The sequence below is a fragment of the Procambarus clarkii genome, chromosome 88 (assembly GCF_040958095.1).
Source record: "Procambarus clarkii isolate CNS0578487 chromosome 88, FALCON_Pclarkii_2.0, whole genome shotgun sequence".
Classification (NCBI taxonomy): domain Eukaryota; kingdom Metazoa; phylum Arthropoda; class Malacostraca; order Decapoda; family Cambaridae; genus Procambarus; species Procambarus clarkii.
The window spans coordinates 15,445,415-15,567,310 of NC_091237.1; the positions used below are offsets into that span (position 1 = coordinate 15,445,415).

General features: G+C 40.3%; 5 protein-coding genes and 1 long non-coding RNA gene across 15 annotated transcripts in view; 3 read left to right on the forward strand and 3 right to left on the reverse strand.

Annotated features, from left to right (window-relative positions):
• LOC123745860 (nicotinamide phosphoribosyltransferase) overlaps nt 1-25,565 on the reverse strand; it is a 36,349-nt gene extending 10,784 nt beyond the window's left edge. Inside the window, exons 1-10 of one of the 6 annotated variants that reach the window (XM_045726944.2) lie at nt 25,453-25,564; nt 22,991-23,061; nt 19,860-20,022; nt 13,263-13,391; nt 11,182-11,301; nt 10,632-10,712; nt 6,960-7,119; nt 5,604-5,761; nt 3,347-3,461; nt 1,367-1,449 (exon numbers count right to left, since the gene is read on the reverse strand). In XM_045726944.2, the coding sequence (XP_045582900.2) occupies nt 1,367-1,449; nt 3,347-3,461; nt 5,604-5,761; nt 6,960-7,119; nt 10,632-10,712; nt 11,182-11,301; nt 13,263-13,391; nt 19,860-20,022; nt 22,991-23,061; nt 25,453-25,503 (1,131 nt within the window). In that variant the 5' untranslated portion in view covers nt 25,504-25,564. Of the gene's footprint in view, nt 1-1,366; nt 1,450-3,346; nt 3,462-5,603; nt 5,762-6,959; nt 7,120-10,631; nt 10,713-11,181; nt 11,302-13,262; nt 13,487-19,859; nt 20,023-22,990; nt 23,062-24,583; nt 24,608-25,452 lie in introns of those variants that run through there. The other 5 variants (XM_045726948.2, XM_045726946.2, XM_045726945.2 and 2 more) reach the window with 5 other exon arrangements.
• A 4,865-nt stretch (nt 25,566-30,430) lies between these two features.
• On the forward strand, nt 30,431-50,427 carry LOC123745859 (uncharacterized). 2 transcript variants are annotated; one of them, XR_011225710.1, is made up of 4 exons: nt 30,431-31,107; nt 39,242-39,483; nt 46,822-48,721; nt 49,954-50,427. It is a non-coding gene; the product is annotated as an uncharacterized lncRNA (long non-coding RNA). The 2 variants fall into 2 exon arrangements; XR_011225711.1 differs by lacking the exon at nt 39,242-39,483 and having other exon boundaries at nt 30,434-31,107.
• A 13,588-nt stretch (nt 50,428-64,015) lies between these two features.
• On the reverse strand, nt 64,016-83,225 carry LOC123745858 (uncharacterized protein C2orf42). 3 transcript variants are annotated; one of them, XM_045726939.2, is made up of 8 exons: nt 83,112-83,225; nt 81,112-81,324; nt 79,639-79,830; nt 78,621-78,872; nt 75,501-75,682; nt 70,589-70,820; nt 67,864-68,061; nt 64,016-65,879 (listed from the first exon to the last, which is right to left on the reverse strand). In XM_045726939.2, the coding sequence occupies exons 2-8, from the start codon at nt 81,322-81,324 to the stop codon at nt 65,022-65,024; spliced, it is 2,127 nt and encodes a 708-aa protein (XP_045582895.1). In that variant the 5' UTR covers nt 83,112-83,225; the 3' UTR covers nt 64,016-65,021. The 3 variants fall into 3 exon arrangements, with proteins under 3 accessions (XP_045582895.1, XP_045582896.1, XP_045582894.1); XM_045726940.2 differs by having other exon boundaries at nt 81,061-81,324; nt 83,112-83,196; XM_045726938.2 differs by lacking the exon at nt 83,112-83,225 and adding an exon at nt 82,800-83,083.
• Nucleotides 83,226-85,719: 2,494 nt separating this feature from the next.
• On the forward strand, nt 85,720-99,711 carry AspRS-m (aspartyl-tRNA synthetase, mitochondrial). 2 transcript variants are annotated; one of them, XM_045726936.2, is made up of 13 exons: nt 85,720-86,475; nt 87,355-87,524; nt 87,722-87,820; nt 88,806-88,904; nt 89,876-89,959; nt 91,893-91,979; nt 93,730-93,906; nt 94,215-94,394; nt 96,047-96,154; nt 96,279-96,497; nt 96,665-96,880; nt 97,373-97,559; nt 98,545-99,711. In XM_045726936.2, the coding sequence occupies exons 1-13, from the start codon at nt 86,295-86,297 to the stop codon at nt 98,730-98,732; spliced, it is 1,995 nt and encodes a 664-aa protein (XP_045582892.2). In that variant the 5' UTR covers nt 85,720-86,294; the 3' UTR covers nt 98,733-99,711. The 2 variants fall into 2 exon arrangements, with proteins under 2 accessions (XP_045582892.2, XP_045582893.2); XM_045726937.2 differs by lacking the exon at nt 85,720-86,475 and having other exon boundaries at nt 87,385-87,524; nt 87,659-87,820.
• Nucleotides 99,705-109,731, reverse strand: LOC123745855 (galactoside alpha-(1,2)-fucosyltransferase 1). The gene is made up of 5 exons (XM_045726935.2): nt 108,954-109,731; nt 105,327-105,430; nt 104,496-104,980; nt 102,003-102,088; nt 99,705-100,629 (listed from the first exon to the last, which is right to left on the reverse strand). Exons 1-5 carry the CDS (start codon nt 109,168-109,170, stop codon nt 100,376-100,378), a joined length of 1,146 nt encoding a protein of 381 aa, XP_045582891.2. The 5' UTR covers nt 109,171-109,731; the 3' UTR covers nt 99,705-100,375.
• Nucleotides 109,732-112,688: 2,957 nt separating this feature from the next.
• On the forward strand, nt 112,689-119,610 carry LOC123745854 (uncharacterized). Its single transcript, XM_045726934.2, has 7 exons — nt 112,689-112,868; nt 114,000-114,048; nt 114,451-114,579; nt 114,714-114,949; nt 116,232-116,352; nt 116,650-116,771; nt 117,531-119,610. The coding sequence occupies exons 2-7, from the start codon at nt 114,007-114,009 to the stop codon at nt 117,763-117,765; spliced, it is 885 nt and encodes a 294-aa protein (XP_045582890.1). The 5' UTR covers nt 112,689-112,868; nt 114,000-114,006; the 3' UTR covers nt 117,766-119,610.
• The last annotated feature ends 2,286 nt before the right edge of the window (nt 119,611-121,896 follow it).

Consider the following 121,896-nt stretch of genomic DNA (forward strand, 5'->3'; position numbering starts at 1 on the left):
CGTAGAATGTAATGAAACGCCATTTTCTGAGTGAGCCCCGAAGGCTTCCTGAAGCTATCCAAACTGACATGTCAGTTTGGATAGCTTCAGGGAGCCGATGGGGCTCCCCACAGAAAACATAGTAACTCAAAGTACAGCATCTTTAGAAATGGAATTTGTTAGGTCAAGAAGATTCAACAGACTATCCTTGAAAGAATAAAGATCAAAGGTGTTGGGGAAAACACAGGGTGGTTGTCTATTCCACAATATTCTTGTGAAATAAGAGAAGAACAAAAATCCCCAAAACACGATGAATAGGAAAAGTTGCTGTATTATGAGTACTGTGTGATCACACTTGGTTGTAAAGATCACTCATTTGTCAGGGAATTCATTTTGCGTCTCACAAAGGGGTCTCTTGCTTCTAGCAAAGGAATCTCCTGTCGCCCATTAATGCCCCCCCCCCCTCCCTACCTTTTGACAACACTCACCATGCACTAACACATGTTGGTCTCGGCTACATTTTCTTAATGCCCCTATTGTGTGAAAATATTTCATGCTTAAATTTTTTTTTTTTCTTGTAGTGAGCTTTTCTTATCTTTCATTTCATTCCCTTTTATTTTTGCTTATACTTGTTAAGACATGCATCTTTCTTGCCATACATTTATCAAATGCTTTACAATTCATTTGAAAGAATATCACTGAAGGATACTTGCAAATGCCTGGAAACTATTTTACACAAGGCAACCCTTTTAAAGATGTGAAGTTCTCAAGAAAAATGCATCCTGAGATATGATAAAAGAATGCAAAAGGGGTAAATTACAATTGAATAAATTTTACCAGAGTTTAAAGTACTACATTTGGTTAGTGTGTGTGCAGTATTCAAGTAAGCAAGTAATATGAAAAGACCTTCAGCCAAGATGTAGGTCCACCATGTAATATGCATTTATACTGTAAGATAGACCCTTGTGAAGGGTGTAACTCAGTACACACACATAGAAACAGCAGTGTTAAATGTGGAAAAACCAATCTGGAACTCTTTCATTTGGAATCCCCACCAGTACAATAGGCAGTTGTGCACACGCGCAGAGCATTATTAGTTATACCTGTACTCTAGGGTACAGCTTTCAATCCCGTGCCTTACAATACTGGCGCCAGCATGTTTGGCTCAGTTACTGCAAGTTATCTGGCTGTGAAGTAGCAAGAGACCTATAAAATTAGCAGTTGACAACAAATATGACACCCAATGCAATGCTATGAAAAACTTCCCCTTCACAACTAACTGCTCTGCATTATAGAAAAATTTAGAAAATATTGTACTGTATATGGTATTTCTTCACATATTTAAGAATTTCTCTAATCAACAGTATAAGGATTTTGAGCACAGTACCTTCTGGATTAGAGCTCCACCACTGCCGAAGACAACATTCGCAGCAGACCACCCGTGTATCTTTAAATTCTCCAAAATGGCTCCTGAAGCAGATTACAAATTTTAAATACTATATATTTAGTATATATGTACTATATGTACTATAAATACCACTATACATTTGACTATGGACCATTTATAAAAAGGCCAGTAAATAACCATTCAATATAGAAGAAGATTGACATGTATATGCATTACTACTGTAATGAAATAATGATAATGTATGTATGAATGAATGTATGGAATTAATTTATTTTGATGCAAACACAGTCTATATGTATCATATATTATCTACTTCAAAATATGACAAAATTAATCATACAAATGAAGCTAGAATTCTAGGAGCAAATTCTGCATTAAATACAATTAAATTTGACACACAGAACATTAACAGAAAACTAAGGAGGAAGAACTGCAAGAGAAAGGAAGGTGATAGAATCCATAGGAAGTATTATGAAAGTTACAAATTTGTCCATTATAAATGTTACCATGAGTGTGAGACAAGGCTCGAGTGACAGTATACTCTCGGGCCTGACCTGAGTGATACGTTGAGCTGGAATGAGTTATCTAAATCTAAAATAGAAGCCGAGGAGTTTAACAAATTAATGTAAAGAAAACAGTATAAACAATTGTGAACACTTAGCAGATGGATAAGTGTATGGAGGGGGTGTAGGATGGCCGAGAGGGCCACAGATACTGAATGACCGAGAAAGCCACAGATGCTGAATGAACGAGAAAGCCACAGATGCTGAATGACCGAGAAAGCCACAGATGCTGAATGACCGAGAAGGCCACAGATGCTGAATGACCGAGAAGGCCACAGATGCTGAATGACCGAGAAAGCCACAGATGCTGAATGACCGAGAAGGCCACAGATGCTGAATGACCGAGAAAGCCACAGATGCTGAATGACCGAGAAGGCCACAGCTGCTGAATGACCGAGAAGGCCACAGCTGCTGAATGACCAAGAAGGCCACAGCTGCTGAATGACCAAGAAGGCCACAGATGCTGAATGACCAAGAAGGCCACAGATGCTGAATGACCAAGAAGGCCACAGATGCTGAATGACCAAGAAGGCCACAGATGCTGAATGACCGAGAAGGCCACAGATGCTGAATGACCAAGAAGGCCACAGATGCTGAATGACCAAGAAGGCCACAGATGCTGAATGACCAAGAAGGCCACAGATGCTGAATGACCAAGAAGGCCACAGATGCTGAATGACCAAGAAGGCCACAGATGCTGAATGACCAAGAAGGCCACAGATGCTGAATGACCAAGAAGGCCACAGATGCTGAATGACTAAGAAGGCCACAGATGCTGAATGACCAAGAAGGCCACAGATGCTGAATGACTAAGAAGGCCACAGATGCTGAATGACCAAGAAGGCCACAGATGCTGAATGACTAAGAAGGCCACAGATGCTGAATGACTAAGAAGGCCACAGATGCTGAATGACTAAGAAGGCCACAGATGCAGGATGGGAGGGAAAGCCAAAGATGTAGATTGGGTAGAGAAGGTCCAAGATGAGATAGTAGTTAGTGCAGTGAATTGCTCAATGACAGTTTAAATAACCATAGAGAAAAACTGGCTGCAAGTTTGCAAGATGCACAAGAGTATAATTCCAGTGTTAAAAGAGAGAAAGGCAATCATCTTCACAAAGTCAAAATGTACGATTACATTAGGCATAGTCTTATGTCTTAAAGGTATTTGATGTGTAGATAGGGGATGCCTGGATATTTTTATGTTGTCAATACCCCTTTAATGTAAGGCTCCCAAAAGCAGCAAGGTTTCGGCATCAGAGATAAAGACAGAATGTGCAAAAATGGCGTACACTATAAGGCCTTACATATTTCAGAAAATTAACTAATCAGTCTAGGATTCTGGTTAATACTAGCAAGAGATATATGATTTTTTTGTACAGAACTACTCATTACTCACCTATAGTTCTGTATGATATACCATCACCTTGAATCACTCTCACATATGGAGGAAGAAGTTTAAAGCCTTTGGAATTTTCAATTGTTCCATATGCCTTGCCAAGAATTTTTAAACACTGAAAAAGTGGTTATAAAATATATGATCAAAGCAAATGTATAAACTTCCAATTAACCACTGCACTGCGCCAAACAACAAATGTCCTTTTGAGAGTTGTGCATTTTTTTTTTTACTTAGGCTATATTTTAATGTTATTTAATTTTTCAGCACTCTGTGTCTTGAAATGAAAATAGCTGAGCTTGAAAACATTTTGTCATTAAATTTACCTTACCATTTATAAAAACAACAAAATATGTCCTTAACAATTGCACTATGAAGTTTTTTCCCAAAACTGGTGTGCAGTGCAGGGGTTAATTAATAATAGATTTTCTACTAAAATCATTTATACTTTAGCATGTTAAGGAAGAGCCTGAAAGGGAAGTACAGTAATAAGCAAGATGCATGCACTGTTGTCATAATACCAGTAGCCATAACACATCATCTGGTCAAAATACACAGTACAGTGTGGAGGATTATCCAGCCTAATTGGGACATCCAAGCATACAGATAACTAAAAAGCCGAATAATCGAATAAAGTCATTTTAAATTTATTTTAACAAGACATGTGCTAAAAATAGCTGAACGGTAATAGTGTTTAAACAGGAATGCACATGAAAGAAACCAATTAAATCCTTATTATTTGGTATATGAAGAAAATGCTCTTCACCACCAAATCGTGACCAGGGGCCAGATTCACAAAAGCACTTACGAACATTTACATCTTTCCTCAATCTTTGATGGCTTTGGTTACATTTATTAAACAGTTTACGAGCATGAAAATGTCCCATTTAACTGTTGTTATTGTTATGAACAGCCTGCTGGTGCTTCGGCGCTCATTAACTGTTTAATAATTGGAAACAAAGCCGCCAAAGATTGAGAAAAGATGTAAAGGTTCGTAAGTGCTTTCGTGAATCTGGCCCCAGACTCCATGGATATATTTACCAATATTTATCTGATGGCCACCATCTCTAATGGCTACAACGGGGCTCAAGGAAGCTGGTGGCTTGTCAAACATTCTCCTATTATTGGCTCTAACCCCAGTAATTGGTTAATGGAGGTGGAGAACCAGAAATTTCTATACTATCTAGATAATCTTTGAATTCAGAAAAATGGGGTATCCAGATAAGAATTCCACTGTACTGTTATTTTGCATACAACTTTTTACTAAACTAGGGAAAAATTATTTATTATTTATTTGTATATACAGTACAAGAAATTACAATGGGTTTTTAAAAATACATTTGTTGGTAATTAATTGGTACACTTTTGCAAAGCCACTAGCATGCATAGCATTTCAGACAAGGCCCTTAAGCTAACAAGTACATTGATAGGTATACTGTAACAGAATTTGAATTCCCATAATAGCTACCTTAGCATAAAGTGATTACAATAAATTCTACTGATGCAGTTGTATTCCTACATTATAATATACTGGGTAAGTGGGTAGCACAAGATACTGAATTAGTAGCACAAGGTGGGATGGGATACTATGAAGATGAAATTACGTACTGGCACTTCATTGTTCTACTTCTGAATAGAGTATAGACTGGAAATATGTTTAATTCATTAGGGAATTCCATATTTTGGGTCATTTTATTTGCTTGACATATTTGCATAGATTTAGCCTGACATTGGAAATATCAAAGAGGCTTATTTCTGATGTGATGCTCATGGGTCATCATCATCTATGAAGTTTCAAGACATGATTAAAAATTAGGAACTAGATTTTATTCATGTAAATAGCACATGAGAACTTATGGAGTGAGAGTATGTTTAGCATGCTAGAAATTTAAACAGTGTGTTATCTGAAGATAGAATTTGTTATAGTTCTGATAGCTGATTTTTGCTGGATGATGATGGGCTTGAGGTAGTTTGCAGTGGTAGAACCCGATGCACAGATACCATAAGTTAGAAAGGAATAAATTAGCGAGTCGTATTGTCAAATATAAAGTATTATTTCCCCTTTGGTTTAAGATATAAAATGCTGGAATTCATTTTACAACAATTCTTAAGCAAATAATATCCTACAATCATCTAGGATTACATATTAGAATTATGCGACCATATTCACTTCATTCTTTTCGTATCCTGTGAGCAAGGCATACAAACACTTTACTGTATTAGTAAATACTGTGGTGCAAAAATAAAATGTATAATATACCTTGAGTACCACACTTGCGGGGTCACCACTGTCTGGCCGGATACACAAGGCTCCTCCGCTCTTGCCTCTCTTGATCACCAGGTCTCTCAGTTCCTCTCCCCAGATCTTTTCGCAGCAGTTCCAGATGTCATACGAGTCACTCACACAAGCTACCACGCCTAATGAGACAGACCATAATTATACACCCGAATACTGTACTTTCACATCTCTCATGTACAGTATTGAATAAATTGAATCAAGTATTAGCTTTACAGGTACTTAATATAGTTATTCAAACAATGACTTCCATTCAAGTTAATTAATAGTTCCTAAATACAACATCAACAGCACTAGCAAATGAGTATTATTTTGAATACTGCCATCTTGCATATTTAATACCAGTACAACTAACAGAACATTTCTATTGTCTAAGTACACAATTTGTAGAAGAATCTCAAATAGCACTCGAGCATAAATTCAAAGTTACGGGACAATGTCAACATTATACTCAATAAATTGAAGCACTTTTAACTACAGTACTGTAGTGATAAAAATTTATATATTTAGAGTATATTTGGGGCTTTGTTAATTTTTATCTTTTATGAATAGAAAATATTACCACCAAATGCTCTCTAGAATGAATGGAATATTATTACATACTAACAGCCCACTTCAATCAAAGCTGGAGAAATTGCAGACCTAGAGAGCATGCAAATATCTTTTACTGCTAGAATCCACTCAAAAAACCATCTAAATTATAGGGACTCCTTAAAAGTGTTTAATCTGAATTCCCTAGAGCACAAGTGGGAGAGATGCACAATAATTTAAACTTGGAAAATATTAACATAGCTGGTTCCAAAACTGAATGCATAAATAACACAAGACCAGAAGGCATAGCAGGATGTAAAAAAAAATAGTCCCACAGAAAAGCTGAGGTGCAACTGGAATGCCAAGAGAGAACTTGATCAACATCAAAGGCCCAAGACTTTTCAACACTCTCCCTCTACATGTATGGAGCATGACTAGCTGACCTTTCAGTGTTCAAAAAGAGAACCTGATAAAACACATTGAAAGGATACATGATCAACCAGGCTGTAACATTTTACATACATCAGGCTGCAAGCCACCGCATCAAACAGCCTGATTGACCAGACCACGAACCAGGAGGCCTGGACAGAGACCAAGCCGTGGGGACATTGCTCCTCGGAATCACTGGCAGGTTAAAACTTTGTACAGCAGCCGATTCTCAGCATTAGAGCCACTCATGCAACTCTTTCAGATCCAGCACCTTAGTCACAATTTGAACACAAAGCTGTTCCAGCCTAGCATGAAATTGGTGAAGGGTGTCTATACACATTTTTGAGGTTTACTTCACACCATCTGGGTAAGACTCCATTATGTTCCGAAAAGCATTCGCCTCGCCGCCCCGCCCCCAGGTGGTGATTGTGGAATGTTCAGATGCTGGGATGGAGAAAGCCGCAATAGGCGAATTGTAGTACTTGCGTAATAAAGACAGCGCAGCAACAGTGTCTGATCCCTGCAATTCAAGAAATTGATACCTTAAGAGAAATGCAAAACAAAAATTTACTGCCAATTCAAATCAAATAATTTCCCCAATTTACTTTTAGTGTGAAAGGAAGCAAATTTGTTGTCATTACAGCAGCTGAAGTAAACACCAATTGCTAATCATGGTGGTGGTTCAACAATATTGAATTCCTTGTTGTCACCATTAAATCTTTTACACATTAAAATCGTCACAGTAAATGTTAAATGATTTTCATGATTTCACATGCTGAGTTCAACCAAGTACTGATCAATTAATTCCCTTGTCTACTCAAACCATATGATTATAAAATGAAGTGCAAAGGATGAAAAAACTTAGATTTGAAATGGGTCAATCAACATCAACACAAGACATTTAAAATTCAATCAACGTTAACATGAGAAATTCAATCAACGTTAACATGAGACATTTAAAATCTAACAACATCAACACGTGACATTTAAAATTCAACCTCTTCTATTATTAAATTTATAATTGTGGCATTCATTGAATTTATTGTTGTCCGATACAATTATGTGTAGATTAAATTACGGGACTTGGAAGTCATGGATAGCAGCAATCTGAGAACAAGACAGCAATGCATCAATTCACAAAATAAAACAAAAAGGATGCTGGGATTTATGGGAATCAACATCACTGGAAATACAAATATTATTCTTCAGGTACAGTATATGGTTTTCCAATATTTAGGACAGCAACCCTGTTAAGTTTATCAAGGTCCCAACAGGCTAATGACGGTCCTTTCCCAGGATGCAACTCACAGTTGCTTAACTCCCAGGGTCCAGAGTCACGAAGCAGTTACACAAGCACTTACGAACCTGTACATCTTTCCTCAATCTTTGGCGGCTTTGTTTACAATTATTTAACAGTTAATGAGCTCTGAAGCACCAGGAGGCTGTTTATAACAATAAGAACAGTTGATTGGGAAGTTTTCATGCTTGTAAACTGTTTAATAAATGTAACCAAAGCCGTCAAAGATTGAGGAAAGATGTACACGTTCGTAAGTGCTTACGTAACTGCTTCGTGAATCTGGTCCCAGGTATCTATTCACTGCTAAGTGAACAGGTGCATGAGGTGTAAGGATATGTGCTTAACAGTATTATCATGTTGGGAATCACACCCAGAACCTACCAGTTATGAGCTAACGCACTGACCATTATGCCACAAGACTCTTGGGCTATATACTGTACAGTTCTGGTTGTCATACTACAGACTGGACATCGACTGTCTTGATAAAAATACAGAAAAAGACAACAAGGTCAATACCAAGTATTAGGGACCTTTGCTACGAAAACAAGTCATAATCTGTGGTTGATGTAGAGATAAAGAACAAAAGAGGAGAATATCAAGGTTTTCAAGTGGTTTAAAGCATAAATATTCTAAAACTATCTGGACAGGTCAGAACCTAAAATAATGTGTGCAGGCTGGGGAAATTTAGTTTCATGAGGGATACAGGAAGTAATGGTTATGGAATAGGGTGGTGGATGAGTGTAATGAGCTACCAGTTAATAATAAAGTATTAACACAAACAACTTAACAGGTTTCCAGAATGGACTGGACAGGTGTATGGGCAAGTGGGGCATTGCTTTAAATGGAACCTTTCTAGTATCGGCCAATGGGCCTGCTTCTGAGTAAAAGGCCTATTTAACATTTAAGCTGTTTTCCAGAAATGTTATTCTATTTTATCAAAACCTTGGATATCTTATTCCTTCATGTAATTGCACTTGCTAAAAAGAAGGCTGAACCTGTGTAAAGTCTTCCTAAGATATTTTATCCATCTCTATGTCTTAAGGTCCCCAGAAGAAATACTTTAACAAGTTTAAACGTGAGTTTAACATACTAGTGCGACATGCATACATGAGTAGCCACCACTTCTTGTGTGTGCTACGAGACAAGAATGTGTGGAAACATTGTGACAAACTTGGAAAGCACAATCAAATGGAGAAAAGTACAAGGAAACAAAGAAAACAAGAAGGACTAAATACTGTATACATCAAAGCATCCCGACTGACTGACTGGTTTGTTGGTTAAAATAACCCTGTCACCATAACAAGAAGACCATTAGTGTCTATGAACTTGGGCAAGTTAAGGCAACTGAAGGTCACAGAGATAGGGCATCATGAATGATTTCCATCCTCCAGGAATCTTTCAAAGTAAACCTTCACTACCTGTTGGCACGCCCTTGGGATTGTCTTCAAATTCCTGGTTCATACAACATTAGGCAGGTTTTAAAACCCTCCTCAATGGTAGAAGTCTCAACAAGGCGGATGCAATCACTTTCAATGGTTAATTTTGGCCATCACTCAAACTGATAGAAGAGGCCAATTAACTTAAGATATTTAGTTCAATGACTTTCTATCCATTTTTTTAACAATAAAGTAATACCTATTATGTACAACTTTCATACACAATAGGTATTATCCCAATCATGGAATTACCAGCCAACTTCCTACATCTATGGTAGGGCCATTTCTCCTGCTACACCTTGGGGGTAGTCTCAAGTTTGGTTAGCCCCCCAGTAGAAGGATCTTCAAGACGATAATGAACGAGTCTGGTTGCCCACCATATGAACCTTAGAAGGAATCTTGTACATAAAACTTTGTATAAATGTACTTTCCTGCGGCCTACCCCCACCCCCTTTCCTCATCAACCATAATCAATCAAGGGAAGGTATATGCACTTCCGGTGTAGAAGATTTGACAACAAAGGTGGTCTAAGCTCTTTAAGTAGTGACTAACCTTTAAGGATACCCAGCCAGATTGATATTGCAAAAGAGAGTAACAATGAAACTCCTGAGATACCTGGTCCACCTCTTACTATGAAAGACTTTGCTGATTATTAGCCATATATGCTCTGAAGGATATTAACCCTGAATGCAGAAGTTGGTAAATCATAGGATCCATGAGGTGATGACATGTCACCATAGGAATCAAAACTTTACAGTCAAGCATATCAATTTTATTTTCCCTAATCATTAAGTGCTTGACCTACTAATTCTTCAAGCTATCTAACACCATCCACATGTGGCTAGTGTCGAAACCACAAGATTCATCTAATGAAGAGTCAGTCAACAATCCAGGTTGCATTGGTTGCATGGCTTACCTGATTGCCTGCCTGCCTGTATTTTTAAGAAATTTGGGTCCATTAGGAAGGGAGGCATGGTGAATATGAGCCAACATATATTCTACTGATGTAGTACAGTATTCTGCCACAAATTCTCACACCATATCAAATATTTAGTACTTTACTTTAGAATTATAAGTGAACATTCTCTAGAATTTAAATAGTTGTACACATGGAAAATTTTGGCTCTGGAATCTCTCTCAGTTTTCAACATGGCAATTAATGAGAAAATATTTTTGTTTGCAGAGTATTTGATTTGACTCTCAAACATATTTTGTGAATCGTCTCACATGTGTTAGGCGAGGCTTGCCTTACTGTGTTATATAGATGATGCTATCAATTATCACTGTCCAGCTACTCACCTTAAAGTTTACTAGATGGGATGCCCCACCAATGGCAGCACTTTCTACAGATGATGCTCCTCGGTATCCAAAATCATGCAGCTGAAAAATGAAAAGATTTATTATAATTCCTGTTGGTGGGGACAGGTAGCCCGTACATAGGCTTATTGAGGTCCCTGTATGTCTACTATAAACCTTCCCCAGGATCCAACCCACAAACAGTTGCCTAACTCCTTGGTACCTATGTATCTATTTATTGCTAGGTGAACAGACGAATTAGAAAATGTGCTGAACCATTTCTGTTCCACCAGGGGATTGAACTCTGGATCTTCAATTGTGAGGCGAGGATAAAGACATCTGTACAGTACTATAAGATCCTTCTGTATTATGATTTGTGAGTCTTGGCTCAATCTGCATTCCTCATATCTAAAGATACCCTCCTGAGACAAAGTATGATTTATACATCTAATAAATGATCTGTTATTGAACTTCCAGAAGTAATGAGGTGAATTAAGAATGTTTAATTTTTCTCCTATCAGTTAAAACATCACCCATGAAGTAGATTTCTTACTGCAAATGGAAGGGGATCCAAGTTGTCATGTGTATCCTCCAGGTACCGATGAATTATTTGCTTTTGAATCCGAGAATTTGTTGCAACTGTCGTGGGGTACCATACTTGAACCAATAGTGTCTGTAATGAAATTGTAGTAAAATTATTTAAACGCAAAACTGTTATTAGTAATATTTAAGGAAATAGCCAATATATCAGAGCTAAAGGTCTAAAGATTTACCATTAAGTAGAAATGAGAGAAATGAGCAATAAAAATGTGAACTAAAGCTAAATGCACTGGAAGAGAGTGGGACAAGAGGTGATATTACATGTAAAATACTAAGGAAAATAGACAAAGTGAATAGAAACAGTCATTTTAAGGGGAGGGGGAAAACAGAACTAGGAGGGCCAGAGGTGGAACAAATCCACAAGGGTTCATTTGATGCATCATGCTACTGTGATTTGTGTGTGCAGAGGTGGAAGTTGGAAACACAGATAAGCCAAAGCAATTTAAGGAAATACTTGTTGGAAGCAAGAGATAAACAAGTTGAATGAGCTTGAACCAGAGATTGTGGAAGCAATCATCATTCATAGCTTCAAGAGCAATAGAATGCTAGCAGGCATAAATGCACTTGGTACAATAGCTATGAGGTGGTCCTCAACAGCAGACCTCAGTACCCATAGACACAGCACCTCAGTAAGCAATGGAATCAATGTACCACCAGCTGGCAGTAATATAACCTTTTCCTCACAAAAACCGCATACTACCTCAGCTTTTTGCCACATACTGTAGAAAATGCTTTATTGCCTGTCTTAATTAAATTATATAAATACTGTCTATGCTCAATAATGCAAATTAAATGCAGCCCATCCCTATTCGAATTAGCAAGACATTCAAGTTAGGTGAAGTTTTTACTGGGAGTGTCCAGAAACGAAAAACTATAATTTATTTGGGTTTTCATTCAGCAAATTCTCAGTAATCTGAATCCTTATTCAGGTTAAAAGGTCACAAACTTGAACGTGAATTCATGCTGATTACAAGTGGATTCAGGTTACTGGAATCTGAATTACTGACAGTTTACAGAACATTATTCCAATTGAAAGAACAAAGCTCCCAAATTTCAGCTAAAAGGAACAAGATCTCAGCCCGTCCTCCAAAAATGGGGTGGTAAATGTAAGGAGGCAAATAAGTGCAATTATGTACTATTCGTAGCAGTTAGGAATTGTACTTATTTTCACTCAGTATTAAATCGTACTGTCAAATATATTGTGAATATTTGAGTTTACCCGAAAAACTGAATAGAAAACCACAACCTCACCTAACCGTCTTAGTTTTTGAAGATAATAATTTTATTACTTCTTAATTACAATTAGTACTTAACCTATAGCTATATTGATATTACAGTTTTATTAAACTAATAAAACAAAACTAAAATATATCAATAAATTGTAAAGTAACTCAGGATATTTTAAAATTTTGTATAAAATCTATATTATTTAATAAATCTGAAAACGAAATTCCTGATATTTAAAACTTGTGTATTGCTAATTGAAGTTGATACCGTCATCCTAAAATTCTGAGTGTCTTAACAGAAAACGAGAAAAATTAAATCGGGGGAGGGAGTTGGGTCAATGTAACAGCCCCATAAGTGCAATTATGCACTGCTTATGACAGTAAGAAAGTGTACTTATTACACTTAGTATTAAATCGTACTGTCAATTCGGAGGATGGGTTGCAAGATCTATATGAACAATAAGGAATTATAGTGCGACACCTAATTTGCATATACAAGTTAAAGTCATACCTAAAACTGAACAAGGTTCAGGAAAGGTATTTACTTCTGTGATATAAAGGGAAAACTTCAAATGCAATGATAAAGAATTAACATATTCACACTATCTGGGAAGCTGGTTAAGAAAGGAGCTAGATGGAATAAATTAATTTTCAAAGAGATATTATACAGTATGATTAATGACAGAAAAGTAACAACAAAGGCCAGTGCTAAAGAAATTATTCCATATACAGTATAAAGTTTTACTGTTCTATTTCTTCAACAGTACACAAGAAATTTGTAATAACAGAATGGTGATGGTTCACTTACCTCGAAGAAGTTAGTGACCCAAGGTACCATTGGGTCCGTGCTTTCAACAGTAAAGAGAACATTTTTTGTGGGGACGACTGTTCCCTCGGGTACAGCACACACACGTATTGGTAGCCTTCCACCATGTCGCTGAGAAAGCAACGCAGAATTCATAAACTCTCTAAATATAGGGTGTTCAACATACTGTACTTTTCAATTATATCTCTATTAAAGCAGTCACAGACCTAAAGAAAGGGGTAGAAATACAACTGCAAAAATTGTAATGCCAAGATTTAAAATAATGCCACCAATGTCGTTAAGCCTAACTCAAATGCAGTGTACAGTAACTAACATGCATATCAATTATTCATAGTACAGTATATGTATTGTACTTCCATTATAAAGATGGTATACATATTTTTTTTTCACAATGTAAATATACAAATACTCTGAATATAGTGCTCTTTGATATACAGTACTAGTACTGTATGTAGTAAAAGATTGAAAATTTGTAACTTAAAAATAGACAATTGCATACAAGTACAGTGGTAACTTGGTTTACGACTGCCCTAAATAACAATTTTTTTGGTATACAACATCAAATGCCTCGTAAAATTTGAATTGGTGTATGGCGTTTGCATTGGAATACGACTTGTCATGTTGAATACTTGTATGGGTCGAGCAAGCGTGTGGTGCTGCTGGACGGTGAAGGGGGGTGGGGAGGAGAAGAGGTGTTAGTGTTTGCAAGGGGAGTCCCCTTCCATTATAACATCAGGCAATGATGACATTTCTGGGGTACTCTCTCCTACATTTTGCTGGCATAACACTAGGACCTGGTTATGGCTCACTGCTTGCTTGTCTTACTAAGAATCCGTCTAAGGACACTTGTTTTTCCCCTACGTTTTAACACTTTTCTGTAGTGAGACATCACATTCATTCCCTATGAATGATCTCTTATTTTTCTTCTATTGTCTTCCTCACAATTATTTTCTTATGTTGAACTTTACTACTGACTTTCTTGGGTCCCATGGCATGAGATACTGTATAAAAATTACTTTTATGTTCAGAAACCAAAAAAGCACAAAACAATTAAATTCTTCACAAAGAATTCAAGCACGATCGTCATTAGGCAGGAGACCCTGGTAAACTGAAGCGTGCCTCGCCAGTGCCACCAGGAGCCACACACTCAGTCGACCCATACGTGTATCAACAAACACGCCGAGTGAGGCAAAACTCGTACACCAAGTCGAATTTTACAAAGAAATTGAGCTCGTAAATTGAAAAATTCATAAAGAGGGGGCATTAGTCAACTGAGGTTCCACTGTAGTTTGTCAAAGGCCCTACGAATCAAAATACATATCATTACCACTGGTCTCAGGTTATTGAGATATCCAAGCCTAATGAGTAGATATTTTTACATGCACTAAAAAATCTACAGGCCAAAATATGAAAAATATTTTACTGCTGCACTTTAAAAGAGTCTATTGTATCATTTAATAATGCTAATGAATGATTGATGCCATAGATAGATATTAAAATTCTATTTAATTAAAAATGCCTTTTTTTCTATACAGGTAGTGATGTACCATAGGCCTGATGTAAAATCAAGAAATATCTTAAAGAAATGGAAAACTAAAATTCATTGTTACTTTTAGCTAATTACGAGAAAGATCATAACTAAGAACATGAACCACACTCCATCATTATTTACTCGGTATAAAGCACCACAAATTCCAAGCCTCACACTACAAAAAGCCCGAGGAACTGAGCCACACCCACTAATCAATAGTTATTACCAGCATGTCCACACCACTAAAGGCTAGACAGTTTATGGTGGGGGAAGGGGGGGAGGGTGATTTTATTCTCTCGTTAACTGCTAAACTAATGTAAGATTAATGTGGGGGACCTTTGACAATCCACCAGCTTCCTGTCCCTGTTAAAGCCACCAGAAATAGTGGCTCTTAGGTAAATTCCTGTAAATTTAATTATTGTACATTAATGGATCCTGTAGCATAGTAGGTCTACATCCTCAGCTTACAACTGAGCAACCTGGGTTCAATCCTGGGTAGGATAGAAATGATTGGGCATTTTTCCCTTAACCTGATGTCTCTGTTCACCTAGCAGTTAAATGGGTAACCGGGAGTTACACAATCTATTGTGGGTTGCATCCTGGGGAGGGTCAGTAGTTGGCCGAATGGGTGACCTCAATATCCCTAGGTACAGGCTTAATGTCCCCCAACAACACGACTTCTTATTACAGTATTTTTATTAAAAACCAGTTTTACTTAAAGCTGGAGAGGAAATTGACGAGATAATTTTCCTGCTGCTTATTGTGCTGACTGAAAAAATTTAATTCTAAAATATATAACATACCAGTATAACCAAATGTGAGTACTGTACTGTAAATATAATGCTTGCTACATAATCAGAATACAAATTCATGATACACTTAAATTCAATTATTAAAAAATTTAAATTAAGAAAACTGGGACTTCAAGAGAACACAATTTAAATATAAAAATGCTAATAATTAACAATAGTCTACATAAAATTAAGTAATAAGATCAATGAGAACAACTATCACATAAATGACTTCATAATAACACTTATCAAAACCACAAGTTCATTTCCTTCTATATATATAAGAAAGCTTTACAAAATCAAAGTAAAATTAAAATGTAGTTGCTTAAACCTGTACCATGATGATAAAATTTTAATTGAAATATTTTATTAAATAAAAATAATCTATTGTGCATGGAATATAATTCCACACAAACTCCTCCTGGTCACACAATCTTCTATCACTTCTCAAGGAAAAACAAAAATGAAAACGCCAAGTTCAAAGCACTCGCTCGCCTGCAGTGAAGGTGTTACGCTAATCAATCATGTGAGCTGTACACTATCACCACACGCTACCTGTGGCGGGAAAGGTTCAGCACCCAGTATTGATCTGTTTGTCATCAACAATATTCAACCAGTAACTACTGTACACAGAAGGAGGGGGCAAAAGTTTATTCCACCTAGACACATTCCAATATTTATATTAACAGCTGCTATATATACTGTATATATATGAACTGTACCCCATATTTTTTTCAAAATAAAGGTTATAATTAAAACCAAATGACAGGAAAAAGAGGGAGCAGAGTAAGGAAGAAATGGGAAGAGAGGTGTGGGTGGGTCAGGAGTCATGACATTGAGAAGACAGGTAGGAAGGGCACGAGGAGACGGTAGAAAGGGCACGAGGAGATGGTAGAAAGGATACGAGGAGTCGGGAGGAAGGGCAGTGAGGCATCAGGAACAAGGGCAGTGAGGCATCGGGAACAAGAGCAGTGAGGCATCGGGAACAAGGGCAGTGAGGCATCGGGAACAAGGGCAGTGAGGCATCGGGAACAAGGGCAGTGAGGCATCGGGAACAAGGGCAGTGAGGCATCGGGAACAAGGGCAGTGAGGCATCGGGAACAAGGGCAGTGAGGCATCAGGAACAAGGGCAGTGAGGCATCAGGAACAAGGGCAGTGAGGCATCAGGAACAAGGGCAGTGAGGCATCAGGAACAAGGGCAGTGAGGCATCAGGAACAAGGGCAGTGAGGCATCAGGAACAAGGGCAGTGAGGCATCAGGAACAAGGGCAGTGAGGCATCAGGAACAAGGGCAGTGAGGCATCAGGAACAAGGGCAGTGAGGCATCAGGAACAAGGGCAGTGAGGCATCAGGAACAAGGGCAACAAGGGCATCAGGAGGTAGGGTGAGAATAGATCTGGATAGGGTTATTCAAGATATAAAAACTAAGAAAACTGTTTTCATTATCTAATAAAATAAAAATCATCTACAAAGTAAAAATAAATAATGATCCCCCTGTACATGTGGCCACCAGCCACAGAAAGTGATCAAATATAAAGGCAATATGAATCTTTTTGAGTAAATAGTCAGTTTGGCAAAATGAGCATTGATGCTTTAAACCTTTATCCTTCCTGAAGGCCATATAAAGGAACACTTATCTTTCCTCATTATAATAAAACTATAACGTTAATAAAGATGAATCTTGTCTCATCAGCCATTACAATATTTTCTAGTCACACAACACGCACAATGTATTTCATAACCACAATCCTGGATGAGCAATGAAACCAAAATTAATCCTATGAAACAAAAAGGCCAGTCAGTGCACTTTAAACACCAAGACATCCCACAACAATCAGTTATCACAGGATCTACGACGCGAAACCCCACCTGATTCTCAGCGTCTAGACAAGGATGATCCTAATTACTAAAAACTGCCTTCACAAGACTGCAATTTTTTCATGCTCACATAAAAGACCTCAATGCTGATTAATATCTAACCAGCCACGCATGATGCTATTGTCATAGCATAATACCGTATAATACCGACTTTATATTAATTTAAACATTTCAACAGGTAATCACATCTTCAATCTAAAATAAATTGTCATAACAGTCAAATTACCTTCATGACAAGCAACTAGCAAACAATGCAACCTAAAAAAAAAAAAAAAAAGGTCACAAGAAAATTACTAACACAATATCTGTCATTTGCCTTGAAAATCTACAGAAAGTCCTCTTAACAATGCTGCAAGTCATTTTTATGAAGAACTGCCCTTTAATTTTCAAAGCAGCCTGATACAAATACAATGAAGAGACTACATTATTCCATGAAATAAATTCAAGTGAAATTAAAAAGCCAGACCACTAATGCATGATGGTACAGTACTGAAAAAGCTCGGTGAAGCACAGAATAAAAGCCCTGCACCTGAAATCCTGAGTGAACACATACCTTGAGGACTGATAATGCTCATCAAAACACTTAATTTATGTCAGAACACCAGCCATAGATCTTCTCCACCTCATTCATCGGTGCCATATGCTACCCCCTCCAAACAAAGGATGACATGCACACCCTCACCCCAACTTTTCATTCATCACATTAGGTCATGCAACATGAGACATGCAAAGCAGCTGTAAAGGAACTCGAATTTTCTTTTTTTTCCCCCCATCATAACATTTATGAAAGTTAATTGTCAATAATTACATACAAATTATGATAATCCACATGCTATCAAATTATTACTGATCTAGATATGTACTATGTATATATAGCAATGACTACACAAATACTGAGTGGCGAACGATTGCATTTGACTCACTAGGTCAACTTTTACTCCTACAAAGTTATATCCATTTAATTTAGAAGATTGTAGGGATTACTTTGTCAGCATAACACCTGAAGAATGACTCCTCATAAATCATAAACAAATAATGTTTCTTAATCACAATATCTCCCTGGTATCATTGTAATCAAGTAAGCTGCAATATTACATAAACCCTTAATAATCTTAATGGTCTGGCATTCAACAATTATAGCAGAGACAACTTTAATTATAACCACTAAAGTAAACATTTCTTGCAAACCTATTTGAATATATAACTACTGTATATTGACAAGTGGTAGCTGTAAAAGCTACTACTACTATAAGACAAGCTACTGTATATTTTATAAAGTGGTAGCCTCGACAAACAAGTTACTGTGAAAATTATAAGGGTTAGGAGTCCCCACCATTAAATCATCAAGTGAATTGAATAAAACTCACAATCATGCAATATATATTTTCACAAACACCTAATAGACTATCAGTATTAAACATGCAGTGTGAATAAGGTGAATGAGCATGCAGTTAGATATAATACATGTGGGGTAGATCATAGGGTATAAATGAGTTGATTTAGGATGCCGGATTAGCAGATAGTTACTTAGGTGTTCAACAGGTAGGGAATTGCAGGTTTGGGATGTTTGGCATTTGTCAGAATACTTGACAGACGTCTGTGACTATAGGTATATGACAAGTGAAGGTGCCGAGTAAGTGCAAGTTGCAGGAAGAAAGTCATGCCAAATTGATCTGTGGGTTAGTGTGAAGGTTGGATTAAGTCACTGGGATCTGACTAAGTGTAATGTGGGTAGGGGTGTGAGGTTGGAATGAAGTTAGTGGTTACTGAGCAGGTGCAAGGTGGGTTGGCATGATTTATGTTTATATGTTGGATGGATACAGCCCAGCTGATATCCTACAGATTGTTTATTTTTGTATGATGTTCTTTAACTTTTTAGGCTTCACTCTTTTTACAACTACTACAGTATTATTTTACTGTAATAATTACAAATAGTACTTATATACTTTGACATTATATTTTAAGGGATAATTTCACGTAGCAATCACGTAACACAAGCACAGTACAGTATAAGAAATAATACTGGTGTTCAATAATAGCTCAGGAAAGAGTGTAATAAAATTCAGTAAAATGTGCTTAATAAGCTAGATTGTGATAGCCATGCTGACTGATGTGTTGCTAGAATCAACAATCTGATTTATCAGTTAGCTACCACGGCAGCCAAGCCTCAGCTAAGCTCTTCGAATAGACAAGTCCTTTCCTATCGGTAATAATTTACATACATGCCAAATCAAGCCGCTTTATTTCTTAAATAAAGACGCTAAAATATTAGTGCCACCTTATCAGTCTCTTGCAAGTACAGCTACAAATACTGTATAAGAAAAACTTCTTCAAATGAGCACAACAAATTTCAGATTGTAACAGGTTCATTGTTACTCACTTCTAGGATGTAGTTCCAGCCCTCTTCATTGAATACATTGTCATTTTTGAAGTGAGCAGCAAAGAGTTCTTTAGCTTCCTGAATATTTTCCTTTGTTAATACTGGACCTTGCAGCCATCGTTTAAGAATGTATTGTAGACCAAAGAAAACAGTGTAAGGAAACCTGAGAGGAACGAATTATAGAAATCAGGCATGATATCTGCATAACAAAAATCCTTAATGCTACACACACAGACACACACACACACACATGCTGGATTGAAAATTTTAAGAATACGAATAAAAGCACTGTACAGTTTATGCAAAATTTAAATCAAAGCTAAAGAGAAATATACATTAATCAAATTAAGACAAATCTGGACATATAGTACATAACTTATGACAACACACTGATCAAGTCATGAAGAATGACTGCAATAAAGTGTGACAATAATGCAGTAGGCAAACAAAAATAACACATTCCTGTAGTTGATATAGTTGATATGGATTTTGTACTAAGAACATCAAATTAGTGCGAGTGAAAAATTTGCTTACTGTAGTTTCGAAAACAAGTTTTATTATTAATTTCAATACCTGTACTGTTTAAATAAGGGTCAGAAAAAGAGATAGGTCTTCTCAAGAGGACATGAGAAGGCCAAGAGATAAATTATACAGAAATAAGCCTTATGTTAAAACATTGTAATAAAGTACTCATATATTGAAATTGGTCTGAAAATATTATTAATAAAGTTACAGTTACAGTACCTTTCCATCTTTAAATTGTCAGGGGGAACATACATCTACATTTGATAAAAGCATTTTGCTATATTGTCAATTTGTAGGTTTCCATTGTACTGCATTAGTATTCAAGATACATGTACAGTACTGTATATAAGGTATTGTATTGACTAGATACTGGATAATGTACCACTAAGCTAACAACCTTACAGGAGCACTTGGTTCAAAAAACACAAGCCCACTTGGATAGGGCAAATCATGATATTGTTTCGCATCTAGGCAATACTGCCTGTCGACACGATTTGTTTGCTAGTGGAAACTTAAACTAACCCAATAAGTCCTTTGGCTGCACTAGGGAATAATGGTATACACAAAAAGAATGAACTTGTGATGCATTAACTCTTAACGCATACGTTGAATCATGGGGGGCATGTTGATTTAAACTACTGTATTATTCTCTGGGTTTTACACCAATGATGCTATGGTAATATAGGTACCAATCATCATTTGAACATGATAAAGGAACTGCAGACCAAGTGGTCCATATGAGACAGCTCCTATTTTATATCCATAGTAATAAATATAAGCTATCTTGTATGGCCAATAGACCCCATATATTAATGAGTTTGGGAGGATATAAATAGAGGCTGCCTAGTATGAGCTACAAGGCAGCTCCTATTTATATCCCATGAAATTAAATAGGAGCTACCTCGTATGGACCAATAGGTCTCATGCAGTTTCCTCTGCTATGTAGTACAGTAGTAGTAGTAGGCATCCATCAGTCTCAGGAGACTATGGAGTTGTGCCCTGGTTGTCAGTCTGGAGTGGCCTCTCCAGGGCTCAAACCCTGGGTATGTTGATATAGGGTAGAAGCTGTTATGTACTTATTGATAAATACATACACTCATTCATACAGACAGCAATGTAAAAACGATCATATAGAATCCAAGGTCAGTGATAGCGTCTGGCTCAGGCAGTCTCCTGTGGAATTTTTATTTTATTTTATTTATATATACAGTATATACAAGAGTTCTTATATTCTTATAAATCCACTAGCACACAGCATTTTTGGCAGGTCCTTAATCCTAATTTTCTCCAGAATTCGACTCACCAAATCTTTTAACAACCAGGTACCCATTCACTGCTGGGGGAACAGAGGCTATAGTTAAGGACTGGTACCCGGTCAATCCTCTCCAGCCAGGATACAAACCCAGGCCAAAGCACTCTCGAAGAGCCAAGGCGAGTGTTTTACCACTGCGCCACAGGGACTGCTAAAGAGATTGCGAATTCTGACATTGACAGACAGGGTGATGTGGTCTGCCACACACAGTACATGTTCAGTGCATCAAACAGGCTACAATGTAGATATTCAGTTTATTTCAACTTTTCCCTACATTTTCCATACAAATTATCAATTCTATATATAAAAACGAAATTATTTTTGCATACAGTATATGCGAGCCCATCTTCAGAGCAAATCCATTACCATGAGAAATCTCACCCCTTTCCCCTCAAACCAGCTGGATAGTTATCTAGAGATTTGTGATGGCATGAAAAGCATATTATGGTTCCAGTAATACATGTAAACTGGCAAGTGAACCTTTGTCCTCAACAGAGATTATTCTCTAGTTATAACTTTATTGTATCATAAATCATTGATTTAAAATATAAAAAGTATATGCTGGAAAAGTCTTATTTAAATAATTTGCTTTCTGCAAATGGAATTCTCTGGTACACTGAAATAGTTTTGAATTCCATATTTCATATTACTGTCAATAATACACGGTATTAATGTAACCAAATGTAATGAAACCTAACCTAACCAAATCTTAACCTAAACTAACCATGGATAGAGAAGATAATAGTTCAGTACTAATTATGTAGTCGTTCTCAATCCATTCCCGTAAAAAAAAAAAAATTACAGTACTGTACTTTAAAATTTTTACATATGAAAAACATGTATACTAATATTTAAGAAATAATGAAATAGACTTACAAGCATGAAAAATGCAACAGTATATTTGATATGCAAATGCTTTCATCTTCTTGCTCAAGGCTCATTTACCATTTTCTGTTCTATAATGAATAATAACAATGAGAAGTGCATTTCTTTCTCTAACTAGAATGTAAAAGAGAAAAGGTTAAACATATATCAATGAGAATATGCAAATCAATGTAGGAAAATAAATAAGGTAGAAGTAAATTTTTTTACTGAACTGTACAGTATTAGCAACTAAAATTTATAAAATTTCATGAAGCAAGAGGAGATTATCTAGAAACATTCAGCTCTTAATAATACAGTATGGCTACATCCACTAATCAAATTGCCCATATAGCTTTCCCAGATTTTTAGTTAAATTAACAAAATGACACAGAAACCCTTTCTCAAGACAATAAAGATATGTTTAACATACCTGCCTCCACGCGACTCAAAATACGAGTACACCGATGTGGTACCAGGAGGGTAAAGACAGTGGTGAGAACTCTGAAACAAAAATGACCTTACTCTAAAAAACAGTAACAAACAGTACAACTAAATGACTGAATGAAACTAATGTACTCAATGTCTCTTAAGGAACTGAGCTCCAGCTCCTAGTACACTACCTTTCAACCATAAATTCGTCCCTGTAAAGCATCCACAATGACATTTCTTATACTGTATCTGCATTCAAATTTATACCTTATTATAAAATAAAATTTAGATTCATTATATCGTATTAAAACATGACAGATCATATGTAAATACAGTACGATGTGTATACCAGTACAAAGGTAGTACTGTAGAACATCTTAGATTTATTTATGGGACTCCTACACTATTAAATTGGGTTAGGAGAGGCTACACTTAGCGAGGCTTTCTGTGGTAGTGAGGTCTGACTGCCTCACCACTGTCATTAGCTTCTAGGATTATTGCCTTGGCAGTGAAATAGTACGGTATTATCTACTAATGTAGAGAACAGGAAGTCTCTTAGCCCTATCAATGTCCCACTAACAATGGGTGAACTTGACAATGAACCTATCTATCTACTACTTAGAGCCAACTTCATTTAACATTGCTGACTGAATGATGCACACATCATTCATATATCGATGAATTATCATCTGCTATGCAACACCTTTAGCCTTAGGTAAAATTATAATCAACCATATCATGTCAAAGAACACTTGGGAGGAGAAGTATAATTTAGTGGTTAATTACTGTGAGGCTTTTGAGGGAACTACAGTATATTTAATTACATTAAGTTGGGATAATTCCCACAGCCATAATACTAGGCATAGTTGATGTAATTCATGATGCAGACTTCAGTAGTTTATCTTTTTAATCTACAGAACTAATTTTAGAAATAAGTTATTCAAGTTACATTAACATTGAGGGAAATTATATTGCTTGATCAAATTTCTGGGATTAGACAGTTAAAAAATTGTCCAACCCATGCCATTCAAAAGTAAAACCAAAAAGTACTTAATTTTATCCTTCAAACCTTGTGCTTCAAACTCACACTGTAACTTGTACTACCCACTAACTTTCACTGTAGTTATCTTTCTAACTCTCAAATAAAAATCATTATTATTATTATAGGAAGCCTGCATTTGAGTTTATCAAGGTCCTCCTAAGGACATCTACTAATCCTTCCCCAGAATACAACCCACAACAGTTGCCTAACTCCTGGGTACCTGCTGAGCTTACCAATGTGAAAACCAATGTGCTCAATTATTACTGTACTGCCATGGGATCGAACCCTGGATCCCCAATTGTGAGTCGAGAAAGAAGCCAACTGTACTCTTGGACCCTCATCTATGGCACTATTAGACTATGGTGTAGAGGATAATAGACAGATCACTTATGTCAGGTTGAGCACCACTGGGTCTGGCCAGTAACTGGGTGGGTATGTTCCAACACTTTGATAAGCGTCTTATAATAATACCCTAGACCTTGATAAGCGCAACAGGCTTCAAACAATGGTATCCAGGTACTAAATATACCCTGGGCAGGGGTATACAGGTACCATTTATGCCCTTGCAAAGGGCAAGACTGTCCGCATGATCACCCATCCGGCTACTGGTCCGTGGCTCTGCATGTTGCTAAACATGGAGCAATGCTCCCGACCGTGTCATCTATGACTGTGGTAGACACGTACAGGTCGTGTACAGACACGTAGAGGTCGTAGCAGACCCGAACAGATCGTAGCAGACACGTAGAGGTCGTAGCAGACACGAACAGATCGTAGCAGACACGTAGAGATCGTAGCAGACACGAACAGATCGTAGCAGACACGTACAGATCGTAGCAGACACGTACAGATCGTAGCAGACACGTACAGATCCTAGCAGACACGTAGAGGTCGTAGCAGACACGTACAGACCGTGTACAGACACGTAGAAATCGTAGCAGACACGAACAGATCGTAGCAGACACGAACAGATCGTAGCAAACACGTACAGATCCTAGCAGACACGTACAGACCGTAGCAGACACGAACAGATCGTAGCAGACACGTACAGATCGTAGCAGACACGTACAGATCGTAGCAGACACGTACAGATCCTAGCAGACACGCACAGATCCTAGCAGACACGTACAGATCCTAGCAGACACGTACAGATCCTAGCAGACACGTACAGATCCTAGCAGACACGTACAGATCCTAGCAGACACGTACAGATCCTAGCAGACACGTACAGACCGTAGCAGACACGCACAGATCTGTACCGAGTAGTCCCGTTCACTTCACACATTTCAAAAATTTAAGCCATTTTGTAGCCATCTCCTTCCTACAGCAGACTAATAAACACCAGCCGCTCCCCCATACAGACATTCCTGGCCACCGTCTTCCAAGGAAACCCCAAGAAATAACCCCAAAAGCCTCACTTTTACCTTGTACGAGTCAGCAAGCAGAATAACATTGTCAACAACACCTCCCTCCATGACTGCCAAGTGTCAACTGAATGTAATTCACGAAACTAAGCCCCCGGAGGCTCCGCCCACGCGGTTGCCAGATGCACGCATCGACGACACCTTATATACCTTATATAATATTATATAGGGTAATACCCTATATAATATAATATATATGCCACAGTATATACCCTATATAAGTCACCCTACACGGCCTGTTTTACACCTTACACGGCCTGCCTCTCACCCTACACGGCCTACCTCTCACTCTTACAAGGCCTACCTCTCACCCTTACACGGCCTGCCTCTCACCCTAGACGGCCTGCCTGTCACCCTACACGGCCTGCCTCTCACCCTATACGGCCTGCCTCTCACTCTTATACGGCCTGCCTCTCACCCTACACGGCCTACCTCTCACCCTACACGGCCTACCTCTCACTCTACACTGCCTACCTCACATCCTACACGGCCTGCCTCTCACCTTATACGGCCTGACTCTCACTCTTATACGGCCTGCCTCTCACCCTACACGGCCTACCTCTCACCCTACCTCTCACTCTACACTGCCTACCTCACATCCTACACGGCCTGTCTCACACCCTACGCGGCCTACCCATCATTCTACATGTCTTCCCAAACCAGTTATCATTCCTCACGGATTTCCCCGAGCCTACCCTTCAACCTATACAGTCTAAAAAGTACCATACACGTCCTTTTTAATGAGTAAATAAAATGGAGAGATACAGATTAAAGGAAAGTTTAGAAATGGGAAATGTAGAATGAGTTATGAGGGGGAAATATAGAATAAGATATGAGGGGAAATGTAGAATGAGTTACAGAGCGGATCTCATCGAAACTTAAAAATACTGAACAGTTTGGAGGTTGTTGATCCGGACAACTTCTTCAAAATGTCAGATGTAACACAAACAAGGATTAATGGTTTCAAGCTCAACAAGTCACAATGCTGGACAGAAAACAGCAGATGCTTTTTCACCCACAGGGTTATAATCCCATGGAACCGCCTACTCGCTGAAGTCGCAACTCAAAAATTTGCTAAATTTTAAAATCCGGCTGGAAAAAATTATCATGACAAATTGGGGGGGGGGGCCTTTGATAAGTCGCCGGCTTCCTGTTCTCGTCGAGGCCACTAGTGGCCCTCAGGTAAACTCAGGTAGGAGTTATAATAGTAGGTTTATTCTCTTATGCAAGGAGCTGCGAGAGTTTGTGAGGTTCTTCATACGTATTTTAACATATATGGGGGTATGTCTAGATAAATGCAGTGTTGTATTCACATATAGACACTCATGCTGTTTGTATATATGTTTTTATGGCCTGTTTAAGGGTATTTTTTGGGAGGGGATGGTGTCTCTCTCTCTCTCTCTCTCTCTCTCTCTCTCTCTCTCTCTCTCTCTCTCTCTCTCTCTCTCTCTCTCTCTCTCTCTCTCTCTCTCTCTCTCTCTCTCTCTCTCTCATTTGAACGTCACTTTCACTTTGATACAAATAATAATTTACGTTATTTGATACGAGCGTGTGGGTGTTTATCAAAGATAGCGCTTGTCTGAACAGACGAGCGCAGATTTGAACAAACAAGTGCGTGTTTGAACTTGAGCGCGTGTGTTTGAACAGGTTTCTTGTCTCAATAAACATACTTGAACTTGAACTTGTGGACAATGGACCCAACTCCTAGAAGTTTGACATTCAGTGCCGATAATGGCATAAGCATCACTAAGCGACCTCTGCCGTTGCGTCTGATCCTCTTAAACGGCGTGAAATGCCCTTATAGCGTGCAGGGCTCAGGGCCAACTCATGAGATTCTGAAAATTCTGGGACACTTCAATCACTTGTGCCAGATCGAACCTCTGAAACTGGAAAGAAACTGGTAAATACATAGTGGCATGAAGTGAAACGGAAATATGTAAATGAAACTTAGAGTTTCACATAAGATGCAGTTACACATATAGGCAGTTTTTTTTATTATTATTATTATTTTCTACCACAGACGTGGCCACACATTTACAATGCTAACCAGCATATATACATTTTCTTCTGTCCTCCATGGACAGGGTTAGAGAAATGTTAAACATATAGTTCAAGGGTTTATTGAACTCAACCACCACTACCATCCACGGGATGGGTATGGGGTCCACTACCACCCCATTCCGTGAACTTTGGCAATTATCACTTCAGTAATTGGAATGGAAATTGTTGGTAAATAGAGCAGTGATAGCGGGGGTGAGGGGGAGTCAGGCAACTGGTATTGTGTTACATCCATGGAGGGAGGAGTATGGAGTTCGACCTTGAAGGGACCCAAGGCCCTCCATACGAGCTGAGGTGCAGGCTTCTTGTCCCCCATGAGCAGAAATTATTAACAGATAATTCGTAATAACGCAGCAGTTGTCTGACGCTATTTACTGTTAGAGTGAACAGACGCATCAAGAGATAGAGAAACGTGCCCAAACGTCTCCGCCCACACGGGAAACCAATGAATAACACCTTCCGGTTGTGGACATGTCTTTTCCCCTGAGACTGTATGGCAACGAGTCCGGACATAATAACTCACTCTTCTTTGAAGATTTGAGAACTCTTCCATTACCACTCCGTGAAAAATACACAACTATTTTGCCTAGCCAGAAGCCTCAGAATCTAGTCAGAAGCCTCAGAGTCTAGTCAGAAGCCACGGGCTCACCATAGCCCGTGCTACTTGGAACCTTTTGTTCCAAGTAGCAAATCTTAAACAACAGCAACTCAGAATCTATAGGCTATATCCGCGTATAGCCTCATGAGCCGACACTCAATAATTCCAAAAAAAAGCGTCAATACTGTAGTGATTTTAATTTCCATAAACCAATGCTATTTTTTTCGCTTGGGTCGATAGTTAAAATTGTATACACACGTATGGTGTGTGTATGGGGGAGAAGGGGGGAGTTATATCAGGTGTGTAAGGGGGAAGTTATAGCAGATGTGTTGGGGTAAGTTACAGCAGGTGTGTGAGCAATATTACAGCAGGTGTGTGTGCTCAGGGTCTGGGTGACAACTCAGTGACTGGGGAGGGTCCATATACACATTGCATGATGGGAAACATCCATTGCAAGGCCACATTGCAGCTCGCAGCATTATATCTGGATTTACAACACACGAACCGTTTCAAACATGAAGTTTTTTGTGAGTGTTAACGTTCAAAAACACCAGGTGTAGATAATGTATAATTATTTAGCACCGAGCTTAGCTTGTGAAGGAATGAGTGAATGAGCCAATGGGGGGAGGGGGGCAGAACCCCCATTATTCTTGATGGTGCTCCAAAAAGCAACCAAATGGGTGAATGAGTCAAAGTATCATGAGTAACTCCATGGGTGTGTTTGTTTACCTTTCGTCTTCTGTGTCAGCGGCCTCCCGACTCTATTTTTCGGTGTGTAAGTGTTGTTATACACACTTTGGTGTGTATTACGACACTTTGGTGTGTATTACGACACTTTGGTGTGTATTATGACACTTTGGTGTGTTCACAACCTCCTGTTTAAATGCCTAAACATGCTAAACGTAAACTCACTCCACATATTCTCTTGTGCCATTTACATGTGCAAAACCTTGTTCCTAGATGCAAATCCTGATCTGAAACTCTTCCTTGAGAGATGTAATAGAACCCATAATCAGGTGGTTGAGTGTGCCTGTGTTGCGTGTGCCTGTGTTGCGTGTGCCTCTGTTGCGTGTGCCTCTGTTGCGTGTGGCTCTGTTGCGTGTGCCTCTGTTGCGTGTGGCTCTGTTGCGTGTGGCTTTGTTGCGTGTGCCTCTGTTGCGTGTGCCTCTGTTGCGTGTGGCTCTGTTGCGTGTGCCTCTGTTGCGTGTGCCTCTGTTGCGTGTGCCTCTGTTGCGTGTGGCTCTGTTGCGTGTGCCTCTGTTGCGTGTGCCTCTGTTGCGTGTGCCTACTGTCTTCATGTAGCTTCCCTCATGACATTCACGCTACCACTGAATTTACGAGGCAATGTAAAACAGGTTCTAAGACGCAATTGGTGATGGCGAAGCACATGGGTACATATATGGTTCGGTCTTCTTCGAGTGACTGGCATTCTACGCCATGTCTACTCCTATGTAATGTAGATGTCACTCTACCCTTACGACTCCCACTCTACGTGATACGTGCATTGTGTGTGTTGCATATGTGGCGAGTGTTGTGTCTTATGCAGGAAATGTGAGCGGTGTTGATCGTCAGGGTGACTCAGGGTACGCCATGAGGGAGTAATGGTGAGATCAGTCCCCCCTTTAAGCTGCCTTGCAAGTGACAACTGCAATTGTTTACATCCACTCTACAGCTGTTTGCAGTAGGTAGCGGTCGGTTATATTACTTATCAAGCATGCAAATCAGCTGTGAAATGGAGTAATGTTCTTTCTGAATATTTCTCACTAAAATGAGGGTCAGACAAAGTACTGTTCCATTCACTCTAAAGTACGGAAAACAGTACTTTTTCAAAGTACTGTCTGAGTTAAAGTTTTCTGCTATGGTAGGTAGGACCCTTTATCTGCATAGAGTGTTTACACAGATTAAGTTTGACTCAGGGGATATCAAAGAGATATTTATTTCTGGTCATCCCCTGAGTCAAACTTAATCTGTGTAAACACTCTATGCAGATAAAGGGTCCTACTTACCATAGCAGAAAACTTTAACTCAGACAGTACTTTGAAAAAGTACTGTTTTCCGTACTTTAGAATGAATGGAACAGTACTTTGTCTGCCCCTCATTTTATTGAGAAATATTCAGAAAGAACATTACTCCATTTCACAGCTGATTTATAAGTAATATAACCGACCGCTACCTTCTGCAAACAGCTGTAGAGTGGATGTAAACAATTGCAGTTGTCACTTGCAAGGCAGCTTAGAGGGGGGACTGACACATTTCCTGCATAAGACACACAACACTCGCCACATATGCAACACATACAATGCACATATCACGTAGAGTGGGAGTCGTAAGGGTAGAGTGACATCTACATTACGTAGGAGTAGACATGGCGTAGAATGCCAGTCACTCGAAGAAAACCGAACCATATATGTACCCATGTGCTTCGCCATCACCAACTGCGTCTTAGAACCTGTTTTACATTGCCTCGTAAATTCAGTGGTAGCGTGAATGTCATGAGGGAAGCTACATGAAGACAGCAGGCACACGCAACAGAGGCTCGCGCAACAGAGTGTAACACTGTAAAAGTGTTTGGGTTAGTTTATTTAAAATATATATAGAATATGAGTCACAGACGGATTTGGAAAGGCGCCAGTTGTCTGCCTGAGATCTCACACCTCAAAGCGTTAATGACCTCAAGTGACCTGAGGTCAGATCATGAGAATTTCACCTTGCTTCCGCTAAGCTCTTAATTGTAGTCTGGTAGCCTTCAAACAAGCCGACGTTTGAGGAGTGGCTTGGTAGTGCCGGAGGCTATCTACTTGTGGGCGGAGTTAGCTACTAGGTTCCCCAATATAAACTCTGAGAGCTATCCAGCATGGAGCATTAACAGACAGAGCAGCAGACGAGAGAGAGAAGACGTCCCTACCAGGGAGGTTGTCGGCCGGCAGGGGCGAGACAGTCTCTGTCAAGCTACAGACCCCCCCCCCCCCCCTCTCTATTCAACTTAGACTCAGTACTCGGTGAGTGAACATTAAGGTGACTTGGTCGTGTTTACATATGTTGTGTGATGATCAGGGGCAGTCAAGTTGTAGGGTTCTCGAATTCTTGGATGATGACTCACTTTGCATATTAAACTGGAACATTTTAATTGAATTGCTAAATTATGATACTTCATGTGAAATATAATTATGAATTTATTATTTAAATTGTGTTTAACTTTGCTCCCTAGAGCTTTGAGTTGAGGATTTGAGAAAGCCTCTGTGGTTACTGGGTTCATGATATAAATGAGTACATGTTTGGAATGAGTACATGATAAAGATGGGAACTACTAATAATGATCTCTTGATAACATCATTTGAGAATTTTGTGATACAGACAAGTTCCATTCCTTGTCTTGTATGTAATGATCATGAATGGATGGTGGCAGCATTTCGTCTTCTACTATCTACTCTTCTACTTCTACTATCTACTCTTCTCCTTCTACCTATCTACACCTCTCCCTCCACCCCTCTCTGAACTCTCACTTTCAACTAATGACCCTCCTCGCTCCTCCCACCTCTCTCCCTCTCACCCCAAACCCTCACTAATTACTTCACTATTCATTTCTTTCCTTTAGTTTTCTCTTATACGTTGGTGGCAGTGATTATGTATTCTAGAATTCTCTCTAGAGTTTCGGGTAACTGATCAAGTGACGGCGCCTTGTAGTCGTAGCACCTAGGTAGTCAAATACCTAGGTTTACAAGGTGTTGAACGAGAGAGGCTGCCTTAGGAACTCTGGAGGGTGCTTTAGAATAGTTAGCTAACTGGGGACGGGATAACGGACTAGAGAGAGCTGTTTCCCCCGGCCTCGTTAGATAACTGGGGGGTGGAATAATGGACAAGATAGAGCTATTTCCCCCACCCCCCGTTACAATGATGGCAGCGGTGTTGAACAATGTTTAAGGTATTGGTGTTCTTTTAACATTGTTCAGTCCCACGTGTCTTTTTGCCGCTCAGGCGCTATCAGGGAGATCTTGACAGGTGTTTAATATTCGCGAGTTAGCGAACTTTTTTCAGGTTAGGAGATAGTGATTCTCTGGTGTTGTGTTTAGTGATTTTGTGAGTTTTGTGGTGTTCAGGGAATGTTCACCAGAACTTGCGTGTGTAGTGATTTATGTTAGTAATAAGATTTGGCGATTTGGGAACTTAGCGGTGTTGGTAGTGCAGGTCAGCTGAGTGTGACAGGTGACCTCGCATGTCCCACGGGGACACCCAGCCACCGCTGGTCTCCAGGTCAGTGGGGAGTGGCAGGTGTAGTTCTTAAGTAGTTTAAGTGTGGTTCTGCTCAGATTATTGCGATCGACTGTTTTACTCCATTTGAACGCAATAACCCGAGGTGTACTGGTATTGTACAGCATGCTAGTGTGGACTAGTGTGTCAGTAGACTTCACGTTGGGGACGCTCGACGTTAGATAGTCTGGTCACAGGGGTGACAACAGTTTGGGAGTTGTTTACCGGCGGAGAAGCTAGGGAAACACTCTGGGTCACGTAGGTGGCTGTAGGTTAAGGGTGGGAGTAATGGTTAATTATGTACTTAAGATTAGGAACGGTACAGTTAAGTTTAGGCTAGTGTTTTGTCTATTAGTGTTGATTTTTTTTTGTGACAAGTTAAAAGTAGTGATGACCTTATTCTCTCTTCTCTAACTTTACTCTGTTACTGTTTTATGTTCCACCAAGTCAATATCATTCAGAGTTAATTGAATTATTAAAAATTGAAGTGTAGTTTTTTTTTTTTTTTATTTTTATTTTTACATGCAAGCATGCGTATAATGTACAATAAAAACAGAACAAATATAACAGAACAAAAGAACAAAGCACACACATGAACAATGACAAAGGAACAAATCAAGAAGACGACCTGCCAGAAGGGCTGACCACAAAACAAAAAATGCATATACAAACATAACACAAATATAAACACAGCGTAATACAAACATAAGGGAAGCATAGAGGCGAGAAACAGACAAAACAAGTCTGCTAACACCTCAAACACATAATGCACACATAAAGAGCACACCCCAACAGCCTGAAGGGCACACAATATGACAAGCAAGCGCACACGACATCCACAACCGAACACACAAACGCACAGGAACCGCACACCCCCCCCCCACGAGCCATACAAGAAAACCCACAATACAAACCGGAGCACGCAGGAACCGGGAAACAATACCCACCCCACCCACTCACATACACACCCCACAACCAGGCAACACAAAATACATAGAAATCACTTGCGAGGAACCTCGTGAGAAATGTACTTCTCCGGGAAAAGATCATGAGGATATTTCGCCTTGTAAGCTTCCCAGACTAGATCTTCAAGGTCGGTAGGGTTTTCGACCCCCCGCGCTCGAGCGGGTATCATAAACTCGGGAACATCTATATCCGGCGGCATCGGCCAATGCCTAAGGTCACTGACGCAAGTCGCATAACGAGGCCGGGGAGCGCCAACCACGCCCTTCGAGGAAGCAGATGACACCGGAGCAGCGGACGAGGGACGCCGAGCCTGCCACGCCTTCGTCATCGGAGCAGGTGTCGGACGCTGAGACGATAGCACTTCCACGGATTCCGCAGGAGACACGGAAGGGACTGCAGGAAACGGAAGAGGCGGCAAAACCGCTGCCGAGGAAACGGGTAACGAGGAAGGAGCCACAGAACATCCAGAGCGAGCATCCTTTCTCAACATCACCACCAGACCACCCCGCTCACCACCAACTACAGCAGGGGGAACCACCGCCCACGAAGAACCGGAGCCATCCGACGCAGGACCCTCGGACACCGGACCAGAGGTTGAGGCCGAAACGCCGGCACCGGCATCCTCAGGCAAGTGTACCTCCGCCACCACCGTAGTGTGCACCACATCCGGAGCCACGCCACCGTCAACGGAAGGACGACACTCGTCGAAGTCGCCAACATCAGCCCACACAGAAGAACGCCGGGAACGCTTAGGCTCGGGCCGCACATCATCAGACCCGGAGGCAGACTCAGCGACCCGCGCAGCACCAACCGAGCGAACCGACGCACGCCGCAGCACGGCAGCCTCCTCAACCACACGGGGCACCAGGCCAGGCACAGGAGGGAATTCCGGATCCACCTCATCTCCCAGCACAGCCGGGACAGACGGCGAGGGTGCAGGGACCGGGACAGACACAGCAGAGGAAGAACTGGAAGACGAGGGGACCGAGCAAACGGCAGGCGGAAGAGGCTCAGGGACACCAGCTGGAGCACTAGGCGAGGACCCAACCTCCGGAGGAGATGCGGCAACAACAGGGGGCGCAACAGGCGGAGCAACAGCTGCTACAGAGGGCACCTCCTCAGCCGAAGAGACGTCCATACCCACCGAATCATCCCCCACAGGAAGGGGCGGGAAATCCTCCTCACTGAAGAGGTTCACTGGTGCAACAGGAGGCGCAGAACAGTCAGCAGCCTGATGGCCCAAAAGACCACAACGATAACACGTCCGCGGCTGACGGGCGTAAAACACCCGAACGTTGTACCCCATAAGGCGCACAGAGGACGGAATATCCGCCCGGAGTCTCATGCCCAGGGTGCGAATGTTAGACCTCACACCCTTAAGAGGACTAGAAGACACCACGTTCACTCTCACACTAACAACTGCGCCAAACCGCCCGAAATACCGCCGTAGCAGAGCCTCTGGAAACTCCAAGGGAGCCCCATGCACACTGATGTAAGTAAGTGCACCACTTCTATCCGAAAGGGTGACAGTGCCCGCACCATCCGGCAGGGGCAGTGTCCGCCCCTCGTATCGCCGGAGAAAATCGCGATACGCCGCCTCCTCTGCAAACTTCACAATGGCCCTACGGGCCGTTACCAACTCAACCCCATAAATCGCAAACACAGGGACAGAGAGCAGTTCACAAGCCAGGGCAATCTCCGGGTAACCAGCCCGCACAGAGAACTCTAGTCCCACAGACTGAGCCCGGACGACTGGGGGTAGAGGGACCCCCATCGTAACGCCACGTCAGCACAGGCGAGCAGACACACACCCGCCCCCAACCGGCCGAAACGGGCAAACAACACCAAACTGCTGGAGCGCCGATGCAACACGTCCGCCCCGCACCGAAGCTAGGGCCAGACTCAATTGAAGTGTAGTTGTTGCCAGGAGGAGAGCGGTATGATAGGACTGTGTAACCCTATACAAACGACAGGGTCACACAAACATCTTGGGAACACGTATTGTCGCCTTTCTGTTCATTTCACAGGTGGGAGCCAGAAGAGAGGAGAGACGCACATACAGAAGAGGGAGACGGCTGCCTTATACCACACTCACGGCTGTTCCTCACCACCACGACGACCAGCCCCTACCTGGATGTCAGGGCCACCACCACCACCACCACCCCAGGGGACCCCAAGATGCAGCCCTCTCGGTCGGTCAACATTGGTCTACCCAGTGGACCCCAAGACGGACGGACCCCAGTGGACCCCAAGACGGACGGACCCCAGTGGACCCCAAGACGGACGGACCCCCAGTGGACCCCAGGTCGTTCTGCAGACGACCCCAGACGACCCAGTAATGATGGAAGAGGAGCAACAACGACTCCAGTCTGTCCCACCAACATCGGTCTACCCAGGATGGACCCCAGGACGGACAGACCCCCAATGGACCCCAGGTCGCTTGTCAAAGACCCATGGGAGGAGGAAGAGAGAAGAAAGAAGAAAGAAGAGAGAAGAAAGAAGAGAGAAGAAAGAAGAGAGAAGAAAGAAGAAGATAAGCCAAGCTGAGACACGATACCTAGTGTCCCTTGCTGGTGTCAGCATTATTGCATGGAGCGTAATTGCAAGACAGGATCGTTTGCCTTGACTGGCCGCCCCTCCTACAAGCATGTTGCTCTGTTGAGTGATTCTTCCTGTGTCATGCGGACTTGATGTGGCTGTCAGAAGTAGCTCTCTGAAGGAGGCGTGCTGGAGCAACAGGGAGGAAGAAGAGTAGGATGGGATTTCTACTGTTGGCAACTATATGAAGGTCTCGAAACTTGTAGTCCCTATAGCTGTGAAGAACCCCAATATACGTCTCTCATGGTGACTGACGTAGGGCCAATTACAGATCAGCTGGGACAACCGAATTCCACGGTCCTGTGCTCAGTTCAAGTAGTAACGGCTTTCGGGTTGACCAAGTGTTGTTGTGCGTTAACGACGGAGAAGCGACGGAGGCAGTTGTGTTGAAGAAATGTGGTACAGGATTATCTACAAGACCAAGCAGTGACGTCGCCCAGCCAGAGACAATGGACGTCTGTCTACATATTTCATTTTTTAGAGTAGGATGATGTATATTTGTTTAGCTAGGATGTATTTTTTTTTTTCGTTAATAAAGTTGTTGCACACAGCTAGCTTGCTTTAGCAGTGTTGCAAAAACTTTATTTCGGGGAGAAGGGGAGATGTAACACTGTAAAAGTGTTTGGGTTAGTTTATTTAAAATATATATAGAATATGAGTCACAGACGGATTTGGAAAGGCGCCAGTTGTCTGCCTGAGATCTCACACCTCAAAGCGTTAATGACCTCAAGTGACCTGAGGTCAGATCATGAGAATTTCACCTTGCTTCCGCTAAGCTCTTAATTGTAGTCTGGTAGCCTTCAAACAAGCCGACGTTTGAGGAGTGGCTTGGTAGTGCCGGAGGCTATCTACTTGTGGGCGGAGTTAGCTACTAGGTTCCCCAATATAAACTCGGAGAGCTATCCAGCATGGAGCATTAACAGACAGAGCAGCAGACGAGAGAGAGAAGACGTCCCTACCAGGGAGGTTGTCGGCCGGCAGGGGCGAGACAGTCTCTGTCAAGCTACAGACCCCCCCCCCCCCCCCCCCTCTCTATTCAACTTAGACTCAGTACTCGGTGAGTGAACATTAAGGTGACTTGGTCGTGTTTACATATGTTGTGTGATGATCAGGGGCAGTCAAGTTGTAGGGTTCTCGAATTCTTGGATGATGACTCACTTTGCATATTAAACTGGAACATTTTAATTGAATTGCTAAATTATGATACTTCATGTGAAATATAATTATGAATTTATTATTTAAATTGTGTTTAACTTTGCTCCCTAGAGCTTTGAGTTGAGGATTTGAGAAAGCCTCTGTGGTTACTGGGTTCATGATATAAATGAGTACATGTTTGGAATGAGTACATGATAAAGATGGGAACTACTAATAATGATCTCTTGATAACATCATTTGAGAATTTTGTGATACAGACAAGTTCCATTCCTTGTCTTGTATGTAATGATCATGAATGGATGGTGGCAGCATTTCGTCTTCTACTATCTACTCTTCTACTTCTACTATCTACTCTTCTCCTTCTACCTATCTACACCTCTCCCTCCACCCCTCTCTGAACTCTCACTTTCAACTAATGACCCTCCTCGCTCCTCCCACCTCTCTCCCTCTCACCCCAAACCCTCACTAATTACTTCACTATTCATTTCTTTCCTTTAGTTTTCTCTTATACGTTGGTGGCAGTGATTATGTATTCTAGAATTCTCTCTAGAGTTTCGGGTAACTGATCAAGTGACGGCGCCTTGTAGTCGTAGCACCTAGGTAGTCAAATACCTAGGTTTACAAGGTGTTGAACGAGAGAGGCTGCCTTAGGAACTCTGGAGGGTGCTTTAGAATAGTTAGCTAACTGGGGACGGGATAACGGACTAGAGAGAGCTGTTTCCCCCGGCCTCGTTAGATAACTGGGGGGTGGAATAATGGACAAGATAGAGCTATTTCCCCCACCCCCCGTTACAAGAGGCACATGCAACAGAGGCACATGCAACAGAGCCACACGCAACAGAGGCACGCGCAACAGAGGCACACGCAACAGAGGCACACGCAACAGATCCACATGCAACAGAGGCAGGCGCAACAGATGCTCCCTGCACTAACATCATTCATGGACGAAAACATTACTAATCCACTCCAGGTTCTAATTAGCTGACGGTGTGTGTTGCGTGTGTGTATTGTGTGTGTGTGTTGCATGTGTGTTGCGTGAGTAGCGTGTGTGTATGTGTGTTGCGTGTTGCGTGAGTAGCGTACGTGTGTTGCGCAAGAAAACATAAAACGATACTCAGTAATGACTGGAGCTGTAAACCAAATTACACAACAATTAAGATAAAGGCAATTAGCTGGAAAATGAACTCACACACACATTTTGGGAACAATTCAACATGGAAAAAGCTGTTTATTGATTGCTTCATGGCGTTGTTTGGCGTTTTTGTGACAGCTGGGCTCCTGCAGGCCCAAGTGGTGACCGAGCCAAGATTCACCAAGTATTTACGTGTTCTTTTACGAAACCTGTTCATCTTTCCTCGATAACGACGGCTTAATTTGTATTTATTAAACAGTTTATTGTCGTGGACGACCTCTTAAAGCGTTTTGGAGCTCGTAAACTGTTAAATAGATGTAAACAAAGCCGTCTTGGTCTACTAAAGATGTAGAGGTTTCGTTAGTGTTGCCATAAGCGCTTGATATATCCTGGTCATCATGCCACAGTGAGATCTAAAACCTATGGATTAAAATAGGTTAAGTTAGGCTAGGTTAGGTAATTGAATGTTAGGTCGGCATTCAATCCCCGACCGTCCACATGTGGTTGGCCACCATTCCTTTCCCTCCGTCCCATCCCAAATCCTTATCCCGACCCCCTTCCAAGTGCTATATTGTCGTGATGGCTTGGCGCTTTCCCCTGATAATCCCTTCCTCCCTTATCCAAGGTCTTAGGGGCACCATTCCATCCTCTACACTAATACTTATTTATCTGTCAACTGAGGAAAGCAAAATATTTACACAGAACTTTGTGAGATTAGAGTACCGAGTTGGATGATAATTCCCAAACACTTGTACGTAAATTGTTGACCAGACCACACACTAGAAGTTGAAGGGACGACGACGTTTCGGTCGTCGTCCCTTCACAATCGACTTGAGAATGGTCCAGGACGGACCGAAACGTCGTCGTCCCTTCAACTTCTAGTGTGTGGTCTGGTCAACATACTTCAGCCACGTTATTGTGACTCATCGCCTGCACTTGTACGTAAAGGCGAGTTATGTCAGGGCTGATCTTATCGAACCTTTTACAATACTGAACAGTTTGGAGAATGTTGATACAGAATTCTTCTTCGAAAGGTCAAACAAGGAGCAACGGGTTCAAGCTCAACAAGCTACAATGTAGGACTGAGAACAAGAGATGCTTTTTCATCCTCATGGAACCGCCTACCCGCTGAAGCCGCAAATGACAAAATTCTGTTGAACTTTAAAATCGATTGAAAAAGTCCCCAAGACAAATAGGGGGTATCTTTGACAAACCACCGACTTCCTGTCCTCGTAGAAGCCACTATAGTGTTTTAGCGGCCCTCGGGTAAATTCAGGTAAATATGAAAAGTAGAAACTTTGCCAGGGTTTGGTAATCTGTGTCCACATACATGTTCTCATTTATTTATGGGTACAATACACATTCTCATTCTCTCATTCTCTCTCATTCTCTCATTCTCTCATTCTCTCTCTCTCTCTCTCTCTCTCTCTCTCTCTCTCTCTCTCTCTCTCTCTCTCTCTCTCTCTCTCTCTCTCTCTCTCTCTCTCTCTCTCTGTATAATCTACCCAATAATAACCGCTACCTGACGTTGCATGTGTCCCACAGAGACGAACAAAAGTTTGCAGGAAATCCCTATTTTACTGATCGTCCGCACGTTATTGTCCTTTTTTTTGGGGGGGGGGGGATAAAGATGAGGGAGAGGCATAGGTGAAGGGAAGTATAGAAGTGGGAAATACAGTGAGAGGTATGAAAGCAGGCGGGCTGTCCGCCTTGCTGACACGATGTGTGGGTGTTGGCAGCTAAGCTAAGCTGGCTCTCTCTTGTCAGGGAGCTGTGAGTGTGTGTGGGGTTCTTCACATGTGTTTCACCATATGTGGATGTCTATAGATGAATACTGTGTAGTGTTCATATGTACACACTCCGATGCTTCCACACATGTTGTTCTGTTTAAGGCTCTTTATTTTATTATTATTATTTATTGATTTATTCATACATACACATACATACATGTATATTTATATACATATATAAATATACACATACATACTCGATTTTTTCCAATTATTGGGGGAAGGATTTCTGGTCATATTTCATCTGGGAATTATGTACTGTGGGGCTGGGTTTTCATCTAGTAATTCGAGGCTCTTGGGCCACCAGCTGTGGGAGTGGGACGTCTCATCTTGGGCCACCAGCTGTGGGAGCGGGGCGTCTCATCTTGGGCCACCAGCTGTGGGAGTGGGACGTCTCATCTTGGGCCACCAGCTGTGGGAGCGGGGCGTCTCATCTTGGGCCACCAGCTGTGGGAGTGGGACGTCTCATCTTGGGCCACCAGCTGTGGGAGTGGGACGTCTCATCTTGGGCCACCAGCTGTGGGAGTGGGACGTCTCATCTTGGGCCACCAGCTGTGGGAGTAGGACGTCTCATCTTGGGCCACCAGCTGTGGGAGTGGGGCGTCTCATCTTGGAGTAATCTTTCTAACATTGGGTCCTCTAACATTTCGATGGTGTTCCACACCCTGATGGCTTGGGCAGTCTGATGTTCAGTGGCTGTATGTTCAGGAGTTCATGGAGCTCCTGGATTGTCTGATCATATGGTGAACTGTGTTTTGCTGCTCTCCTTAGCGCCTTATTTTGCACTGCTTGCAGTTTCTGCATGTTAGTTTTCTTTAAGGTGTGTAGTGGTACTGGGGGATACTCTAGATGCGGCCGAACTAGAGCCTTATATATGTGTATCTGAATGTTTGTACTGAGGTTTCGGAATCTCCTCAGTTTTCCTAAGGCTGCTTTGGCTTTGTTTAGTCGGCACCCAAGTAGCTGCCGATATTAAGCCTAGCAGTTCTGTTGTCTATAAAGCTGCAGAAAGTAGCAGTAAATCTCTCAGGAAGTCATAGTTCAGATCTCTTATATTTTAGGTCTGTGTGCCACACTTTTGGCTTTCGAAACGTCTCTAAGCACTATATTACACTGATCTTTTTTCGACACTGCGTTGGCTATATGTTCGTAGATCAGGGCTATAGTTGTATGGGCCCCTCTGCGGCTTCTAAACCCATGCTGCCTGGTGTTATACTTCCCTTCCTCCTCCGTGTACTTCACAAGTCTCTGATTGATTATGTATTGTCCTATAGTGTGGGAGGTAAGGCAGAGAGTGAGGGGTGTGGGAGGGTGGGAAGATGTGGGAGGTAGGAAGATTGAGAAGGAGAGAGGGAGGCCTTGGGGAAGGTAGACGGGGGAGGTAAGACGGTAGGGAGCTTCAGGGGTAGGAAGGTAAGGACACAGCCCCGGTCCTGAACCAGGTAAGTCCACTACGGGCTCAATATACCCCGTGCTACTTGCAACTTTTTGTTCCCAGTAGCTGAGTTTAAAACAACATCAGCAAGAAGGTAAAGAGGGAAGGGGGAGATGCTGAGAAGAAAATAAAGTGTGAAGGATGGGGGGTAAGAGGAAGGGGAGCAGCATAGAGGAAAGATATTTTTATCTCTCTTGTAGGACATGTGGACTCCTGTGGAAGACGTCGACTTCTATGGGGACGTGGGCTCCTATGAGGGCCGGGGACAATGTTCCCTACCAATAAAAAGGGTTCATCCAGTCTCTCCTGTAATTATCTAAGTGCAATTACCTACGTGTAGTTACAGTATGGTGTGGCTGTGTGCGTGTTTTGGTTGTGTCAAATCATTCCCAGTCTGATTGTGCTTCCCGGGTGAGGCCCTTACGTGCGAGCAGTTGTTGTTGTTGTTGTAGACAGTGTTGCTGATGTATTGAGAGACAGAGATGTCTCTGATGAGAGAGATGACTGCTGATCAAGTAGGTGGGTCGGCCAACCACAGGGAAACAGCTAAATCACTCAAATACAGGCGACTGGAAGGTCAATACACCTTTGTTCCCATAGCGTCTGAGACGCATGGCCCCTGAGGTAGGAGCGTCTGGATTTTTTTTCAAAGAATTGGGTTCCAGGCTCGTTGACATCACCAGAGACCCAAGGGCTGCCAGTTTCTTGTTTCAGCGCCTCAGTGTGGCGATCCAGAGGGGAGACTCCTGCTGCGTCCTCGGTTCCCAGAAGCGGAAGAGCTCCAAGAGATCCATAGCCTTTAAACACTCATTGTATTAACCTATGTACATTTTGTAACCTTTAAAACCACTATATTATATATATATATATATATATATATATATATATATATATATATATATATATATATATATATATATATATATATATATATATATAAATGTCTGCACGATACATTTTATCCCTCGGATTTTCAGGACGAAGTAAAAAAGAGAAGTAGGACAGTAAATTTCAGAATTATCTATGATTATAACCATCAAGCGACATAATATATCTTCAAGTTGGTTTGCACACGATCAACGTTCCAGAATCTCGTCGAAATTATGACACGAGAAATTTCAAGTTGTGTGGATGACGAGAGAGATTACCTTAATAATATAATATATTTCCCCTTACTCAAGCATTTGTCATGGTAGATGACACGCAAGATTTTTTGGCAATTTTAAGTAAAAAAAATATGTATACATAATTTGTTTCAAAAGCCGGCTATAGTGGACATTTTTTCCACCGCATTCGAGAATTAGCTTCGGTCATTGTATTTTCTCGAGTAAATATATTACTGAAATATTCTTCGTTTAGCAGTTAAAAGCAATTTTAGGATTTAATGACATTTCATTCCACAGAAATAAACATTCAATATCCTGGAAAGGTTGCAGCCATGTTCAAAGAGCGCTGATGCCCAACTGTATTTGTCCGCTGCGTTCCATACGCTGTTGTAAGCCTCTTGTTGAATCACTTGTGACACAAAAGATTATTGATTGTATTTGTGTGGGTGATTAAATATGTATGTATATGTATATATGTATACGTATATATATGTACATGTATGTATGAGTATGTGTACATGTATATATAACATTAATAATTTTGTAACTAGCGTCAAAAGATTGTTATTTGCTTAGCTAAACGAACTAGAGGGTTCAGTTCCTGAACCGATTATGTGCCTCTGTAATCCTTTACACCACCGCTCACGGGATGGGTATGGGGTGCATAATAAAGAAAGAAATTGAATTGTTCCATACGAAATCTATGTAAACATAGAGTAGAACGCCCACTATGCTTGGTCTGCTAGTCACGTGCCATTTTGGTTATTAAAGACAATAGCAAAATAGTGGTGCAATATCCACCTTACACCTCTCATTACCCCCTAGCTCTACAAACCACACTGGTGGTACACTAACAAGGGGACCCAAGTGGAAACTTAGTACCCAAATTACAGGGACGTTAGAAAGAACTTTTTCAGTGTCAAGAGTAGTTAACAGATGGAATGCATTAGGCAGTGATGTGGTGGAGGCTGACTCCATACACAGTTTCAAATGTAGATATGATAGAGCCCAATAGGCTCAGAAATCTGTACACCAGTTGATTGACAGTTGAGAGGCGGGACGAAAGAGCCAAAGCTCAACCCCCGCAAGCACAACTAGGCGAGTACAGTATAGCTTTGCTTTTCCATACACCAACCTCGCTCTTTCCCTTCACTCATAATCATGTTTATTAACATATGATAAGAGACCACAAGCCGGTTCAGGTGCTGTTAACTTGTTCACCGGTGTTGCTTCTCCTCTCACAAGGTCCTGTGAACCAACGCTGTACATACAAAAACAATTCAGAATGCATAACAATAAAACTTTTGTAGTTATTCGCCATCTGCTGCTGCTTCTAAGAACAGTCTTATTCACTACTGCGAGACATACATAAATACATTAATTTATCGTGTGGCGCTTCCTATTTAAATAGGAAATTCAAAAGAAAGATAAGATAGGCTTTAACTATAGATAACGCTACACCTGTTGCATTTAATTAATAAAGGCTTTATACAAGCGAGACGTTGTCTATAATTAAAGGCTACTCTCATCTTGCTGTTTCGTTCCATTGTTGTCAACAGGTTGTGGTCTTCACTATCAACTGTACCGAAGCAATAAATTCCTTTTGCAATTACTAATAGGCTTTGATGACCTCATTCTGAACTAACCCGAAATTTTGATGACCTCAATCTGAACTAACCCGAAGCTTTGTTATCATTACCATATTTACATAAGGGCCACTGACTCTAATGGCCTCGACGAGGACGGGAAGCCGGCGGCTTGTCGAAGATACCCTCCACCCCCCTTTATTTGTCTTGATACTTTCTAGGGGGATTTGTGAGTTATGATTTGAAGATATGATTTACTAAGCATGACAAAGTGCGTGTCAGAGCCACACGAACAGCCAGCAACAGGTGCTGTGTATACTGCTGCCACATCATGCTTCGTGACAAAGAATACCTCCGTGAAATCATGTTTCGTGTCAATTAATTTACGAGTTCTTTTTTTTATACTGTCACTAATACGAAAGTTTGAAGGTATTAACTCGAATTAACAGCTGGAAGAAATGCAAGCAAGCGTGCATCTGCTATGGCCTGTTGCACGTGTTTTTGTTGCAACCTTAACCTAATATTTTAAAGGTCTTAGTTTTTGTGTTCATTTGACGCTCATGAGGTTACTTGTTAAGGTCTTATGCACATTCTCAAGAAAAACGAAGAATAAAGGGTGACATAAGTGAAGTATATACAGTAAAGGATGAAAGGGTATAAAAAAAAGTTTTAAATATATCAACAAAATAGAACTAGAAACAATGACTATAAATCGGTTAATTTTAGATTCAGGAAATGGATAAATACAGATTTTTTTTAACAGGGTTGTTGAGTTATTGAACAAATTATCGGGTAATATAATACACGTGGGTTTACCGGATTGTTTCAAGTGTAGGCTAAACATATGTATGAATGAGAAAATCTTTTTGGAGCAGGACAGTGGGATTAAACCAGCGTCCCGGGACACCACAGACGCGCACCGGCTCCAAACACTTATACATATTTATATTACGTTATTGTGATTTTATTGTGAATATGAATATAGGTGGATATAAATGGTGGCTGCCTCCTATGGGCCAGAAGACCTTATGCAGTTTCCTTGATTTTCTATGTACTTGAAAACAATTTTTTTAGGTAAATTAAAATTATTTGCAACTGGTTCACGACACATGAGTGTTTTTATTTTATTGAAGAACACTAGGGTGTTCTAGCAGCCTCGGAGTTGCCGAGGCTGTCATTAGACTACGCTTCCCGCACCGCCATTAGGAGGGTACGAGCTACATAAAATATACTCATGCACATGTCAAAACTGATGACAAGAAACACGCGGCTGAATTCATGGTGTGTACCAAATGATCATCTAATTGTCTGAGTGCCTATTTCAAATTGTCTCTATATCTAGTCATAAAGGTATATGTGTGTACGTCTAGCAACTACATGTGTATGTTTATCACTCAGCATGTTCGGTAATATGTTTTTTGTTTGTGTTGAGTTTATATATGTATGAACACGTTGTACTGAACGGGGTAAGAATAGCTTGAGCTACCTCATCCCTTTGTGGGTATTTTACCTCAATAAAATTATTTCAACTCAAAATAAAATGCATTAAAAACTAACTGTTATCACTATTCTGACACTGACAAAACTATTTCTTATATTTCTGTCTCAGTGACTTAGTTTCCACCTGTGTTAAAATAATCGTTAGTTGTCTATTTCATTGAAAATTATGTATGAAGTAATCATGTCTCTTCTATCTTCTAATGATTTGAAGATTATTTGTTAGTTTCGTCGTAACTCACTTCCCAGCTCAGGTAGTCTTGCAGCATACCTATGGACATCCATTTTCGTTATTTTGTTTAACGAGATATGGATTCCACGTTGTTTCCGCGCATTCCAGAATTGTTCTGGCATTTGCAGTATACAGGACTATGGATTATTCCTTAAGATAAATGTTATATTGGCTAACTTAGTATAAACAGCTGTGATATCCATTCGCGGGAGACTGCAGATATATATAGATTCGGTGCAACATTAACCCTCCAGGCCCCTAGAAACGTGATTCTAGGAGAGTTTCCTCTCCCATTTGTACCTAATGTCCAACTTCCTATATCCAGCATTCAAATGTCATTATTTTGCACTTGCAAGAGTTAAACTCGAGTAACCACTTGTTGGACCATTATATAATTGTCTTGTCATCCTGCAGTTTCTTGTAATATTTCCCTATTAATTCTCTTCATATTTTGTATCATCGTCAAACACCTAGAGAAATGAGTCTGTTCCCTCTTGAAGATCATTTACATATACCTGGGAAAAAATTGGGCCTAGAACTGACACGTGAGAGACTACTAGTAATATTTCGCTAATGTGAAGCTATCTTTCACTATGACTATCTGTCTTCTGTTGCTTAGATACTCCCTCATCCACTGGAGCACCTTCCCTGTCACTCATCTACCTACTCGCCTAGACGTGTCTTCCTAGATATGTCTATAAACAAATAAATAATATAGATGTGTTTACAGTGTCAAGCAATAGCTCTCTTTCCCCGCCTTTCCATCACCTGGTCGGTTAGTACAATGACTTTCATTAAATTTGCTCCTCGATGATCTTATAGCCTATTGCGCTCGCTTGCGAGTACTAAACGTCTCTCATGTGAGCAAGTTTCAATCACATAAACACTTGCAATCCTTCTCATGTTGAAATACACGGTACAGTATTCCTACAATAATATTCCTTTATCATTACTAACCTTTCTTCCAGAACACCCAGACAAATTTTCTGACAATTGTGAGATTGAGCAAACGAAACAGCAGTAACAATCTTGTAGACGCCACCACACACAATCTTGTAGACGGAGCAACAAAAATGATGTTGACCAGACCACACACTAGAAAGTGAAGGGACGACGACGTTAACGGACCGAAACGTCGTCGTCCCTTCACTTTCTAGTGTGTGGTCTGGTCAACATACTTCAGCCACGTTATTGTGACTCATCGCCTGCAACAAAAACGATCTTGTGGACGCAACGACAAAAACAATCTAGTGGACGCAACAACAAAAACAACCAAGTGGACGCAACGACAAAAACAATCTAGTGGACGCAACAACAAAAACAACCAAGTGGACGCAACGACAAAAACAATCTAGTGGACGCAACAAAAACAACCAAGTGGACGCAACGACAAAAACAATCTAGTGGACGCAACAACAAAAACAACCAAGTGGACGCAATAACAAAAACAATCTAGTGGACGCAACGACAAAAACAACCAAGTGGACGCAACAACAAAAACAACCAAGTGGACGCAATAACAAGACCAATCTCCTGCACGCAATAAGAGCAGTCTTGTAGCTGAAAAAAACAGCACTTTTGCAGTTTGGAGGTCATTCCCCGGTTTAAGACCCTTTAATTTACATGAAAATATGGTTGAGTAGGTATTTTGGATGATCCAATATTTACCTGAGGGCCACTAACACAAATGGCCTCGGCGAGGAAAGGAAGCCGGCGGCTTGTCAAAGGTCCCCTCCCCCCCTAATTTTTCCTGAAATTATTTTTCCATCTGGATTTTGAACTGCAGTAACATCGCACTTAAAAGAGCTTTACATATATAGAGAGTACACTCGACTGTGTGTATGTATTTTATGTTTAAAATATTCAATGGTTTCAGAAAAGAAAGGAGTTGCAAGCTGTCTGGGGTTGTTATTGTTTTACCTGCTGATTTATGTTCAGTAATTGTGTGTGTTTAACACGGGAGACATCTCCCGTCACGCAGGGTGCAGTCGCACCTCCACAGATCTCCAGTATCAGCTCTTGATACTGGTAATGGCTCAAAAGGGCCACCACTTACGGGCTATTCATGCCCGTGCCACCTTTTGAGTGGCTTAATCTTCATCAATCAATCGTGTGTTTGAGGTCATTTTGAGTTGTAGATCCCCACGTGCAACTACCGTAGGCGAGATATGGATAGATTAGTAAACAATATAGTAATATCAGGACAGAGTGAAGTGCACAGTAATGGCCGTATAGATTTGAAGCTATTGAGTGAAATCAGAAAGAATATGGTGGGGTGAAATATGAGAGAAAAAAGGGAGAGATAAGCGAGGGTTTAAAAGGGCGTGTGGGAGCGAGGGGGAGATGACAGGGGCGAGAGGGGAAGGTAATGTGTGTAGGAGGGAGGGTGTCCTAGACCAGTGTCCACAGCCGGGACACTCCTGGTCAACAGTGTCGGCAGATCATCCCACCATCATACTCGGTACAAGCAGATTATATCGTCGACCCCTCCCCTCATCCCCCTACAAAATATCACAAGTCGCCATCTACTCTCTTTATCGGTTATTGCTTCTCAAATCTTCACGGATTCTGAAGATAAAGAGTGAACTCTGAGGCCGTTTCTGAGGGTGTTGCTACAAGACGAAGGGGCCCAGGAACCTCCAGACCGCCACCTGGCCGCCGGAAACGGAGGTAGTGACGTCCTTTGAGGCGTCATCCTGCATCCTGGTTGTGCTGCCCCATCTCTCTCTCTCCCCCCCCCTCTCATCAGGTCCTGTGGGGTTGTGCAGGAGATATAATGAGATGCACGGGGCTGTGCATCACTGCAGCGGCACAGCCAGCCATTCCTCTCCTGTCCTCACATCACTGCAAGGCTCTGCCATGAACTTAGTGAGTTTACAACTTTGTACTTTTTGCCGTATTATTGTTAATGCCTAATTGCTGTGACTTAAATAATTGTTTCGTTAGTTCTTCTTGATTATTTTAGTTCATTGTCACTTTTTATTTACTTTTTACACTTCACTTTACTTTTTACACACACAATTGCGAACAAGCTTGAATGGTCCCCAAGCCAACATGTAATCGAAAACTCCACATCCCAGAAAGATTCGAACCCAGACAGCCAGAAGCAACCACTGAGCGCTGTCAGATGTTGGGTAAACAGTCTCACGACTACCAACATTTTTGTACAGTCAGTTTGGTCTAGAGACTAAGGTACCAGATACGCCAAGGTGCATAGTACACTTTGCATACACCGTGTACTCACTTGAACTTGTGCTTGTGGGGGGGTTGAGCTTCGGCTTTTTGGTCCCGCCTCTCAACCGTCAATCAACTGGTGTACAGATTCATGAGCCTACTGGGCTCTATTATATCTACATTTGGAATTGTGAATGGAGTCTGCCACCACCACATCACTGCCTAATGCATTTCATTTGTTAACTATTCTGACGCTAAAAAGTTCTTTCTAATGTCTCTTTGGCTCATTTGGGTACGCAGTTTCCACCTAGTGTCCCTTTGTGCACGTTCTCCATGTTAAATAAACTGGCTTTATCTATGCTATCAATTCCTCTGCGAATCTTGTATGTGGTGATCACATCTCCCTTAACTCTTCTTTCTTCCAGCGACGTGAGGTTCAGTTCTCGTAGTCTCTCCTTGTACCTCATACCCCTCAGCTCGGGTACTAGTCTGGTGGCATACCTTTGAACCTTCAGCAATTTAGTCTAGTGCTTGACTAAATACGGACTCCAAGCTGGAGCTGCATACTCCAGGATTGATCTGACATATGTGGAAGTTCTAAATGATTCTTTACACAAGTTCCTAAAGGCAGTTCTTATGTTGGCCAGCCTTGCATATGCCACTGATGATATCCTTTTGATGTGGGCTTCAGAGGAAAGGTCAAGTGCGATATTAACCCCCAGGTCTGTGTGTGTACTCACTTATTTGTGTGTGTGTGTGTGTGTGTGTGTGTGTGTGTGTGTGTGTGTGTGTGTGTGTGTAAATAATAAAATAAATAAATAATAAATAAATTTACTTGAACTTGATGTGCTAAGCTCCAATGTACTCACACCTAACCCAGCTTATGTTAAACATGCATATATAACACGTTACCTCTGTGTGGGCAGGTAAGTGTGCTGATGCTTGTGATGGCCGCCCTGCTGCTGGCTCCATCTCACAGCCTGCCTGATGCCGAGGTGCTGATGGAGGTGGCGCCAGACCTCAGGCGCCAAGAATGGGTCCAACCACCACCTCCCCCTCGCTTCCACTACCGGGGCTTCGGGAGACCCAACCCCAGGACCAACTGGCTGTAAGTTCCAATATCCACAGCCCATTCTCCTCCTGCCCAGCGAACCTGCATTGCTCCGGAAACCATGCGATTATCATATACAACAGAATAAGTTTATTAATATTAAGGAATAAATAATGCAAAAGAGACAAGGTGGATATGTAGGTACAGTAGCGAGATAGCAGCCTTTATGGTGATACCACAACGCAATGACCATTTACCAGGATACCATATATGTTGGGCTTTCTGCTTGAACTTCAGTCCTCAGCAGTACCCTTGGTTGTAAACTTGGCGTGAATAAATGGAAACCACTTGTTTTGTGTAATATTCCTAATATATTAAGGTACGTACAACTTTTCCGCCACCACTCACAGTATGGGTATATATTAGGCGGTCCATAAAAAAACTACTCCAGCCAAAACTCTGTAAATTGTTAATTACTCTTAGATCTGTTAATGCAAGGTCATATGCAAGTGTTTTTAATACACTGCTGCCACAAAGCTAATACCAGAAATAAGGGAACTAAGGTATGAAAATATACAAATACAGTACTCACTTGTGCATATGTGGACAGGGACAAACTGTTTAAAATAGGTGTGAATAGAACAAGAGAATACAAAGAGGAACCAGAAAAGAAGACGAGTCAGAGGGACATCATTTACTCTGTCTTCAGTTTAAAGCAGTGAATAGGTGGATGGAGCAAGAAATGGAAATAGTTAAGGCTATCTACATACACAACTTCAGTTGTAGATAATGTACACCAAAGTAGAAGATGGTGATCGACAGGTAACAGACAGGGCATAAGAGCTGGAGCTCATTACCCACATGCACAAGAAGGTGATCATGCACATGCATCATATAAAATTTTAGGTAGTAGATGGGAATTAAACAAATATTTTTGTTTTATAAAATATTATTTTTTAAATTTTCACAATTTAGTACACAAGGATAAACTTAAACAGCCTGTGTTCAATGTAACCAACTTTCAACAACAAAATCAGACCTTCATGGGCAAGTCATTCAACTACTTCTTTAGGCAAAAAGTCTTAGTCCCTGGACATGGTAGGCAAATATTCTGCATCTACACAACATATATCTTTTCAAACTGTCCCTGTCAGATCATACCTGACAGGGACAGTTTTATTACTAGAAAAATTCTAAGTACTGCACTTCAAAGTATTAACTGGCAAACCAAGGACCATCATATTAGCATTGTCACAAATTATGGTTGCCTTGCCTGACCACTACATCTGACAACCACCACCAGACTGCAGCAACTGAGCCCCCAAGCAAACAACCCGAGCCCAAGAGAGGAGGGGACAGAGACAACCAAGTGACTTGCCTAGCTTAAAATGCTGCTTTCTATTTTACTCATTGCCCAAATTCTGAGCTATGCCACTCAGCTGCCCCCCTAAGGCAAATCTGTCAGAAAGGAATAAACCAACATACACAAAACTAATAATAGGATAAAAACTCACCTACTCTGCAGAACCATGTGCAACATCATCTAGCAATACCAACGCCTCACATCCTACCACCCAAATCCCTCGAGCAGCACACATGGACATCGTGAAGACAGCCACCATGAGATGATACAATGACAGTAAAGAAGGTGGGTCTTGAAGATGCACTGGGATGCCATCATGTGTGTTCTAAAACTCAATCAGTAATGTCCAAATAAGATGTAACTGAAAAAAAGGCCTAGAGGGTGGCAAATCTCCACAGGCCATGATCACAAGGATACACCTGTGGTTGACTCAAATTTACCACTATGTGTAGTAGTTGGAAAATCTTATAATGTAATACAAGGGACCAGAATCTGGTTTTTCACAAAGAGGTACAGTACTCCAAAAGCGAATACTTAGAGGCCAAGAGGAAATATTGCAAATCTGAAATCCAAATACTATGGTGAACATGAGGTTGGACAAAGCTCTTACTAAAATAAGGTCTGTTCAAAAAGCACTCATCTCATTCTTGACCAAACTGGTTGAAATCAGAGGAGAGCATGGCATTCACTGACAGGTTGGCCTATAGCATGGGCCACAAGAAAGAAAATACAAGGATGCATGTAATAGGTAAATTATGGTGAGATCACAAATCGATCAGTGAAAAGTAAATCTATAATCTAAAAGGAACACAAGGTGGGCGTCTGCTTAGCATTGAAAGGTCAGATTTGAGAAAAAAAGGATCCACCAATTATAAAGAATAAAAGACAGGCTTGGCCAAAGTGGAAATTGAGCTGGAGCCACCTCTTTGGATAAAGCTCTACGAAGAGGTACTATTGGGTAAGAGCTACCTGTTTTTAAGTAGCCAAGTAATAAAGAACACAAGAAAATGATAATGGAGTGCAATTTACCATTGGAGAATCCTCCGAACAACCTTGTAATGTTGACAGAATGATAACAAAGGTGCCGAATCAATATGACCACTGCCTACTTCAGTGCAGAACCATAGAGAACTTGGAAGTGTCCTTGTAGCACCAGTGACTGAGCCTAGTTACTTTTGCTAAGACATGACAAAAGGTAAACATAAAAGCAACCCCGCACTCACAGGTAGTGTTTCTGTACAATGTATGCTGGACAACAACACAAATGCCTATATTCAACAAGAAAACCCCTTGGGAACTACAAATTAAGTAGAAAACTGGAGAAAACACTGGCACAGTGTTTTCACTGAGGTAATGAAAACATTAGGCACAGACAGAGCCAGAACAGAGAAAATAACTCTGGTAACTAAGTAATACACGAAGTAACTTTACTGAATTCCAGACTCATTTGCTCAACAACACATATGCCAGTCAACTACATTGTGATGTGGCTAAATTCAGGAGACTGTATTTGATAGGTGCTACCATCTGGTGGTGGTCAGGTGGAGTAGCTGCATGGGGACACCAGTGGTTTGCACAGCTGTGGGGATGGGGGTCACTGGGTTGTCAATTTCTTTCTTGGAAGGGCTTTAATTCTTTTTTAATGTGCTTTCAGACAGCCAAACCAGGCTGGATCACATATCCTCCTGTAACATAGCATCTGTATGGAGTTATTGGAATAACTCCATACAGATGGAGTTACTCCATCTTACAGTAAGTTACCATAAAAAGTTTGAAAATAGTTCTACGGTGTTAATGCAGATTTGTGACCTACCATGAGCCAGGAGGATCTTTGCCTTAGGGAGCAAGTAAGTGGCACAGCTGAGTAAATACTTGTACTGAAGTTACTGTACAATGGAAATTCTACAAAACTGTATAGTATTTCAAAGCTTACAAATACTGAACGAGATGAAAATGTTTATAAACGTTAAATCTTACATACAAAATGTAAACAACCATGTTAAACAGTACAATACTTACAAACACACTGTGTCTGCATCATACATTAGCTTATATACTAAAATATGACTTAAGAGATGCCAATAGAAGGTTGTGGTAAGTTGACTAACCTATTCATTCTCTCACTTTTTTTTTATGGATTTGGAGAAGAGAACAAAGTGAAAAATTCATGTAACCAAACTTCTGCACCTGCACTACTATATTTAACATTTCTTATCACATACTAAAACTACAGAGAACTTATTTGTTCATTTGCCAAATTGTTTACTCTGAAGTTCCATCGAGACTAGACTGACAGGGATTTACTTATTCAAATCACAACTGCTATCCATAAAGTCATTTACAACAGGACACCAAAGCCTAAACCTAGAGTTATGCACTTGGGTGAGGTTTGAGTACATGTCTTAACCAACAAGTGTAAATAAAACACTACATATGCTGGCAGTACTTTAGCTGACTGTAGTCATATATACATATCTACAAATCATTAATCAATTCAATAAAAAAAAAAACTTCATGTTAATGAATACAGCATTCCTACTTAGGCATCATTCAGTACATATCAATAAAAAAAAATATAAGGAATACTGGTAAGATGAACAGTTATTATAAATGACAAAAATACATTTTATAGAAAAAACAATGTTGTACAAAAAATTTAAATGTTTAAACTATACAATGAAAATGAAACATATTTCAATTGAAGTTACAGTCTCCTCTCACACTGGGGTTCAACAGATGTAGGAGAAATGACACACATTAAGGATTAAGGTTTGTGCATAAATAAGATCACTAGTATAATTATGGGGTGTCCCATGACACCCATTTATCATATATCAAGATAAGAATGAGCTTCTCCCACTGCATTGGCAATGATCACCAGAAAATCTTTCACAAAAGTTAACACAATGTTAAGGCAGTACATTATCCTGTCCTGTGCAGTCTTATAGAAATCTAAGACTGAAAGTTTAATCCACTTTGAACTGTGACAATTCATGTAGTTTTGGGTCATGAAATAGCCATCAGTTCCTTGTAGCAACACAGGTATACACAGGCAAGTGAGGGCATATATGATGCATGCTCAGCCTTTATTTCATTATGAACACCAAATACTCAATGATGGCAATCCTGTCAATTACATTCATCATCAGGATCAATGCACTTAAGGGACCCTGTTGAAATACATCCAATATTTATATTACAGTTTTTATTTATACTATTCATTGTCATTAATACGTTCAAGATATCATTTTTAAGAACTAGAATAGAAACATTCTCAGTATTCTCTCCCAGAAATTCATGAAACCATGTTAAAGCAGCCTTAAATTTATATATAGTGGCATAATGTGTATCGAAAGGTAATTATAAATAAATATTCTATACAAGAAAACTCTCCTGTGTTATATACAAAGCATATAAATCATCCCCAGGTTTAATTCAGCAATGTATGTTTAAATAACTCTCATTGCCAAAATGGGGTGCCAAGAGAAATAAAAAGCACCTTTCCAATCTGGTTCCTTGGTTAATCCCATGAGCCTGCATTCTATATGGGGTACACCTAGCAGTAAATAGTTACCTAGGTAGTTACCTAGCAGTAAATAGGTACCTGGGAGTTAGTCAGCTGTCACGGGCTGCTTCCTGGGGGTGGAGGCCTGGTCGAGGACCGGGCCGCGGGGACACTAAAAGCCCTGAAATCATCTCAAGATAACCTCAAGATACACTCACACTTTCTGCCTGCTGGGGTCTAATGACTTCTTCATCAAACACGACAAGTCGTTGAACAGATGGAAAACAGATCAGATCGTTGAACAGATGGAAAACAGATCAGATCATTGAACAGATGGAAAAAAAAGAGTGAGGTAATCTGCAGGCAAATCAAAAGTTAAATATAAAACAGACTTATTTTTGACTTAAATAAAAAAAAAATGCAATGAGGCAGCACTACTACAGAATCACTCACTAAACTTGTATATCATATCATTAAGTAGTATGTGTGTAACTCAGTACCCACTGCCAAGATCTACACTGAAGATACTGAAGCTCCACAGCTCCCTAGGCTGTGGAGCAACTCATGAGGAGTTACACTCTGAAAGCAGCTTCACTCATTTTCAGCGGATATATCTATGATCGTCAATGGCCATCAACAAAACAGTGCCAAAGAAGAAGAAAAAGAAACCAAACTACTAGTGAAAAGTACTAGACAGTGACAAACAAGTAAACAAACAGTCACATGTAGTGACCACTAAAGCATAATAAACCAGAGGCACAAGACAGTCTCGAAGAAAAATATTTAAAAACTTATCTTAATGGCCAGAGCAGAGCCAGAGGCAGGAAGTGTAACCTGCCAAGCAACCATCAAGGTTGAGTCAATGTTGGCCCTGTTTTGGCAGTCAGGTTATCTATCTTGAGGTTATCTTGAGATGATTTCGGGGCTTTTAGTGTCCCCGCGGCCCGGTCCTCGACCAGGCCTCCACCCCCAGGAAGCAGCCCGTGACAGCTGACTAACACCCATGTACCTATTTTACTGCTAGGTAACAGGGGAAAACAGGGAAGCAGTTAGTTTCCCAATCTGCAGTTAGAAGAGCAACAATTTATGTCATTTGCATAACAGCGAGTTGGTCTCTCCACGGAAGCTTGAGATTGATTCATGACTGTCTTCCCCAAATAGGTGACCAGACAATTTTAAAAGTTATTAGTCACGGTGGCTTATTTAGTCATGGTGGATAAACAAGCCACTGTGTAAACAAGCCATTGTGTAAACAGGCCATTGTGTAAACAAGCCATTGTGTAAAAATGTCGCTGTGTAAACCCATATAGGCTGCTGGCTCAAATGTGTAACCAGGGTGTCTGATCAGAAAACATCATCTTTTACAGCATTTTAACATTCCACAATACAGTACATTTGAATGAGGATGTGCTGCAAAAGAAATTGAGTGGCTGTATGTTTACAATGATGTTCATGATGATATTTCAAACCTGGGGTATATATATAATAGGAATTTGGGAAAGTACTGTACTGCTTTCTGTAGCAAGTTTACTGTAAACCCTCCCAACACCTTTGATGGATGATTATAAAAAAATACTTCTCTTTTTAAATAAAAATTACAAAAGCTTTTAATGTTTGCTTAAATATCACAGATTAAGCTGTTAAATTACAACATAAATATGCACAAAAATATAAGAATTAAAGAGTTTCTTAATATTTGTTCGGGTTTATTTACTGAGCAAGTATACATACATACATACATCTATTATCATTACCTACTTTCCAACTTTCATGGGGTTGGGATGCATCAGCATGGAGAATAAATGATGAACAAGTATACACAAATGAAAAAAAGTAAAAAACTATGAAAGTTAAAATTAAATTATAAAAGGACAGGAAAATCCAAATGAAGATGAAATAAACAGGAAAAAGTGGAAACTGAAAAGGTCTCTTAATGAAAGACTAGAATGTAATGAAATGCCATTTTCTGAGAGCACTTTAGGTGGCTCCCTGTAGCTAACCACACCGAGATCTTCGCCACACATGATACACATCAGCACTAGGAGTTCTTAAAAGTCTACCGGAGATCAGAACCAGAACCTGCCCCCCCCCCCCCCTCACAGTCATAGGGAGAATGGGAATCTCAAGATCATCCTCACTGAAGAAACAGACAGAATGCAAGTGATGCAAAACAGACAACAGCAAGGTTTACAGAGACAAAAGAAATAAAGCAGCAACTGACTGCAAATGATCCCCCTCAGCAGTTAGGTCAAACCCCCAGGTTACAGTTGGCCACAGCCAGGTGGCAGCACCACCTGGAGCTGCCGGCTCCCCATGTCACTAATCCTTATTCCCCACAGCAAGCTGACTAACTCCTGAGTACCTACTTACTGCTAGGTGAACAGGACATTAGCTGATAGGAAATGTGTCCAACCATTTCTGTCCCGCACAGGATTCGAACCCGAGATTCTCGATTATGAGTCGAGAACGAACCCGACTGTACTACTCGGACCCCTTGAGGAGTTATTTGCTGCTTCATTTCTTTTCTTCGTCTGTGAACGTTGCAGTTGTCTATTTTGCTTTACTTCCTTTTGTATTGTTTGTTTGGTGAAGGTATTCTTACGAACCCCCTTCCCCTTGCACATCTGTGAAGGGGAATCTGGTTCTAACTCAGATCTCTGGTAGGTTATTGTAGGCTAGATAGGGTTGATGTATCTCATGTATGTTTTGCTATTTCAGTGCAGCTGGATGCACTGAAATAGCTGAAAGGGGCTAAAAGGAATCACCTTTCAGCCCCTCCAGAAATATTATATCGAGAATGTGTGGATACTCATCATATGCATTTATATTGGCTATAAAATCAAACGGGAACAAACAGGAAATACATAAGATGAAGAGAGGTCTTGAAAAAAATAATATTTACACAGCACTGTATTTTATTTCACAATGTAGCTAGCGTGTTCAAAATTTGTGATCGTAACTGGGCATACAGTAGGCACAAACCATAAATACGGACATTATTCTACTTGTTCACTGAGAAAGCAGATCACACCGAGCATCTCTATTTCAACGATATTTTATTAGCAGAGTTAAGATGGTATAGTTTCAAAACAGCTGCACTTAATTTTGTTTGGAAAACCATTTTGGCTGAGTAGCAGCCACTATGTGTACATGGTAGTGTAAAGTAAAACCCTGGTATTACCGAAGTACAAGTATAAGACCATAAAGGGCCATAAAGCAGTGTCGGGGAAATGCTTTGGGCAGTACAATATAGTACAATTCAATACCCTAGGCATAATATACTACCAGTACGGGATGATACCCTCGGTATAATATACTACCAGTACGGGATGATACCCTAGGCATAATATACTACCAGTACGGGATGATACCCTCGGTATAATATACTACCAGTACGGGATGATACCCTAGGCATAATATACTACCAGTACGGGATGATACCCTCGGTATAATATACTACCAGTACGGGATGATACCCTCGGTATAATATACTACCAGTACGGGATGATACCCTAGGCATAATATACTACCAGTACGGGATGATACCCTCGGTATAATATACTACCAGTACGGGATGATACCCTAGGCATAATATACTACCAGTACGGGATGATACCCTCGGTATACTATACTACCAGTACGGGATGATACCCTCGGTATACTATACTACCAGTACGGGATGATACCCTCGGTATACTATACTACCAGTACGGGATGATACCCTCGGTATACTATACTACCAGTACGGGATGATACCCTACGTATAATATACTACCAGTCCGGGCAATACCCTAGGTATAATGTACTACCAATATAAGGCAATACCCTAGGTATAATATAGTACCAGTACAGGGCATAATGTAGCACCAGTACAGGGCATAATGTACCAGTACAGGGCATAATGTAGTACCAGTACAGGGCATAATGTAGTACCAGTACAGGGCATAATGTAGTACCAGTACAGGGCATAATGTAGTACCAGTACAGGGCATAATGTAGTACCAGTACAGGGCATAATGTAGTACCAGTACAGGGCATAATGTAGTACCAGTACAGGGCATAATGTAGTACCAGTACAGGGCATAATGTAGTACCAGTACAGGGCATAATGTAGTACCAGTACATGGCATAATGTAGTACTAGTACAGGGCATAATGTAGTACTAGTACAGGGCATAATGTAGTACTAGTACAGGGCATAATGTAGTACCAGTACAGGGCATAATGTAGTACTAGTACAGGGCATAATGTAGTACCAGTACAGGGCATAATGTAGTACCAGTACAGGGCATAATGTAGTACCAGTACAGGGCATAATGTACCAGTACAGGGCATAATGTAGTACCAGTACAGGGCATAATGTAGTACTAGTACAGGGCATAATGTAGTACCAGTACAGGGCATAATGTAGTACCAGTACAGGGCATAATGTAGTACCAGTACAGGGCATAATGTAGTACCAGTACAGGGCATAATGTACCAGTACAGGGCATAATGTACCAGTACAGGGCATAATGTAGTACCAACAGTGGGCAACAACCTGACCAAATGCCTGACCTGAAACAATGCCCCGTCAGTAGCACTGAAGGATCAACGCTCTGGCTATACTATAATTTGAGGCAATGCTTTCACCATACATAAAGTAATGTTTTCCTCATAACATAGTCAAATGTAATGCCCCGGTAATATTGTAATACAAGGCAATGCTGTGGTCATAAGGTAATATAAGGCAATAATACCTCTGCCCATACTATTGTACGAAGCAAAGCCCCTGGTTATACTGAAGGGGTAAAACAATGCTTGGTCCATACTGTAATATAAGAAAATGCTCTAGCTGTACTTCAGTATTGTAGATAGCCATACTGTAATATAAAGCAGTACAATGGCTATACTGTAATATAAAGCAGTACAATGGCCATACTGTAATATAAAGCAGTACAATGGCCATACTGTAATATAAAGCAGTACAATGGCCATACTGTAATATAAAGCAGTACAATGGCCATACTGTAATATAAAGCAATACTATTGCCATACTATAAAGTAAAGCAATATAATGGTCATATTGTAATGTAAAGCAATACTATGGTCATACTGTAAAATAAAGCAATACAATGACCATACTGTAGTGTATAAATGTATAACAGTACAATTACTATACTGTAATATACATCAACATCAAGTCCATATGTCACTCAAAAGAGAAAACTGGCTAGTTCAGACAATCATCTATGCTGAAACACCACTAAAGTCAACGGAAATCAATAAACACTTCAGTAGTTCGTCATAAATTCGCTTACAAATCCCATGAGATACCCCATTTTCCAATTAGGCATTGATATTGTACACAATACTTACCCATAAATATAGCCTTGCACCAGAAAATATAAACATTGTTAAGTTGTGATTACAAACCCAGACGCTTACAAAGCTGCAACTTGAACTGGAGAGGAGACATGTTCATGGGGTGAGAGATCCAATGGTTTATAATGTAAGTAATAAAATGTATGAGAGAGAGAGAGAGGAAGACTTGGCAGTGCTGATGTCAAGCATCCAATACAGTAAAATGTGTGTAATTACCCAAGTGTAGGTAATTGCACACATTTTACTGTATTGGATGCTTGACATCAGCTCTGCAAAGTCTTCCTCTCTCTCTCATACATTTTATTCCTTACATGATAAACCATTGGACCTCTCACCCCATGTGTGTGTGTGGGTGTGGGTGGGTGTTTAGAACACGGCTCAATGGGATGATTACAATGTTATCACGGCACTGACTACCAAGTTTGTATTTAGATACTTAAGTAATTTGCTTTCTTGGCCAAACTGGGAGAACAGAAGCCTGAGATTTCAGCCTATTCAAAGTCATGTACAGAAAAGAATACTGTATATGCAGCAAACTGGCTGACCAGCTGCAAAGGATGGCATAGCTTACAGAATGCATTTAGAGTCTGCCTGCATGAGTGGCTAGTCTGGCAAAAATCTTCATTTTTCATTGGGAAAGGGAAAGAAGGTAGGAGGAGGTGCGAAGTGGATGTTAAATTCAAGGTGTAAATAGAGAAATTACAAAAGAGAGAAAGTTTCTTAAAAGGAATTTTACGAAACAAGTAATGTGCAGCACAAAGACGACTGCATGTTAAGAAGACTTTTATCTCCCACATCCAGTTATTTAATAAATTTATTACATTTATCACCCCTTAAAGGGCTCAGCTAAATAAAAGTCCAACATCATGATGTACATTTGGTGATTTGAGCACAGGAGCTAATTGCAGTTAACGAATTGGAACTGTCTAAGGGATAAATAATCAATTTATAGTTAACAGCAACTCTATAGGTCACTGGACATTTACATTTAAGAGGTCTCTGTGACTTCATAACCCCTCATCACAAAGACAGACATTCCGAATTACCTCTTTCTACTTGTTCAAATCCCCGGTGTCTCTTACCCAATAAGGGAGGGTTAACAAGTGGAATGCACTGAAATTAGAAGTTATGGAAGCCACTGCCATCTACAACTTTAAAGCCAGATTCAATAGAACCAGCGTTGAATGTAATAACACCATTTTCTGGGTGAGCCCCGGAGGCTCCCTTAAGCTATCTGAACTGATATGTGCTATATTAAGTTTGAGGTAATCAATCACAGGAGTTCTTATGCCTGCCGGGAAACACGAGCCAGAATCTGGTCCTCTCAGAGAGGTGCAGAGAACAATGCTCTGGTGAGCACTTTACATCTAAAGTATGTCATAATTGCATCGACCGGGGAAGGACCCAGAAAGGTAGGCGAATCAAAACAGACCACTGTTTGGTTAACCTGTGCAATCTATATCCCAAAAGATCAAAATAACTCTCCTAGATAGAAACCAAGCAAGCAACCATTCATGCGACTAGCACTTTCGCTTGTTAGTGCTACCTCTCCCCCCACTCCCCAAAAGCGGGGGAGGGGGAAACCAACAGCCAATCACTCCAGTTCTTGAACAATAAAAAACTGCCAACCAGAGGGAGGGAGGGAGGGTATCAGGGACCCTCCGGGGCTCACCCAGAAAATGGCATTTCATTACATTCAACGTTGGTTTTTTGTGGGGAGCCCCATTGGCTCCCTAAAGCTAACTACCCAAAGATAAATAAAAGGAGGGACTTACCCGGGAGGTGGCAGCACTGTAGGTCTCAAGACGAAGAACAGACAGACAGCCGCCCCAAAGCCACCCACGGTCGGGAAGGAACCAAAACGTTCACTAGATATCTGATGCCCAGGACCCTGTTCGACCTCCAAAATCCCCACGCCCAAATGTTAACCCAAGACATGTTGCCAAAAACCTCAGCGAGAGGAGCATACTCCTGAACGTCATGGGCATGAGGGTAGACCACAGGCTGACTGGACTTGATAACATTGTGGACAACCTGAGACACACGAGCCCTGTAACAGGAAACCGAATTCACCCAAAGAGTGTTGACTGTTCTTTGGAGACAAAGCCTAGATACTGCCGTTATCCCTGACATACTAAAAATAGCAGATAGCACCACTTCATAAAGGAGGAAATAAGGCAGAGGCAAAAAATTACCGACCGATAGCACTAATATCACACATCATAAAAAATCTTTGAAAGAGTGCTAAGAAGGAAGATCACAAAATACCTGGAATCACAGCATCTCCATAACCCTTGACAACATGGTTTCAGAACAGGGCACTCTTGCCTATCACAGTTGCTGGACCACTATGACATGACATTAGATGCCATGAAAGACAAACAAAATGCTGATGTAATTTACACAGATTTCACAAAAGCCTTCAACAAATGTGACGACGGTGTTACTGCACACAAAATGTGTTTAAAAGGAATTATCAGAAAAATGGGCAGATGGATCTACAATTTCCTGACTAACAGAACTCAATGTGTAAGTCAACAAAATAAAATTCGGTCCATCAACTGTAAGAGCTCAGTTCTTCTGGGTATTGTGCTTGCTCCAGTAATTTTTCTCATTCTCATATCGGACATAGACAAAGACACAATCTATAGTACTTTATCATCCTTTTCAGTGACACTAGGATTTTTATGACAGTAGACAACATAGAGGACACAGCAAACCTCCAGACAAATGTAAATCAGGTCTTTTCATGGGCTACAGAAAATAATATGGTGTTTAACAATGATAAGTTCCAGCTCATTCACTATGGAAAAAATGAAAATATAAAAACGAAAACCACTTACAAAATGCAGTCAAATCATAACACAGAAGGAAAGGCACTGTAAAAGATTTGAGTTTACTCATGTTGGAAGACCTTACCTGTAAAGAAAACAATAAAGTAGCCATCACATCTGCAAGAAAAATGACAGGTTGGATAACATGAACCTTTCACATTAGAGATGCTATACCGATGATGATACTTTTCAAGACACTAGTGCTCTCTAGAGTGAAATACTGTTGCACAATGACAGTCCCATTCAAAGCAGGAGAAATTGCTGACCTGGAGAGCGTGCAGAGACCCTTTACTGCTAGAATCCACTCAGTAAATTATCTTAACTATTGGGACTGACTAAAATGCCTAAATCTGTATTTCTCTTGAGTGCAGGTGAGAGATACATAATAATTTACACGTAGAAAATTGTCAAAGGACTGGTCCCAAACCTGCAAACAGAAATAACACCTCATGAGATTAGAAGGCATGGCTGGATGTGCAGAATACCCCGTTGAAAAGCAGAGGTGCAACAGGTACTCTGAGAGAGAACTCTATCAACATCAGAGGCCCAAGACTGTTCAACACACTTCCATTACACATAAGGGGCATAACTGGCTGACCCCTCACAATGTTCAAGAGAGAGAATTTGACAATCACCTCCAAAAAACACCTGATCAACCAGGCTGTGACTCATACGTCAGGCTGCGAACAGCCGCGTCCAACAGCCTGGTTGACTAGTTCAGCAACGAGGAGGCCTGGGCGGTGACCGGGCCACGGGGACGCTGTGCCCCGAAATCATCTCATGGTAACCTCAGGGTAAGGTAACCATCACAAAACCAGTGGCCCTGCAGGTAGTGGTGTAAAGCTGCCACCGGACACAACATATGATGCACCCACAGCCTAACCAACCAAGCATTCACAACCAATGGACCCCTCTGGAAGTCCACCGTCTCATCGGCGGGCTTCTAACCCCTCCCCCCACAGGGGTAACCCTAACAAGCGGAACTGCTAGTCATATGAATGGTTACTTGTGTGGTTTCTTTCTAGGGAAGTTATTATGATCTTTTGGGATGTAGATTGTACAGGTTAACCAGAAGGTGGTCTGTTTTGATTCACCTACCTTTCTAGATCCTACTCCAGTTGATGGCAATTATGACATATTTTAAACGTAAAGTGCTCATAGGCCATTACTCCATGCGCCTCTCTGAGGGGGACCAGGTTCTGGCTCGTGGTCCCTAGTAGGCATAAAAACTCCTGTGACTGATGACCCCAAACTACAATAGCACATATCAGTTTGGATAGCTTCAGGGAGCCGACGGGGCTCCCCACAGAAAGAATTTGAATGTGAAAATAGCTCAATTATAATGCAACTGGCAGAAGGACTCCGAGAACATAAATTTCATTTGTTTTAAAAAAAGATGGTTTGTAAGGATTAGTGTGCTTGAACAGCACAAGAGATATTCACTCCCTTTGTTCATTGTTATGAAAGACTTTTATCCAACTTCTATATCATAAAACATTAATATAAACTAAAACAAATAAATATCATGAATATTTTCAGGTTAAATAATTCCGGGGAATTTCTCCTAATATACATAATCTACATAAATTAGGTGATAAAATGTTTTCCATAGGAAAAATATAAGGTCAACAACACTATATAATACTCTACTGTCTCACTATTAACTACTCTTTCAGCAAACAAATAAGAGTTAGCTTAAAGATAATTACTAGAGCATATATATATTTCAGTTGTAAAAATACAATAAAGTTTTAAACTTCAAATAACAAAAAGAAATAACAGTTTTCACCTTGATAGTAATCATTCTGCATACATGACATATGGATAAGTGCTACCATCTTGGGTACATAAAAATAATTTGACTAGAGATACCATTGTTCAGAAAGTTAGAATTGTTGCCATGTTCTCGGTAGATTGTATACCATCAGAGGTTATAGGTATGCTAATTATATGCTCTGTTGCTGAAATCTGCTGTGATGTCTGTGAAGTCTGCTGTGACTGTTGTGGCTGGGGTCTGGGGGCCAGGAGAGGGCCATGACTTCGAACACCTGTCATGGATTGACCTGGCATCCCCGTACGTGGGTCTCTCGATGTCAATAGTTGGCCATTATGCAGGTGGTCAAATTCAAACTTTATTCGTAGCTCACCTATAAGAGACTGTGGAAGAATATCAGGAATCCATTCAATGATAAAGGGTGTTGGTTCCTTTTGACCTGGTGAAGTTGTACCGATACGAAGTCTTGTTTTGTATTCCTGCGGCCGTAGCAGTGGTTGCGTTGGGCTGCCCTTGGCATAAATAGAATCCTCATCACGATGATGAAACAGCTTGTATGTGCCATCACGATTCTGAATGAAACTACGCGTTATTTCCAAGGGCATATCATAACTATCAAAAATCTGGCGCACATGGAGATCACTTACAATTTTCCATGTATATTTTGTAAATTTACCTAAAGGAACAGCATCTTTTCTTATGAACTGCTGTGTTTGATTGGGCAATCTTTTCTTTTTTGATCTTGCATTTATTCTCTCCATAAGGCAGTCAAAAAATAGCTTTGGCATGTGAAATACTAAAGGTTCCGGTTTGCCACTGAAACCGAAATGCATTGTTTGGTTTATCCTTTCTGTGACACTTCCTAACCATGTCAGAAAACTAAAGGAGGCTGTGTTCTCATCCACCGGTTCCTTAGCCTTCCTAGCACATGCTCCTGTCAGTGGTCTTCGAGGTGAAGATACCTATTGCAAAATAAGATTTTAAGCTAGAGAAAATAAATATTATTTTACGGAAAAAAAAAAAGATTTCTAATAATTTAACTAAATGTTAAATTCGAACCATTCTCTCCACTATCAATTCTTCACAATTATACAAATTCACAACTTAGAACACTCACTCAACAAAATAAGACTGTATACCAGCTTGATTCATACCTTTGCCATACGCTTTTCCTAAGTCCACAAGTACCATGTACACCCTACAAGCTCACCTTCATGCCTTTACAGATACAGTATTCCAATAGATAGCTGATCTACACACACACACTTCAACCAACATTCTCAATTATTGATCAGTTCCCCAGTAATTTCCTGTACTCTTCTGATCACTATCCTGTCATATATTTTGCTCACTACTCCTACACTAAAGCTTAAATTATAGACTTTCTTGCCCTACTCTTTTCCAATCTTCTGGCACATTACCACTATTACATGGGTGCCAGAAAATTCTCCATAACCACCCCATTCCTTTTCTTCAAGACATATACCTGTACCTCATTAACACCGGCTACTTTCTCACATCTTAGCTTTTTGTTTATTTTGCTCATCTATTCCATAGATATATCAGCTGTCATATGTTCTTGCACTGTTCTCACTCCATGTAAACATCTAGTCATGTTTACTGTTTTCTAAATAATTTTCTTTCAATTAGCTTCCTTTTGCCCCTAAGTAGCTCTGTTTTTTCGACTTCAACTAATCTTTTACACACCTTTTCCTCTCCTCAAATTCTGGGTTTCTTACCTTCTTGGGTTTCTTACCCCCTTTGTGATCAAGAAAGGCATAAGATGCCACTCGTTTTCTTAGCTGCTTTTGCAAACTCATTATCTAAGAAACCACTTCCCTCTCAATTTTTCTATCAGTTTGCACAACTCCACTTGTCGTTTTTAATCAAACATGTCTTGAATACATTGCACATGACACAGAGGTTCATTTATTCATAGTATCTTCCTCCAAGTTCACTATAATTGTTTTTATAGTCCCCAACCATCCAAGTGGTTAGGCACTTTCCCCTTCCTTCCTCCCTATTCTAACCCTAATCCTTATCCTGACCCCTTCCAAGTGCTATGTAGTCTAATGGCTTGGTGCTAACCCCTGACAGTTCCCTTCATCTACCACTTCTTTCACTCAACTTCTAAACTTTCATTGTTTTATCACCAGAATCCTTATGAGGTGCAACTATCCTTTTACCACTTAATCTTACCACACATAGCACCAATATGTGGTCAAACTATCTACCAGAAGGAATACAGACTTACATAAACATGTTTGCTGATGATGCTAAGCTGGAGAAGGGAAGATGAGAAACAGACGATTGTCATGCCCTTCTAGAAGACTTGGCTAAAATAAGTGCATTAAGCAACACTTTGTTCATTCACACCTGTCACTATATAGTGTACATGCGTTAACAATCACCAGCTTAAACTGCATTAAGAGCAGTTATTAATTGTGCCATACCACTCTTTATTCATAAACAGGCATACTCCTCCCTTTCTTTTCTCTGTATCACTCCTACTATACAACAGTTTCCTCAACTGTTTTACTCCACTCTTTCCTGATCATTTTCCATTATTTTACTCTCTCGTTAACTTAGCCAATCAGGTTCGTTCACTTCCAGTTTCTGTTCTTGACCTATTCCTCTTACATTCCACACAACAATATAAACCTATCTTTCTTTTAAGGGACTAGGGATGGTGCAGGTTTTTGATTCACAACTATTTTGATCTTTAGTATTAATAATTTTGGGGGGATAATGGATCACCAGTCCAATCCCACCTCATACATAATGTAGAGGCTGCAAGGCTGCTTACACCATGTCTCTACACCACCCGTATATCACAGGAAATGCAAGGTTGATTACACCACTGTGGTGGACAGTGAGGTGGTCACATCCTCATACACCTTCCTAATAAGATGTAAATACACACTTTAAAACATACTGTTTACTAACCTTTTTAGTGCCGCCCTCCTGAAGGGTCAGTAGAGCAGAGCTGGCCTGGACAACTGAATCATCTTGTCTTCTCTTCAGGCCTGTTACTGGCAGGTTGTCAGGAATTTGGTGGACGGAGATACTGCCACCATCTGAAGTTCGCAGATGAATGCCCTCTGGAGTTGTCAACTGAATTTCCAACTTCCCTTCAATATCTTCCTGTTTGTTATAGCAATTGTTTACTAAAACGAGGAATGGCTTTATAGTAGATAAGAAAAGCACCATTCTGAGCAATGCCACTTGGTTGCACCTAAAGGTTAGATCTACTGTGTCCTATGGACAAGGACCAGTACAGTTAGTTAGGAGACATTCTCAGCACCAGCACTGCAGGGAACTTTTCAATTGGTCGATGCATGGTCATTAAGGTTATGGAGCATAATTATAGCTATGCTCAATCAATCCTGGAATGATCAACAGAGGTACTATTCATAAACTTAAAAGCCATATGAGAGTTCTCTCATCGTGAAATATAATAACCAAACGAGGCATCCTGGTAGACATAGGTTCTATTCTAACAATATTAATATTATTTTTAGGAACATGAACTACTGACAATTATGTTAGATAGGCTAGGTTAGGTTTCATCAAATTTCTATGTTAGTTTTGAATAAAAAAAAATCATGTCATATATAATATAATGAAAACCTTTATCCCAAAAGATTATTATTACTTGTTAAATATGAGACTTATTGAAAATTTGGCATGTTAGGCAGAGTGGTAGACAGTTGGAACAAGTTAAGTGAGAAAGTGGTGGAGGCCAAAACCATCAGTAGTTTCAGTGTTATATGACAAAGAGTATGGGGAAGACGGGACACCATGGGCGTAGCTCTCATCCTGTAACTACACTTAGGTAATTACAATAAGCAATTATCAGCTTTAAGCTTCACCCCTACAGAGAACTTGCTAAATGATCTTGCCACATAGTTTAAGGGTAGGGAAACAGTGGAGAGTAAAGTTCAATACACACAGAAATCACAATACAGTAGTGTGATATAGCAAGTCAGATCTTGACTTTCCCCAGGTTTGAGCTGCCTTGTGAAGATCGTCAGTTGTAGGAAATCAGTTGGGCATTGGACATTTTGACCTTGTGTTCTGTACTTCTATGTTTTACTTTATTTTGAGCCACTTTCAGACATACAGTACTGGCCTGATTTACCGCTGGTTATCTGTCAATGGGGTCCTTTTCTCACTTTGTTGTGGACTTATTTGTTGGGTGTTTAATCATTGCCATGTTGGGGTGTTCCATGGCTTGTTTTCATCTAATTTTTTTTTCATAGGCTTTTTGCTCTGTCAGGCAAATGTTTGGGCTAGCATTTGGTGAGAAGCCGGGGGGCCTCAATAGAGAATAGGAGAGATGCTTGGCTTATATATTAGTAAACAGTTTACCCATTTCCTGCAGCCTAGCCTGGCTTTATTCTCCTGCTTAGGTAAGTCACCTTTATTAATGGTTAACTGTGGGGGTTTTGGCTAGGGGGAACAACAAAAGGAGATTTGATCAGAAATAAAACATTGGCAGAAATTAAATGTCGCTCTGTTAGCAGTCATTTCTGCTGCTCCCACTCTCACCCTTTTGAGCCTAGCTTTTTGGAGTACGCATGGGTGTTTTGGGCCATGAGATTGGCAGGCATTCTTGGCTTACTAATAGGCATTTTGAGTCCTACGGAAGTCAGATCGCTGTTGCTTGAACTGTGTGTTGAGAGGGATTTTGATCTGGGTTAGCCCTAGAATCTCTTGATTGAGAGTGCTGAGGGTGTGAAATTTTGTTGTATAAAGTCACTGAATGATTAGTTTCTATTAGTCCTTTATTTAGATTGCATTCTCATTATCAGACATTCATGTTATGTTCTTTTTAAGACTTTCTCTTAGGTAAATAATTCACTGTAAACATACGTAACCCAACCCAAGTATAAATGTACTAAACATACACTTATGAATAAAAACACTTATTTGTTTGCATTTAGTCACTTAGTGTGACCTGTTACCTAGTGATAAAGCATAAACTGGCTATACAGTACTTCTATTGCCAAGTATTGACAAAAAAGTACTGAAAATTTTGCGCTGTTTTGTTGGTGTCGCTGACAATGGTATCATGTGGTAGTGAAGCTGAGCTCTGTTCTCCATTTGCGTATACTATATTTCAAGACCATTAGGCAAGTGTCTTGTCACACTCGGATTCCAGGTCGACAAGGGCCTAGTGTGAGAAATGTAGACCCTGGCCTTGGCTCAGGGAACAACCAAGAAGACACCAATCAGATGTATAGTTTGAATTCTCACTTCTTGTATCACATTCAGCATAAGCATTTGCAAGTTACTTTTACCATTTCAAATTTGAATTTTATACAGAAGCCCCTTGAACTGTGAAATAAGAGCCATTCATCACCTACATAACATGTGTCATTCACTAACAGATATAAGTACTTACCATAAACTGTGAAACAAGTCATTAATTGTCACATACCATTAAAGACTTCACCTTCCTTACTCCTCTCAATCCTACTCTTAAATTCCTTCCTACATTCAACTCTTCATTCTCATTTCATTTGAGCTTTGTCTGGCATAACCATATAACGTCGTGCTTTCCTTTCCTTAAAGCTTTCACAACTTCTAGCGACTTTTGTCTCGTCTATTCCCCTAGCACACTCAAGATAGCACTGTTAAAGTGTGCATGATTAAGAGCATGTCCTACCTGAGTAACTAGGTTATCTGATGGGGAGATTGCAATGCCATCCAGTATTGATGTGGAGTCCTCCTGCAACACTTCCACCTCCACTTGACACTGAGAATCTCCAGAGTCGTTTAGAATGAGGAACGACCGCTCTCCCACAGTACTCAGGCCTGTGCTGCTTTCTCCTATGCTAACACTGTTCTCATCTCCAGTGCCATTACTGACTGTCAGACTTGGAGACTGACAAAGGTCACTGAAAAAGAAAATAAAACCCATTGAAGTCAAATTATTTTGTCACAGTTTTACTGTATATAGAATAGATTTGATTTAAAATAACTTTGTCTGGAATTTGCTTGTAAATAAACTGTATACATTACAAAATATTTAAAGTTTCAAAACTCTAATAATTACCAGTATATGGTGAAGTATTAAACTCACCACTAACTGGTAAAGGAATTTTTTTTAATTTAACCTCTGTTTATAACCTCCAGAACCCCCAACCCACCCACCCACCCACCTATACACACACACACACACACACACACACACACACACACACACACACACACCCTCCCCCTGTACCCTCCCCCTCTTATCCACCCCCTGTACCCTCCCCCTCTCCCCCACCACCCCAAGCCCTCCCTCCTCCACCAATCCCCCCGTGCCAGGTCCCCCCAGCTCCCACTCACCCCAGATCCCAAAGGTCCCCCCCAGAAAAGAAGCAGAAGAGAGTCAGTTTCAGGGTGATGTACTCGAACATAGATGGGATCACAAGCAAGACAAGTGAACTAAGGGAAAGAGCACAAGAAGTTAACCCAGATGTAATCGGACTCACTGAAACAAAACTCTCTGGAATCATAACGAATGCCGTGTTTCCCCAGGAGTATACAGTAATAAGGAAAGAGAGGGAAGGTAGAGGAGGAGGCGGAGTGGCCCTACTCATGAGAAGGGAATGGAGTTTTAAGGAGATGGCCATCCCGGGCTGTGAGGAGTTCAGAGACTACATAGCAGGCACCATAACAATGGGAGGACCAAGAATAGTAGTAGCAGTAATATACAACCCTCCACCAAATGACAGGAGACCCAGTCAAGAGTATGAAAACAACAACAAGGCAGTTAACACTATAATTGAGAGGGCAGCCTCTGCTGCCTGTAGAAATAGATCCCACCTGCTCATCATGGGCGACTTCAATCACGGAAAGATTGACTGGGAGAACAAGGAACCGCATGGAGGCGAGGATACGTGGAGAGCCAAACTATTGGAGGTGGTGACAAGCAACTTTTTAACCCAGCATGTCGGAGAACCCACAAGGATGAGAGGCAATGACGAACCAGCGAGACTCGACCTAGTCTTCACTCTGAACGACTCCGACATAAGAGAAATCGGTTTTGAGGACCCAGTAGGAATGAGCGACCACAGTGTACTGGTGTTTGAGTACTTGATTGAAGAAGGGTTATTGAACTCGAGGAGGGATACCGAAACCAAAAGGTTAGCATACCGAAAGGGAAACTATGAGGGGATAAGAAAATTCCTAACAGATATAGCATGGGAAACAGAGCTCAGGGGAAAGACGGCCCAAGATATGATGGATTACATCACGCAGAAGTGCAAGGACGCAGCGAACAAGTTTGTCCCAGTCCAAAAGGAAAACAGAGAAATGAAGATGAGAAACCCATGGTTTAATCAAAGATGTAGGCTAGCTAAGCAGCAAAGTAAAAGGGCATGGAGAAACTATAGGAATAACAGGACACTGGAGAGCAGAGAAAGATACCAGAATGCCAGGAATGAATATGTCAGGATGAGAAGAGAGGCAGAAAGACAATACGAAAATGACATCGCAAGCAAGGCAAAGACTCAGCCTAAATTGTTGCATAGCCACATTAGGAGAAAAACAACAGTAAAGGAACAGGTTATGAGATTAAGGATAGGGGCGGAAGGATTCACTACAAATGACAAGGAAGTGTGTGAGGAATTGAATAAGAAATTCCAGGAGGTCTTCACCTTAGAACAAGGAGAAATTCCAGAGGTAAGTGAGGGAATAGCTAACCAGGAACCACTGGAAGAGTTTGAGATTACCAGTGGGGAAGTAAGGAAGTGTTTACTAGAGTTGGACGTGACAAAGGCTATAGGCCCAGATGGAATCTCCCCTTGGGTTCTAAAGGAAGGAGCAAGAGAACTGAGCCTACCACTCTCCATAGTGTATAACAAATCACTGGCAACAGGGGAACTGCCAGATATTTGGAAAGCAGCTAACGTAGTCCCGATATACAAGAAAGGGGATAGACAGGAGGCACTGAACTACAGGCCAGTGTCCCTAACCTGCATACCATGCAAGCTGATGGAGAAGATTGTGCGAAAAAAACTAGTGGAGCATCTGGAGCGAAGGAACTTTGTAACACAGCATCAACATGGGTTCAGGGATGGCAGGTCCTGCCTCACAGGGTTACTTGAATTCTACGACCAGGCAACAAAAATAAGGCAAGAAAGAGAAGGGTGGGCAGACTGCATATTTTTGGATTGTCAGAAAGCCTTTGATACAGTGCCACACAAGAGGCTAGTGCGAAAGTTGGAGATGCAGGCTGGAGTGAGAGGGAAGGTACTCCGGTGGATAGAGGAATACCTAAGCAACAGGAGACAACGAGTCTGTGTGAGGGGTGAGGTCTCAGATTGGCGAGACGTCACAAGTGGAGTCCCGCAGGGGTCAGTCCTTGGACCTATACTGTTTCTGGTATATGTAAATGATCTCCCAGAGGGTATAGATTCGTTCCTCTCAATGTTTGCCGACGATGCAAAAATTATGAGGAGGATTGAAACAGAGGATGATAGTAGGAGGCTACAAGATGACCTGGATAGACTGAGTGAATGGTCCAACAAATGGCTGTTGAAGTTCAACCCGAGTAAATGCAAAGTAATGAAACTAGGAAGTGGAAACAGGAGGCCAGGCACAGGATACAGAATAGGAGATGAAGTACTTAATGAAACAGACAGAGAGAAAGATCTAGGAGTTGATATCACACCAAACCTGTCTCCTGAAGCCCACATAAAGAGAATAACGTCTGCGGCATATGCGAGGCTGGCTAACATCAGAACGGCGTTCAGGAACCTGTGTAAGGAATCATTCAGAATCTTGTACACCACATATGTAAGACCAATCCTGGAGTATGCGGCCCCAGCATGGAGCCCGTACCTTGTCAAGCACAAGACGAAGCTGGAAAAAGTCCAAAGGTATGCTACTAGACTAGTCCCAGAACTAAGAGGCATGAGTTATGAGGAAAGGCTGCGGGAAATGCACCTCACGACACTGGAAGACAGAAGAGTAAGGGGGGACATGATCACAACCTACAAAATCCTCAGGGGAATCGACCGGGTAAACAAGGACGAACTTTTCAACACTGGTGGGACGCGAACAAGGGGACACAGGTGGAAGCTGAGTACCCAAATGAGCCACAGAGACGTTAGAAAGAACTTTTTCAGTGTCAGAGTAGTTAGCAAATGGAATGCATTAGGAAGTGATGTGGTGGAGGCTGACTCCATTCACAGTTTCAAATGTAGATATGATAGAGCCCAATAGGCTCAGGAATCTGTACACCAGTTGATTGACGGTTGAGAGGCGGGACCAAAGAGCCAGAGCTCAACCCCCGCAAGCACAATTAGGTGAGTACAATTAGGTGAGTACACACACACACACACACACACACACACACACACACACACACACCTACAAAATTCTCAGGCGAATTGACAGGGTGGACAAAGACAAACTCTTTAGCGCGGGTGGAACACGAACAAGGGGACACAGGTGGAAACTTAGTACCCAGATGAGCCACAGAGACGTTAGAAAGAATTTTTTCAGTGTCAGGGTAGTTAACAAATGGAATGCATTAAGTAGTGTTGTGGTGGAGGCAGACTCCATATACAGTTTCAAATATAGATATGATAGAGCCCAATAGGCTCAGGAATCTGTACACCAGTTGATTGACAGTTGAGAGGTGGGACCAAAGAGCCAGAGCTCAATCCTCGCAAACACAACTAGGTGAGTACGGAATCACCATGGCTGTTGAAAGATTTTACAGAAATGCTCGTTTATTCACCAGCTGGAATCTGCAATAAAACAGTAAGGACTGGAGAATGGCCAAAACGTTTAGAAAAAAAGGCAAACACACTGTAGTCTGGATATTCAAGGGACACAGAGGAAGCACTGAAGACAAATGACACTAAAATTAATTCCTTTGATGGTACTGGTTAAAGTAATCAAGAAGAGGATGGTGGATCACCAAATGTTGACAAACTTTGCAAGAGGGGCATCAGAAGTTTAGAGAGAAAAAATCGTGTCTGAAAAAACATGAGTACTGTATGACAGGGTCACCAAGACACTGCAAGATAAAGAAAGCTGAGTCCACTGCATTTTTCTAGACTCTTGGAAAGCCCTTGGAGAAGCAAGCTGGGATTAGCCGCCAGACAATGAATTGAGCAAGAAAGTACATAATTGACATGAAACAGTCACAATCAAAGAAATTAGGCTGGAGGGATGAAGCAGGCAGGGTTTTCCAACTGTTCATACACTTATGAAGGGGGATATGATCATATCATGCAAGGTACATACTATTGGGAATAGACAATCATGACTCGAGTCTGTGAAATAAACTAGTATGAGGGGGATTGTCAAGCTGATCTATATTGGTAAAGCAATATGAAAAAATGATTTCATGAGATAAACATTTTATAATGCAATCAAATTAAAAACAAAAAGCCTCAATATTAGTGTACTTTGTCTCCTTTAGGATGTGAAAGTCATAAATATGTCCCAAAATATCCGGCACTAAACATAATGCAGGAAAAGAAAAGTAGATTTTCTCTATTAGATGTTAAAGCATTCTAAAAGCTATTAATAACATTCTTTGCATGCTGTCATGCAATAATGCCTCAACATACTTTTGAATCATATTGATATAGTAAGAAAATTCCTGAGAGAGTTGATGATCACTTGCAAAGGCCACCACACAGGCGTAAAGATGAACACATTTACGGAAGGTAACATCTCGAGCAGCAGGCTGAATCTTGAAAGCTCGACAACCACAGTAATACTTGTACTCCATCTCCTCTTTATTGCGAACCTGATGATGAAAATAATTTGTATCAATTTTGCTTTATGTATCTCTAATCAGTTTCACAAAACTATTAGCTTAACAAAGAAATGGAAAGGAAAGAAAAAGGAGAAATCAGGAGAATGCAAGAAACCATTGACTATATATAGCACTTTGAAGAGATCAGGATAAGGATCTAGGATGGAGCATGGTGGAGGATAGGAATGGTACCCAACCACTTGGACAGTTGGGAATTGAATGCCGACCTGCATGAAGCGAGATCGTTACTCTACCATCCAGCCCAAGTGGTTGGGCAACAAAGAAATAGAGTAAATACTGTAAATGTTACCTACTGAACCCCAATACTGTATATAAATTCATAACCACTTTTGATATCTATACACGTAAACAAATATCCCAGTCAGCCTCCGCACCATTTTCAAGCACTAAAACTATGCTCTTACACAAATCATTTTCTAAAAAATTCTTCACATTTACAAGAAAATAAATTAACTTTTCTCCTAGCAAAACCTTTCACTTCCCATTCACCTTGGTCGTCCCTCACTACAATAAAACAACTTTCAGATACATTCACCAATTGATTTATTTACTTACAGCACTCTGCACTGAGTATAATACAGTATGTATATTAAGCATTGTAGTTTGTATATAAGGTTTTGTAGTATGCATATAGGCTTTGTAGAGTGTGTGTGTGTAACTCTTTAAAGTGTATACATATTAAACTTTGCAGTGTGCACACATTCTTGGTGGGCAATATGAAATTCGGAAGAATGGTACATAAGTACATAAATTATATTAGAATATTGTACTGTATTATAAAACTGGTAAATTAAAATAATGTAAAATTATTAATGTAAGGTGAATAGAGGAGATATGAAATTGGGTAACTGATAACAAATGAGAAATTATATAATAAAAGGTAACTATAAACAGGTAAATTTTATTACAAGAGATCCCCATTATACGAACACTCATTATACAAACACTCATCTATCCGAACTGTCTCTTAATTCCCCTTTCATACATCAAATCACTAATCGAACCTACTTCGCTATCAACATTTATCTGAAACCCGCTGAACTGAATATTTGGGTTATCCAGGTAAAATCGGGTTTGAATAATTTCCTGCAAAACTCTGCTGTATTTGAACAGAAATTCAGATAACTGGAGATCAAATTATGACAATTTTTAAGAACTTAACATTTCAAGATCTACAGTATCCCACATGAAGACAAACTACAACAAGGTAAGCTGCAGTTTCTCTTTCCCATTATATTTTTTTATTTATAGTGTGTGTATGTGGAAATAATAACTATGGTGGTTGTGGTACAAGAAACTGCAAATATGGTCATTTTTGGACTTTCCCTGTAAGAATTCTGCTTATCCGTCAGGGGTTTCTTCCCATATAATTCGGATAAGCGAGCTTAGACAGTATGACAAGCAGTGCTAAACTGTTCGCTCAGCAGCCATGTGGTGGTGTAGGTTAATACAAAAACATCTGCATGGCCCACTAAGAGAGATAGGCTGTGGTCAATTCCTACACAACACTTTTCACCAGTTCACTTTCTGATTTTTAAATCAATATCATTAGGACAGGATGCATTAGCTTAGATTATGCTGCGTTAGTCTCAGTTGAGTTAGATTAGGTTCGTTTGGATAAGGTTAGGCAGGTTTTAAAATGCTTGCAAACCAGTGTATGTACATACAGTGTGTATGTATACAACAGTGCAACAACAACAACCACACTGCCTCGGTCAGCAGTTTTCTTGTGCACAAGACTAGACATTCCGTGCAGTCTTTGGACTTTACTGAAGGAAATTCCATTAACAATAGCCAATAGTAAAAAGAGAAGTGTTGGTATTTAATGAAATATTTGCACATAAGAATATATAAGGCTCTCTTTCCTATACATGTACTTTAGACCCGCCGTGCACTGTAAGGTAGCCCGAGCATTGCCCGAGAGCTCTCCACTCCAATGTTTATTCCCTTTTCAGCTTCCTGACTTCAATTTTTGTGCTACATCATTCAATTTGGTATCAAATTGTTCACAATAGAATGCTATAAAGGGATATTTGCATATAAGAACACATAAGTCTCATTTTTCTATACTTTCTACGAAAACTCAATAAATATTCACTCATACGTGTTTCTTTCAATGCTTTCATCATGGACTGGCTTTGTTCTTGATCAGTATCCATCTGGAAGTCAATTTGCAGTGTTTATAAAGTCTGTAACAACAAATACCCGAGATAAAATAACCAGAATGGGGAAACTTTTTGACTCGTTTGGAGGCCGTGGCTGTCACGAGTGAGGCCACAACAACAGTGAGCCTCCAGACGTGGGTGGGCACCCACACGACGGGGTCAGGATGCCACGTGGGGTATACAGAGAATGGGCCAGAAGTTGACGCACATTTTAAAACAAGTCTCATAGTATTTGGATACTAAATGGAATTTCTACACATTTTTAAAGTATTGATGCCTGTTTGCATCATCAGGCATACTCTGTATTTTGGTTTTATGCCACAATATGCGGCAACGGGCAGCAAAAGTGTTAAGATAATACTATATTTTTATGATATATTGGGTGGATTTCAAATAACACAAATAGCCAGCAATTTGTTGTACTGTATACAGTATAACATTAAACAGCTGATTACACTATACAGGCTTGACAACATACTCAACTATGAAAACTAGAAGCTCACAAAGATCTACATTTTCTATGCATCAGTTGGTTAGGTAAGGAGAGTGGCTTGGCTTTGTAAATTGTGGCTAATCGAGAGAATGGGCTGCATACCACCACCACATAGCACTTGCACATGTACCAGCACCACAAACAAGCATCACAAATGCATTCATTATTACCAAAATTGTAACGAGTCATCATTAGAACCCATGGGGCAAACATATCATCATGCTTCATCTTGGGTGGACTTATCATTTACCTGCTGAAAACTGAAGTGTAGGAAGCCTAGAGGGTGTAGAGCCTCTGGTTTACATTTAACTACCATTATATTTTTGGAAACTCTTTGTACTAGAGGACCTGGAGTATCAGTTGCAAGCTGCCAAATATCTGACTTGACGGACTGAGGTATGGGCAGGGAGTTGAGAACAGAATTTTTAAGCGTTAGTGACTGAGCTTCTTTAAAACACTGAGAAGCAGCACGAATGTGGGAACACAGAGCTGGATGTGCATTCTGGAAAAAACAAAAATATTATGTAAGTATATTTTGTATTCTAAACTTGAAAAGATACATCCCTCAATGCTAATTAGTTTGTGACCAGCTAAATAATATAATTTGTGGCCGCTTAATTGTAAGAATCTTAGATCAAATTAATTTTCCATGTTTTTATTCAATGATTCATTGCCAATAGCATTCTTAATACAGAGAAATGTATGCTGCAAAATATTTAATTTTATGAAATAAGATTGTAGTTCATGAAACCAGAAACTGTCAAGAGTAAGCTGTAATTGCATAATAAAGATGTCCTTCAAGTACTAATCATTATTGTAACACAATTATAAAGAAAACAAGTGAATTGTATTGAGGATAGTAGCATTCTGATACAGAAGTTTGTCACATACCCATCAGGATAACCAGCAAAGGGGAAAAATAAGAGCTAGCCATGTATATAGTAACATATAAACAAAATACATTGAGCACCAGCACAAGGTGACAACACCATATCGACTGCTATTTCCCCCCCCCCCTTCTGTCAATAGAGAAGGCTGCAAAATCCCAATGAATGTATGTACAGTACAACTACAGTATATATAAATCATATATAATAACTAACACAATTTCCAATAATGAATGGTTGAATAACTTCAGGTCTAACAAGATTTTGAATCCCATTTAGAAAGGAATGGATTAAGGCTCATAAATATAAAGAAAAATAATCTGAAGACATACTATAAAGCATCTAATATCTACATACATTTGATAAAAGCAACCTCTTTACCACTAATTTTTCAAAGTTGCGTTGACATGGCTCTACATAACACCTTGCACCCATTTGCACTAGCAGCACTGGATCTCCAAGAGATTCTGCACCAATGAAAATATCCCCTGACCCATCCATGGACTGAATGAGGGGAAGCTGAACAAACCCACGATAGTCGGGGCCTTTGTCTCGTACACGGGCAGAATAAATCTGAAAAAGATACAAGGACTTAGTGAAGAACAATCACTTTGTATTACTACATTTAGAATATTTGTAGTCTCCTCCCCTACATACAAATCATCAGCTAAAGGCTTTACACGAATCATATGAAACACTACTGAATAATAAGAAAATAAGAAGTGTTTCTGAAACCCAAGTATTTAATACTGTACAATATGTAGACACTGTATCTAATAAAACTTTATATCTAAGGAGAGGATACTTTGAGAATGTTTCTAGTTTTATGTTAAGTATTGTATATAGTAAATGGGTATATTCCAAGTCAGGGGCAGGTAGCCTAGGGCTTGTTAAAGTCCTTATAACCAAGGGCAAGGTTGTGTACATGTGTTACCGAATATAAACAACGAAATTCAAACTGAATTGCTGTAACTCAATTTTATGATATGTTATCGAGATGATTTCTTGAGATGATTTCGGGGCTTTAGTGTCCCTGCGGCCCGGTCCTCCAGTTAATGACAAAAAAATTACAGGTACGGTACCTATCTGTTATCATAAACACAATATTATAAAATGTCAAGATGAAAAACAAATAATCCAACCCACACATGTGAAAATCACTGATATAATAAGCAAATGTAAACAGTCATTACCCTAAACAACTCGTGAAATGTCTAGGGTATACCAGTGATAAAATTGTACAGTACAGTTACTGCAATTTATATAACTTTTTTACTTTTTGACAAGCCTCAACACACTTCCTTTATGAATTAATTAACACCACTAGTAATCATTAAACAAACATTTCAGATGTTGCTGTAGAATCAGCTATGCAATAAAATTGTAAAATAGACAAATAATAACTGAGTCATAAAGAAGTCACACTAAAGTATATATATCAATGAAAAAATCAACTGGAACAGTTCATCAAGCAGTAAAGTGCATGGGGTTATATATTATATGTAAAACTTGGACTGGCTTCAGCAGAAGCCTCTAGACTTCCTGTGGATTCAGTTGAATCCCAGGTTGTGTGCCCATATCGTGGTACAGGGGTAAGGTGTGTGGCTGGCAGTACCCTGATCACTGGTTTGAGTCACCTCAGTATTGATTTTCTAAGGATGTTTTTAATACTGTACAACACTGGGGTGAATGCATGTAAAACATAAATGGTAGTGATGAATACAAATAATGCTTCAGACTTCACAAGAAATAACACATATATCCTCACAATATATAAATGAATGAAACAAAACATCCAACTACCTTAGAGCAACTTGAAGCTACAGTCTACCCCAACTTATGTTAATGTCGCACCTGAGCATCTGCACCGGCTATAATTCGACATGCTTCTGTAGACAACTTCCTCTTTTCTCCAGCTTCCTTAAAAATAACATCACAGGACTTGTTTTTACAAGAGAATCCTCTAGTACCATTCAAGGTACCACACTTGTGACATCTGCGAACACCCCGCATCGTAGCCCTTCCCAAGTCTGTTAGAAAGGTAGCACGTTTTTCATCTCTTGGCATCTGGAAATTTGATAAAGCATTCAGTTTTAACATCAGCACATTTTTCCAGTTAACCCTCACCTAATTTTACCTATCCACATACAGAAAAACTAACTTATGTTCTCTTTTCTTTAACATAATGTTAAAGATGTTTTTATTTTCACCTTTTTCATCAGTTATATGCATCTATCTCTGGGAACAAAAAATTAGTGTTTGCTGAAAAATAAAATGAGCAAATCAGCCTTTCCTTGAGTGGCAGATAAGAATAGATACAAAAGCAAAATATCAGTACAGTACTGTATAAAAATTTGTGAGAGTTCATTTCTTAATTCTACTCACCCTTTAATAAAACTACTAAGATGAAGAGGATTATGTAAGATATTTATTCAGGTAAAGGTACATACATTGAAAATAAGTTACAAACATAATGTCGGATTAATCTTGAGGTTATCTTGAGATGATTTCGGGGCTTTAGTGTCCCCGCGGCCCGGTCCTCGACCAGGCCTCCACCCCCAGGAAGCAGCCCGTGACAGCTGACTAACTCCCAGGTACCTATTTACTGCTAGGTAACAGGGGCAGTCAGGGTGAAAGAAACTTTGCCCATTTGTTTCTGCCTCGTGCAGGAATCGAACCCGCGCCACAGAATTACGAGTCCTGCGCGCTATCCACCAGGCTACGAGGCCCCTCATAAATATAATATAATAGATAGAGCTAGTACATACAATGCCAGAAGCCACTAATATGCACAGCGTTTTGAGCACGGAGTGTGAAAAAACTTAGACTAAAAATAATACTAATTAAGATCAAAAGCATAAATTGAATTAAAAAAAACTGATAATTACACAATAGATAGAAAGAAGTATCAAATATTATCAAATAACTAGAATTAAAGTACAGTACTGGTATTTATTTTGAAACAAAAAATCCTGAATAAATATTTGTTTATATACATCATATTGTAGAGGTAGAAACTGCAGTGGAGTGGTCAGTGCAATCAACTCTCAACCAAAAAGTCCCAGATTAATTTTTCCCAAGTAGGACAAGACTTTTGGGCACATTTCTTTGCACCTAATACAGGGAGAAACATTCAGATCATCATGCAGATGAAACAATAGGAATTACTTCTTCAGAGCAAAACCTATTAAACAGTATTTCGCTTTAAAATACAACTGGGCAAATTCATCAACGTATGGGACCATCTTTTTCTCCTTCATCTAGGCAATAGGCGATTGGATGATGTTAAAGGTAGCTAGTTCAGATGATGTAACATCATGTAGATAGTTCATGTGTTGATTAAGTTGATACTGTATAAGTATATGGACCTGTCACCCTGGCAGGTCCACCCTGCCACGGCGGACCCTGCCACGGTGGACCCTTCTACAAAGCACAATATTATTTTTACCGTCAGACCTGAGGTACATACAACCAGAGAATAACCTAAAACTAACATATACAACTTTGTAACCTATAAAGTAATGTCAATAATCAAATGTTACCGATAAATCACAGGTCGAGTTAGCCTGGGTACGAGTGTCAAGCGGGGCGGTAATTCCTGAAGTCAGCCAGGAAGTTAGTCTTTGGTTAAGATCTAAGCTCACTCAACTTCAGGAACACTCTCTTGTCCATAACAAGGCCCTCAGTGGAGGCCATTCAGCCTTCTACTTCAGACGTCTAAGTATAGGCTCCTGGCCAAAAATGAAGCGAAAAAGAGCAATAGAGGCCTATTTGAAGGTCAGCCAGCCCTCTCAGGCAGTGCACAGCCCCCTATTATCACCACAAATGGCTCTATGAGAACCTGCCTCACCTACCTTGTCACGGTATAAATATTACGGTTGATGACCGATAAGTCTTAGGGGTTCACGAGTAGTTTGTTGACATTCTATAACAATGGCGCCCAAGTAATATGAATCGCGCATCACGATTGGAGTAAATATGGCGAATTGGGATCACGTGATGCATACGTCATCTGGCGCCTCTTTTGAATATCACAAATTATTACTACCCTATAAATAATTAAATATAAATTACTACCCTATATATATAATTAAATATGGGATCCGTTGATTGTTTCAAACGTGGGTTGGACATCTAAATGAGTGGGAATGGGGTGGTTATAAATAGGAGCTGCCTCGTATGGGTCAATAGGCCTTCTGCAGTTACCTTTGTTCTTATGTTTTTACCGTTCTATCAGTTTGACCTCGCATATCTGTAAACCCATGGAGAGAATCCTATGGGAGGAAATCATTCCCCACTGAACTGGGGGAATGCTAACCAAACCTAACCTTCATGTAAACTGCACGTAATCACGAAGAAGAAACTGAACTGCATAATCTCAACGGGGTCTAACAAGAGCAAGGTCTTTTATTTGTATATATACACAGGAAGGTGCATTGGGTTTATGAGAGTACATAGCATTGATGTTTTTACATTCTTGTAAAGCCACTAACATGCATAGAGTTTCGGGCAGGTCCTTAATCCAACAGATAATTTTAAGTAGGTAATTTCTAGTAAAATTGAATTTTTTTAACAGGTACATTGTAAGAAATTTTGACAAAGATTAGTAGGTATATTAAAATTTGAGGGTTATCAACAGGTTTATTGTAGCATACTCTGAGGATCATTTCTAGGTATAATGTAGTTAAATATGTGTTCAATATAACAACCATGATATAAGGTGATAGCATAGTTGTGAAGTTATATGGCTTAGGGACATATACTGGGGGATTGAGTAGTATACTAGATACAGTGCGAGTTTAAAGTACTAGGTAGGAAACTATGAAGATGAAATTAGGTACTTTTGGTTTTATTTTTGAATAAGACAAAAGTTGGACAACTTTTCAATTCGTTAGGAAATGAGTTCCATAGACTAGGTCCCTTTATTTGCATAGAATGTTTACACCAGATTAAGTTTGACTCTGGGGATATCAGAGAGATATTAATTTCTAGTGTGGTGACTATGGGTTCTATTACATCTGTCAAGGAAAAGTTTCAGATCAGGATTTGCATCTAGGAACAAGGTTTTATATATGTAAATGACACAAGAGAATGTGTGAAGTGAGTTTATGTTTAGCATGTTTAGGGATTTAAACAGGATTTAGGGATTTAAAATGATACGATGCTTCGCCTTCTTATTAGACTAAATCATACAGTTAGATTGAAATTTCTATCAGATATAAAACAAAGAGGTTGTTGTGCAAAAGGACGTATTTCTTAGTTTGCATTTCATTCATAGAAAGTGTTTTGACATGCCTTGCAACAGCCAATCACAGGAAGGTACTTGTAGAAGCTCCACCTCTTGATTGAAGTCATCTGGAGCGTTCAGTACACCGTCTTCTTCATCTCTTGTATATCCAAAATATGTCTCCGCTGGACCCCCACCCACAGCATTGTTAACTCTACTGTGCTCCCTCACTTAACGTAAGCGTTCTACATTGTAGCATCTAAGCCTTATGAAAATTCCTGTGGCTTATTTTACTTGTTATTGTATATAAGTTGTATAACTTACGCATTGTTTTACCTGTTGCATTAAGTACTGTACATTGGGCTAGTTTCCAGGTAATTCAATGCCATTTATCGGCACAAAAATACTCTCTCAAGAAGCCAGACCAACAGCAGCCAGTCAGGCTGAAGGAAGCCTTCCAGTGCTTGCATATCATTGGTAGAAATTCTTTGTTGGTATTCACCATAGCAGCCAATCATGTGAAATGTGTCGGCTGGACACTCCAGGCGCCGTCAGCTGCCTTTCGTTGTCCGGGCCATGGATGCGTACTCGCAGGTTTCCCTTCTTTCTCTCCTTGTACCCACCCCAGGCACGATCGATCATCTCTCCGGTACCTCAGTGGGTGGACAGAGGAGCTCATCCGGGTGTATGGGGACTTTTCCAAGCCTCCTCGTCGGAAGAGGAATTTAGAGGGTCTGGCCCCTTCAATTTTTGCAGACCTGCGTGCCTCCTTATACCCTGGATACTTGGAGGTATACACAGATGGGTCCCACATTGCTCAGCCACCATTCACCTCTGGGGCTGCATACTTTGCTCCTTTCTCCTTCCATCAGACGTGGAAGCTCATTCGTGCCTGGCCGGGGAACTGTTTGCAAACTTACTGGCCTTACAATTACAGTACTTCGACAAGTTTCAGGGCCCTCGGCAGTGGTTTTCTACGTGGACTCTTACTGTTCTTTGCGGGTCCATCGTCATACCGTGTCACAGATCCATGAATAACTGCTGTCGTACTCTGGTACTTCGGGTTGGTCGATCTATCTCCAATGGGTTTCGTCACATGTTAATATTAATGGCAATGAGGTGGCCGACGAAGCAGCAGGGATGGCCCATATGGTCTCCAGGACTCTACACATGTGCCTCTGAACCTTACCGAAAGTTTCCCGTAACTCCAGGCGGCTTGCCTCGTGAGTTGGGAGGCAGTGATGGCACCAGCACTTTGGTCCTCTTCTCTGGCCGGCCTCCGGATGGGCTCCTCCCAGCGTCCATGGACTCGTCACCATTCTTGACTCTTCGACACGAGCATCACTCGTCTCCGGAATCCCGGATTGGGCACACCTGCCTGGCTGCACATCTTTATAGTCTACAATTTGTAGATTCCAAATACCTATAGTGGTGTCCGACCCAGGAGGATACAGTGGAACACCTCCTTCTTCACTTCCCACGATTGTATAGTGCTCGCGTCAGACTACATAGTACCGTTCGTAGGCTGAATATTCCCCTCCTCACGGTTCCCGTTCTCCTTAACGGGGCAGGTGCGAGAGACGAAGACGTCCGATATGACATCTTTCGCCATATCTTCCGCTTCATTCGTCATGTCCGTGGCCTGAAGAAACTGTAAAGTATGAGGGCTGAGAAGATTGTAGTGGTCTGTGGCCTGAAGAGACTATAGGGACCCCATTCTTCTTTGCTGCTTCCCGGTATCCGGTGCCCATCCGATCCCTTGACCATCGTCGCCCTTCAACCAACAACAACAAGCACTTTTATTTTAATTATGGAAGTTCTTCTGAGGCTGTTGGCGAGAAGCAGAGGAAGGCAGAGAGATATCGTGGGAGTGAAACGCCCTATAACCGAGGCAACTGAATTGTTAAGGAGGAGGGAGCATGGGAGCGCCGTGGCGGCCCGGTCTCTGGTTCTCTCTAGTCATATGAACATCCAGAAGTTTTTTTTCAAAGGTCAGTGTCACGTGATGAGGGATTAAATGGGCCTTATTAAATTAAATGTAGGCCTCCACCTGCTAAGGATTATTTAATAATGAGCCGGGTAACAGGAGTCTGAAGTCATCCGCTCCTTTACCCACCTGTCTAGAAACAACAGTAATAAAAAGATAAGGATAATGATGATAATTTATTTGCGAGAAGTTACAATGGGTTGGTGAGATTACGTAAGATTGATATTTTTACATTCATGCAAAGCCACTAACACGCATAGCATTTACGGCAGCATATAATGTCCAGTCTCCGTGGTGTAGTGGTAAGACACTCGCCTGGCGTTCCGCGAGCGCTTTGTCATGGCTTCGTATCCTGGCCGGGGAGGATTTACTGGGCGCAAATCCTTAACTGTAGCCTCTGTTTAACTCAACAGTAAAATGAGTACTTGGTTGTAAAAACGATTCTTCGCGGCAGGGATCGTATTCCAGGGACTTGCCCGAAACGCTACGCGTACTAGTGGCTCTACAAGAATGTGACAACTCTTGTATATATCTCAAAAAAAAAAAAGTCTGACACCATATAACATGTTACCACCAATACCAGAACTGCAAAACTAAGCTGATACTGTACCACAAATACTGATACCAATACGTCAGTACTTCAGTTCAGTACTTCGTCAGTACTCCAGTACGTCAGTTATTCTCTCATTATTTTCCTCCATTAGTATGATCCTCTGATTGTCCAAATGATTGGACACTACGCCTTCACTCCAACTTTATAACCGAACTCATTTCTTGTCATACCTTCCTTAAGTCTTATATGGTCATATAGGTATTGATTTAGCACTTTAACCTGATAATTACTTGTTTTAAAGATGACTGAACCATTATATTGTCTTTGTAGTGCATCGGGGGGCCAGGTCACCCTTAAAGACCCACACGTGTGGCGAGCTTCAAGCAGACAATACCCACCAGGAAGTTATTCTCCGAGGCCATCTTCAGTATCAGCGGATGGGCAAATTTGCCGTTCTTCGCGATGCTTTTGGAAACACTCAAGTGATTATTAATGAGAAGGTGTGTCCTTTTAGCACATACAGTACTGTATTGCTATATAATTTAATTTTCTTTTTATACCCAACCTGCTTTGAATCAATTTGATTACATCAATTGTGTATAATACTTTGATGTTAAGAATATGTCTGTTGCAGGGTGGCTGCGTTAAGAGAGATGAGTATTGATGCAGTGTAATGTAATGAAGTGTTATCTTGTAGGATACCAAGCTCATGGAACTGCTCAGTAACACAACATATGAATCGTATGTAGAAGTGAAGGGGATCGTCCGTCGCAGACCCAAAGGTCAAGAAAATAAAGTAAGTATTATCAGTGTTATGATACATAATTCTGTTGTAAATTTAAAATGTACTGATTTTAAATTTAAAAATAAAATGACTGATTTTTAAACTTAAGCAACAAAAATTATAATTTATCGAAGTTTGTATATTTTTTATGACATTCTTTGATCTGTTACAATATTTTATCATTCCCATTATTACAGTACCATATTTTATCTATTATTTGTTATTCGGATTTTGGTTAAGTCGAATATCTGACATGGCTGAAACGTGAATAATGTAGTAGATAAATTGTTAAAAACTTTAGAAAATAAGTTTTTGCTAAATATCAAATTTTTGTGCATTGGTGCAAAATAGACATACTGTACTGTAATTGCTGGATAAATTACTAAAAGCAGCCAAAAAATTAAATATATTTTCAAATGTATGTTTTTTGCTTATATATTTGATCTGTTATCCATTAAATGATATATTTATTTAACTAGGGGGCTTGAACGAATGATTTTAGACATGCCAAAATTCAGAGAAGGGCATGTTCGTGGAGCTTTGATAGTAGATCAGTTACACTATTATAATAATCTTCAAAACTGTAGGTTTTGTTTATGTAGAAAAGATGTTTAAAGGATCTTTACAGTGTTTGTATTTCATAAAGGAATTTTACTGTTAAAGATGATTAGATTATTTCTACTCAAAACGTGTAGAGAAATACAAAACTCCTTAATACTTGGTGTAATGGTATTGGATATTAAAATCTCAGTTTTATTAATCCCTTTAAATGCAAAATATTATGCAATGCTTGTATATACAGAATATTATACAATCCCTTTAGATACAATGCTTGTAATATGATGAAATGTTACTTAAAATCTGATCTTCTGAATAACATTTTCATGTTATTTGATATGCCTTGTAATACAGTATAGGATTAAGACATTTATTTCAAAATTATTATGTTCATTAAATAAAAGTTACTCGGTATTTCAATAAATGTTGTTATTGTAAGGATATGGTCACAGGAGAAATTGAAGTTGAGGCATCCAGCTTTGAAGTCCTGAGTAGAGCTCGCCAAGACCTTCCATTTCTAATACGGGATTTTAACAAGGTAAATTAGCCTGTCCTTTGTGTAATTTTTGTGAAATCTAATAGAGTACATGGTTACAGTAGACAATACAGAATACAGTATAAAATACAAAATCAGTGGTTATAATTTTTTTTATAGTAAACAGAGTAAGAAATCACATACAAAGCAATATAGTATTCATTTGTATAATATTTGTAAAGATATCACTATGTAAATCTAATACATGGTTACAGTAAACAATACAGAATAAAAAAAATATAAAGTCAGTGGTTATGATTTTTTTTGTATAGTAAACAGAGTAAGAACTCACATACAAAGCAATATATTCATTTGTACAGTATAATATTTGTAAAGATATCACCTATAGATACCTTTGGTGTTTGTTAGTACATACTGTACTGGAGTACCATTTTTTTAACATTCATATCAGTTTGAAAATGTTTGTAGGTTTCTTGATGTGTATGCCATTGTCTATCAATGACACACTGTACTTAGTTATCAAGAGAATAAAGATTTTGAAGGAGACAATCAGCGTTGGGATGAGCGAGGTCTGGGAACAATGTCTAGAAGCAATTATTTCTGTTGTTCAGGGCACCTTTACATTTTTCTTAGTGGCCTACTTTCTCCTACTACTTTCTTAATGTCAATAACCTTAATGAAAGGTTTTGTAAAGTCTTTTTGAGAGACAAAAGTCATTATTGTTCGATAGGAAACTACTTAATACAGTATAGTTCTTTGAAACCATAAATATATTCATAATGATAATCTTTATTTGTAGAGTATTTTTTTCTCTTAACAAAAGCCATTCCTGTACAATATTTGTTTTGTAGAAAAGATTCTGTGTATTTGTTAATATGCCAAATATCTCTCAAGAAATTGGTCCACCTATTAATTAGTTGTAATGGTGAAGTGTTTGTTATTTACATGTACATATTGAGGTAATGAAACTTGCAGTATCTATCATAATATCAGTAGCATAATAAATTTTGCAGGCTAATGAGCAGCTGCGGTTAAAGTACCGATATCTTGATCTACGACACTCCGAACTGCAAAGAAATCTAAGATTAAGATCTACGGTAGGTAAGAGGATAATCTCTTCTCATTTCTCTTTTAAGGTAGCTTTCCTGTGGAAGACATTTTTCACTTGCTTGAGTTTCATATCGGTATGCTACTCGGTATCTAACCTTCCCATCTTCAGCGATCTCACGCCTTCCCACCTTCGACGATCTCTCATTTTCCCACTTTTAACGATTTCTTGCCTTCCCGCCTTCCCTCTTTTGACGATATCTTACCTTCCCTCCTTTGGTGATCTCTCTTCCTCCCTTCTTCAGCGATGTTTCCCCCTCCCTTCTTCGGTGATCTTTCGCCCTCCCTTCTTCAACGATTTCTTACTACCCACACCTTCAGACAGCTATACCAACACTTCCAACTACCCATAACATGGTCCATATGCTTACAGCACCCACTGTATGCCCATTCTAAATTTTCTCTCCACAGCATACCCACCCACACACTGCCAGCAACAGCATTACTAATCAATTGATCACCATTTGTCAACATGAGTAGGAAAACTCTTGAAACTAGCATTAGGTAACCCCAGCCAACCAAAAAATTGCCATTCTCCACAACCACAGACCTCCCCACATCCCACAGCCCCCCCCCCCTCACATACCATGATCACACCTCACCCAACCACAACTACCACACTTCACTCTCCTTTTGTCTATCCATATTTTAAATAAGGTACAGTACAGTACATGTACAGAAGGGGTGTTTTTTATGAATATTCATAACAATGTTCATATATTGTGAGATATGGAACCAAGGATGTCTCCCTTAATCGGCATCTGTTGAAATATATCTATTGGGAAGATAATTTGTAATGTTGCAAATGCTGTATCTCTCTCAACAAGCATTCTAAACAAACTTTATGATCTTGGAAAGTAGTGAGGCAACAACTTCTGTTTAGTCAAAGTAAATAAAATACATATTTCTTCATAGCTTTTTACATATAATGCTACTTGTATAATCATTTATTTATATTGTTAGAATAAGTACTATATATATAATAGTGTAGCAAGTGTACAGGATTGTATAACACAGCTTGTCAGTAGAGAAAGCATGGCGAACCCCAGCTGTATATTTGGATTTATGAAGGAACTACTTTCACAGAGAGAGGGATTACGGCAGGCATCTTGAATCCATTTGAATTCAGATCAGTGCTATGAGCTGTGTCTTTGGGGTGATTTTGAGCCGGGATAGTCCCAGAATCTATTGATGTAGGCTGCTGAGGATGTGCAAATATCTATTGAGACATGGGATAGTTAGTTCATATTAGTTCTACTTTTGTCTCATCATTTTAATTTTGTGATATCAGTTGTCAATGTATGTCTTACTGGTCTGTTAAACCTCACCTTGTCTTTACACTTTATCTTTCAAACCATTAGCTAAATGTTCACTCAATTTATGCCTAAAATATAAGTTTGTTTTAGATTCCTATAGTCCAGCCAGTACTGTATTGTAATGATTTATATAAGTTTATAATATAAATTCCATTCAGTCCAGGTGAATGGAATTTATATAAGTTGTTATGGATTACATTACTGATTCTGATACTGTAGTTACAATGTCTACATAGTATGCTGCTTTTGTGACTCTTTATGTAATTAATGTACAGTAGGGTACTTTTTATGTAAACTTTCCTAATATAAATGTACAACCATCTATGAATAAAGTCTTTGATTTGATTTGACTTTGGTGTAAAAATGTCCAAATTTGTATTTTAATCGTGTGAGGTATTTTTTTATTGTTGTATATTTAAAAATCAAATTAACAGATGCAATTTACATTTTACAGTTGTGGTTCCACTCCCAATTAATCTATTGGTGTAAGACTTTACATTATTGAACTTGCAAATACTGCATACAAAATTGTATTTTTTATTGTGCTGTTTCAACATTATTGTTTAGCTATTGTTATTGGTTAATAATCATATTGCATATTTTTCAGATGGCAAAGAAGATGAGAGATTATTTGCAAGACAGATCAGGATTTGTTGAAATCACCACACCAACTCTCTCTGTCAACACTCCTGGGGTATGTATGTTAATCAATAGTCCAGCACTTATACCGGGTTTGACCCATAATCAGTGTGCACTGCACTTCACTATTTACTGCTAGGTGAACAGAGGCATTAAGTGAAAGGAAATGTGGAGAATGTGTCTTCTCGGGGATTTTATTTGTTCACAGTTCATAAGTTGAGAAGATTGAGGCTTGTCAGTGTCAGTAATGACTCGCTTTATTGGATTAATTTGTCCCTGGCTTTTCCGTTGCAGTGTAACATTTTTCCAGTTTTGTTAGCTTTGTGTCACTATTAGCCCTTTTGCTGCAAAAAATTAATTGTGTTGGTATTTACCATATTTGTAACAATTTTCTGTTTAGGTAATTGTTTAAGTTTTTCTGGTAAGGTATTAGGAGAGCGCACTAAGACATTACAACTACATGTGTATATAGCACTTGGAAAGGGTATGAGGATAAGGATTTGGAATAGAAGATAGGAAAACAAATGGTGCCCAACCACTCCTAAACTGAAAGTCAAAACTAGGTTTGCACTGACTGGCGACAGTTTGAATCTGGTTAAAGAAAAGTGTTTCACTGTACAGTATTGTATAGTACAGTACACACAAACAAATCACATTAGAGAGGGTTGGGACCTTGAACTGTCAGTTAAAATTGTAAAGTATTTTAGTTAATTTAGTTAATTCATTATCTTTATCTTGAGAATATCAAACACAGTTGTACTGTATTCCATGCAAATGTGTACCTGAGGAATGGTAGTTTCAATCTTTTGATTTATATCATATCTCTTTGGAAGTCATAACATAATTCCTTTTTCCTCTTTGGTATACTTTACTGCTACCTATTAGCTTTGCCAGCACATTCCTGGTGATTTAAGCAAACAGTCAAATTATTAGAGGAGGGGCTTATTGTGTACATCCAAGGAGGTACAGGGGTGACAATATTTCAGGGGTTACACCAAAAAACAGTTATTGCTCCATCTTAAGCAAGTCAGGTGACAAAGATTTGAGCAATTACTCTCTGTACACGTACAGATGGAAACATTAGTTATTGTCTTACCAGAGTTATCACAACATTTATGTTGTGTACCGTCTTCTATTCCCTAAGGTCTGGTGATAACGTGTAAATGGCAGAGACTTCATTTTGGCATTCTCGGGTCATGTGATTGAATTACCGTATGTTTATTTTTTGGAATATGAGTGAGCTTCCAATTTCAGTTATGGATAGGGTTTGCACCATATGGAGTTCTTATCTAATTCTCAGAAATTCCTAAGACCTGGGGTTTTAACTAACCAATACTTCATTTTTGTATGGGTGGTGAGTCATGGACCTCACATGTTGGAATAAGAAAACCTTTGTCAGAAAGCCTAAATGTATTTCTAGAAACTGATCAAGGAGGACCAAAAACCCCTTTTAGCTCAAGACTCGGGCAGGGTGCATGGAGCAATGACTTAGTCCTCTAGCATAGGACAAGACTATAGGAGACTAGTAGGATCTAAATCCTACTAACCTCATGTGGAGTAATGCAGTATTATCACTAGGAATATCAGCAATATAGCACATCACTGACGAGTAAGTTTACCACAACAGTTTGGGGAATGTAGGGATGGTATATTTATTTTCCTTATACGATGATATCTTTGTGGCATATTATGAAACTTGTACTTTATTTTGGGGTTATTCTCATTTTGCACTGGTAACAAATTTCAGAGTATTATCAATATTATCGGTATGCTTGTCATATATATGGGATTTTTGTTCATTTCAGGGTGCTCAAGAGTTTGTGGTACCTAGTAGGCATCCTGGAAAATTTTATTCTCTGGTCCAAAGTCCACAGACATACAAACAGTTAGCTATGATTGGAGGATTTGACAAATATTTCCAATTTGCTGTTTGTTACAGAGATGAAGGAGCTAAACCTGACCGACAGCCAGAATTTATGCAGGTAAGAGTGTGCATCATAGTTTCTGTAGTTATCCCCTGTGTAGAATGAATTAAGTTTCTGCAGAAAACTTGACACTTGATAAGTTCATTGTACTGTACTGTACTATACTTTATATCTGAACTTGATTATGTACCTAATATGTAGTCATATTTGAACATGATTTACACACCTAATATTTAGTCATATTTGAACTTGCCCTTATATTCCGAATATTTAATCACATCATTTTGACTTGAATGTAAGTGGCATTTTCTCTCTCTCTCTCTGAGACATGGCAATTTTGTATGTGCTTCTTTGTGTTGGTGTAGGTGGACTTGGAGATGATAGACGTGACCATCAAAGAGATGAAAATTCTGATAGAGAACCTGCTAACGCTCTCGTGGCCGACCCATCTGCCTGCTATTTATTTTCCATTCCCTGTCTTAACTTACAGTGATGCTATGAGTTCCTATGGAGTTGATAAGCCAGACACTAGGTTTGATTGGAAGGTAAATATTTTCTACTTGTTTTAAAGATTTAAATGTTCTCATTTACTGTGTAAAGCTTGGTAATTAATATGATAGATAAATGGTTATTATTCTTTATTATTACTCTACAGCCTGATACAAATGTAGGAAGTAAAATGTATAACAGTTTAAAACTTTGAGAATGTTTCCTCCTAAAGGCTGACAAAATCAATTACTGTATACCTATTTGCCAACCTTCTGAGTGAGGTGGACCCATTCCTTATGAGATTATCTTGAGGTTATCTTGAGATGATTTCGGGGCTTTAGTGTCCCCGCGGCCCGGTCCTCGACCAGGCCTCCACCCCCAGGAAGCAGCCTGTGACAGCTGACTAACACCCAGGTACCTATTTTACTGCTAGGTAACAGGGGCATAGGGTGAAAGAAACTCTGCCCATTGTTTCTCGCCGGCGCCCGGGATCGAACCCGGGACCACAGGATCACAAGTCCAGCGTGCTGTCCGCTCGGTCGACCGGCTCCCTTAGAAAACAACTGCTTGGTAGCGGTGGGAGTGAATTGTGATATCATAAATGTGTCTTATCATCCATGAAACTTTCTTGAGAGTAATTTTCATGTAGAATATTTGTTTGGCTGTTGTGTTTCAAGTAAATGTGGGTGAAGCACCACCCCCTCATTTTGTGGGATTAACCTTGCTGCCAGCTCAAGGAAAATTATTTTGTGTTGCACAGTATTTAGTTCACACAGGCTAAATGAAGTGAACATATCTTTTTAAATATTTATTTACTGTATTATATTTTTAACCTTTGTCTTTAATTTTCCTCAGGTTCAGTTGGGGTAGGTTTTAAAATATGTTTGTGAACCATCTTATGTAGAAAGTGACCTATAACTTTACAGACAGGCAATGCGTTTTTTTTTATAATTTATCATGTTTTCATCTTGAATTTATCTTAATGCAATTGTACTTACCTATCAGCACTTAAAGGAAGGGAACTATCAGGAGTGTGCCAAGCCATTACGACTATATAACACTGGGAAGGGGGGTTAGAATAAGGATTTGGGATGGGACGGGAGAAAGGAATGGTGCCCAACCAATTGGATGGTCGGGGATTAAATGCCGACCTGCATGAAGCGAGACCGTGGCTCAACTGTCCAGCCCAAGTGATTGGGCAGTGTATACAGGGAAATAAGACCTAGTTCTTTATACCACCTCTACTGGCCTTGTTGTACCTGTTGCAATATAATTTAACTAATTTTCTTTTTCTTTTTTGAATTTTCATTCAAATTCTTTGTCAAATCTGTCCTTATAGGGAGCCGGTCGGCCGAGCGGACAGCACGCTGGACTTGTGATCCTGTGGTCCCGGGTTCGATCCCAGGCGCCAGCGAGAAACAATCAGCAGAGTTTCTTTCACCCTATGCCCCTGTTTCCTAGCAGTAAAATAGGTACCTGGGTGTTAGTCAGCTGTCATGGGCTGCTTCCTGGGGGTGGAGGCCTGGTCGAGGACCGGGCCACGGGAACACTAAAGCCCCGAAATCATCTCAAGATAACCTCAAGAAGGATGTGGATGGAGGCAGCTTCCATAACTAGTGTATAAATACTCATTTGATGTGACATGATCCAGATCATCATTTAAAACATACACAACATCAATAACATTAACAATGATCATTTTTATCAGCTGCAAGACGTTACACATCACCTTCGTAAATGTGAATCCTCCGTGCTGGAAAACGCTGTTGCATTACCGGGTAACACTGCTCATGCCTTTGTTGTCCCTCTTGGCAAAGTAAGTGTGTGCATTTTTTTTTAAATCTGTGGCTTAAATGTAAGAAGTGTATGATATTCAAAAAAGTATACATTTATTCGTATGGTTTGAGTAGTAATAGTGACTTGTGGCTTTTCTTCCATAGCCACACATCAACAAAAAAATTAGATCATCCTGGGAGGATTTGGCGAGAAGAGAACATAGCCTCGGTGGAGTGTCGGTGTTTTATGTCTCGGAGGACCTCACATTAAAGGGTGCTCTCTCCGGGAAAATGAGTGAAGCAAGCCAAAGGGAATTAACCAAGTCTCTTGAGGCTCAGATGGGAGACACTCTGGTTTTGGCAGTGGGCTCAACTAACAATGTGGTCAGTTTATTCAATTTGTTTACTATTATATGTAATTTGTGATATATTCAAACACTTTTTTATTTGAAATATAATTTGTTTAAAGTTAATGGTAATTACTGTATGTATTTTTAAAAGCTAAAATTTTTAGAGTCTTCAAATTATCCACCTATTGTCTGGTATTGCAGCTGAGTTTGCTCGGTAAATTACGTTTACAAGCGGCGAAGATTATGGAAGAGAATGGGGTTATGGTGAGGGACTCGGACCAATTTAATTTTGTGTGGGTGGTAGACTTTCCCCTGTTTGAACGTGATGAGAATACGGGGAAAATTGTGTCTGTTCATCACCCATTTACATTGCCTAAGGAAGACGATGTTCATTATCTCTATACTGACCCTCTCAAGGTGTGCCATTAAATGTTCTTATGTTTGATAATTGAATTGCCACAGCCTAGTATTGATGCTTATTTGATGTGATATTACAAACTTAATGGCTGAAAGTTTTGGGAAATCTTGTCTATCTACATTAATAATTGCTATTGTTAGCAAGATCTTAAATGTGAATCTTTGTGAGATGTTAACTTCAAGGTCTTTGCCATATATTAAAAGTATTTCATTATTAAAGATTTTTGAAAACAAGAATCAATACAGTAAAGGATATATTTTGATTTATTGTTTTAACATAAATTATATAAACATTGTTATATTTTACAATAGAATTTACAATTGTTTTATCTGTAAATTCTGATGAGAATAAAATTTGTTGACATACACTGTGAATACATAATTGTCATAATGCTCAAATCTTGTCCTATGATTCCATGTTTTGATTGTTCTGGGGTCATAACATCAAATTGGTTGCCTTTTAATTACTTAACCTTAAAGTTGAATTTCTAGGCCAAGTCTCAACATTACGATCTGGTGCTGAACGGATGTGAAATTGGTGGTGGATCCATGCGAATCCATGACCCGGCTATGCAGCGCCATGTCTTGCACAATATTTTGGGGATTCGTTCAGCTAATTTTGATTTCTTCATTGAAGCGCTGGAGTCTGGGGCCCCACCTCATGGTGGAATTGCCCTTGGTAAATATTAACTGTTTTCTTTTTCTGTCAATTAATTTTGCTTTAAACTTGCAGTATAATGTTTTTGCTAATGTTATTCTTTTCTACTCCTGGGCAGTGTGGGATGGGAGCACTGTTCCTTCACTGTTCATCCCTGTACATTTACGTTGCTTTAATAGAAATATTTTGTAAAGTAATTAAATATAACCAATTTCTGTACTGTTATAAACTATAACAAATCCATTTAAGAAAGTTTTTGTGTTGTGTCTTTGGGAAATCTTTCTAAAGTTTGCTGTAGATGCTCATTATGGTAAAATTAATACATCTTTAAACTGAACCTTAATAAGCAAATCCTTACATAAACCATACTGGTTTAAAAATATATAATTTGTTAGATCATATCTTGATCAACTGTTTGATCAAGATATGATCAGCTACTGATGTCTTGAGTTGGAAGCGCAAGTAGCATATGCTAAGCTTGAGGCTCGAGAGAAAGAATGTGAATTTGAAAAGCAACAGAAAATATTAGAGGCCGAAGCTCAACAGAGACTAGTTCTAGTTCTCAACAGTACTAGTTCCCACTAGTGCGATAACTAGTGGGAATTAGTTTGGTGGGTGGCTATGCATCTGCTGTGTTATTGATTTAATATTGTGGGTGGCTGTGTTATCTAGAATGTTTCCTTGCAATTTTGAATGCTTGTTTTGCTCTCATAATGACTTCCCATAAGATATTACTGTCTATTGATGACTGTTGTGGTTTGCATACAATATTACAAAATAGTCGCAACTCTAAAAGCGTGCCAGTGAGGAAGTGCTGTGATATATAACTAAAGTTAACCAATAAAGACACGCTATTGGCTTTTTCTCATTCATGATATTGAAAAAAATAAATGATCAATTGTTTGTTTGTGCTGAAGGTTGTAATCTGTGCCTGGAGAGGGGACTTGAAGGATATATATATAGCTTAATTTTTTTTACTGCAATTATAAGGTTATGTTATCCACAGGTTTTGACCGTCTCGTTGCCGAGCTGTGTAGAGCAAAGAGTATCCGTGATGTTATAGCATTCCCCAAGTCGCTGGAGGGTCGGTGCTTAATGTCGGGTGCTCCAGGTAATATCACACAGGAAGAGCAGCAGCTGTACCATATATCTGTTGTTCAGAAGGAACATAAAGATTCGACTGAGAACTCTTGATGTCTATGCTGCAAATAATAAGGAAGAGAAATTAAACAGTATACAGTACAGCACTTAAAGTAACCTTTATCAAGGCATGTTAATTGAAGGCATTTTGCTTTATGTTCTCAAATATGAATAGTACTGTACCATGCCATAAATATTTGAAATTAAAATTAACATTTGAAATTTTTATAATAAAAGTACCTTTTAAAAGTTCTCTCTTCATATAAGCATTTAATTTTACCTAATGCTCTCATTGTTTAACTAGATGTCAGACGTAAATTTGTATGATGATAGATTAAGTTAGCAAATGTGTTCTTCTAATTTCTTGTCATACTTAAACCAGGTTCAAACTTTCTTGGCTTCTTTTTCCAAGTTAAGGCCCCATAGATGCTGCTTGAGCCAGAACCATTATCGTGTGTCCCTTTGGATTTTCACATAACTGTAGTTTTACACTATGAGGACATGGCTCAGGATAGTAACCAGAAGACGACGTAGTTCAGAAATAGTGTTGACTGAAAAGAAATGCCTAATGCCTTTGTTCACCTTGCAGTAAATATGTTCCAAAGGGTTAAACAACTGTTGTGGGTTGCATCCTGAGAAATGGTCGGCAAATGGCCTTGGAGGAACCTCGATGAGCATAATCATGCCATAAATAGTTCATAATCATGCCATTCATGATTTCATTTACATGGTTAATTGATGCATATTACAGTCCCTGTAGCGCAGAGGTAAAACACTCGCCCGGCGCTTCATGCGCGCTTTGGCCTGGGTTCATATCTTAGCCGAGGAGGATTTACTGGGCACCAATCCTTAACTGTAGCCTCTGTTCACCCAGCAGTGAATGGGTACCTGGTTGTTAAACGATTTGGCGGGTCGTATTCTGGGGAAAATTTGGATTAAGGACTTGCCCAAAATGCTATGAGTGCTAGTGGCTGTCCAAGAATGTAAGAACTCTTGTATCTATGAATAAATAAATAAAATATGTGCAAACTTATTTACTATTTAATTTAAACAAGAAAATTGTTGCAAATTTTATATTGGCTTTGATTGTTGTCACTTGGAACAATGAGAATGCTACTAGTAGCCATATTTAAATGCATGTCTTCACACTTATATGTTTCTAGTTAGGCAAAACCACAAACTACAGAGAATCAAGTGGGAAATGGATACAACTTAACTCTGTACAATCTTGAGTGAGCAGGATCTTTGATTAAAGTACAAGTGGAGGTTGACTGATAGCTTGAGTAAGTTTGAGTAATCAAGCTTTGCAGTACTCAAGGGAGGGCAGGATTGGCTGGTGCAGTCCTGTGAAGGGCTGGCGGATGCGGTGTTGGATAGAGCAGTTAGGGAGTGGTCAGAATGCTGGGTATCCAACACAACAGCAAAGACTGGCAACCTTTCCCCCACCTCCCCTCTCTTATGTGGTAAGATTCTTATTCAGTTTGAACCTAATAATTTTTCTTTACCTTGCTTTAATCATATTTTATCACACTGTCATCAGGTCTATGGAGGAGCTCCTTTGTGTATTTAGACATTTTAATACTCCAAGAAACAAAATTATTTTGTTCTATTTGTTATTAAGTAGATCCTCATTTATATTCATAAATTACTTTCATTGTAAATGGATAAACTGTTTACTGTAGAGTATAAATATATTTTCAATTCTTTCCTCTTGCTTGGATATGGGTTGAGGTATTATATTCATTGCTTGTGTTAGTGTTGCTGGCGATATAGTGAAGTCCAGGGAAGTCAACACAATTGAAGTCCGTATACTTTTTATTATGGATGAGGGGATGGGTGAAGTTGCCATAGCTCAGTATTGCCCCCATGAAGCTGAAGGTGCCATAGCTGGTGATGGTATGGTTCCCCTGAGCCAGCACTGCCATATCAAGTATTGGTTGACTCATGTTACCTGAAAAAATCATCTTGCTGAAATCAATACAATTACAACACAGTTACAATACAGTACACAAAATTTTAATTACATTACACAAAAAGAAGGGCTTGTAAACAAGTCACCCAGACTTACCAAAAATTATAATACAGTGCTGTATTTATTTGTACAGTTATGGAATGTACGGTTTTACTTTCTGAGTGACCAATCCAAACATTGTTTATCTGATGTTAAACCTAATTTCATAAAGATTCTGTTGAAGATATGCAAAGTGTTAAATAAAGTTGCCAATGGAAAAGTAGTAACCAGAAGATCAAAGATTTCTCAGATAGAGGGAGATAACAGACAAAGCCCCTCCTGAAAAACCAACTGGTTTTGTATTTTCCAGATTGAGTCTTGGTGTGTATTGTGATGACATCATCACCCACCATATGTTTAGACCTGGCTCCCGGAATAATTTTCTTGTGGAAATTTTGTAGTTTTGTAACACCTAAAAGGGGGGAGGGGAGCAACAGCTTCAAGCTCATCAACCCACAATGTAGTACAGAAAATAGGAGATGCTTTTTCACCTACAGGTAAATAAAGCAGGATTCACTTCTTTACCATACTTCATGCAGGTCGGCATTCAATTCCCGACCGTCCAAGTGATTGGGCAACATTCCTTTCCCCCGTCCCATCCCAAATCCTTTTTCTGACCCCCTTCCCAGTGCTATGTAGTGTTAATGGCTTGGCACCTTCCCTTGATAATTCCCTCCCTCATGGACCTGCTCACCCACTGAAGCTGTAAATGGCAAGGCATTACTTCATTCCAAAGTCCAGATGTAAAATATCCTCAGAAACAATAGGGAAACCTTTGACAAACTGCTAGCTTCCTGTCCCCATTGAGGTCACTAGAGATATGGTGGCCCTCAGGTAAATTATCATCACAAATAATGTTATAATTTTTACTACAAATAATTACATCTTGCTCAATGACTCAACACAAACCTTTATTCTGACTACAGTGATTTTCTACAAACACATACTGACTACAGTGACTTGCTACAATAGGTCATGTCCTGGGCACAGTGATCACTGCCAACAGCAGTGCCCTGGACATAGTTATTCACCATCAACAGCAGTATGCTGGACACAGTCCACTCAGTAGTTAAGCTGAAACGTAATAGATACAAGGATTAGTAGGCAGGGCATGAAGAGCTAGACCTCTCTCCCTTGTAAACACTGGTAGGTAAGTACAGTGATTTACTACCAACAGCTGTGCCCTGGATACAGTAATTGACAACTGTTCTTTATTAACAGCTGTATCCTGGCCACGATGCATCACCTTCCAACAACCACATCTCGGACACCAATTGTTTACCACAAACGGCATGCTCTTTACTATTACTCACCAGCCACCACAGCATCCTTGCCCTGGAGATGTTTTGTGCACCATGGATGATCATTGCTCACTATCAGAAATACAGGATTCTTCACTCTGTAGAATGTTAAGAGTATTATTATCTAGCCCAAGAATGATGAATGTTGGCAATGTTCATCCCATGTAGGATATCACAGTATAAGCTGTTAACGTCTAGCATTTGCTCACTCTCACATACATGCATATATCTCTATATTCACTGAATATCATTATACAGTATAATATATATGTGAGAGCGAGTGTGTGTGTGTAATTACCCAAGTGTAGTTACATAGTGAGTGTGTGGATATGTAATTACTTAAGTGTAGTAGTTACAGCTCTTGATGTCCCGTCTTCCCAGTACTCTTTTTGTCATATAAGGCTTTGAAACTGTCAACAGTTTTGGTCTCCACCACATTCTCGCTTAGCTTGCTCCAACTGTCTACCACTGTTTGCAAAAGAAAATTTTCTAATATCTGTTTTGGCACCTCTGTTACCTTAACTTGAATCTGTGTCCTCTTGTTTGTGAAGTGGCTGGTTTCAGGAATTCCTCTTTGTCAATTTGGTCTATTCTTGTTAGTGTTTGTAAGTGGTGATCATATCACCTCTTTTTTGTCTATCTTCTAGTTTTGGCATGTTTAATGCCTCTAGTCTTTCCTCGTAACTCATGTTTTTCAGTTCCGAAAGCCATTTTGTAGTATGCTGTTACACCTTTTCCAGTTTCTTTGTCCTTCTTGAGATTTGGGCACCATACAACTGCTGCATATTCCAATTCTGGTCTCACAAAAGTAATAAACAGTTTCTTTAGTATTTCACCATCCATATAATTAAAAGCAAGTCTGAAGTTGGAAAGTGTTGCATATGCTCCTCTCGCAATGTTTTTGTGTGTTCTTCTGGCGACAGCTTCCTACCCAAAACCACTCCTGGGTCTCGTTTTTTATTAGAGTTCTGTAATTCATTTCCATATACTGTAATTTGTAAATTGTGTGGTCTATTTTCTCCTGATTCCACATTCCATAACATGGCATTTATTCACGTTGGATTCCATCTGCTACTTGATGCTCCAGCACTTATTTTATCTAGATCAATTTGAAGGGCATTACAATCGTTTCCGACTGCTATCTTCCCCAGTATCTTAGCATCATTCGCAAACATGTTCATATAATTCTGTATTCCTTCTGGCAGATCGTTTATGTAGACGATGAACATTACTGGTGCAAGAACTGAACCCTGTGGTACTCTGCTAGTAACACTTCTCCAGTCAGATACATTATCTTTGATTACTGCCCTCATCTGTCAGAAAATTTTTCATCAATGTAAGAAGTCTCCCTGTCACTCCTCCAGCATGTTCCAGTTTCCAGAACAGCTTCTTGTGGGACTCTTTATCAAGAGCCTTTTTTAGGTTCAGATAGATACAGTCTACCCACCCACCCACCTCTTTCCTGTAGTATATCTTTGGCTCTATCATAAAAACTAAGTAGATTTGTTACACAGGATTTTCCTGTACACAGGATTTTCCTGTTCGAAAACCATACTGTCTGTAAGTTATTATGACATTACTCTGTGGGTGTTCATCCCATTTTGCTTAACTATTTTTTCTAGTATTTTGACTACCACACTTGTTAATGACAGGTCTACAATTTAGAGGTTCATTCTGACTACCATTTTTATAAATTGGTACTATGTTTGCCTTTTTCCATATATCTGCTAAGATTCCTGTATACAAGGATGTCTCGAATATTAAATGGCGTGGAATGTTTAGCTCAGTTGCTCATTCTGGCAGCACCCAAGGTGAAACTTCATCAGGTCCAACCACTTTATTTCTTCCTATCCCCATGAGTAATTTTTCCACTTCGTCTTGAGATACCTCTATGTATTCTATAACGTGTTCTGGAATTGGTATTTGGTCCTGCTCTCTGAAATTCTCATTTTGTACAAACACACTTTGGAACTGTTTATTTAGCATTTCCCACATTTCATTTTCATTCTCAGTAGTCCTGTTCCCCGTTCTCAATCTCTGGATTTTATCCTTTACATGTAGTTTGTTTTTAATGAATTTATAGAAAAGGCCTGGATCTGAATTACATTTGTCTGCTATACCTTTCTCAAAGTTCCTGTGCGTGTTTGTGTGTGTGTATTCACCTAGTTGTGCTTGCGGGGCTTGAGTTCTGCTCTTTCGGCTCGCCTCTCAACTGTCAATCAACTGTTACTAACTACTAACAATTTTTTTTCCCCCCACACACAAACCCAGGAAGCAGGTGTGTGTGTGTGTGTGTGTGTGTGTACTCACCTAGTTGTGCTTGCGGGGGTTGATCTCTGGTTCTTTGGTCTTGTACTCTGTGTGTGTGTGTGTGTGTGTAAGAGAGAGTGTGTGTGTGTGAGAGAGAAGAGAAGAGAAAATCATTGTTAGCAACTTATGTCCGTCTGTCTTTTTTTTATACCTTTTACCTTTAGCAATAATTACTACGTATTAAAATTGACTTGCCTGTTTCTAAAGTAATCAAAGGCTTGTTTGAAGTAGACTTCATCCAATAGTGTCATTTTGAAATGCTTCTTGATATACTGGGCATAATCCCCTCTGCGGACATGGACAGTGATGAGTGTCACGTCCTTCCTTGTGTATGATGCATTCACGGTCTGTAGAGCTTTGTTGATGTTGTCCTCGGCCCGGTTCAACACCTCGTCCCTGAAAGTGAAGACCTGTCGCGCCTTGTCCCTATAAGCCATGATGAGGTGCTTGGGACAGGGGTGGTCGAACGCGTAGTACGAGTTCTTTAGTAGGGGCTTCACTGTTAAATTCTTCGTAGTATTCATTATCGTTTCCTTTGCGGCAGTGTATAGCATCCGGTAGATGTTATTGTAGGAAGTACTCTTAGTATGTCCAGTGAAGCACTTGGAGTCTTGGATGGGTAATGTGATGTTCCTAAAAGCCTGGCTAAGTTTTGCCTTCATATCCATTTTGATTGAAACCTGCAAGGATGTTCTTTATTTATTACTCGACCACAACGTGAAATTTTGCCAGTCACACACGCTGTTATGTATGAACAGGCTTTTAATCACTCATTAACAATTTTGTACATGGCCAAGTTAGAGTTAAATTATATTTTGCTAATACTGTTAATGCTGCAATAAGTACATAGCTATGTGTTCTAACAGCTTGTGACCAACTGAATGCTCAGAGGATTATTGATCAACTGATTGACTGTCGTACCTGATGCATTCCTTTCTTTATATCTGACTGACCACAAGAGTAACTGAATGACTCGCCCAGACGCCGTAGACATGGTGGAAGACTTTGAATGGCTGGATGACTTACCCTGATGCCGTAGATATGACGGAGCAGGAAGAGGCTGACGTATTGGCACATATTGTTTCCCAGTCGTCCCCCGCTGTGCACTACGACATGTGGTGCCCCACACTCTGTAACATAGACATCATGAATTTGGTGCCCAACACTGCAGCAGGGACAGTGTGAATGAGGCATCCCAACACTGCAGCAGGGACAGTGTGAATGAGGCATCCCAACACTGCAGCAGGGACAGTGTGAATGAGGCATCCCAACACTGCAGCAGGGACAGTGTGAATGAGGCATCCCAACACTGCAGCAGGGACAGTGTGAATGAGGCATCCCAACACTGCAGCAGGGACAGTGTGAATGAGGCATCCCAACACTGCAGCAGGGACAGTGTGAATGAGGCATCCCAACACTGCAGCAGGGACAGTGTGAATGAGGCATCCCAACACTGCAGCAGGGACAGTGTGAATGAGGCATCCCAACACTGCAGCAGGGACAGTGTGAATGAGGTATCCCAACACTGCAGCAGGGACAGTGTGAATGAGGCATCCCAACACTGCAGTAGGGACAGTGTGAATGAGGCATCCCAACACTGCAGCAGGGACAGTGTGAATGAGGCATCCCAACACTGCAGCAGGGACAGTGTGAATGAGGCATCCCAACACTGCAGCAGGGACAGTGTGAATGAGGCATCCCAACACTGCAGCAGGGACAGTGTGAATGAGGCATCCCACACTGCAGCAGGGACAGTGTGAATGAGGCATCCCAACACTGCAGCAGGGACAGTGTGAATGAGGCATCCCAACACTGCAGCAGGGACAGTGTGAATGAGGCATCCCAACACTGCAGCAGGGACAGTGTGAATGAAGTGTCCCACTCTGTAACAAGAACAAAATGACTGAGGTATACCTGGAGTATACCCGAAGTAGGTTCTGGGAGTTCTACTCCCCAAGCCTGGCCTGGGTCCAGGCTTCACTTCTGATGGCTTCATCAAGAAGGCTGCTACTTAGCGCAGCCCGCAGGCCCACACAACCATTATAGCTCAGTTATCAATAACTTCAGGCCAAATGATATAAGATACTTTGAGCTCTGTAACTACTTCATCGACTCGCGAATATTGGAAGATATTCTTGTACTCTGCCAGAGTTCGCTAGTGTAGGCTAGAGAACATTATTTGCATATCATGTTCTCCCGATTCCATGTATGACTAACCAACCTGTGAGATGGGGGATATTAGATAGACTCGTCTAATATCTGCACATCTGCGTCATTGCAAACAGTGAATTTAGAGCCACAATCTAACTAATGGCCTCGACGGGGACAGGAAGCCAGCATCAAAGTCTTTCTATGCCTATATAATAAGTAAAATTAAAGCAAAGGACTCGGCAGGACCATTAAAAGATTAGACCAATTAAGTTATATTAGCCGATAAAAGGGCAGCCAAAATTCTGAACGAATACGTTACATCACTGTTCGCTCTAGAGAGAGTGGACATCATCCCAATACCTATACAAATGTTTGAAGCAGGAGAAGGGATAGTCCCACTGCGTACCAATACAACCAGTTGATTAACAGTTGAGAGAGTTCAACCCCCCGCAAGTACAACTAGGTGAGGACGGAATTCAATCAAAAGTCATAAAGGAACTAACACATGAACTATGTCTACAACTGAAACTCCTTTTCAGAAAGTCTGGCGACCAAGGGATAGTTACCTTAGATTGGAAAGATGTAAATATCACCCCCGTTAACAACAACAGAAAGCCAGAAAGAACTCTACAGAAAACTACTGTCCAATCAACTTGACCTCACATCTCTGCCAGCTCATGCAGAGGATCACAAGGAAGGGAATCTGTTCACCATCTCACTCTGAACAGTCTTGTAACATTCCATACTGTACATCCTCAGCAAGTTCATCCAACACATTGTTTTCAACATAATTAAACGTTAGTTTGCGTTGTAGCCAAGTGCTGCATAGTGCCCGAAATTTGCATTTGCCCGAAACGCTGTGCGTGTTAGTGGTTTTAGGTATGGTATGTACTAACAATAAATCCAACATTATGTTTGTAACTCATCTATGTATGTACTTTTACCTGAATAAACATTTCGATTTGAATTTTTTTTATAGTCGTAATGGTTTGGCGATTTCCTCTGGTAGTTCCCTTGCCTTATGTAGTTTACTTACTGATGAAGGCAATATTTAGTGAAAATTTTTATGGTGATGACAAGAAAGTGGTGAAGAGTAGTGAACGAGATGGATGGTAGTGAAGGGTAGGGAAGGTACCTGGTAGTACTTGGGCGGTGAAGATGATTACAGTCTTGAAGGTTGTGTGTGTAGTGTAGATGAGACCATCATCACCTGAGCATCGTCGGATACTTACTCTAGTATTATATAAATTACTGATCATGAATATATATATCATGTTTTAAGACTAATGAATGCGTCTTTGGGGTCGACAGCCATTCGTCATAGCCCCAAGTTTAGCATAACGAGCATTTGGCTAATATTTATGACGACGGCTGCTCTAAAAGTTGGAATTGAAGTGCCATCAACACATGATCTCAAATTCAGGCATGTCAAACATACGGCCCGCGGGCCGTAAGCGGCCCTATGCAAGCGTACCTGCGGCCCGCACAAAGGGTACTGTAATTTGGTCATTTAACAGCCAAAATTGCAGTTTTTATAATTTGTCCAAAGAGCTGAAAACACTGCAAATACGGAGTCTGTTCCTAGCTTTGCTAAGTATGACAGTCACCTGGAATTGTTGTCAGAGGAATTTCAGGAAAGATTGTGATTTCTCATCTTTTGAACACTACTGTAGAACTATTAGAAATGCAGTCGGATTCTACACTCAGAGCTACGAATCTTGAAGTAGGGATACCCTGCTTTACATACTTTACTGAGAAGTTCAAAAACTTCAGAAATTTTGCCACAAGGATTATGACAATGTTCGGTTCTACTTATTTGGGTGTGAACAGTTATTTTCCTTCATAAAATCAACAAAAACTCCTCAGAGAACAAGGCTGACTGATCAACACTTGTCATTTCTGATCAAAGTGGCAACGCACGGACAGCAACAATTGTCATTAAAAAATTGTCATTTTGTCTAGCCTCAAGACAAAACACTAATAATGATTGAATAGTCGTAAATATATGTTCATTTTGAACTGTTGTAATTTTTGTACAATGTATTTGTTGTTGTTGCATAGAAGTCAGCATGTTGTTTACATTTTTGTTTATTAAACTACTTCATTACCTTGCATTCATAAATGTGGCTAGCCGCTAAACCATTTGTATGCACACTGTATGTTTCTAAGTTTAAGTAATAAAAATATTCTTCAATAATTTTTATTAAACGACTTCAATTAGTTGTGGTGTTTGACCCCTCATGACAACACAAATGTGACCCATATGACCCTCAGTTTGACATGCCGGAATTTCAAATGGTCTGAATAGCTCGATCCAATGAAGCTAGTTCTCATGTGCCTAGGTTCATCTTGCAGGTAAGAATGAGTGTCGCTGGAGGATAGCGTGCCCTGGGCAACACCGGCTTATATTGGGGTCAGAAACTGCACCCCAATGTTCGTTAAGCTAAACAGTGTAATTTGCTTTCCAGTTTATCATCCCCGACAAGGTGCTAGACACATTACCTCGTTGAGGGATAGTCTGAACGTGAAGCCTCTTCGCCAGCGGTAAACAGTTCATGTCTTGCTTTAGCGTCCGTTGACTTGCACCATTAAGGTCTCTCAGGCTAGAGAGGCCAGATGGTCCACGGCTTATGAAACGCAAGTTGTATATCACAATGAAGGCCAAAGGTGAGGTCAGGATCATGAATACAAATATTCTCTGTAGTTTCACTAGCACCATCGTTAAAAAATGAGTAGCAACTTAATGGTAGCAACACGTATAGGAAGGGGTGTGGGGGCAGGGGCAGATGCAATGGGAGGGGGGGGGGTGGTTAGTCGTAAGAAGTCAAATGTAGTGATGATTGGACGTAAGGGTGTCAGCCGTAATTAAGGGTTTCGTGTGTAATGGGCTTAGACGTATGAGGAGTAAAACGTGAAGGTCAGGCATAAGAGATCAGACGTAAGGTAGGTAGGACATGAAGACGGAGGGGGTCAGACGTGAAGATGTGTGTGTGGTGGGACTGTTGGCGTGGAAGAGACAATGAACCTGGGTAGAGACGTGAGAGACGGCCGGAGGCCTACAGCTGCTGGAGAAGGTACAGCATCTCTGGCTTACAGTACTACACTGCCCTAGAGGTCTTATGGTTGTTATGCTGTGGAAGTCTAGTGGCGAGTACAATGAGTTAGAAATCTTATGAGTGATCACTGTGGTAGAGACAGTGGTGGAGGTGTGGTGCTATGGTACACCTAACCCTGCCGCCACGAGGCTTAGGGACAGACTGCCCTGCTTGCTGGCCACACCACCTGTGTTAGTGTGGCCAACCACAGGTGTCACGAGACCACTAATTATATGATAAATAGCGAATTATTATTACACTGATTAGTGCGCTAGTGCATGTTCACACTTTATTTATGGTCTAACGCCTAGAAGCGTTTTGCAAGACACTTCTTACATTTTCAAAGACAATTTTACATATTCCGTTTTATGCTTATATTAGATTTTTGGGTGAGGTGATAGGACACAAATGTTTTTGGGTGAGGTGACAGGACACAAATCAATGTGTACATTTTCTCTTCTTGCCTCTGTATTGGTTCAGGGTCTTGAAGTCGGTAGAATGTAATTATGTGTTAATTGGCTGTTGATTGCTGGTGTTGACTTTTTGATGTGTAGGACCTCGCTGATGTCGAGTCTCCTGTTGTCGTTGTATCTATCGATGATTTTTGTGTTGCTTGTTAAGTTTTCTCTGGTGATGGTCTGGTTGTGTGTGGAGATTATATATTCCTTGATGGAGCCCTGTTGTTTGTGCATTGTTAATCGCCTAGAAAGAGACGTTGTTGTCTTGTGTATATACTGAGATCTTCAAGGCACTACCGGCTCACCATAACCCGTGTTACTTGGAACTTTTTATTCCAGGTAGCGAATCTTTAACAACAACAACAACTGAGATCTTTGGGGTTGACAATCCCCAAGTGGGCACGAGAAGGCATAGACGACGTTGGTTTGTTTCAAGGCGTTCTGTTTGGTGTCTGGAGAGTTCTTCATGAGTAGGTTGGCCGTTTTTTGTTTTTGTAGTAAATTGTCAATTGTATCTTCTGATTTTTGTCTGCGGGCATAACGTTCCTATTAATAATATCTTTCAGCACACTTTCCTCCGTTTTATGAGCCGTCGAAAAGAAGTTCCTGTAAAACAATCTAATAGAAGGTACAAGTGTTGTGTTAGTTGACTCTTCAGAGGTTGCATGGCGTTTCACCTATCTTTTAATAACGTCTTCAACATAACCGTTAGAGAAGCCATTGTTGACCTGCCTTACTCTACAGAGTTCTTCGTCGACCTGCTTCCAGCCAGAGCTGTGAGTGAGAGCCCGGTCGATGTAAGCATTGACAACACTCCTCTTGTACCTGTCTGGGCAGTCACTATTGGCATTAGGGCACATTCCTATGTTCGTTTCCTTAGTGTAGACTGCAATGTGGAAGCCACCCTTCCTTTACATAACTGTTACATCTAGAAAGGGCAGCTTCCCATCTCTCTCCATCTCGTAAGTGAAACTTAACACCGAATTTTGCTCGAATGCCTCCTTCAGCTGCTGTAAACGTTTGACATCAGGTACCTGCATAAAAATGTCGTCAGCGTACCTGCAGTATATGGCGGGTTTCAAGTCCATGTCAGCTAAGACCCTCTGCTCTATGGTACCCATGTAGAGGTTTTCGCAAACAGGACACATAGGGGAGAACCCATGGCGACCCCATCTACTTGCTTATACATGTGCCCATCGGGACTCAAGAAGGGTGCCTCTTTAGTGCAGGCTTGGAGTAACTTCCTCTAATCCTCTAATCTGAGGAATTCAATTAGGTCTTATTAGAGTGAGGATAATGCTGGTATTCACTGTCACACAGGACAGAGGATCATACACAAGACAATAGGTCTAAACTGTAGGCTGAAGCACATATATATCATGGTTACAATCAATGTTTTAATGTACGAATATGTAAATCCAACTTTCTATTGTGTACTGCCACACAAGGGCAGGGATGGGTTCGTAAAAGATGCAACTTAAAAATATATATATAAAATGGACAAGCAAATTTTAGATAATTTTTTAGGATGTCGTCCAGTACACCAAATTCAATTAAATATTTTATACATAGGCCAGGATGGTACATCCTGGTACAATAGGCCAGGTGGTCTAAAATATTTTACGGCTTCACATTCAACAATATAGTAATCTAGTGAATGCAATAAAGGTTTATCACAGAGTTTACAAGCTGAATATTCTGGTAGTGGCTCAGCCTCACTAACCTGCCAGATGTGCCTATAGCCAAGGCGAATTACCGCAATGACTACATCACATTGCCTAGTCCGGTTACTGTGCTGACCATACAAATACCAATTATTACAAAAGTTGTCATAGCTTTTAATACTACAGCTGTCAGGTCTCTGGGTATTTCTTAGTTCTTCTATATCGAGACTTGTGGTGATACGAGGCGGGGTGGGGCGGAATGCCCAGTGACGCACCTGGGAACAAGAGACAGACGCCTTGGCTCCTGCAAGATAAGGCCACCCCCTTTATCTCTTAATGCTGGGAGTGACAGAAGGTATTTCCTCACCACGGTGAAGTGGGAAGACACGCTGATTACTTTTGTGACGCGGTGATTGCAATCGTAAATATTTTTAACGGGGGGGGGGGGAAGGATTTGTGGACATTATTGTACCAAGTCAACACCCGCCGTAAGGAGGGTGGGGGTGCATTGCTTTACCACTCTGTCAGTTTAGGTTAGTCTATTTTTTCTGTGTACTGTATATCCATAAAATATTATCCAATAGTGTCCCCTGGGACGTTAGTATTATGACTGCCTTCTGTGCTAATAATGTACTGATATTTTCTGTAAACAACCCCAGTAATAATTGTGCATTCATTTATGAATAAAGTTTTTTCAGTAAACCTTAGTTACATGACCTGAGGTCCAGTTCACGAAGACAATGTGGGGCTCATGCTGTCAAAATTACACTGCAATATCCTACACTACCTGCTGATATGCATAAATAAATTTGACATTGAATATTTCAATTGGGGTCTAGCTTCTGATGCCATCATGTACCTCTTCCGCTAACTCCCACGAGATAAGAATTGTATAATAAATTGAAAAAAAAATGATGCAGCTGCTGCTATCGGAGCCGGAAATTGTGGGTGTTGTGGACTTGGTCAGAGCCCCCATACCCACACATCAACGTCACCACCTTCGTTATATAACCCTGGCCGTGGTACTCCCCGTGTCATAGCGCTAGACGCACTCTTCTTGAACACAACCGCTCTACTCTCCTCTTACCTAGTAGTTGATACCTTACTGATATAGCACTAGCAGTAGGACCCAAAGCACTAGCAGGAGCCACAGTACTAGGAGAACCCACATAAGCAACAGGAGACAGAAAACACTGCCAGGTGAGACATCGAAGCACTTCGAACTCTGTCATATTTCTAACTTTTATTTTGTCTTTGGTAACACGACAGAATTCCGTGCTGGACATTTTGCGTGTATTCTTTTGAGGAATTAAACCATCACCAGACATCAAAATACCACCATATTTTGACAAAGCTAAAGATAAGAGAAAGAAAATACCGACTTACAACGGAATGTAATGACCGACAATGAGATTATAACGAAAATGTCGAAAACAGACTTTATGATTTAATAATTACATATTTATGAATTAGTACATGGCGTCCAAGAAGGAGATACCCATTTATTACTCTTGAATATCTAGAACGTGTGTGTAATTCAATATATTTATATTTTGTGTGTGTATTCTTGTGTACAAATTGCTGTATGTATGCGTGTTTGTGTATATAACCCTCTAATCAGCTAGGAGTACTTGCAGGGGTCGCGCATCAGCTCCCTAGCCCCGCCTCTCCAGTTCCTGCTCAGTTAATGTAATGAATTTCATTCCTTAGGTTTCTTGGTATATTTTCATTTCTAAAGAGCACGAGGCCGTTGGTCTGGCTGCCTTCTGAGCCCTAATTTATTAAGGAGCATCCTGGCTAGGTCGGTATAGCGACGACCTCGTAATTTAAAGTTCCAAGTTCGAATTCTGAAAAGAACTAGAAGTCTGATGGAAGTTGAACCGGGTACAGACGTCAGGGAAGCCTAGTGTCTGACCCGCCTGCAAGTGACCCGCGGGAGCCAGATTCACGAAGCAGTTACGCAAGCACTTACGAACCTATCCATCTTTCCTCAATCTTTGGCGGCTTTGTTTATAATGGTTAAACATTTAATGAGCTCCGAAGCACCAGTAGGCTGTTTATAACAATAACAACAGTTGATTGGCAAGTTTTCATGCTTGTAAATTATTTAATAAATGTAATCAAAGCCGTCAAAGAGTGAGGAAAGATGTACACGTTCGTAAGTACTTGCGTAACTGCTTCGTGAATCTGGCCTCCGGACTATAAGAGAACATTCTCCAGGCCAATTCAGTGGTTAACAAAACAAATGCAGCAAGAAATGTGTGTGTGTGTGCTTGTATACAATAACTTTCAGTATTATATTTCTAACGGCGTTGCTTGAACACATTTCAGACGTGCGATGGGCACACAGATATGGCGAGAGGTCCTCCTGGTGGCTGCGGTGAGTACCTTCACCGACACACATCGGTACAGTACACGTTCGATGGTGCTGTCTGTCTTTCGTATATAAACATTTCGTTTAAACAGTATACTGGTTACACTAGTTGGTTGCTATATGTCGAGGCTATAGTACAGTTAATACTATAGTATACTGTAACACTGCCTATACTATAGAACACTGTAACAATGTCAATACCACAGAACAAAAGTAACTGATTGTCTAAACATCAGTTACACTGTACGAGCGTTACACTGTAGCACTGAGATCTGTCAATAGTAGGGTACATTAACATTTACTACGGTACGATGCAATTTGCTTGTGATAACCATTTTCTCTCTTCTTTATATGAAAGCTCAAAATTCATAACTGCTTCATGACTTGTCTCTGCCTGGGAATATGCAGGTGGTGGTGGGCGGGTGCCGAGGCCATGCGCGACTGATGGAGCCTCCGTCGAGGGCCTCTGCATGGCGTCTAGGTTGGCCAACTCCCATAGACTACAACGACAACCAGGGCTTCTGTGGCGGCTTTCATGTGAGTAGTTTCTCAACCTCGCATATTCTGTGTGCGTGGTGTTACTAGCCAAAACGTAATCACTTGCGGTATAAATATAACTTGACTAATAAAAAAGGCGGGAACAAGCGACTAACGGGTGTCACCTGGAACAGGACCAGCACGAAGTCAACGGCGGGAAGTGCGGCATCTGCGGCGACGCCTGGGAAGAGAACCCGCGGCCACACGAGGCTCCTGGGGGAGTATATGCCACCGGCACCATCGTCAGGAACTACGTGCAGGCGCAGGTCATCACGCTCACCGTCGACGTTACCGCCAACCATCGTGGCCACTTCGAGGTCAGGATCTGCCCGGACCCGGAGGTCGAGGCCACGCAGAACTGTCTCGACCAGTGAGTCGTCCTCGTATGTCAGTTACCTGAGGTGTTGCTTGTGTTACGTGAGGTGTTGTCAGTTACCTGAGGTGTTGCTTGTTACCTGAGGTGTTGCTTGTGTTACGTCATGTGTTGATTGTGGGTTAGTACTGCTTACCATGCCGCCTGTGAGTAACGCTGATATACATCATGAACTACACTTTTAATCGTGAATTAAGTTGTTTCCTGGTTGTAAGTTGTACTTGCCTGTGGTGAGTTATACCAGCGCTTGTAAAGTCCCACAATCGCTTATAAACAACCACAAAACATGCTTATTTGTAAGATACAATTATGCTAGTTATGTGTGTGTACATTAATCTTAAAACAATGATATGTATATTTTATAAGTCCCATATAACGCACAGTGTTTCCCTTAGCTAAATATAATTGTTTACTAATAGATAATTGGTGAGAAAAAAAAAATAATATACAATTTTGATATTGTGGGTTTAATTAATATATTTTAAGGAACTGTGTAGTTCTATAGCAGATGTATGGGTTGATGTGTTATACAGGGTGGCATCTATATCATTTGGAGTAACTACAACACATTTACCTGAGACCATCACATCTAGTGACCTCGATGCAGGAGAGGCTTGACACAGCATTCCGCTATTATTTCTGATATTCTTAGTTTTTCTCCGAAGTGGCTTAAATATAAATAAAATTTTAGCTGCTGAATGCATTAAGAACGCTGTTCGACAATGTAAGATCCCCCATCATATGCATGGAGTTTCTAATTTTGGGTTCGTAGGAGGATTCTGGATGCATAAAAGTAATGTTTATTTCTCGTATGGTATCTGTCACTTATGTTGAAACATTCCAACAAAAATAAAAAGCGTTTAAGGTCTGGATAGATATTTCAGTTTAGATTTTTAAACACGTAGATTCCGCAAGAGTCATGGTTTGATATACATAGCCTATTTACCATTTCAAATCAGGTTTGGGGGAACTGGAATTTGTTATTAGTTGCTAATTTATGTTGACTAATAATAATTTTGTGGTAAATTAGGTGTCATAAAGCTCCAAGGCCAGATACCATGATGTCTAGATGAGTATATATATATATATAGCTTGACAGAAGTGATGAGCAGCCATAATAGCCTACGATTTGTTTATGATTAGGTTTTGTATTTATTCTTAGATCTATTAGGCCGGTAAATATATTCCCACATTATATGTAGAGCGTCAGGTCAATGATGTAGGCGAGTATATTAGCAACACTGCGACTTAAGTAACAATCAGGAACCGTTCCTTACAGGTACCCACTGTTACTGGCTGACGGCACGGGCTTCAAGTACAATATCTCCCTCGAGATTGGAGAGCAGTCCATTCAGCTCCGCCTTCCGTCATCTCTTACCTGCACCCACTGCGTCCTCCAGGTGAGTCTGGTGGCCTTTAGGTGAGTCTTGGGGTCCTCCAGGTGAGTCTTGAATCCTCCAGGTGAGTCTTGCGGCCTCTAGGTGAGTCTTAGGGCCCTCCAGGTGAGTCTTGCGCCACCCCGATGAGTCTTGCATCCTCTATGTGACTGGGTTTCCTGTCCCTGACAATTAGAATTATATTATTTTAATTCGTATAGGGTTATTAACTTGGTCTCGGTGTTAGCATTATGATAACATGTTAATGCTTTGCGCCCTTCACATGCAGCTTAATACTTACCAAGGATTAATTTACCACAGTGGAGGTACGTGGCTGGTAATAACTGGGGCATCTGTGACGATGGGACCGGCGCCCTGGGTTGTGGACCTCAGGAGGAGTTCCGCGCATGCGCCGACGTCGCCATCTTGCCCAGCAACCCCAGGTATTTCATTATAATAAATGTGCACATATGTAGGGGTACTCCCTTTGGACAAGATTGTTGTTTCCATAATGAGTTTTTCACGAACATGAGGGCATTTTTATCCCATGCGCACTCCAGGTGACGGAGGACGTAAATGTATCTGAGCCTATTGAAATCAGCTGTTGCCCTGCGCAATGTCTCTGTATTTGGATTTCTAGGTCTCCCTGAATGTAGTACTACCTCCGGTTCTGCTACACTGAAGACCTTTGCTGATTGGCGTGGAGGCACATTGCACATCCTCTCATGTGTACTCTTATATATATAAAACTCTGAACTGCAATGCTAATCCTGACCTTAAATGCTTCCTAAAGGGTTGTAACAGAACCCATGGGCACTACACTAGAAACAAATATCTACTTGATATTCCAAGAGTGCGACTTAATTAAGGTAGAAATGTTCTGTAAATCAAGGGTCCAAAATGTAGAATGACCTTCCTAATCACGTCAAAGACTGCCCTTCTCTCAACCAGTTTAAGAGAAAAAATAAATACTACCTAATCAACTCCATGCAACCTACCTTACCTCCTAAATCTATCTATCTATCTATCTATCTATCTCTCTCTCTCTCTCTCTCTCTCTCTCTCTCTCTCTCTCTCTCTCTCTCTCTCTCTCTCTCTCTCTCTCTCTCTCTCTCTCTCTCTCTCTCTCTCTCTCTCTTCTAGTAATAGAACAATAACAATGAAATAACCGCATGTACCTAATAATATATAATCAACTACAGGTTTAGTATGTCTTTTCGTGGAAAGCATGAGCCCACCAAGTCCCGGATTCAGCCCAACGAGGCGGCTCATAATCTCTCTAGCCTCAGGAAGGGGAAGCCTCCACCCTCGGAAGCACTGCCAGCAGTAGCAGCACCGCCAGCAGTAGCAGCACCGCCAGCAGTAGCAGCACCACCAGCAGTAGCAACACCTCCAGCAGCAGGAGCACCACCAGCAGTAGCACCAACAATCCCATAATAGTGGGCGTGTGTTGTATTTCACCAGGCTTGCGTGTGTGGCGTGAGACACAGCTCTCAACCGCCTGTACCAGTAGCCTGGTACAGGCGAGATGTTACCAATACAAGTCGCCCCATCGTCAATGCAGACACCAGTCACCTCTTGCTGGTTTGGTATGGTGTTTCGTTTAGTAATCACGAGATGGTTATTAAGGCTAAGAGAAAATTTATCCACCAACTAGCAAAATTGCGCACGTTAATCCTGAAAGTAATTTAGGATTAAGGTATAATCTGTATATATTTATTACATATGGTTTAGTTTATTTATTGAGCACCCCATACCCATCCTTTGGAAGGTATTGGAAAGGGTTACAGAGGCACATAATGGGCTCAGGGACAACCCCACAATTCATTTAGCTAAGCAAGTTACAGTCTTGATGAGCTAGTTACAAAATTCAATGCTCATCGTCACATCAACAATAGGCTCGAGACCAACCACAAGTACTGTTTCTAATTTAAGCAACTGACATGTGGAGAGTTAGTGTCACAACTGATAAAAAAATCAAAATTAAATGTTCACTCAATATGTTCACTCAGTCGATATTGTAATTATGAATATACAGTATTTTAATGTATTAACATTTATGAATTGATAATTATTTTGATGTAATGTTACGATGTTGTTGTTGTTGTCTTAGATTCAGCTACTCGGAACAAAAGCTCCAAGTAGCACTGGCTATGGTGAGCCCGTAGTGGACTTCTTACGATGATGATTGATAGATTGATAAAGATTAAGCCACCCAAGAGGTGGCACGGGCATGAATAGTCCGTAATTCTTACGATGTGCTAGAGGCCTATTATATAGGCTCCACTTTTTCAAAATGCATCTCGTAGCATTTATTGTGTAACTTTTGTTTTGATTTATTGTCATAGCTAATAATTACCTTACCTCATTATTATTTTTAATATTATAGTTATTCCTTGTCCTTTATTTTGCATATATATTTATTATTTCAATATTACTATTATTGAGAAAATCCATAGGAGCCAGTATGAGGATTCGAACCTATGTGCTGGGTATTGCAAGATGCACGCTATAAACCACTGCGCCACAACATAGTACAAAAATCCTCGAGAGTGCAGTAGTACCCTAAGTTGCAATTCTTTTGACCATGTCGTGACGTAGTTGTTTAGATCGTGCATCTGTGAACACCCAGCGCATGGGTTCGAATCCTCATCACGTCTCCTGTAGATTTTCTCATTGATATTTCACGATAATGTGATTTGTCTGTGTATTATTTTTATTATTAAGATTATCATGGCCATTAGCGATAATAGCGTAAAATTTAGCTGTTATTATTATTATTGTTTGTATTATTTATATATATTTTTTTACCATAGATATTATATTTGAATTTTGAATTTGAATTTAATCAACTCATGTTGTATATTGATCCACAGATGCTACTGTGTAGATTACCTCAATAGTTTTCCTGAATTTGCCTGAGGGTCACTATCTCGAGGGAGCCGGCGGCTTGTCGAAGGTTCTATTCCTGTATAATGGCCAGTTTAGTTTAATTTATTAGTAATTCTCATCAGTATTGTAACTATACTGCTTTTGTTTTCATCAATATCTTCATTTTATTTTTCAAATGAGTCCAGGATAGTTGGTTCTAGGTCCTCGGTTCATCACCGGGCAGGGTAGCAACGGTTGGGCATTTATTGAGAATTATTACAGCAACATTGGGAATTATTATGAATTATAACGTACGGGTATTATTATTAATTATAATGATTATTATTATTATTAATGTATAAATGTATTTTATTCATCTAGGTAATTATGATTGTACATGCATTTGTAAATAATGATTAGAATTTAAATACAGCTTGTAATACAAGTATAAATATAATCATATTTTATTATTCAGAGGGATGATGAAAAAAGACAGCATTCATTATATAGCGGTTGATTCTTTGAGTAGCATCTGATTGAATGAAGTCATGTAAAACTGTAGCATGATGATCAACTAGTTTAATAATGGCATTCACCAGGTGTTACATATGTGGTGGGACTGGAAAAGAGTGTTTTTTGATGAGGCAGTTCTATAATACGTTATTAAATGTTCGTTACCCAAAGTAGCCAACTCAGAGGGGGCGTACTTGGCAACACTGGCAGTGGGAGGCACCAATGGTCGACACTTAATAAGGCAACGTGTCCCTGTGTGTAATGTACACTTAGTGACCTGGTGCAGGCCTGGTGCACATCTCTCTCTCTCTCTCTCTCTCTCTCTCTCTCTCTCTCTCTCTCTCTCTCTCTCTCTCTCTCTCTCTCTCTCTCTCTCTCTCTCTCTCTCTCTCTCTCTCTCTCTCTCTCTCTCTCTCGAGGCTTCTACTGAAGCTAGTCCAAGTTTTACATATAACCCCTCCATGCACTCTGATGAATTCAGTTGAATCCTAAATTGTATAAATTATACCATGTCGCGATAAGGTGGGCGGCTGGGAGAACGAGTCACCTTAGTGCTCCAATTGAGATTAATGATCCCAAATTCACCGAAGGGGCTAGCCAGTGGGGCGCTCTTGCAGGCTCTTCACAGCCGTCAACTTCAAACGGGCCAAATGTGATAACCCCATAGCGGAGAACATTGTCTCAACAATGCTGGAGGCAACTTCTAAGAAGGACAAAGCATGCCAACTTGCTGTACAAGCCCCCCATGCTGGGAACTTCTTGTTGTCTATCCCTAACTCCGCCTTGGGCCCTAAGTATTGGTGTTGCCTTGCGCCTTGCCGCCCCACCGGTGTGTCTGGGGCTATGTCGGCAGATCAATAAAGCAGCTATGGTTTTATCTGTTGTAAGTCAGAGGGAAAGATTTCCAGACATGAAGCTAAGCTACAGGTTCAGCACAAAGGGAGCCTCAAATGTGCAGACTTGACAACAGTCACATGTGCTCAAATAGAGATACTATGGAGGGATGGTAAACAGGTTATGTGGGACATTGACTACTACCTATGTACTGTGTAGTAGATCTGAGGATGGTGGGGCTGCCACCTTCAGGGAGCCCCAGAAAATTAATAATTATAGGGATTATAGGGACTACACATAAGGGGCATAACTGGCCGACCCCTCACAGTGTTCAAGAGAGAAGTGGATAAGCACCTCCAAAGGATACCTGGTCAACCAGGCTGTGACTCATACGTCAGGCTGCGAGCAGCCGCGTCCAACAGCCTGGTTGATCAGTCCTGGCAACCAGGAGGCCTGGTCGACGACCGGGCCGCGGGGACGCTAAGCCCCGGAAGCATCCTCAAGGTAACCTCAAGGTAACCTGCAACGTTGTTAGAGGCTCGTGCCAATAGGCTCTGACAGCCTGAGGCAAATGCGCACATAAGTTCCTAAGAAGGAGGTGGGTGAGGAACCCATTAGGCAAACTAGAGACCCAAGAGCAGCCAATTTCCTTTTCCAGAGCCTCAAGGTCACGATCCAGAGAGGAAATGCCTGCAGGCATCATTGGGCATGCACCCCCACCTCCGCAGAGCTGAATGACGGGTTACGAAATGATTGCCATATACATGTCTTTTCAATAAACTGTAACGAAATGTAATTAAATATATAAAATAAATAAATCACATTACATATATATGTATAATTCCTTGTGTTTTCCTGGAAGGTTGAGTGAGAAGTGGCACTCACCCCGTTGTTAAGGCACCACATAGATTTCTATCAATTAATCAGTGAGGCACGTGAGAACGGAGGGAAACTGCCTCCGCTGTGTCCGCGTGGCCAGGGGCGACTCCAGCATTCTGAAAGTTGGAACAGCCCTCGGGCGGTGGGCTGAAAATTGCAAGGCTCTGGGGGCGGGTGGGTGACTAACAGTAATATATGTAAAATTAAATTATATATGAATTAAAATGCTCTATGCGCTTATGTAAGATGTATGATTGTATATAATTTATTATATTTTGGTATTCTGCAATATATATATATATATATATACTGCTTTATATATAAAGTATATATATATACTTTCAAATTCGTTATAGGCTATTCTTGATCTACCAGTTGTTGAATTAAATATTATATATATAGGTTTTCTCCAGTTGCGGGTGAAAGTTGAATGGAAAGCGTTATACACACATTTGAGGGGCGGACAGCCAT

Coding starts and splice junctions, on each gene's coding strand:
- LOC123745858 (XM_045726939.2), bottom strand. CDS start 81,324: ATGCCAAGAGATGAAAAACGTGCTACCTTTCTAACAGACTTGGGAAGG. Junction 75,683..78,620: donor TACACTTCAGTTTTCAGCAG/GTAAATGATAAG, acceptor TTTCATCATCAG/GTTCGCAATAAAGAGGAGAT. Junction 70,821..75,500: donor TATATCAATATGATTCAAAA/GTATGTTGAGGC, acceptor TTTCTTTTTCAG/TGACCTTTGTCAGTCTCCAA.
- LOC123745854 (XM_045726934.2), top strand. CDS start 114,007: ATGGGCACACAGATATGGCGAGAGGTCCTCCTGGTGGCTGCG. Junction 114,049..114,450: donor AGGTCCTCCTGGTGGCTGCG/GTGAGTACCTTC, acceptor GGGAATATGCAG/GTGGTGGTGGGCGGGTGCCG. Junction 116,353..116,649: donor GCACCCACTGCGTCCTCCAG/GTGAGTCTGGTG, acceptor AATTTACCACAG/TGGAGGTACGTGGCTGGTAA.
- LOC123745855 (XM_045726935.2), bottom strand. CDS start 109,170: ATGGTGCTAGTGAAACTACAGAGAATATTTGTATTCATGATCCTGACC. Junction 104,981..105,326: donor GTCATATCTACGGCATCAGG/GTAAGTCATCCA, acceptor ACATCCTTGCAG/GTTTCAATCAAAATGGATAT. Junction 100,630..102,002: donor CAAGGATGCTGTGGTGGCTG/GTGAGTAATAGT, acceptor TGATTTTTTCAG/GTAACATGAGTCAACCAATA.
- AspRS-m (XM_045726936.2), top strand. CDS start 86,295: ATGGAAGTTCTTCTGAGGCTGTTGGCGAGAAGCAGAGGAAGGCAGAGA. Junction 91,980..93,729: donor TCTCTGTCAACACTCCTGGG/GTATGTATGTTA, acceptor TGTTCATTTCAG/GGTGCTCAAGAGTTTGTGGT. Junction 96,155..96,278: donor TTGTTGTCCCTCTTGGCAAA/GTAAGTGTGTGC, acceptor TTTCTTCCATAG/CCACACATCAACAAAAAAAT.